This window comes from Rana temporaria, chromosome 1 (assembly GCF_905171775.1).
Source record: "Rana temporaria chromosome 1, aRanTem1.1, whole genome shotgun sequence".
Classification (NCBI taxonomy): Eukaryota; Metazoa; Chordata; class Amphibia; order Anura; family Ranidae; genus Rana; species Rana temporaria.
The window spans coordinates 75,420,402-75,564,580 of record NC_053489.1 but is presented as its reverse complement, the minus strand read 5'-3'; the positions used below and the strand labels follow the sequence as shown (position 1 = coordinate 75,564,580).

The 144,179-nt window shown below is 45.3% G+C and overlaps 1 non-coding gene across 1 annotated transcript; it reads left to right on the top strand.

Moving 5' to 3' along the window:
* Nucleotides 1–8,065: 8,065 nt before the first annotated feature.
* Nucleotides 8,066–8,224, top strand: LOC120925683. The gene has a single exon (XR_005746898.1). It is a non-coding gene; the product is annotated as a U1 spliceosomal RNA (small nuclear RNA).
* Nucleotides 8,225–144,179: the final 135,955 nt, after the last annotated feature.

The window sequence follows — 144,179 nt, the reverse complement described above, 5'->3', positions numbered from 1 at the left end:
GCCAACATAACATTGGTGGAGGAGGAACATCTGAGCTGTCATCTAGCTGTACCCCTGACCCTGGTTTCTGCTGCCCTTGTGAGTACATACTGATGTTTTTGTACGTTTAATTTTTCTTTACTGAAACATCAAGGGTCTTTTCAACCTCTGATGTCTCCCTTGCCCTCCACTGAAGCAAATCGAGTGCATTGCACTCCATTGGCTTCTTCCCATGCCACAATGATCCATACATATTACTTCCAGGTTCTTACTAGGTAACAGTGATCATCAAATGAATGTTCTCTGATCTCCATTCCCTCTTACTGGCAACACAAGGCATGGGCTTCCCAAGCCCCTAGTAGACAGTGTGGAGCAGCAGAAACATGGTCGGAGGAGTGTGCAAAGGAAGGGGGTGGCCAAATTAATTGGGGGTGAGTGAAATGAGTAAATGAGCAGAAGCTCTGCTGACTTCCATCATCCAATCATGTGCAACCAAAAACTTTTATTTTATTTGCATGTGATTGGGTTTTCTTTTCAAAGTGAAGCTTAACCTCCATTTACTAAGCTCTAGAGCAACTGCATTTTGCAAAGTGTGCAGTCTATGGCCCGGATTCACAAAGACTTACAGTGGTGTATCTCCAGATACGCTGTCGTAAGTCCGAATGGCCGCCGTCGTATCTATGCGCCTGATTCATAGAATCAGTTACGCATAGATTTGGCCAAGATACGAGCGGCGGAAGTCTCCTACGCTGTTGTATCTTGGGGTGCAATAATTACGCTGGCCGCTAGGTGGCGCTTCCTTGATTTCCCAGTCGAATATGTAAATGAGCAAGATATGCCGATTCACGAACGTACGTACACCCGTCGCAATTAGTTACGCCGTTTACGTAAGACATACGCCGGCGTAAAGTTAAAGCTGGTCTCTAGGTGGCGCAGCCCATGCAAAGTATGGACGTCGGAACAAGCGTATCTTTTTACGTTGTTTGCGTAAGTTGTACGCGAATAGGGCTGTGCGTAAGTTACGTTCACGTCACAGGCATTGAGCCGGCATATCTTTGGATGTAAATACGACGAGATACTGAGCATGCACGCGCATGCGCCGTTCGTTCAGCCATGCATTTACATGGGGTCAAGCCTCATTTAAATACAACACGCCCCCTACAAGCCTACTGTGAATTACGCGCGCTTACGCCGGCCCATTTACGCTACGCCGCCGTAACTTAGGACGCAAGTGCTTTGTCAATACAGCACTTGCCTCTCTAAGTTGCGGCGGCATAGTGTAAATACGATACGCTATGCCCGCGCAACGTAAAACAGCCCTACGTGAATCCGGGCCTAATTGCCTTTAGTAAATCCCTAAATCTTTTATCCAACTTCTAAATGTATTATTTTGAAAAGCCAGTATAAAGGAAAAGTGGTGAGGAAACAAATCACTTGTAGGTTTTTCCAGGGCTCAAGTCCTGCGGGAACGGGTGGGAATGGAGTTCCTGCACTTTTTTCTCAGAAGGAAGTCAGTTCCCTTTGCAGGACTAGAGCAGCCGAGCGGCCCGAGCCAATCCTTCACTAAGCGGCGATGCCCAGCTCGAGTCACTGTCAGGGGCAGGCGAACCTTAGAAATCCTTTATGTTACTGGCCGGTTTCTGTATATGGATGCCGCAATGTCTCCTGGGAGCTTTTGTCATTGTTCCCAGGAGACATTGTGGAGGTCTGCTGCGAGTTATCACGGGATTTAGAAAGAACTTGCTTCTTTCTAAATCCCGCGATAACTCACGGCAGACCTCCGCAATGTTTCCTGTGAACAAAAATGACAAAAGCTCCCAGGAGACATTGCGGCATCAAGGAAGTGACGGAATACCCGCACACTACCTGATGAATCCATATACAGGAAGCGGCCAATAACATAAAGGATTACTAAGGTACAGTGGATCGGAAAAAAAAAACATGCGGTTTAGTAATTATGAATATGAGCGTATCATTTTTTTTTTTTTGGTGGGGAAGTGGACCTTGGGTGGGAGTTCCCACACTTTTTTCTCCAGGACTTGACCCCTGGGTTTTTCCAATCATTTTGTACTGGAATACTTCCTGATCTGCACAACTGAGAGTGTGCCAGAGGTTTGTCCTTTGCCTCCATTTGTGATAATGGATGTTCTTCTTTCTCCTCTTCGAATGTTTTTTTTTTTTTTTTTTGGGGGGGGGGGGGAATGTTATGAAATAGATATGTATGGATATCATTCATAGGTGTCAAAACAAGAAATACTTGCTGACTCATTCGCATTTTTACAGCTCTAAACAGGAAGCTGAGACGCTAACCACAGACATGTGAGCTCTGTTGCCTCAATAGCTGAAGGAAAGCTGCGTTCAACATGAGAACAGACCCTCGGACTGGGAAAATACATTTTGCTGGTGTACAGTAATGATCCACCATGTAGACACACATTTTGTAATTTGGGATTATTTGTGTAACGTCTACCTGAAAGCAATTTTCAGTAAGCCATTCATACATGGAATAATAAATGCCCCCTCTTATGGTTATTTATCAGTGAATGTATTTATGTTGCCTGCAGGCATGAGCTGAGCCCCCGCAGGGTTAAAGGTCACAATGCTCCATAAACTTACATACTCAGCTTTGTTGAGTCAATAGGGACCATAAATTCCTTGAATGCATAATATTTAAAGTGGATAGAGTAGATAAAGATTTAAAACTCCTTTCAGTTTATTTTTTCACTGTCTGTGTTGCAAGGGCGAATTTCCCTTCAATTTCTACCCTAGCAAATGAGAGGAAATTTCTAGTGAGGGGAATTCCCCCTTAGACAGTTGTCACCTGAAAAGGTGTCCCCTTTGGGCAATTTTCCCTCACTTCCTATTGTAGTGGCAACTCTATAAGTTTAGATTTCTAGGCTGAGAAAAGCCTGCCGTACTTGCGCCTCTGGAGTGGCAATTTAATAGTGGAGCAATTCAGTATATTTGACACCTGGTCACAGCACTCCTTGCATGCTTTTTTCCACACCTGCCTCCTGGGCTGGGCTGGAATTTTCATACTGGCTGCAAGGCCAGCCATTGTCTCGCACTTTGACACCCACAAAGCACTTATTTATTTTGGCAAAGCGCTATGCTCCCTTCTGACAATTTTTTTTGTTCTTTTTATCGAAAGCCCATCTCCCCCCAAGACTTTCAGGGCAGGCCCGAGGACCTACACCCTACCAGTCACACAGTGCAACAAACCGTGTACAAAACATAAAAATACAAAAAGTGACAAACAAAGGATAAATAATAAGAAAGTGGGGGAGGAATAAGTGGAGAGGAGAGTGAAAAGGTGGCCATTGTACAATACAATGGCCAGGCCCTCCGGCCAGGAATAAAAAATTCTTCCAGTCCTGACCAAAAGGTCCAGTCCAGGAGACAACTGCTAAAAAAAAAAAAAAAGCATGTTCTGGTGTAGTGACCATGGTGCCACAAATCAAAGTGACCTTCACTCACAGTGATTTTATGCCACACCAGGAGCACATACACCATAGGCTTTCTAGTCCTATATCTGACCCCCCAACAAGGTCAGTGCAGCCCTCCATCCCTGCCAGATAGAGGGCCCTTCAAGGTCTTTTCAGGGAGAGCCACCCCATCTAACAGCCTCCACCAGTACTAGCCCTTCCAGGCCCCCATCAATCCAGCGGATTTGCATGGCACCACCCAGCTCCTCCACCAGATCGCCGACAGGGACAGCACTTACACTGACCAGCCAGAAGGCCGGACTAAGACTCTCCAAAAAAAACAGACCCAGTGCAGCCACCCAATCTCATCAGCAGCACCCTTCTGGACGGCTCAGACTCGACCATGGGCCGGCCCCCAGTATATGCCGGGCAGCTCGGCGTAGTACCCATCCTTCCAGGTGCAATGACACCATTGGATTTGCATCCACCCTCCCCACTCTTGGGAGTAGCTTCAGCGCCTCCTCTGGCAACTGATAAGAACAGATTTTTTTTTGACAAGCCTATGGTGTGCAACACACACCCAAAAAACTCCACCCGGTGCAGAAAAAATGTGCACACACATAAAGAGTGAAACACAAAAACGTGCAGGGGCGCTATGTCAAGCGGTCCTCCTGTGAGGAAGGACCTGACCCTGATCCCACACGGCGTTAGGCTCCAGACAGGGACTGAGAATGGTCCAAGCAACCAAAGCCGACACGGACCCGATACCTTGGAGGGTCTGCCGAAAAAAGAACCCTCCCAGTACTAGCTGGGGCTCCCCCGAAGGGAGACCCCATGAGAGCAGGCGAACTAAGCCAGAAGGCCATGTCCACCCACTCCCAAGACGTTCAGGGCTGGCCCGAGGACCGGCACCCTACTAATCACACTGTGAACATGACGTGCACAAACAAAAAAAAAAGACATAAAGTGACGCACACGGGGATAAATAAAAAGAAAGTGGGGGAGAAGAAAGATGAAGGAGAGTGAAAAGTGACAATTGTGCAATACGACGGCCGGCCCTCTGGCCAGGAATCAAAAATTCCTCTGATCCTAGCCAAAAGGCCCAGCCGTAAAGGCAGGTGTAAAAAAGGTTGTATGGTGACGTGACCAAGGTGCCAAAAAGCAAAAGTGCAGGTAAAAACACTAGTGCAGTTACCGCACCCCTGGGCTGCCACTCCAGGGGCACATCACCATAGGCTTTCTAATGTACCCTGACCCACAGCCCAGACAGTCACAGCCCCCTTCCCTACCAGGAAGGAATGAGAGCTCCGGAGGCTCAGGGAGAGAGCCTAAGCATACAAGCCTCCGCCATCGCCTTTTTCACTCCCTACCTAATTATATTCGAGAGGTACTAGCCAATTTCTTTGACCCCCCTTAACAGTATGGTGTTGATGTTCCGTCTAAAAAAACTGGCAGGTTAGGAACCGCATCAAATCCAGGCCAGAAGGCCAGGGGCCCGGCCTTTCAGCTTCGACCGCATGTTTCTGCGTCCAAATCAGAAGGCTTCCACCTCCACACCAGGAGGTTCTGCATCTGCCACCACTATCCCTTTCCACCTCGCCGTGTACTAAGGACGGTTAGCATAGCGCCCCCTGCTGGCAACTGATAAGAACAGATTTTTCTATTGAAAAGCCTGTGCCGTGCAAAACACAACCCAAAAACTCCACCCGGTGCAGAAAAAATGTGCACACACATAAAGAGTGAAACACAAAAACTTGCAACGGGTGCTGCGTCAAGTGGTCCTCCTGTGAGGAAGGACCTGACCCTGATCCCCCGGGATGTTAGGCTCCAGACGGGGACTGAGGTACTCAAGTGGTCCGAGCAGCCGAAGCCGACACGGACCTCATTCCTTGGAGGGTCTGCCGAAACAGAACCCTCCCAGTACTAGGTGGGGCTCCCCCGAAGGGAGACCCAATGAGAGCAGGCGAACTAAGCCAGAAGGCCATGTCCACCCACTCCCAAGACGTTCAGGGCTGGCCCGAGGACCGGCACCCTACTGATCATACACAGTGTACATAACGTGCACCAAACAAAAAGAGACATAAAGTGGGGGAGAAGGAAGATGGGAGAGTGAGTGGAAAGTGACCATCGTGCAATTTGATGGCCAGCCCTCCGACCAGGAAACAAAAATTCCTCTGGTCCCAGCCAAAAGGCCCGGCCCTAGAGGCAGGTGTGAAAATAGTGTTTGTGGAGATGTGGTACCATGGCCACATCTCCACAAACACTCTTTTCAGAGTGTTTGTGGCCTCAAAAGTGCCCTCTCAAACACTTGTGAACATACGGCATCCCTGGACTGCCACTCCAGGGGCACTATCTCCACAGGCTTTTCAACGGATCCTGGCCCACAGCCGGACCAGCAGCACCCATCCCAGCCAGGAAGGTAGGAGCTCTGAGAGATTGGGGAGAGCCCACGCCAGCAGGCTGCTCCCACTACTCCCATCACTCCCTCCTAATCACATTTGGGAAATACTAACTGCTCCCCCCAAGGGGAAGGAGGAGCTAGTGTTCTCTTCCGAACAACTGACCGGGGCAGGCACCACAAAATCCAGGCCAGAGGCCCAGCCCTTCAGCTTCGACCGCATGTTTCTCCGTCCAAATCAGAAGGCTTCCACCTCCACGCCAGCAGGTTTAGCATCTGCCAACCGCCATCCCTTTCCACCTCGCTGTGTACTAGGGAGGGTTAGAATAGCACCACCTACTGGCAACTGATAAGAACAGATACTACACTTGATCTTAGCCAAAGCCTTCTGACTAATAAGGCGTATGTCCCTGGGCTTGCCCTGAAAGTCTTGGGAGGAGGGAACATGGCCTTATAGTCAGGTTCTCCCCTCCCATGGGGTCACCCTTTGGGAGAGCCTCACCTATTACTTGGGTAAACCTTGCTTTGGCAAGTCCCCTGAAAAATAGGGTTTGCCTGAATGACCCATGAGCACCACTGTATCTTGTCTAAGGCCGACAAGGCCCAGGCCTAGGGTGGCACTTTGCAGGGGGTGGCAAAAAGCTGCCCCGCACAAAAAAACAGCCTTTTCCTGTCTCCCACGCAAAAAGAGTCCCCGCCGGCTTACGCTAAACTTTTTTAGTGTAGCACCAGTCTTATGGAACGGACGGGGTCGGGGGGGGCAGGGTCCAGGAGGAAAATTGGTCTGGCGCCCCCATAAAGCGGCCGCACTGCTGACCCTATGATAATACCTGCCAGTGACTGGCCTGATGTTCAGACAGACCGGCAACCGGACCTAATACAACTGATGGATGCCAATAATCAAAAACGCGGCACTGGCTGCAGGTCTTAGTGGCCTAATGCTCCACCTACCCTCCTCCGCAGCATCCTTGGGAGGAAGTTACAGAATGTAATTTAACTTCCTCCCAGGGCTCTCTGTGTCAATAGCGCGGAGAAGAGAGGAGGGAAGCCCCCAGGTATGACAACAGAGGGTTTTTTTCTTTGCATTCTTACTGACAACTCTGAAGAGGGCATTTAGGTGGTTTCCTTCCTGCTTGATAACTTTGAAGATATATATATATATATATATATATATATATATATATATATACAGAGCTTTTTTTTCTCAGAAAATAGGTGCAGGAACTCAACCATGACCCCGTTCAGATTTCACAAACAGTAGAAGGGTCTTAAATGGGCATTACATATCAGGATTGCATTACATACAGCGTACAGAGTTCAGGGGGGTTACACACAGAGTGCATAGCTGTCACTTGTAAACACAGAAACCAGACTTCTGTGTTTACAAGTGATTGTGGTGAGCAGGCACCAAAGGGTCTGAGCCAGAGGTGGTGGAACTGAGTTCCCCCTGAAAAAAATCCCTGTATATATATATATATATATTGAAGGATAAAGGGATTATTTCCTTGTGAGTCATACTTTGAGCGCTAATGAATCTTACCTGTTGTGCTGGAATTGATAGGGTTAAATCTTGAGAGCTCCGGCGTTGGTGTTATTAAAATACCAGGTTTTTGTAGTCTTCTGCATGAGAAGTAAAGCTGGAATGTATACTTTTTTTTTGCTCATGGTTTTTGCAAACTGCTGATTTGTCTTGTCTTGGTTTTGCTCTATAGGAGCATCTTTATGCCAGTGAATCCTGTTTTATTTAGAAAAATGTATTGTAATTAAACATACAGTGCAAAGGTTAAAGATCTTTCAGTATGTCTGTTGACAAATTTTGGGGTCATTTTTGGCCTAATTACTGGTAAGTCCTAATTCTTTGACTATGAAACTGGTTTGTGAATGTCACATGACCACCATCAAATGGAACATTAGTTGGGCAGGTCCCCATCCCTGGTATTCCTCCTGGGATAAGTGGCACCGACAGCCAAGAGGGGTACCTGTGTGGTCAGATCAGCATTGTATGTCCAATAATCCACAAATAAAAGACCCCCGATCCCTCCTTTGCACTTCAAAGTATACTGATCGCCAAAAACTGCGATTCTGAATACTGTGAATTTTTTTAAATCTGGCGCTATTGGCATTGAAGAGACTGAATCAAATCCGGTTTGATTCAGTCTCTCTCTAGGTGCCGGAGGTGGCGCGTCGTGGATCGGGTCTCCTGGTGGGACGGGAGGCCCGGTAAGAGCGGCAGAGGGGGGATTTCCCCTCCAGCTTCTCTGGGATACTTACCTGGCAGGGGAGACACCATGATCATGAAGGCGGTTCTCCCAGGGCGAGGCTCGGCTATTGCACACTCTAGGCCGTGCTGATCGTGGTTGTCTTCCCTGCCGCTTCTCGGCTTTTTGGCTGGGACTGGGTGTGGTATCTGTCCTTATCAGTTGTCAGCGGAGCGCTGAAGCACCTCCTACATGGGGAGGGTGGATGCAATCCAATGACGTCATTGCACCTGGAAGGATGGTTTCAGCAGGGACTACGCTGTGCTGCCCGACAGAATACTGGGGGCCGGCCCATGGTTGAGTCTGAGCCATCTGGAAGGGTGCTTCTGGTGAGGATGGGTACTGCGCTTGGTCTTGGTCTTTTTGCCGAGTTCTAGTCTGGCCTTCTGGCTGGCTGGTGTAAGTGCTATCTCTGTCAGCGATCCGGTTGGAGGAGCTGGTAATGCCCTGGGATAAGACAGGGTAGAGCCATGCAAATCCGCTGGGTTGACGGAGGGTCTGGAGGGGCTAGTATTGGTGGAGGCTGTTACCTGAGCGGCAGTTCTCCTCAAGAAAACCTTGAAGGGCTCTCTAGCTGGCAGGGGTGGAGGGCTGCACTGGCCGGTCGGGGGGTCGGATATGGAACGAAAAGCCTATGGTGCATGTGCCCCTGGAGTGGCAGTCCAGGGGTATCTGAAGATCACTGTGTGTGAGGGACACATTGATTTCTGCACCGGGTGAAGTTTTTGGGTGTGTTCACACGCCATAGGCTTTAAAAAAAAAAAAAAAGGACCATTCAGGAACTGTAGTGCTACCATAGGGCCACCCTGGAGAATAAATCACTTTGACAGATTAAGCCACCTTAAGCTGACACCTAATTTGCAGCACACTGAAATCAATGTGATTCTGATGAAATATCAGTCAACAAGCAGTAAAATCTCACAGCAGCCCCAGCCTTAAAGCGGTAGGTAAAATGCCTGTAGGTAAAATGAATATCTCCGAAACGTGCACCGTTTAGAAGTTATATACCCTGCATGCACTCTGAAGGTCCGGCGTACCGTGCCAGAGCTTTGTGCGGGGGGGGGGACGTCATTGTGCCTTCGACCACTTATACAGGCGGAGGCCCCGCGAACTAGGAAGAAAGACCGGGGGAAGATGGAAGCCCTCTCAGCATTGACAGCACCCTGCTGGAGGGCTTTGTTCTAAGATAAGTATTTAATAATAAAAGGGAAAAAGACTGTGCTAAACAAAAATAAATAATAAAATATCTAAATGGATGAACTAGTCCAAAAAAGCAGCAATTAATGTGGGATAGGACACAGTAAATATAGGAAAGAGAAAATTGCGCTGATTACAGTCCAAAATAAAAAAATATAAAATGTGAAAAAAGTCCCAAAGTTATGCACAGATAAAACCAATGCGATGTGACATGAATGTTAAGCTGGCAATTGGGTCAAAACCTGATGAAAGACATGCTTACCAAATCGTAAGACACTAAAGCAGGTGGCTATAACCCAGCCCAGGCCTTTGGTTATTGAGATGACACTAACTCTCCAAATGATAAGATTCTCCAGATGGGTATAAAGTTGACTCCACAAGCGTTGATCAGTGATTAACCGAAAAGAAAAAAAAATATATCATAGCGTGAAGTCTTTAACAGGAACACAGCAGAGAATCTTCAGATATGTTGACCAAGGCGAAGGCAAAGGTAAAATCTAGGATAGATTTTATTTTTTGTTTTTATTTTTTGGAGGTGGAGGGCTATGAGGTCAACCCTGTGGCCTTCTCTGATCACTCTGTTATTTTAAGGTCTGTTAACTTGGAAGTGGGAGTGGAATTTGGAAGGGGGTGTGGAAATTAAATTGTTCCATTCTGGAGGATGAAGTAATCTGTAGGAAATTTGAGTTCTTTTTATGAACTTTTAATTTTTACGAAACACGAGTTTAAAGCGGAGTTTCACCCAAATAACATTTTTTTCAGAACAACTTCTTTAGACTTCTAACATGTAAAGTCCACAATTTATTTTTATTTTTACGCTGTACATCCCTTATAATCTATCTTTTCATTCCGGCTTTCGGGGACTTCTGCCCGCGGGAGTAGGCGTTTCCAATCTGAGGAGGCATGTCACCTGGGAGGTCGCCCAGATGATTGACGTCTTTTCAGCAAAAGCTCCCCGGATAAGGCCACGCCCCCCGTATTGTGTAGGCGCGTCCGAGTCACAGCGTTTCCGAAAGAAGACGAACATGCAGATCTGCTAGTTGGCTCTATACTGCCCCTGCGTAAAAAAAACAAATTTGCGGACTGTACATGTTAGAAGTCTAAATAAGTTGTTCTGAGAAAAATGTTATTTGGGTGAACCTCCGCTTTAAGAATGTTCTGGAGTGGTGGGATTGGGCGAAAAGAGAAACTGGTGACTTCTTTAGGAGAATGGGAAGAGAAAAAGTGAAGAGACTTGAGGGGGATAAATGTTTGGTGGATAGGTTACACTTTCCGTTTAAAAAATGGGAGTGGAGGTGGATGAGGAAATCAAAGCTGTGCGGGAACAGAGGAACGTGATGGTGAAGGAGATAGGAAAGGGGATTGTGTTTCGCGCAAAAGTGGAGAAGATGGAGGAAGGGAGACCTGGTCAAGGTACTTTGAAAAATAAAATAAAATTTGGACTTAAGAAGGCCATGTGTACGTTTCTGGAGGTGGAGGAGGAAGTACGTGGTGATAGAATGAAGGAGGTTATTAACACTTTCTATGAGGAATTGTATATAGGTGGAAGAAATAGAAGAATACTGTCAGGTGGTGAAGGGAAACCTGGGAAAGGAAGAAGCAGAGGTTGTCTTGGATGCGGTGACTGAAGTAGAGGTGAAAAGTGTATTAAAAAGCATGAAGAGGAACAAGACACCTAGGGGTGATGGGATCCCGGCAGAATTCTATCTGCACTTTTGGCCTGTGGTGAAGAACCAAGTATTTGAAGTCATGCAGAATAAGGAGTTATCAAATCTTTTTTCAAAATCTTTTTTATCACTCTGCTCTATAAAAAAGGTGACCCGCATGAGGTGAAGAATTGGAGACCGATAACTTTGTTAAATTCAGATTATATGATCTTAGCCAACCTATTAGCAAATAGGATGAGAGATGTGATTAATAAGGTTATCTGGGAGTGGCAAGCAGGGTTGCCAAATTTCAGTAAATTTACAAACAGTTTGTAAAATCCATAATTGTTGCATCTGTCAATGAATGTCAGTTACGGACATGCAGCCTACATGTCCGTAATAGACATTCAAGGACAGATGCAAAAAGTACAGATTTTACAAACTGTTAGTAAATTTACTGAAAGTTGGCAACCCTGGTGGCAAGTCTGTGTAGTCCAGGGCAGGAGGATATCGGACAACTTAATCCTCTTGAGGGATCTTATTTTCTATGTGCAATGTAATAACTTACCTTACGCTGGATGTGATCTAGAGAAGGCATATGATCGGGTATCACAAACGTACCTGCTGATGGTCTTGGGTTTTCCTGAAGACTTTGTGGGAATGGTGGAGTACCTGTATAGGAACCTAACTAGTAGAGTTCTGGTTAATGGGAGCCTAACAGAGGCAGTAAGAGTCAGATCTGGGGTAAGGCAAATGTGTCCCTTGTCTCTGATAATTTTCATCTGCATAACGGAACCCTTGGTGGGCCATGTAATGTCAGATAATGCCTTTGGGCCAGATTCTCAAAGAAGTTATGCCGGTGTATCTCAAGATGCGCGGCGTAAGTGTATTTATACGCCGGCGTATCTATGCACCATACCCACAGAACCAGATACGCCTGAAAATAAGCTTCTTCCGTCCGGCGTAACTTTTCTACGCCGGCGTAGCATGGGCGCATATTTACGCTGGGCGCATCTTGCGCTCCCATTGATGTCCTATTCAAATATGCAAATGAGGGAGATACGCCGATTCCCGAACGTACGTCCGCCCGACGCAGGCTACGTGCGGTGCGCGTAAACTGTACGCCCGGCCTAAACTTACCCCTCATAAAGCAGGGGTAACTTTGCACCAGACGTGTGCAGGTCATCTGGAGAGCAGCTTCAGCAGCACCGTTACGGACGAGCTGAGCAACCACACTTGCAGGACAACACATCTGTATGCCAACATGCCAGGGGCAGGCATGGTCATAGCACTACTAGTGTGTGCCCAGGCGCGTAGAAGGAGGAGGGCACGGGAGAGGATATACCGAACGCGCATGAACGTCTTTGGCATGGGGGATTCAGAGGTGTATCGCATCTTCAGATTCAACACTGATGTCAGGACCATTAAGGTAAGTACTCACCGAGGCCGAGATGCTGAGGGCGGCTCACCTTTGCGACCCTGTGCAGACCACTCCCTGGAGTTAGAACAGAGGAGGGACGGCGCAAGGAGGCACCGGTGCCGGGAACTGGTAGGCAGACTTGGTGCAGCTGACGAAAACAGGGCAGGTGCAGAGGACTGGAGACAGTCGTTGATCAGGCAGGAACAGGCAGGTAAGTCCAGAAGGGACCAACAGGAAACAAAGGCAAATCCGGGTCACAGGCCGTGGGTCAGGAGTTGGAGAGATCAGAGGAAGTCCGTGAGAGCAAGCCAAGGTCAAGGGGCAGGAGACAACAGCAAATCCGATAAGCAGGCAGGGGTCAAGTGTAGGAGACGGCAGAGAATCGTCAAGGTCCAATCCGGGTCAAGCAGGTCAGGGTATTCAGGTTTCAAGGTTCTCTCACAGGGTAGACAACGAACCAGCAATTAGCAAAGGGGAAGGGGCTGGCTTAAATAGGCCGCACTGGCCACTGATTGGTCCACAGAAGTACAGGTTCAGCACCAGGCTCCAATGGACAGCAAGCAAAGTAATACTTGAGCAGTGGCTCAGAGGCAAAGAGCTGGACTTGTAAATGGAGAGGTCCCAGGTTCGATTCTACCCAGAACCAACTGGGGAATGTGACCGTGAAAGGTCTGTGCCCTGACAACTGATGCCATCCAGGAAATAGCCACAACCCTGCAGGATGACATCACCAGCCAGACACACCGCTCACATGCAGTGCAGCCACTAGTCAAGGTACTGGCAACACTGCATTTCCTCGCCAGTGGATCTTTTCAGCGTACAAGTGGAGTTGTGGCTGGAATGTCACAAACCAGCATGAGCAGATGTGTGCACCAGGTTGTCCCCGCAATCCTCAGACGCATGTCCCACCACATCATCAGACCCACCCAGGAGCACCTGCGGAATAAGGCAATGGCGGTTTTTGTCAGAATTGCAGGATTCCCACGCACCGTGGGGGCCATTGATTGCGCACAAGTGGCACTACGGCCCCCCCCGTGCCACAGAGCACATATACCGCAATCGGAAGCACTGGCATTCCATCAACGTACAGGTGATAGTCGATGCCCAAGTCCTCATATGGCACGTCCGTGCCAAACACCCAGGGTCCAGCCACGACAGCTACATATATCGTCAAAGCACCATCCCAACAGAATTGAACAGAACGTGTATGGGGACAGCTGGCTGGTTGGTGAGTGACATGGGAGTAAGGGACGACTGTCCGACCCCATGATGCAGACATCACGAGGGGCACATGCACGGCTAACATCCTCCTGTCTTTTCCCTTCCAGGTGACTCTGCATATGCACTTGGACCCCATCTCCTGACTCCATTCCGGGATCCCCAAACCACAGAAGAGCAAAACTACAATGCTGCACACATACGTACCCGTGCAGTGGTGGAACGCACATTTGGCATCCTGAAGTCCCGTTTCCGATGCCTGGATAAGTCCAGGGGGACCCTGTTGTATTCGTGATACGTGCATACGTGATGACCTGACCCCCGAACCAAACATTCCCCCCCCTGCCCGAGACTACCCCGTCTGCTGAGGGAACAGAAGTCAGGAGTTGTCTCGTGGAACGTATCTTTGCACGTTAAACACACACATTCATCATGGCACAAGGAGAATGCACACATGCACACCACTGTGGTCCCTAGCACACACCCCACATCCACATCACATTGTATTAGCCCAAGTCCAACATGCAGGACTTGGGAGCAGCAACGCCACGCCAAGGCTCTAATTATGTTGCTGACCATTCATACCACATTCACACGGGTCATGGGGATAACTTCTCCCCAACGACCGAGGGTGACACCCCTTTGCTGGCAGGAGTGTCACCCCCCCCATTCACACACCAGTCACACTATAATCTGCACGCCTCACCGTGTGCAGTAATTGAAACAAAATAAATAAAAACGCTCTTCACTAGAGCACAAAAAAGGCAAACCCCAAAAAATTAGTTGCCCTGGCTGCTGCCACGGCCACGGCTACGGCTCCGTAACTGCCTGGTTGAAGGCTCAGTTGGGGGGGGGGCATCAGGTGGAGGAGCATCCACCGGTCTCTCCTTGGCTGGAGTCCTGCCCTCTAATGCCACGGCAATGCGGGTGAGGATGCTGTTAGTCTCTGCCTGCACCTGCCGCGACAGTCTCCCCTCCGCCTCAATGGCAGCTGTGTGGCCCTGGACGGCCTCAGTCAGGGACCTCACCTCTGCCACGAGGGTAGCCGTTGTGGCCTGCAGCTCACCCAGGCAGGTGATCACAGCTGCAGTGTTGCCAGCCACATCTTGCAGGCCGTCATTGATGTGGCCCGTGGAGGCCAGGCTGTCTGCCACTCGCCTCATCTCCTCGGCCATCTCACCCATATGGCGGGTCTGAGAGTCCTGGGCACTGGTAAGATTCTCAGGCAGGAAGTCAGGAACCCCCCTGGTCTTCCTGGTTGCCTTCCTGGGGCCAGGATAGGCTTGAGGCCTGGCATAGGGGGAGGGACTTGAGGGAGTGGGTGGGTTGGGGATGGATCCAGAGGGGCTGGATGATATGAGGCTTGACGTCCAGGATGGACCAGCCGAGAGGGAGGTCTCTTCAAGATACAGGGACACCTCCTCACCCAGATGTTCCGCATCCTCCTCAATCACCTCTTCAGTGGAGGTCTGGGCACCACTACCCTCCACCAATGCCTCTTGGCTTCCCAGGGGGTCAGGGGCATGATGATCAGGGGATGAAGGTGTGGGACGGGCAGAGGCACCAGATGGCCCAGCTCCCTCCTGGACATCTGCGGATGACACAAAACATTCACATGTTGGTGGACCCACACACTTATCACATGTTCCCTTCCACCCCCTCACATGCTACACACCAGATAGGAGAAAAAACACACTTACCTGTCCTCAAGGGCGGCTCAACTGAGTCATAGCCCTCAACTCCCTCCACTTGCTCCTTCTCAATGCAGCGGGCAACCACCTGCTCCTCAGAAGTCAGCCGAATACTAGAGGCTGGTCCACCACCAGTGCCCCTGGCATGCCTTCTCATTTTGGCCAGCTTCTCCTTGACCCTCCTGCGCATGTCATTCATTTTTTTTATATGTCCTGGGGCCTCCTCATTGCCTAGGGCATTCACCTGGGTGGTGATCCTCATCAGGATTTCATCCCTCTTTCCCGCTTGCCCTTGCAGGTTGAGTGTTAACTGGGAGAAGAGCAACGCGTGCATCCTGTGTGGTACGTGTGATGTCTCCTGGGGGAGGTTGAAAGAAGTGGAAAAGATCACAGGAGTGGAAAAAAAATCACGAAGAAGCTTGAACTATGGAAGTCGGGGATGATGTCGCTGTCTGGAAAGACTTTGGATGTGAAAGCTATAATTATACCCTTACTGCTATATTTTTGAGTCATCTTTCCCCTGAGTAAGAGGTGGACCCAAAAGGTGACGAGGATGCTGTTCATCTTCTTTTGGGGGTGGAAGATGGAAAGGATTGCGAGATATGTAGTGATGAAAACAGTGCATATAGGTGGATACAACTTTCCAAATGTAGAAAGATTCCTTGAAGTACAATGGTGGCTGGTCCATTATAAGGCCTTTTCGGCAGGAGGGAAGGTGGCTTTCTTGATGAGGTACCTAATTGGGTTGCCACTTCTGAGATGGGAGTGGTGTTTGGGAGACTTAAGTAGGTCTATGTCCTTGGTCTCTCCAGTCTAATACCTAAAAATGAAATCCTTTTTTGAACTTAAAGGGCTGCTTGGGTTGGGAGCTGACGTGGAAAAAAAAGTTGTCTATGGAAGTGGTTGAGGAGGGAGGAGGGTAGCATCTAACATTTCAGGGCTGAGTTCTAAGCGAGGAGTGTTGGAAAAATGTGCTAACAAAGGACTTACAAATAAGCAGAGGGAAATTGGGTGGATGACCTTGCATAACTGTCTACTTACCTTTGAGTTCCTGAAATCCAGGGATCTTGTGAGGACCGAAGTTTGCCCTAGAAGAGGATGTGGAGGGAGTGTGCTTTTGTGAAAGAAGTGTGGAGGAGGATTGAGGGTTTTCTAAGTAGGGTGGTGGATGTGGAGGAACTGTCCCTTTTTTTCGGGTGTGGGAGGTGATGGAAAGGTGGTATGACCCAAAATGTGTTCTTTAAGGAAGTGATGTGGGAAGCGAGGTATGCGATGCAAAAAAAATAAGTTGACATTGACGGAGAAAGATTGTGTGGATTGGTGTGTGGCAAAACTGTACTATGTGTTGGTGATGGAAAGGACAGAGTTGGGGTTGGAGGAGGCCAATGAGATGTGGAGGGAGGTGGGTGTGAAGTGTAATGGGAAATGTGTTTTCTGTGAAAATATTGTGTTTTTGATACGTTATGCCCGAATGATGCAAGGAACACTGCTTAGTGAAGGAGTCTTAAGTTCATGCTGAGGTAGTGGTTCAGTCTGAGAGTTAAAAAAAAATCGGTTTAGCCTAGGTTCACACTGCTGCGAATTCAAAATCGATTTTGCCCGCAATTTAATGTAAATCGCGGCCCGAAATCGCAAAAAGTAGTACAGGAACTACTTTTTGAAATCGCAGATGCGGCGTCGCACTGATTAGGACAGTGCCATTGCCGACAATTGCCGCCGATTTGAGATGAGATTTGACATGTCAAATCGCATCTCAAATGGTTCCAAATCGTACCCAGTGTGAACCAGGGCTCAATATCAGATGCATCCCCTATATGGAGACCATGGGCCAGATCCACAGAGCAAGTACGCCGGCGTATCTACTGATGCGCCGGCGTACTTTCAAATTTCCTGCGTTGTATCTTTAGTTTGAATCCTCAAACCAAGATACAGCGACTTCTGGGTTCGAATGACAGGCGTACGGCTTCGTACGCCTTCGGATCGTAGGTGCAATACTTCGGCGCCCGCTGGGTGGAGTTTGCGTAGTTTTCCGCGTCGGGTATGCAAATTAGCGACTAACGATGCTCCATGAACGTACGCGCGGTCGTCGCATTTTCTAACGTCGTCTGTAGTCCGGCGTATAGTTAAAGCTGGTATTTTGCGGCGTATAGATAGACTTGCCATGTTAAGTATGGCCGTCGTTCCCGCATCGAAATTTTAAATTATTATTTTTTTGCGTAAGTCGTCCGTGAATAGGGATGGACGTAATTCACGTCTAAGTTCAAAAAATTAAATGACATCCTTGCAACGTCATTTCGCTCAAAGCATGGCGGGAAATTTCTGGACGACGCATGCGCAGTTCATTCGGCGCAGGGACGCGCTTCATTTAAATAAAACCCGCCCCCTGATCGCCGATTTGAATTCCGCCGCCAGAAATACACTACGCCGCCGTAACTTACGGCGCAAAATCTTTGTGGATCTGGCGCAAGTGTAAATGTATGTGGATCTGGCCCCATATATTAAATGGATTTTTAGAACAGAGAGATGGAAGAAGAGCTTGCTCTGTCCACTCCACACATTGCTCTTGTATTGCAGTACTTCCCAGACCGGAAACAAAAAATAAATTATGGCACGGCCGCACATCTGCAAAGGGCTGCACATTTTGGTGTTTTGTGGGAAAGAGCACAATTTTGCACATGCTTCTGCAGTACACAAATGTGAACATAGCCAATGTGCACTATTGTTTCTTGGCCCTACTATGAATTCAAAGAAAAAATAATACACACATGTGGTATCTGCTCGATTGTCAGGAGTAAAAAAAAAAATTTTGTGTGTTTTTTTTTTGGGTGGTATATCATGCTAATGGCATAAAAATGTACAGCTAAATTTAAAAATATATTTCTAACTATTTTAAGCCAGTTATTCTTTGATAATAAAGGAAAATCAAGAGATATATAAAATGTACCACCAAATGAAATCCCAATAAAAAAACAAATGTACAGTTTTACTAACACATGTCAAGGTTACAAAATTCAGGTGTGCCTGTTAAAATGGTGCTAAAGCCTTAAATGGTCACTAAAGGAAAAACAATTTTTTGCTGAAATGACTGTTTACAGGGTATAAAGACATAATAGTTAACTGATTCCTTTAAAAATTATTACAAATAGATAAAAATCAATCATATAATGTACCTGCAGGTTAGTTTCACTTTTAAACTGGTTTCGTGTTCCTGTGAACTAGAGAGACACACAGAACAAAAACAAACAAATCCAGGGCAGCGTTTTGTTTTTAAAATGAATCTGATTGGTTCTGTTAAGTTTTAGACACACAGTAATGACAGCTTAGACCACAGTGAACAGCTCCCAGTACTGTGGTTATAAGGAAACAGACAACCAGGAAGTGTGGAGATCAGAGGAGAATTACAGCAACTTCAAAGCAAAAACGAACAATGAGGACATGAAACCAGTACTGCAGTAAGGTAAAGGAAGCTATTTAGCTAAAAAAAAAAATACTTTAGTGATCCTTTAAGCCTCATACACACGGTACGATTGTTGGACAAATTGTCGTGCCACAAACACGAACGTAGTGACGTACTAGACAAAATACGTGTTTTTTCAGCTATTTAGCGCCACCCTTTGGGCCCCTTCTGCTAATTTCGTGTTTGGTGAGCATTGATTCCAAGCACGCATGTTTGTACTTTTGACTTTTGTGTAAAGGATTTGTGTACTGACCATCCGAAAATCTGACACTGTTTGACAGAAATTTACTAGCCTGTCATCCAACATTTGTTGTCGGAAAATTGGACAACAATTGTCAAAAGGAGCGTAGTAACGGTAAGAATTTCGGACAACAGTCTGTCAACAGACAATCCCCTTCTGAAAATCTAACGTGTGTACAAGGCTTTAGAGAGGGTTATAACCCCCGTCAGATTTTTTTTTCACTATCTGTGTCCCATTGCAGAGACTTCCTGTCCCATAGCTAAACAGGAAATAAGAAGAAAACCCTGTATATTAAGGAAATTCCTTGGGAACCCCCAGGTCACCAGGACTAGTGTCACCATTGGACAACCCAAAATTTGGGATTTTCTTTTACTTTCACAGTACAGATAGAGTGGGTGAATCTCCTTAACGGGGACACAGACAGACAGCAATGAAAACTGACAAGCCTTCTAATCCTTCTCCACTCTATTCAAAACAAAAAAAAGTTTGCCTTTATTTATACTTTAAGGTAAAAAAAACTTCTGTTGCAGAGGATCCCCCCTTAGTTCCCCTTATACTTACCTTATCTCAATCAAGCACTGTGCTCAAGAGCAGAGGCTCTTCCGGCTCTCTCCCTCCTCACTAGGCAGTTAGATAGCAGCAGGAGCCATTGGCCTGAAGCAAGTTCAGGCTCCCACTTCTGTCAATCAAATCCTATGATGAGGGAGGCTTTGTGTCAATAGATACAATAGACAGCATGTCGAGGGAGCGAGCCCACATGAGTGCCCCCATAGAAATTGGCTTTCTATAGGGGCACTCGGCAGGTGGAGAGAAGCCAGAAGTTCCAACAGGAAACCTGAGAATAGAAGGATTGGGGCTGCTCTGTGCAAAACCATTGCGCAGTGAAGGTAAGTATAGCATGTTTGTTATTTAATTTTTTTTTTTAAAAGGAAGCTTTAATATCACTTTAACTACTTCAGGTCCACCCTATAGCAGTTTGACTGCTCCAGGGAAGCACCTGTGGCCAGATCACATACGTGATCATATACACGTGATTACACACAGCGAGAGCCCAGTGGCGGGTACCGCGGACTCTATGTCCACCCGGCATCCGCTGATGATTGAGCAGAGAGACAGAATGGTGGTCTGCCTATGTAAACAAGGCAGATCGTTGTTCTGACAGAAGGGAAGGAATGAATCCTGTGTCTCTGCAAAGCAGGAACTAGGATCCATGTCTTACCCTAGTAAAGGCACCTCCCACAGTTTAGAAAAACACAGGCTAGGCACATAGTTAACCCTTTGATCGCCCCTGATGTTAACTTCTTTCCAACCAGTGTCATTAGTAAAGTGACTGTGCATATTTTTTTAGCACTGCTCACCGTATTAGTGTCACTGGTCCTCAAAAAAAAGCGTCAGAATATCTGCTGCAATATTGCAGTCACGCTATAAGTCACTAATCGCTGCCATTGCTAGTAAATAAATAAATACAAATATCCAATAGTTTGTAGACGCGATAACTTTTGGGCAAACCAATCAATATACGCTTATTGATTTTTTTACCAAAACCCAGGCCTAAATATATGAAGAAATTTTGATTTTGTCAATTTTTTATGAATATGTTTTATAGCAGAAAGTAAAAAATATTGTTTGTTTTTTTTGTAGCGCAAAAAAAATAAAAACTGCAGAGGTGATCAAATACTCAAAAAATTATCAAAAAATACTACCAAAAGAAAGCTCTATTCGTGGGGGGTAGGAAAGGACATAAATTGTATTTGGACACAGCATTGTATAACCGTGCAAAAGCAACACGGTACCATATTGTAAAAATTGTCCTGTTCATAAAGGGGGGTAAATCTTTTGGAGGTCAAGTGGTTAACATTGTTTTGACCCTCATGAAGGTGTTAAGTGTAAAAGTTCACCTTGTTTTTTCTCCTTTTTGCACCTATGCACAAAAGAGTCGAGTCATATGTACCATGGAGATAGTTTAACAGCAGAAGTTCCTGGAGACCATTGTGTGTTTGGCAGTGGCATCCCTTCCTCGTTCCATGAAGTTGTAGAATAGAAGTGCAGTGTACAATGAGAAGAGAAATGTATGACATCAGCTGCCTAAATAAAGAAAAAAGCTGATTCACTCCATGGACAATGCTTCGCTCAAACTGCCACATCAACAAAGAATGGTTAGGTACACAGTTAAGCCCGAGGAATGAATATTTCGAAATACAGTAAAGACAGACTGATTTTCAGGAAATATTGTACATCGATTTGGTTGGATCATTGGTTTCCAGACTGCACCCAGCCAAGCATACACGGTATGGAAGAGGGGGTTGTCTGGAGGGGTAAGGTAGCTGCCGGTGACTTTTTTCATGGTAGGGAATGGGCATTTTTCTGGATGCAATGGGCCAGATTCAGGTAGAATTGCGTAAATCCGCGGCGGCGTAACATATCACATTTACGTTACACCGCCGCAAGTTTTACGGGCAAGTGCTTGATTCACAAAGCACTTGCCTGTAAACTTGCGGTGGCGTAGTGAAAATCCGTCTGGCGCAAGCCCGCCTAATTCAAATGGGGCGTGTATCATTTAAATTAGGCGCGTTCCCGCGCCGAACGTACTGCGCATGCTCCGTTTTGAAATTTCCCGCCGTGCTTTGCGCGAAATGACGTTGCACCGACGTAATTTTTTGAACGGCGACGTGCGTTACGTCCTTTCCTATTCACGGACGACTTACGCAAAAAAAAAAAAAATTGAAATTCGACGCGGGAACGACGGCCATACTTTAACATGGCTAGTCTAAATATAAGCCATGAAATAGCAGCCGTAACTATACACTGGGAAAAGCCGACTAGCGACTACGTAAGAGAATGCGTCGACCGCGCGTAACTTCGTGGATCGCCGTAAACAGCTAATTAGCATACCCGATGCGGAAAACGACGCAAACTCCACCCAGTGGGCGCCGAAGTATTACACCTATGATCCGAAGGCGTACGAAGCCGTACGCCTGTCGGATCGAAGCCAGAAGCCGTCGTATCTTGGTTTGAGGATTCAAACTAAAGATACGACGCGCAAATTTGAAAATACGCCGGCGTATCAGTAGATACACCGGCGTATTTCAGCTGTGAATCTGGCTCAGTGGGTCTTTGTGCAAGATCATAAATTGTTCCCCCTTCTCAAGATTCTATACAACACCAATCTATTCTGTGGGTGTATACACACTGGACGCTTAGTAGCGGTGGAGACTCTGGATTCAAGCCAACTGTGTCCCGGCTTGATCAGAGGTGCTGATCCCATGGAACTTCTCATGTAAGCAGTTACATGTGATTAGCACTGAACATTGATTTCACCCTATAGTCACCTGTCCCACTCATCCCTCGCTATCTAGTTGGAGGGTGGTAAAATTATGCAATTGAGCTGTGGTTTCACCTCTACTCCTTACGCTGCAAATGAACATGCCATATGCCATGGCAACGATGCTTTGCATCATGTTGGGCCAAAAATGATCCCCACAGCCTTCAGTGGGCAATACCTCCCACTGGCTTGACCAATTCTACTCAATGGGGGCAACTGGAATTGTCCTGCAATGTAAGGGGTTAAAGCAGGCATTGAGGCAATACAACTCCCCCTCACTGCCTGTAAAATGCTTTCTGAAGAGCAATCTTAATGTGGATCGCTCTTCAAAAAGAACTGGTAGTGTAAACGAGACCTTTGGGTCCAATCACCTCAGTGTCTGCGTTACATAAAAAGCAGCTGGTGTGCGTGTTGCAGTACTGGCAGTGCTGATGTGTCGATCCCAGCGCATCTCACTGTTTTTTTTTTTAAACAAACTTTATTGAAATGTCACACAGTGACATTTCATAAATGATATTGGCTGGCGTTCGGGGACTGCAGTGCACTGAAAAAAAGTAAATTTTTTTCAGCGTGCACTACACAGTAGTGTAAACCATAGACAAGGCATTTTGCTTTCGGTGGGGTGTGGTAGGACTGCTAGATTAGCCACCCAACGCACCTGGTGTGAATGGGCTCTTAGACTACATAATAATACTTGGTTTTACTAGATTTTGTCTTTTATTCTTTGTGATAATTTTTGTGGATTCTTAAAGGAAAAGCCTTACACATGCATCCACTGGCAGTAGTCTGATTGTGAGGGTGATATGTAGGCATATATATGTATGTATTATGTGCATAATTGATCAGCATATTGTCATCACTGCATCCACCCTCTTCGGATGGCGGGTGCAGTTCCAGAAAATGTGGATCTCCTTTTAAGCTGCATCTCACAGGAGGTTTCATAGCAAGGAGCACATTTTGTTTTCAAGTGCACAGTGAGGTGCCACCATGTGAACCAAAAAAGTGGACAGTGTCCCTCCCAAATAGAAAGGACACCCCTGACTTCCTGGGGCGCAGGACTCCTGACAGGGGCAAGGAACTCTGGTCCATCTAGCCAAAAGGCCTGATGGACCCCTCTCCTTGTGGCTAGCTAAAACCGACCACAGAGTACTAGGTAAAAAGCTCTCCCGAAGAGAGACCACCAGGCAGAGGAGGAAGGAACCTAAAGGCCAAACATCCACCCACTTGACTTCAGGGAAGACCACACACCCAATAATCCAGTTGCGTGAAAAAGCACACACACGTGGAGTGAAAAATAAGGGAAATAATTAAAATAAGGAGGAGCTCTTCCTGGATAGAATCCCCAAAGTATGCAGTGGCTACACAGTGGGCCATTTGTGTATAAAGCACACATTGGATACATGCCAATAGGAAGGAACAGTAACGATTGGAAGAGGCTTTCTAACCTGTTCAATCAACATTTCCTCTAAATTTGGCCATACATTTTACAATCTCTGTATGATCTTAGCCAGATTTACCTACATTTTGTAAAGTGAGTGAGGGCCTATCCAAGCAATATTCAGCTTGTGTCTAATCAGGCAGGCCGGGTTCACTACATAGCTGTTAGTAGACCTAAAATGAGATTGTACAATCAGATTGTAATGTATATGGTCTCGTCTGCTAAATATGGGTTAGCCAAAAGCTGTTGTGAGCACCTAAAGATAATTTTCTGAAATATCCAGATCTGTTGCCTGCCATGGATACCCTGAGGCTTGAACAAAACTTTTACGAGATAAGAAGAACCTGTGTATATAACGAGCATCTATGACTGTCCTCTTGTACATATAATAGAAACTGTACATGCAAACATGATTTTTTTTATTAAACAATGCTTATGAATATTACTTTAACACACCAATTTATGCTGGAGGATAAACTGTAAGGAATCCCATACATTAGAACAGTTAGCATTGTTGGTGTGTTAGCATTTACAGATTCATGTCATCATCCCCAGGTATCCTCTAGAACACATATGTCAAACACAAGGCACTCCGTATGTAACGCACCCCTGAACACTGCACTCTGTATGCAACACACTCCTGAACTCTGCACTCTTTCTGTAGCATAATCATTAGCACTCTGTACGTAGCACACCCCAGATCTAAAAGGCCCTTTGAAGGCAACCATCCTACGTATATGGCCCACAATGAAATTGGGTTTTACACCCCTGCTCTATAAGATAAATGTTACTTCTGAGTTGACTTATATGATTGATTTGATTGAAGCGTATCCAGATGGAGGACATGTGTTACTTTGTATCTCTTGGCAGATTGATACTGTGATACCATTACTGCTGTTACATAAAGGGAGGTTTTCCTCTGTTCTTTAAAAGGAAAAAATTCTGGGAATAAATTGTAAATTTCAGTGGAATGTGTGTATTCCTGTAACATGTGTTCCATATGTTGTGCTCCTCTGTAGCCTTTGTTTAACATAATAGATATCAGATCCGGAGTCGCTGATAAGTTACATGTTACAGGTTCCGTGTGTAGCGTGCTCGCTGTGCCCTGAGTGACCAGACTGGGACCCGAGTGGAGTGGATGCAAGTATAGCGCCCGCATCAGCTGTCCTCTATTACAGGGACAACGAATGACCGGTTATCAGTTTACAGTTACAGAGGAGGTCCAGTGCTAGAATTGTTGATGATATTCTTCGGATTGTATGCTGAGCTATACCGTGGTTATCTTGACGGCTAAGGTATTGGGAGACCAGACTTCCCACAGGCCCTATTAGACTGATGCAAAACAGTCTTTTCATCTGGTAAGCAGGCAATCTTATCCTTCCTCACGGGTGTATTGGTGACAGCTTACCTCACATCAATCAAGAGTCTTTCACATTGTCTGCACAATCCACTTCTCTTTCACAAGGAAAATTACTGGATAGAGTCATATGAACTTTGTTTCGTGGCTTTTTAAGACTTTTTCTTCATATATCCATCTGCATTTTTATGTTTTTTCCTATTCTGGCTAAATTTTCAGTTTATTCCAGAATGACTTTTTTTGTTTATTATTAATTTATATGAGCACAATATCACTCACTAGCGCTGCACTGTTTTTTTCTTTGATAAGTTACATGTGTCTGAAAGCTTTTAAGGCAGCAGGTAAAACAACCCCCTCATAAAATAACAACTTTTTTCAGCATTAAGGTAGAAGTCTCTATTAGGGCCGGTTCTCCCCAGAACACTGTGTGGGAATTGTGTTCTATACGCGTTTCCCGCACCTCAGGTGAATGAACTGCCTTTGAGATCTGCATGTGGGTGCCAATGTATTGGTAATGGCTACCCAAATGCCTGACGAACGGGCCCTGCGTGACTCCGAAACGTTGCACTGCTTTGTGCTGTGATCATGCAATAAAATCAGTTTGAATGCTACCTTGTTGATCCATGGTGTGCTGGCACGTTTCTAAATTCCTCCATAATATATTGGTAATGGTTACCCAAATGCAGATTAAAAACACGGTGCATTTGCAGACATCAGATCACACTGCTTTTCCCACGGTCCCGCAGTGCGTCTTGCAGCCCATTCAGACAGACTATCGAAATGCACTGCACGGGAATGCTCGGGTTCAAACCTGGTTTGAACCTGCCCTTAAAGTGAAAGATGTAATAACATAATTGGCTTGAATTACTGCAGCTTACAAACTCACAGCCTCTTAGCCCAATGCTTCCATTCTTGGACCATCTTGCTTAAAAAAACACAGTGATCTTGTCCATTCTGGGCAAAGGGCCCCCCGTGACCCTTTATATTCCCCTTACCTCACTTTCTCCTCCACAGCTGTCCACAATACCTGGCACTTATGGATATCAGGGAGCATGTGACTGGTTACAGCGCCCGTGTCTAGCAGCCAATTGCAAGGCCTGAGCTCTTTCATGACCTCTGGGTTGCTGACAACAGCCATTACAATTACATCCATGGATAGGAACATAAGAGCAGGGGATCACTGGAAATATTATTATAAGTGGGTTGGGGGGTAGGCCCATTGAAGAGACTCTTTCAATTTCCTTGTGTGGATAGGGTGACAGTATCTCTTTAAATGAAAACCTTTACTGGGAGAAACATAGGGGCTTCCATTGCTGATGTCTCATTCTGTCATTAGCAGTCATGATGGCCCTCTGGATTTAATACTAACTGTAGACCTACTGTACCCCTGGAGGAGCTGCAGGATATATTGGGTCCCTCTACCTGCCTTCAGTTAGTGCATCGGGGCAGAAGTGATGACCTGCCCCATGCCTGGACTTGAGAACACTGTCGCGCCTGTTATATTTTAAATGGGCTTTATTTGAGACAAATCCCTCAAAAAGGAATGTATAGTTAGACCATTGTTTTCTGTTTCAATAGTTTTTATTCCTTTTACAAAATAGAGTAATACAATGTAGTAAACATTTTTACAATGTTAAGGCTATCAAAAAACAAGATGGGCATTCAGTAGTATCTAAATCAAGGGATACCGGTATAGTCCTATGTCTCAATGAGGTAGTATTCTCAACCGTTACGCTGCAAGACTCAAGGAACTAGCTCAAGGGTATAAATCCAAAGTGAACCTGTCAAAAAATTCAACAATATAAATTCAAAGATATAACAGGTTCCATGCTGAGATAAACCTCCGATAGGACCAGAATTTCAGCATTATGATCAAAAATTATTTTGAAAGAAAGTCTCAAAAGAGCAAAAACAGCAAGAGAAAAGGAGAAGAAGGGGAACAAGGGATGTCAGTCCAGAGATCCAGAAGTCTGCCACCATCCTGTTAAGGAGACCACTTCTTAGTATCTGATTCCTGTGGATAAAAAAGCATGACAAAAAAATTTAAACGACCACCATTTTATACCCTAGGGTGTCTGTTAAAACAATATATATATAATGTTTGGGGGCTCTGAGTAATTTTCTAGCAAAAAAATATGATTTTTACATGTAGGAGAGAAGTGTCAGAATTTGCCTGGGTGGCAAATAATTATTATATATTGTTTTTAAGGTAAATTACTATATTTTCAAAATCTGTACTCAGGCATGCGGCTTAACGGATAAATTAATGAAGTTTGAAATTATAACTTCCAACCAGTAATTTCACAGTAAATAGATAAATAATAAACTATTATCATATCGCATAATAATATACATTTTTCTTTAATACATAAATATATTTTTACTGGATTCTGTTACATTATATATCCGCTCTTGCTTGTCACTTAACATACAGAATCCCGATCAACCCACAAAAGCCTCATTATCATTAAAACAATATATACAATACCAGTCTACTTACATTACCATACATCCTCATACCATTCATCACACATACAACATAAAGGAAAAAAAAAAACCCTCCCTGTTCCCCTATTTTCTCTCTTTCCCCATACTCGATTTTAATCTTTTTCCTTCTCCTTTATGATTCCCCTCCGTATTTTCCTCAGGATTCATTTCATAGATATTCTTCCATTCCTTTTGAGAGCCTGAATTTATCCCATTGTTTCCATATTAATGGCATTTGGCTGTTAATATATCCTTCTTCTCTTATTTGTTTTTCCATATATTGTATTTCGTTAATTTCACATATCCAGGCTTCAATGTTTGGGCTCTTATTTTCTCTCCATTTATGTGCTATTATTGTTCTAGTTTCAGATGTCATATGGTGAAAAATATCTTTCTTAATGCTCTATTGATTCTGGCATTAAAAATAATAGTGAGGTATGCAAATGTAGGCTCCTCTCTATTCCCGAAACCTTCTGATATTTTTCATGAACTATTTTCCAGAACTTTCTCACCATGTGACATTCATACCATATGTGTTCCATAGTCCCCCTTTCGGTTTTACATCTCCAACACCTTTCTGTTTGACCATTATTTATTTTATTTATTGCTACGTGGGCCCCAATACCATCTCATTTCTATTTTATAATTCTGTTCTTAATGTATATTCGCTATAGATGTTTTATGAATTATTTTTAAAAAAAAATCCCATTTAGTCTCTGCTATTGATCTTCCTAGTCCCTTTTCCCATCTTTTCATTCCTGTTAGCTCTCTAAGGGGGCCTGAAGGAAGTAATAATCCATATATCCTGGATACTTTATTTTTTGGTTGATGTTCTTCTGTTAATATTTGTTTGAATTTCGTTTTAGTTCTACTTATTAAAGATATTGTGACGGTATCGGTATGATATCCCCGTCAAAGATTCCCTTCTTCCATAAGAACATCACCCCAATATTCCACTAGGAGGGATATTCCTGAGATCGCCCATTAAGCCACACATTAGTCCAGGCTTACTGCTAGAACAAGACAGAGTTTATTGTTATAACACACAGCTTATATGTCATTTCCAAAACTGTTACAATGACAAATCTCCGCCCCCCTCACACTGGGGCTTCCATACAGATTATAGGCAGACACGACGGAGCCGAGTCTGAAAACACATTTTCTTTAGACAATGACATCAATGACGCTGAGTACTGAATACATTAACTAGACAACTCGACCCCTCATATAGAGAGATAATTACCACAATGAAGCAATCAGAATAATTAACACAAGTCACTTAAACACAGATCTCCTTCACACAACACAATAGATCAATTAACCTTTAGAAATAGTGAGGGGACATTAGCACTTCAATAACCGGATGGTAATCACAATGGCAAGCAGGGAGAATTAAACTGAGACATATAGGCAAATGTATCACAATGGCCCCCCTTTTTCTCCCTGCTCCGGAAAACCCGGTTGGACCTTCCCTGGTCCAGTAGGGTTGACGGGTTTAGAGCTTTTAGTCCGAGGTTAACTCCGTTTGGCATGACTGACCTCCCTTGGCAACTGCTTCAGACTCAGGTATGCCACCGGGTCGTCAGATCACACGCCGGTCAGTCCCCAAGTCTTTGTGTGATCTGCAGAGTCACCAGAAGTCAGTGTGAAGACGGCGAATGGGTCTGTGCGCCGCCGTCTAGGTGTCCCGCTATGGGAGGGGGCAGATTATGGCTCTGAAGTGACAGTCACAGGAGATTCATAAAAAGGAAAAAGTTATATTTGTTGAAATGCTGTAGCACTGGTGCTCAGAGTTGGGGGGGGGGCTATCAGGGCCCCATAGGGTCAGCCACCCTCTGCTCCCTCCGCAGCCGCCAGTTCTCCTCTTTGAGCTTCTCCAGCTCCATCTCCAGTTCATGGAGCCTGGGGGGGTCAGCCTGATGTGACCTCAGGTGGTTGTTCTCCTCCTCCATGCGGCTTATGCACTCCTCCAGCTCCATGTACTCATGGATCAGCTCCTGCTTGCTCATGTCCTGCAGGCTCTCCACGTGGTCCTTCATCATCCGGAACTGGGTGGTGGTGTAAGGGGCCACCGGTGGGCCCGTGGCGAACATCTCGGCCCGCATCTGGGACGCCCGCTGCGACTCCCTCTCCTCCAGTCGCTTCTTATCCTCCCAGGTCAGCTTGTTATACGGCTTCCAGGACCTCTTCTTCTTGGGGGGTAGCCGGCGGTGCCTCTTTCTGCCCAGCTCCCTCCAGGGCCCCTCCGGCTCATGGCTGTCGCCCATGACCAGCTGACAATGGTGTTCCCTGTTGTCCGTAATAACAGATTGTACCATGAGGGCTTCGTAAGGGGTGCCCAATGGTTCTTCCTGACCCAGCTCCTGGAGATCCCAAGCCGAGTCTACACAATGGGCTGCTGCTGGAGGGCGGTACCCAGGTTGAGACCAATTTGACCTGGTGTTGTCACTCATGGGGCAATTCTGCTTGAAGTGACCGAGCTGTTTGCACCGGAAGCAGCGTTGTTCGTTGTCCTCCTGGCGTGGATAGCGAGGGCTAGATGTCATCGGTCTGTTAGGAGGTTGGTATCTAGCGGCTGGTGGGTGTGAGGGCACCGTTGGTCGTGGAGGTTGTACCCGTGATGTGACCTGGTTTGTCTTGCGAGTATCCGCATATTCATCCGCCAACTTTGCGGCCTCTGGTAGAGTCATGGGCCTGCGATCTCTCACCCAATCTTTGACGTCCGTCTGGATGTGATTGTAAAATTGCTCCAGGAGCATTAGTTGCAAAATGTCCTCTGCGGTGGTGGCCTGGCTGCTGTTAACCCAGTTAGAGGCTGACAGGGACAACTGGCATGCCCATTCCGCGTAAGAGTCTTTCGTGGTTTTGCGTGAGTCCCTGAACTTCTGTCGGTGGGACTCTGGGGTTACTGCATAACGAGCCAGGAGCGCTTCTTTAACCCTGGCGTAGCTATGGATATCCTGATCTGGCACGGTCCGGAAAGCATCAGAAGCTTTGCCTGACAGTTTGCCTGACAATATTGCAACCCAGTCTCTTCTAGCTATTCGGTGCAGGTTACATTGTCGCTCAAAGTCTGCCAGGTAGTTATCAATCTCACAGTCCTTTTCATCAAAAGCTTTAAAAGCGCTAAACGGAATCTTCCTTGCGTCTGCTGTGCTGTACTCACTGTTTGGAGAATGTGCGGCTGCTTGTTGGACTGCTGCCAGTTTTAACTGTAGCTCTGCGTCTCTTATTTGTTTATCCTTCTGTAGCTCTGCGTTTACTAACAGGTCCATCACTTTCAGCACCACATACGGCGTTGGGTTCGGGCCGAACCATGCTAGCTTCTCTCTCATTAGCTTGTTGGCTGGCGATTCCTCCTCCTGAATCACTGGTGTCTCCATCTCTTGTACTGCTGACGTTGCTGCAATCCCGTCCTCCTGGTCTATCTCCATTGATTCTGCTATGATGACCCGTTCGGTTTTGTTGCTAGCAATCCTTCCAGTAGTTCTTCCAGTGTCTGCTTGGAATCCGGGTGTGAAGGGGAATAGAAGGGAAAATCCCACTGCTACCAACCAATTGTGATGGTATCGGTATGATATCCCCGTCAAAGATTCCCTTCTTCCATAAGAACATCACCCCAATATTCCACTAGGAGGGATATTCCTGAGATCGCCCATTAAGCCACACATTAGTCCAGGCTTACTGCTAGAACAAGACAGAGTTTAATGTTATAACACACAGCTTATATGTCATTTCCAAAACTGTTACAATGACAAATCTCCGCCCCCCTCACACTGGGGCTTCCATACAGATTATAGGCAGACACGACGGAGCCGAGTCTGAAAACACATTTTCTTTAGACAATGACATCAATGACGCTGAGTACTGAATACATTAACTAGACAACTCGACCCCTCATATAGAGAGATAATTACCACAATGAAGCAATCAGAATAATTAACACAAGTCACTTAAACACAGATCTCCTTCACACAACACAATAGATCAATTAACCTTTAGAAATAGTGAGGGGACATTAGCACTTCAATAACCGGATGGTAATCACAATGGCAAGCAGGGAGAATTAAACTGAGACATATAGGCAAATGTATCACAGATATCTATATATTTGCTGTAATATATGTATTTAATTGGTAATATTGAAACCATTTGTGTTTATGTTCTGGTCCCAGATCTTGAATTTCTGGTACTTTCCCTTCCACTAGAATCTGGGCTACCCTTATGTTCTCCAATATATTCCATTTCTAAGTATTTTTTGTGGTTGCTAAAGCTGGTGGAAACTCTGGATTGGAGAACAGCGGGGTCATTGGTCCCATCATGGTAGATAATTTCCCCTTTTTTAAATTTAGCTTCCCATATTTTTAAAGTAGCTCTTGCAAAAATTGTTAATTTTTTATTTCCAGGTCTTAAGTGAGGTTTTATCCAGGGGAGGGCTTTAAGTTGGGTTCCTATGATGTCTTGCTCTAAATTTACCCATTGCTTGTCCTCCATATTGTGATGCCAATCTACTATCCTAGTCAGGGAAGCGGCTTGTAAATATTTAGAAAAATCTGGTAATGCTAGTTCCCCTTTATCTTTCTCTTTTAATTCTTGGGGTTTTGTGGCCCCATATAAAACTTCCTATTGCTTTCCTTAATTCAATCTTTACTTTTTTGGGGATAATTAGGGGAATGTTACCTTTTAATAGTTTTGTAATAATTTTATTTCTTTTTGGATTGTCGCATTATGATTCAATTCTTGTAGTTTGTTCAGGTCTCTCGGAATATAAATTCCCAAATACTTAATTGCCGCCCACTGCCATTTGAATGGAAAATCATTTTGTAATAGTGATTGTATCTTTTGTGTTAGTGATATGTTTAGCATTTCAGATTTATCGTAATTTACTTTAAAATTACTTAATTCCCCAAATCGTTTAAATTCTTTTATTAAATTTGGTATTGTAATAATGGGGTTAGTAAATCATCTGCATATACTGCTGTTTTCTATTCTTCATCGTTAATACTAATTTCTTTATATCTTTATTTTTTCTTATTGCTTGTGTGAGATGTTCCATCACTAGTATATATAATAAGGGAGATAGTGGACATCCCTGTCGGGTTCCAATTCGAAATTTCAGTATATTCTTTTTTTTTTTTTTTAGTTTAATTATTCTTTATTTATTTTCTTGAATACAAAAGATCTGTTTGACTTACATACATCTTTATACATAAAATACATCATATAAAAAATGTTCACTATACCCATTACCCCGCCCCCCCTTCCCCCCCATCATCTTATAAGTACCTCTCACACAAGCTTTAACTCTACTATTGTTTAAGCTTGTTCCTTATCTTGCTACAGGTGATTTTATCCATTTTACCTATAAGGTGCATCTCTCTTTCTCTATTTACTCTCTCTCCCTTACCAGGCTAATCTCTAATTACTAGTCCCACTTCTACTCCCCTCTCTAAGGTGGGCACCCTGTTCTACTTAACCAGGGCTCCCACAGCGTTTTAAATTTATTAAAATTACCTTGCCTGGTTAGAGCTACTTTTTCCTTCCACACAGTTGTGTTTATCACGTTAACCCATTCCACTGACGTAGGCGCTTTCTGTGATTGCCAGTTTTGTGCTATCAAATTTCTGGCCTGGAACAGGCACCTTATAACTGCTACTGTGATGCCCCTTTGCTCATACCTCTCCTCTGTACAACCCAGTAGGCATACTCTGGTCTCCGGTTCCAGGGCAGTCCCAAAGGTTGTATTTATGATATCTAATACCTCAACCCAGTACCTATATAGTTTTGGGCATTTCCACATCATGTGTATGAGGTCTCCTGTATTTTGGCACCTAGGGCATTTGTCATCTAATTTCCTTCCAAACATGTATAATCTCTTTGGAGTGTAATAAACTCTGTGGACTAAAAATAGATGGGATACGGGGAAAGTGACACCAATGTCCCTTGCTTCAAAATCTGTTCCCATTTTTTCCGTTGCTATAGGGCCTACATCCTCCTCCCATCTATGTTTATTTTTTACCGTCTCTCACCCCCTATAGACCCATCGCTAATTTGCGCATATATAGCCAGATTCAGAGAGACTTACGCCGACGTATCAGTAGATACGCCGTCGTAAGTCCAAATGTGCGCCGTCGTATCTATGCGCTCATTCTTAAAATGAGATACGCCTGAATTTTGCCAAGATACGACCGACGTAAGTCTCCTACGCCGTCGTATCTTGGGTGCATATTTACGCTGGCCGCAAGGGGCGCTTCCGTTGATTTAGGTGTCGAATATGTAAATGAGCTAGATATGCCGATTCACGAATGTACTTGCGCCGTCGCTGTAATCTACGTCGTTTACGTAAGGCGTTTTTCCGGCGTAAAGTTAAACCACCAAAAAGCTGGTCTAAGTCGTTTAGGGTATGGACGTCGGAAGTGCCGTCGGATTTTACGTTGTTTACGTAAGTCGTACGTGAATGGGGCTGGGCGTGAGTTAGGTTCACGTCGTACGCATTGAGCAGTCGTATCGTAGGGAGAATTTGCGACGTGATTCTGAGCATGCGCGCGCATGCACCGTTCGTTCGGCCATGCATTCACATGGGGTCACGATTCATTTGAATACAACACGCCCACTGCCTTGCTACTTTGAATTAGTAGACATGTGCACACTGAAATATTTAATTTTGTAATTTCGTTTTCGTTCGAAAAATAAATTTATTTAGTTATTTCCAAAATTCGTTTTTATTTATTTTGTTTTTCGTAAAAAAAATGCATTCGTTCGAAAATCCAAATTAAGGTCGAATCTGTCATTGAAGGCTTATGGTGTCTGTCGAATGTTCTAAGAAAATAAAAAAAAAGATTCGACATAATCTTTAAAAAAAAAAAAAAATTTACTCTTCATGTCTCTCTATGTCGAATCTTCATGTCTCTCTATGTCGAATCTTTATGTCTCTCTATGTTGAATCTGTCATTGAAGGCTTATGGGGGCAGATTCACAAAGCACTTACGCCGACGTATCTCGAGATGCGCGGCGTAAGTGTAAATATGTGCTGGCGTATCTATGCGCCGTATCCCCAAAACGAGATACGCCTGAAAACCAGATTTTTCCGACCGACGTAAAAAAATTACACCGGCGCATCGTGGGCGCAAAAATACGCTAGACGCACCATTGTTTTGCTATGCAAATATGCAAATGAGGGAGATACGGCGATCCACAAAAGTACGTTTGTGCGGTGCAGGCTACGCACTGTGCGCATCAGCTGTACGTCCGGTCTAAAGTTATCCCTCATAAAAGCAGCTTTAACTTTGCACCAGAAGTGTGCAGGTCAGCTAAAGCAACACCGTTAGGGACGAGCTGAGCACCCACACTTGCAGGACAACAATCTGTATGCCAAGATGCCAGAGGCATCCATGGTCATAGCTATACTACTGGCTTTAGATGCGCGCAGAAGGAGGAGGGAACGGAGGAGGAGGGCACGGGAGAGGATATACCGCACACGCATTGACGTCTTTGGCATGTGTGATTCTGAGGTGTATCGCATCATCAGATTCACCCCTACTGTCATCATGGAATTAACCACAACCCTGCAGGATGACATCACCAGCCCAACACACCGCTCACATGCAGTGCAGCCACTGGTCAAGGTACTGGCAACACTCCATTTCCTTGCCAGTGGCTCGTTTCAGCGTACAAGTGGAGTTGTGGCTGGGATGTCACAATCCTCCATTAGCAGATGTGTGCACCAGGTTATCCCCACAATCCTCAGACGCATGGCCAACCAAATCATCAGACCCACCCAGGAGGACCTGCGGGTGAAGGCAATGCGTGATTTCTACAGAATTGCAGAATTCCCACGCACCGTGGGGGCCATTGATTGCACACATGTGGCACTACAGCCCCCCCGTGAGACAGAGCACATATACCGCAATCGGAAGCACTGGCATTCCATGGCACGTCCGTGCCAAACACCCAAACACCCAGGATCCAGCCATGACAGCTACATATACCGTCAAAGCCCCATCCCAACAGAATTTGAACAGAACATGTATGGGGACAGCTGGCTGGTTGGTGAGTGACATGGGTGTCAGGCATGACTGTCCGCCCCCATGATGTAGACATCACGAGGGGCACATGCATGACTAACATCCTCCTGTCTTTTCCCTTCCAGGTGACTCTGCATATGCACTTGGACCCCATCTCATGACTCCATTCCGGAATCCCCAAACCCCAGGAGAGCAAAGATACAATGATGCACACGCACGCACCCATGGAGTGGTGGAACGCACCTTTGGCCTCCTGAAGTCCCGTTTCCGATGCCTGGATAAGTCTGGGGGTACCCTGTTGTATTCCCCAAACTTTGTGTGCCAGATCATCGGTGCATGTTGCATGCTACACAACTTCGCCGTGAGAAGGGGCCTGGAGATTGACATACGTGATGACCTGACCCCCGAACCACCCAGTCCCCCCCTGACCGAGGGTACCCCGTCTTCTGAGGGAAGAGCAGCCAGGAGACGCCTCGCATTAGGCATCTTTGCACGTTAAACACACACATTAATCATGGCACAATGAGAATGCATGCATGCACACCACTGTGGTCCCTAGCACAGACACATCACATCCTCATCAAATTGGATTAGCACAAGCCCACCATGCAGGACTTGGGAGCAGAAATGCCACGCCAAGGCTCCAATTATGTCACTGTACATTCATACACTATTCACACGGACCTGGGGATCACTTCTCCCTGGTCCTGGGGATCCCTTCTCCACCAAAAACGAGGGTGACACCCCTTTTCCGGCAGGAATGTCACCCCCACAATCATACATCATTCACAAACATAAAACAAATCATAATCACAGTAACAAAAAAAGCCAAAAACTTAACGCCGCTGGCGTGACCCACGCCTGGGATGGCCACGGCCCCAGCCCCGTCTCCGCAGGGGAGACTCATGGGGGGGGGGGGTAATCAGGGGAATGAGGAGCTTCCCCTGGTCTCTGCCCACCTGGCGGCCTGCTCTCCAAGGCCACGGCTATCCTGGTAAGGCCCACATTGAGGGCTGCAGTGCTGGCCTGGACAGCCTGGGTCAGGGCACGCACATCCTGACCAATGCCTGCTGTGGCAGTCTGCAGGTCGTTGAGACATGTTATGAGAGCCAGGGAGTTGCAAGACATGTCCACAACTGACTCCTTGATGGAGGCCAGGCTCTCCTCCATCCGGCCCAAAGTCAGGGTGATCTCACCCAGATGGCGGGTCTGATGGGCCTGGTCCCTTCTTAGGTCTGCAGGCAGAACCTCTGCCACCCCCCTGGTCTTGCGGGTCGCTTTCCTGCCTCCAGATGAGGCTTGTGGCCTGGGAGAAGGGGAGACCCCTGGGGGGAAGACCTGTTGGGGGAGGAGTGGGAGGGGCTACCCCTGATGGTGGCCTGACTGCTGCCAGCCCTAGGGGAAGACTCCTCCAAATGGAGCGTGACATCATTCCCTCCTGACATACACTCCTCCTCAACCTCCTCCTCCTCAACCTCCTCAGAGGACTCCGGGCTTGCCTGGGGGTCTTCCTCAGCCTGATGTCCGGTGGAGGCTGTGGACTGGCCAGATGGCCCAGCACCCTCCTGCACATCTGTGGATGACACAAAACATACACAGGTTGGAGGATCCACACACTTGTCACATATTCCCATATTACCTGTCCTCACGGCCTCCTCAATGGAGTCAAAGCCAGGCAGCCCCTCCACTTGCTGCCCGTGGAAGCACTGGGCCACCGCACGCTCCTCAGCAGTCAGCCTAATAGTGCATGCAGGTCCCCCTCCAGTGCCCCTGGCATGTGCTGAAATCTTAGCCAGCTTCCCACGGACCACACGCCTGAGATCATTTATCTTTTTTCTGATCCCACTGAGGGTCCGGGTCTCAACCCCCAACGCATTGACATCGTCTGTGATGTCCTGCAGTATCTGCCTCCTCCTGGCCGGGGTGGTATTCAAACTCTCAGGGCCATGCAGCAAACGACCAAAGCGGGTAATGGCCCTCACAATAGTCTCCTTCTCCCGCAAGGAGTAGTTTAGCTTCCTCTTCCTATCAGTCATATTTCCACAACACTCTCCAAAAACAACACCAACACGACACAACACAAACCAACAAACAGCAACAGACAATGGAACAAAAGCACCTTGCTTCAGGAGGGGAAACAAATGGATGTACTTTTGCCATGGAAGGGCGTATGTCTGGGCCTATTTATGCACTGGGCGTATCTCACTAAGTACGCCGGGCCTAGTTCCTATCTCACTGATTGCGCCGGGCCGAGTTCTGAGCATGCGCAGAGAGGCTCTGACCCTTCATTTGCATGGGGTCACGGCTCATTTCAATGGGACACGCCCACGTCCTTCCCACTTTCAATTACGCCGGCTTACGCCTCCTAATTTACGTTACACCGGCGCATCGGCGGGCGCAAATACTCTGTGGATCCGGTACTTGCCTCTCTAAGTTGAGCCGGCGTAACGTAAATGATGCGCTACGCCGGTCTATATATGCGCCGATGTACGTGAATCTGCCCCATGGTGTCTGCCGAATGTTCTAAGAAAAAAAAAAAGAAGATTCGACAGAATCTTAAAAAAAAATTTGACTCTTCATGTCTCTCTATGTCGAATCTTCATGTCTCTCTATGTCGAATCTTTTCTCTCTATGTCGACTCTTCTTCATGTCTCTATAATGTCGAATCTTTTCTCTCTATGTTGAATCTTTTCTCTTTATGTAGAATAATATTGGACTAATAGAGTTAAGGTTAGGCACATTCGACCGCAACGAAAACGAAAATAAAGCATTTTTTATGTCGGATCTTTCGGTTTTAGTTTTCTGTGCTTTCGTTATCGTTTGTTAAAACGATAACGAAAATACCTGAAATTCGGAGGAAAATGCATTCGGACGAAAACGAATGCACATGTCTATGAATTAGGTGGGCTTACGCCGGCCCATTTACGTTACGCCGGCGTACATATGGGAGCAAGTGCTTTGTGAATACAGTACGAGCCTCTCAATGTTACGTCGGCGTAGCACATATGAGATGCGCTACGCCGGCACAAAGATACGCCGAACTACCTGAATCCGGCTAATAGTTCTGAAATAAGGCCTTTAAAAATTCCTGACTTAATTAGTTGTTGAAGGTGAGGAATTTTTTGCCATCTCCACGGCACCTTGAATTGGGTTTGAAGAGCATGCCTAATCTGTAAGTATGTATAGAACAAAGAACGCACTGACGTCACCACGTTAACGTGACCCCGGAACCACGGGTGTACATTTGTTTGTTTTTATGAAATTTTTGCCGGCTTTTTTAAACTGTTTAGTGTATTTGATACACTTTTTACAATAAACCCAGTTTTATGGTACTTCACCATCTCGAGCCTCTGTTTGCTTCCCTCTGTTATTCCTTTCGGGATACCAAGCTTTAGAGCGGATCGCTCCGAGGAGTTAGCCACCTGTACGGACCGGGTGAGGACCAACTGGAAGTCGAGGAGCCTACAGCCCTTAGGATCTCCCATCAGTGGATCAGGTGGATATATACCGTATTTATCGGCGTATACCGCACACTTTTTTGCCCTGAAAATCAGGGCAAAATCATGGGTGCGCGATATACGCCGATACCCGCTTCCAGCGCTGTGTTTGAACCACTGCGCCGACATATACCGAGCGCATTACACTAGGGTATAGTCGGGCTGGCTCGGCTCCGCTCGCGGTCACGTCCTGTGCGTCCTGTACGTCCTTTAAGCGAGAGGAGCCGAGCCTGCCTGACTATACCCGAGTGTACTGCGCTCGGTATATATGTCGGCGGAGTGGTTCAAACACAGCGCGGGAAGCGGGGATCGAGCGGGGAGGACACCACGATGGCCGCAGAAGGACGCTGCACCAGACAAGGCCGCCGATGGACGCGATGGATGGCGGGCAAGACACCGACGAGGGGCATCCAAACTGTAAGTATTTTTTTTTTCCATGAATTTTCCTTCTAGGTTGGGGGTGCGCCTATACGCCGGGGCACGTTATAGCAAGATAAATAAGGTAAGCTTTCTTGACCCCATCTAACAGGGGGTCCAACTTGTCTGGTAAGAGCACTCACTTACCTTTCCCTTGGTGTGACCCTGAGGAATTCTCCCTTTCAATCAACTTTTTTCTAAACCGGTGGTGGACTGTATTCTTTCATCCTTTCACTGTTTGGATTTATTTGAAATTGGACAATTTTTTCATTTAATTTTTTATTTAATTTTCACTCATTTATATCTGAAATTACACTTATTGATTGAACACATGGTATCAGTTTGATCTCTCAGAGGGATCACTTTTCCATTTTTTCTTATACCTGGACTTATTTTCACTTATTTATGATTCAGCGTTTATTCAATGTTTATGTATGCACTTTACACATATATTGGTCAGGTTGTGTAGAGTTTCTAGCGCAACCCATTACCCTTTTGTTCTTTATCTTGTCACATGTATATTACATGTTTTTTAGGTGTTGTAGCTTGATTTATTAATTTAATTTATTTTCACTATTGTACTTATCAATTTGCATATTTTCATTTCCTTAGCGCAATATTTTTTCCCCTTAGTCGATTATGGAGGTCATAGGTTGTTGATTTTTTAGAGTTCTTGCTAATAATTTCCCTGTTTTATTACACTGTAGGTACCATTGTGTTTTGTTCTTACCCCTCACCCGAAGGGAAGCCTCATCAAGCAAGTGTTGAAGCTGTTTCTGTTTTTCTTTTAGTGCTATTTTATCCCCGTTTTTAAGGGTCTTTTTATGTTTATTTTACATTTTATAATTTCCATCCCTAATTGGGCTTGCTTCTGATCTTTTTCAGCCTAGATTCATGTTTGATGAAGATTCCCCCGTAGCACACATTTAAGTGTTTCCCATTGTATAGGGGTTGAGGTTTCATCGTTCTCATGGTCATATATGATTTAGCTTGAATATAACAGTACCTTTTCAGCAGTCAGCAGATTCTCCCTCTTAACTGTGTGAGAAAAACATGGGATTGTGGGAAAATCTTATACCCATAAACACATGTTTTTTCCTTGTAGTTAAAAGAGAAGTATGGGTTTTCGTCTTTTTTATATTCATACTTACCTCGGTGGATGGAGCATCAGACCGATGCTCCAGCTGTCCCCCGCCGTCTGTGCACTGAGAACCAAGCCACCGAACATCGCCGTTGGCTCAGTTTTCACAGATCCCCGAGAGGAAAGAGGCTGACTCTCAGTCAGCCTCTTTCCTCTCTGCTTCTCCACGCTCATTGGAGTGCTGAAGAGTGGAGGGGCGGGGAGAGGCTGTCTCAGCAGCTCACTGATACGCTAAGACTGCTATCAATCAGGACAGCTGGCGGATCCCGACTTGGAAGTCATGATGACGCGCTAAAAAATAAATCGCTAAACTTCCTTTGTAAGTAACAAAAGGCTCAAGTAGTAGTAGTTTGTCAAATTCAACTGGACTTGTTCTGTTGTGTTGAAGACATTTACTAGCATATCCAATGGTTGTCAGGAAAATAGGCCAGCATTTATAACAGAATTTCCATGGTGATTGGATTAAAGTGGTATTGGACCCAAAAGCAAACATTTATTATTGTATATTGCAGCTTACCAATTCTTAGAAGTGATGGCTGTATTCATCTTCTTTTTTGGGCTTTCTATTCTTCATTCTCATCTGGTGATGCTGCTAGGAAGTAGGTTGCTTTTCAACAGTACAAGTTTCCCTATGTAGCAGTTAGAGGGTTGAGACAAACCATTGATTTATATAAAAAAATCTTCCTAAAAGGAAAAAAATGGCTATTGTAACTGCTTATAAAGTGTGAGTTGGAGTTCAGCTTCTATTCAGTAGTGTATCTAAAACTGTTCTAACATTTCCCTTCCTCCAGACTGACAGTGCTGCTGTCTCCCTTGTGCTCCTTCATCCAGAGTGGGGGCACTCTAATACAGGAGGTGTGTTACTGCACTCCCTGATGTACTGACTCCTCTGCCTAGTGGTACTCAATTCTTGAGGCCAAATGCCAGGACAGAAGAAATACCCCCCAAATGACCCCCTTTTTTGAAAGTAGACAGTCCAAGGTATTTAGTAAGAGGCATGGCTGTTTTTTTGAAGTTGTAATTTTTTGTCATAATTTTGGGGGGAAATTAATAAATTACTTCACTGGTGACAGTATTTAAAAAAAAAAAGAAGATGATTTTTATTTATTTTTTAAATATTGTCACCAATGGAGTATAGCATCATCATATAATGGGTGTGGTGGTGATCAGGGACACTGACTGATGACTGTGGGCCAGATTCACAAAGCACTTACGCCGACTTATCTCAAGATGCGCGGCGTAATTGAAAAATGCGCCGCGCGTATCTTTGCGCCGTATCCTCAAAACGAGATACGCCTGAAATCCTGTTTTTTCCATCCTACCTAAAAAAATTACACCGGCGCTTCTTCGAGCGCAAAATACGCTAGACACACCACTGTTTTGATAGGCAAAGATGCAAATGAGGGAGATAAGGCGATCCACAAAATTAAGTGTGTGCGGCGTAGGCTACGCCCTGTGCGCATCTGCTAGTTTCATGGTGTAAAATTACACTTTATAAAAGGTGCCCTAACTTTGCACCAGCCGTGTAAATGTCAGGTAAAGTAACACCATAGATTACGCCCAGGGCGTAATCTACGGCGCACACACTTAATTTTGTGGATCGCCCTATCTCCCTCATTTGCATCTTTGCCTATCAAAAACAGCGGTGTGTCTAGCGTAATTAGCGCCCGAAGAAGCGCCGGTGTAATTGTTTTAGGTAGGACGGAAATACCGGAATTTCAAGCATATCTCGTTTTGAGGATCAGGCGCAAAGATATGCGCCGTGTAAATTTAGAAATCTCGAGTTAAGTCGGCGTATCTCTTTTGAGGATCTGGCCCTTTGTTTGTGCTTTTTACAAAAAAAAATGTAATCCACTGTGACCAGAGCAATATTACCATATTAACATTTTACTGCTCTGGGGAAGTGATCAGGATTTTTTTTTTTTTTTTTTTTACACATTATGTTTGCTTGTAGCAAAGTATTACATTGCTATAAGCAAGCATTTTCATAGAAGTCATATGAAGTCCAGTCAGAATGGGAAAGCCACCACCTGGTCATCATTTTGCTCTAGGCCGAGCATGTAGTGGTTAAGGTGTCAATGCTACCGGTGTGAATATAAATACCGGGGTATTTTCCTGACAGTCATAAGAACTGAAGAAGTGACTCGGATAAGCAACAAGCTACTAGTTATACCATGACCTAGCTCAGGGGTCTCCAAACCTTCTAAAGAAAGGGCCAGTTCATTGTACTTAAAAATAGGGGGGGGGGGACAGACTGTGGCCAGCAGGAGTGGACATTTTTCTGGCATCCGTAACAGTAAACATCACCATATTTGGTATAAGGTGACAGAATAGTGCCCTATCCTTGGTATCATTGGAAAGAATAGTGCCCCATTGTTGGTTTCATTGGAAGGAGTAGTACCCCATCGTTGGTATCATTGGAAAGAATAGTGCCCTATTGTTGATGTCAGTTGGCAGAATAGTGATTCATATCAGTGGTAGGAACAGTGTCCCAAGGACCAGATAAAGGCAAGCAAAGGGCCACAGTTTGGAAACCACTGACCTAGATAATTGTGAGCCTTCATACATATAAAACGCTCCAATAGTTTAGTGATTTGTAGAAGATCAAGTACATTTTCTTTATATTTTATTTAATCTTTCAAGCTAAATAAATCAAATTTTTGGAGGCATGTATGAATGTTTGATGCAGAGGAAAAGCAGAACTATCCATAAACAGGATGATGAAAGATCGCTCATCATGTCAGTAAAATAATATTATCTCACTAACATTCCAGAGATTGCCAAGTCCTGACTCCCATGGGCTTCCAGCAATGCCTGGTATTTCTCTATGGTTGCACTGTAGTTTGCTGGGGAAATGAAAGAGCTGCTTGTACACTGACATTCATAAACACTGCCCGGCTTAGAGCTGCTCTGTAAATGTTGTTTGTTGCTTTCATATTGGGAGATTTAACAGTACAAAGAGTCAAATTCGCCCAGAACCGCAGAACAGTGAATTCCCTCACAACACGCCTATTCTCACTGCAGGGTAAAGAGGTCATTAATAACAGCTTGTAAACTTTATGAGGAGGACAACTTCAGACATATACTTACTATGGCATGGTAACATTTCTAGCTGCTTCTGTGGTTATTATTACTATTTTATGGAGTTTATTGCAGTAGATTTATTCACCTCTGGAGCCTCCTAATGGTTAATAATATGTGGTTTAAAAAAGATAATTCTATTCAAGTATGTATTTGTAAGCAGGGGAATTAGTGTGGCTGTATTACAGAGAGAATCACACTGTGTTATGTCGTAAATGAAGTAACTTTATTGCCGGATAAGCAGCAGTGGAAAATTCTATTTACAAAAGTGGAGTAAACAGTTCTCTTGTTAGCATATAAGGCACAGATCCACAGTAATTTCAACAAAGATACAGAATGCAGCTTAGTAAACTGGCACTGTAGTTCTTATTCCTCGCTTCAGTTTCAATCCCCTGGTAGTGCGCCTGGGTAAGCAAGGCTCCAGAACTTGCAACTGTCCATCTCCCTCTGGGGACACAGGACACAGTTCCTCCTCTGCATCAGGATCAACAGGCGACGCTTCATCCACAAGAGGCTCAGTTTCAACAGGAGTGAAAGAAGCTTGATTATCTGTAGCTCTCTCAGCTGAGGATAAATCCTCTACTGGTGGCCAGGGATGGACTGGCCATTGGGACTACAGGGAGTTTCCCGGTGGGCCGATGGCTCAGTGGGCCGGCTTCAGTGACAGTGGACCGCTGCCCCCTTCCGCTCCTCTGTTTCTCCCTCCCTGCAGAGCTCACCTCCTCTCCCTCCCCGCAGCGCTCACCTGGGGGGAACAGAGAATCAGGGGGAGGACCAGAGGAGCAGGGACGACGACAGAAGAGCATGGGGGAGGGGACAGACAGCTGACTCAACAGCTTTGGCCTGGGAGTTTCTCACTTCTGCCTAATCTTGTCCCATAAGGGGGGGCACCGAACTGATCCTTTGCCCCAGGTGAAATAATGTCTAGCTTCCCCACTGGTACTGCCTATAAGAGTACCAGTACCAACCGTTCTATTCTAATAAAGTAGAACGGCTAGTGGCTAGTGAAGGGGGAGAGGGGGCTTGGGTGGCCGGGGGGGGGGCGGGTGCGGGAGTTGTCTGGCCGCCATAGGAGAGACATGTCAAAGTGGGCCAGTCTGGATGAAGTCCAGGGCCAAATTTTTGTCCGAGTCCAGCCCTGCTGGTGGCAGAGGGAGTAGGTACCACTCTGCAGAATCACTACTGAGTATTTCCTGGCTGCTGTCCCATCAGGCAGATGGAGGAAAATCAGGAACAGGTTTAGCCGACAGTGAATCAGCAGTGAACACATATGGGCAAAGTAGGTCTCTTGCGATGCCCATTTGGCGTCTCTGAAACAACGTCATACAGGAAGTCCAGGAAAAGGTAGCTTCTCAACCCAACATGGGCAGGGCTCCTACTTGGATTCCAGCTTGTTGCCTCTAATTTGTCTGGGGTTGCACACCAAGACCCTGTCTCTTGGTTTTAGCGGCAGCAAGTTGACAGTAATTTTGTCAGCCAGATCCTGATGCCTCCCTAGCACCATTTGTTTAGCTTGGGCTAAGCAATGCCAGTGGTCTTTGACCCATTCGTAAAGGTGAGTTTCCAATAATAAGTCTACAGGTAAACAGCCGCAAAGACCAAACATCAAAAAATGGGGAGTATAACCAGTTGCTCTATGCACTGTCTGATTATAAGCCCAGACAACATCACATACTGTGGCCATCTTTCTCATTGCTCTTGCTCCAAGTTGAGTATCAATCCCAACAGGGTGCGATTAAAGCGCTCACAGACACCATTCCCTTGGGGATGATAGGGGTGGTGTAAGATTTTCGATTGCCACTAAAGCGACACAATTCAGAAAACTGGAGACCAAAAATTTGGGCCTTGGTCAGACAAAATCCTCTTGGGGTACCCATATGGTTGCACCACATGTTTCCAAAACAGTTTAGCTGTGGTAATGGCAGTCTGATCCTTGGTTGGCAAGACAATGGCAAAACTTAGAAAAGTGGTCCACAAAAACCAACCAAGGCATAGTGGAGCCTTGATGTTTCAGCCGCTGTCAAAAAGTCGAATGGTAATAGAATGTATATAATCAATAGGATGTAATATAAATATGGAATTATGAACATGTATGATTATGTCTTCTTGAAACAATGATGAGAAACTTATGAAAAAGAAATAAAGAATTTATAACAAAAAAAAAAGTCCATGGTCAGTAATTCAATGGGCTTCCCTGTGATCACCACCAGAGGGGTGGTTTTCTCAAATTTTCCTTTGTGAGTGGCACAACTCTGACCCTCCTGACACATCTTCAGCACCCACTTAGTCCAGGACAAAAAACATACTTACGAACAAAAGCCTCTGTCCGTTCGGCACAGAAGTGTCCTCCAGTACAGTGGAAGACCTCTAAGGCCCTGTACACACGGTCGGTTTGGTCTGCTGAGAATGAACCCGAAGTTCAGTTTCATCGGACCAAATCGACCGTGTGTATAGGCTAGCGGTCTGGTTTCCTTTGGTCCAAAATTTCTAAACATGCTTCAAAACCGAACCGCTGGACCGCTGCCCCATCGGACCAAACCGATGGTTAGTACACAAAAGCATCGGTTGAAAACCCGCGCATGCTCAGAATCAAGTCGACGCATGCTTGGAAGCATTGAACTTTGTTTTATTCAGCACGTCGTGTGTTTTACGTCACCGCGTTCTGACCCGCTCGGATTTTGGACTGATGGTGTGTACACATATCAGGCCGTCAGGCCACTTCAGAAGTGAACCGCTGAAAACGAACCGACGGACCAGTCTCATTGGTTTGGTCCGACCGTGTGTACAAGGCCTAAGGCCTCCAACTGAGGGATGATCAGTTGATGGATAATCCGTGGTTCTCCTGGAATGCATGTCTTTCGGTATAAGAGTTCATTATATCTTTCCAACTTATTCCACTGCTTAAGAAGCTGACACAAGGTTGACAAGAGCTTTCTTTGCTCCCTGTAGTCTGATTTTCTATTCCTGTCCCAATATTTCATGAGCTGACCAATATCGGAGTCTTTCCACCGAAGTTTAATCCATTCTTGAGGAGTATGAATTTCTGGCCCTCTTTGAGGGATTTGGTCACTTTGCAGAGCTGAGGATGCTCGTTGCTCTCGTAGGTTGACCCCAGAGGAGAAAACCTCATACTCTTCAAGATGCGGATCTATATCCTCCTGAGGCTGGTCATGGGGAAACATCGAGAGGGCGTCAGCATTGCCATTGAAGCGCCCTGGCTTGTAGTGAATAGTATAGTTGAACCGGGCAAGATAGGTCACCCAGCGTTGCTCCAAGGCCCCAAGTTTAGCAGTTTTTAGGTAGGCAAGAGGGTTGTTGCAAGTATAGATGTCCACTTGTCCACCGACCAAATACGCAGCAAAAATTTTGGTTATAGCCCAGACTACCGCTAACAGTTCAAGTTTAAAAGAGCTGTAGTTGGCTAGATTACTTTTCTATAGGTTGCAAGCTGAGACTAGCATATACTATCACTCGTTTAGTCCCATCTTGTTCCTGAGCAAGCACAGCCCCCAAGCCTTGGAGACCATCAGTGTATACCCTGAAAGGTTTACGGTAGTCAGCATTAGCCAGTATGGGCGCCAGGGGCGTTGCTAGGTGGCAAGAAGACCAGGGACTTCAGCCCGAGGCCGGCACCGGGGGGGGGGGAGATCCGGGATGTTCTTGGCGCAGTTTTTTTTGGCTGGGCGGTGGGGTTGTGTGGTGGTGGGTAAGCTCACTTGCTGGTTGCTGCCTGGCTTACCATTGCCCATCAATTTTGAACACTAAACTCACCTACCTGACACACTGACCATTACACTGACCTACCTGACATACATACACCTACCTGACATACATACAACGACCTACCTGACATACATACAGTGACCTACCTGACATACATACACCAACCTACCTGACCTACATATCCTGACCTCACCTACCTGACATACATACGCTGACCTCACCTACATACACTGACCTCACCTACCTGACCTACATACACTGACCTCACCTACCTGACCTACATACACTGACCTTGCCTACCTGACCTACATACAATGACCTCACCTACCTGACATACATACACCCACCTCACCTACCTGACATACATACACCCACCTCACCTACATACACTGACCTCACCTACCTGACCTACTTACACTGACCTCACCTACCTGACCTACATTCACTGACCTCACCTACCTGACATACATATACCCACCTCATCTACCTGACCTACATACACTGACCTCACCTAACTGACCTACATACACTGATCTCACCTACCTGACCTACATACACTGACCTCACCTACATACACTGACCTCAGCTACATACACCTACCTGACATATGTGGGGGTGCGGAGTGGTCATGGAGTTTTTTTGGCAGAGTCATGTGTGTCCAGAACTGCAGGTAGGGGGCACAACTGCTGACCCCAGAGGAGATAGAGAGTCTGGCTGCAGGGAGCTACGCATGGTAAAACAAGATAGAGCAGAGCCTGAACCATGGAAAGGACTGAGAACTCCAGGGAGGGGGGAGAAAGCCTCTAATCTAGCTAATGCTGGCAAATGACAATGGAGGGAGTCATATGTGCATTGCGTCTGGCCTTTAGGGGGCCAGCAGAGACAAGCGTGTGTGGTGAAAGGTCTCTTTGCCATTAGCATTTACTTTGCTGCCTGTTGGACCTAGTTGCCTTTTAAATACCTTGCTACCACCCAGAGATGGCCCAGTACCCTTTTTGGAGTATTCTTTACCCAACTTGGGATTATAAACACTCTATATAGAAAGTTCTCCAACAGAAATACCTTTCTAATCACCCGATCGCTCCTCCGCTGGCCTGATCTCTCCCAATCGCTCTGAAAGCCGCCCGCCCGAGCGGGGTTGTGGCGCGGCGGTATTGTAATTCCTGCCTTTTGGTGCTTGCAGCGCCTATGATGGACGTTACACGTCCCGCGGTCCCGGCATTGGACCAGTGGGAAGTCCATCATAAGTGTTGCAGGCTCCAGAAGGCGGGATCTGCTATCACACTCGGCAGGACTCGTCGCGGCGGCACTCTGCCGCTATGGGGATCAGATCGGTCCCGGTGCTCAGGGCTAACAATGGCGAGATAAATGCCTGAGACTCAGGGGTTTACGGGGACCCATTCGGGGCTCCAGCCCCCTAAGCCAGGGCCTCCCGACACCCCTGATGGGCGCAGAAGTCAACCTTGCCTTGAGGGTCTCAAATGCTTTTCTTTGTGCTGCTCCACAACTCTCATTATTACTTGGGGACAATGTTCCCTCTTGATGGGCAGGTTGACCACACAGAAACTGGGTGAGTGGAGCCGCAACACTAGCAAAGCTCAGAATGAATCTGCGGTAATAACCCACAAGCCCCAAGAAGAAGCAAAGCTCTGTCACTGTTTTTGGGGTGGTCCATGCCTGCGCAGCCTGAATTTTTTCTGGATCTGGGGACACCCCCTTTGCCTCAACCACATACCCCAAATAGTGGATTTTGGTGTTCAAAGGATGACATTTTTCTGGTTTAAGCTTAAGTCCTTGTTGAGCTAGACGAGAGAGGACTTGGTGCAAATGATTAGAATGGTCCTCAAACGTTTTGGAAAGGATGATGATGTCATCCAAGTAAATCAGGACAGATTAAAAATTCAAGTCTCCCAAGCAACGTTTCCATTAGCCTTTGGAAAGTGCCGGGGGAATTAGTCAGGCCAACAGGCATATGATTAAACTCATACAGTCCCAGAGGGGTAATAAAGGTTGTTTTTTCACAGTCGTCTTCCTTTACTGGGACTTGACAGTATCCGCTGGCTAGGTCTAGAGTACAAAAATAGTGAGTCTGGCCTAAGGCCATTAGGGATTCTTCGACCCATGGCAGCAGGTAAACATCTCAATGAGTACATGAGTTCAGACTGTGATAATTCAGTGAATCCAGCACATTGCAGATCACAATATAATTAATAAATAGCAGTAACTTTATAGTGCTGAAACACCTTAGTCTATAAGATGAAGGAGGTAACATAAGATAAAGCCAAACAACAACCAGGTCAGACCTTCAAATTATCAGACGGCATTTATAAATATGCTCTGGTTTGCAATCCATCTTGTATATTGTTAGAGCTTTATTTGAATAGAGCAGACTTGCATGAAAAATAATACTCCATCAGGATAATGCACATTCTACACTAAGCATCGTAAATGAAATGTAAAAAAGCTGCACTGGTATTATGTTCTGGAGTATAAAGCCTTGTCTTGCCCGTTCAATGGTATTTATTATAATTTGGCATTAGGAATGTTGAACTGATAAAAGGCCTAGATTTCCTGTTTTGCAGGTTATGTGATACATATTGATCACAATCTTACTCCACCACAGAAAGCTTTCTGTGTTTCTGATAACGCTAAATTTAGTATGGAAACCTTCTCTTTGTACTCTGTTTATATTAAACATGTTGACGTCACACATACATGCGGTGTCACAGAAGTGGGTCTTCTTCCATTGTGTGCATTTATGCCTACCTGGGTTTCTTCTGGAAGCACACTCCATGCCATGCCCCCAGTCACTGACAGCTCCGAGATTCATACGATTGATTGAGAGCTAGGAGGACTGGCTCCCAATCACATGATCACTGTGTTAATCTGTGATTGACTATCACAGAGATTACTAGCTGTAAAACCCTTCCCTGCACTCCTCCTCTGAATGAAGAAAAATATATACTGAGGGGAATTTACGAAAACTAGAGCAGCCAAAAGCTGAAGTAGTTACATAGTTACATAGTCAGGTAGAAAAAAGACACAAGCCCATCAAGTTCAACCATAAGAAAGAAAATAATAACATCGTACAATCACATACTGTATACCCAATTCTATACCCACAGTTGATCCAGAGGAAGGCAAAAAAAAACAGCAAAGCATGATCCAATTTGCTACAGCAGGGGAAAAAAATTCTTCCTGATCCCCCATGAGGCAATCGGATATTCCCTGGATCAACTTTACCTATAAATGTTAGTACCCAGTTATATTATGTACATTTAGGAAAGAATCCAGGCCTTTCTTAAAGCACTTTACTGAGCTGGCCAGAACCACCTCTGGAGGGAGTCTATTCCACATTTTCATAGAAAGCTGTGTAGCTGTGCATAGTAACCAATCATCTTCTATCGTCACCTAGTTCAGTTTGTGGAGAAGTGCAGCATGGTGAATAGAACTTGTAGAGTTCAATAATTTGCAACAAGCTCTTCGGCAAGGCGCCTGACCGGGAACACTCACAGAATGTACCGGTGGTGTGTAGCAGAGCAGGTCTCATGTGTGCCAACAGCATCTCTCTTGAGGGGCAGAATGCGGCCTGGCTGGTGGGTACTGTCATGGACCTTGCAGTGCTGGAATGTTTCTACTTGAAATCCTAATTCATGTATTTCAGAAGATGGGACATTACTGACAGTTCATTGCAGGAGATACTGGACACATTACAAGTGGTTTAGTTGTCCTGGCTAGGTCAATAGACAATGACCCTTCAATGCTTAGCTCAGACTATTGAAATGCTAAGTGGAACCGGCTTGTGAAATACCTTTTATTGTGTTCTGCAGGTTACAAGCGGTTGTCAGAGACGGGACGTCTCTAGGAGATAATTACCTCCACTAAATGACTTTTAGAATGTGTGTTTGAAGAGGTATGTGTTTATGCTAAAAGACTTTGTATTGTTCTAAAGGTCAGAAGTCTCCTGTCAGGAGAATTGAATTTGCATGTTATTATCTAAAGAAATGTAACCTCTCAGAGGTAGTAATTAAGTTCTGCTAAATAGACCGGGGCTATTGTGTACATTGATTACCCCCTGGGGCTTCTGTCTCAATACACATAATAGTCTTTCTATCCAAGCTATTGGACCAATCCCTGTTGACTATTTCAAGTCCTCATTTGCATGATTAAGGAGGACCTGAGTGAGAACTGCATATACTTTACAATTGACCAATAGGAAAGCGGTTGTTGGGAGTGGGATGTTCCAAATTCTGTATAAAAGTGTGCTGTGTACTTCAAAATAAAGAGTCCTGTTTGAACTTACATACAGCCTGCCTGGTGTTTGTTCTTAATGGGTCTGAACGGCACATAGCTGTAGTTCGGATCCCGGAACCTTGGATGACTGGACCATCAGACGTTGCAATCTGCAAGCTGACTCAATAGTAGCAGAGGAGTGTCGGAAGAGCAGAACCGGGCGAGCAAAGGATCTCGTCACAGGTACCTAAGCAGGGAGATGTCCAGGAAGGATGGCATGTCCCTATCCTTTCTTTACTCCTCTATAACTTCCCCCCTGCTGCTAATTAATGTCCCTGTCAGACAGGTGACATGTCTTTTCAGTACCCAAACATGAAATATGCGCCAACCCTGGGAGCCAGGGCCTAAAATAGGTTCCGCCTGACCCAAGATGGCTGTGAGAGTTACATGGAGCGGCATCATCCAATTTAGATAGCTTCCCCAGTCAGTGGACCCAGGAAACCATAGAGAAACCATGTTCCTCTTTACTTCCCCTCCAACTGCAATGCCACTGCGGTCAAGTACCATCTACAGTGGAGAAAATAGACTTATAGGCTTATAAGTTAAAGGTTTTCTAAAGGTTCGTTTTTTATTTTCTAAATAGGTTGCTTTAAGCTAGTGCATTGTTGGTTCACTTACCCTTTCCTTCAATTTCCCTTCTAAATGTGTTTTTTCTTTGTTTTCTTTGTCTGAATTTCTCACGTCCTGTTCCTCCTCAACTCCAGGGCATAACCCATTCTGCTGAAATTCATAATAGTGAAGCACGCAGACAAGAGGGAAATTCAGTCTACTTCTTTCGCTATCCCAACAGCAAGAGAGCGAGCTTTATTGAAAATCACAGCTTTATAGACAGAGTGACATCATTCATATAAGTACATCTGAATGGTAGATCAAGAAATAAAAGAAATAAAACAATATAAGAACGGAAAGCAATATTTGAGTGGTTAAGAGAAAAATAACAAACACAAAGGGCCAGATCCACAAAGATCTGCCTATCTTTAGGCAGGCGTAGCGTATCTCAGATACACTACGCCGCCGTAACTTACAGCGTAGTTTCCATATCCAGAAAGAATTTGCGCCGTAAGTTACGCTGCTAATTACTGTCCCTGTCAGACAGGTGACATGTCTTTTCAGTACCCAAACATGAAATGTGCGCCAACCCTGGGAGCCAGGGCCTAAAATAGGTTCCGCCTGACCCAAGATGGCTGTGGGAGTTACATGGAGCGGCATCATCCAATTTAGATAGCTTCCCCAGTCAGTGGACCCAGGAAACCATAGAGAAACCATGTTCCTCTTTACTTCCCCTCCAACTGCAATGCCGCTGCGGTCAAGTACCATCTACAGTGGAGAAAATAGACTTATAGGCTTATAAGTTAAAGGGGTTGTAAAGGTTCGTTTTTTATTTTCTAAATAGGTTGCTTTAAGCTAGTGCATTGTTGGTTCACTTACCCTTTCCTTCAATTTCCCTTCTAAATGTTTTTTTTCTTTGTTTTCTTTGTCTGAATTTCTCACGTCCTGTTCCTCCTCAGTAAGGTGTTCAGTAAGCTGTTCTAAATGACTTTCCACCGCTCGGATGATGGTGGAAAACAAAGAAAAACAACATTTAAAAGGGAAATCGAAGGAAAAGGTAAGTGAACCAACAATGCACTAGCTTAAAGGAACCAATTTAGAAAATAAAAGACATACCTTTACAACCCCTTTCAGTTTTGAAAATTAAAGCTAGAAGCTGATTGATAGCCATGTAAAACTGCTTCAGTCTTAGTCATACCTCCCAACATTTTGAGATGGGAATGAGAGACACCTACTGGCAAACGTATGTAGGCAAGGGGCACGCCCCCTGCCACACCCCCTTAAAGGGGAAATTGGCAAAAACAAGGTTAATAGATCCACAAGTGCCTTTTCTTTACCACTACTTATTCTTTATATTGGCTTTTCAGATTGAAAAATGCAGCAATTTAGAATTTGGATGAAAGGTTTAGCACTGAGAACATTTTTTCGAAAGATAAAAAGTGCATTTTATATACAACTATATGGATCAGACCAAAATGAGGGACTAATGAGAATGAAGGAGGGACAGAGGGACATTGTTCCAAATCATTTTTTTTAAATAACAAACATGTTATACTTACCTCCACTGTGCAGCTCGTTTTGCAAAGAGTGTCCCCGAACCTGATCTTCTGAGGTCCCTCGGCGGCTGTCTCGGCTCCCCCCCCCCCGCGAGAGCTTTCCACCTTCATGCGAGCGAGCTCACATGGTGGAAAGCTCTTGCGGGCGTGCTCTCGTGATACAGCGGCGGCCATAGCCGGTGACTGTATCACTCGGCCCCGGCACGCTGCGTCATTGGATGTGATTGAGAGCAGCGCCAGCCAATGGCTGCGCTGCTTTCAATCCGTCCAGTGTAGCCAATCAACGGCCAGGCTGAGAACCAAGGAGGATGACAGGGCGAGCACAGGACTTTCGAGGGGTCAGGTGTGTAAAACGGGGGCTCGGGGGGGGCCGGTACTGTCAGATGTTTTTTCACCTTAATGCATAGGATGCATTAAGGTGAAAAAACATTTACCTTTACAACCCCTAAGCTCTTAAAATAAAAGTTAGAAGCTGATTGGTTGTCATGCACAGCTCCTCCAGATGCTGTCTAATCCAATAATGATAAATTCCCCTTGATTCACATCTTTTTCTCCTTGCTAAGCATGTAAAAAAATAATAATAATTAATAATATGAAGTAGCTTGATCAGTACTTCATGTAGGTTAGTGTCTGTGTTTTAGGTAGGCAATAAAAGAAGAATGCACACCAGTGGGGCAGATTCAGATAGATCAGCGGATCTTTAGATCCGCGTAATCTATCTTATTTACGATCCGCCAGCGCAATTTTTTGAGGCAAGTGCTGTATTCACAAAGCACTTGCCTCAAAAGTTGCGCCGGCAGATCGTAAATCCCCCGGCGGAATTCAAATTCCGCGGCTAGGGGGAGTGTATTATTTAAATCAGGCGCGTCCCCACGCCAATCGTACTGCGCATGCGCCGGCCGCGATTTTTCCCAGTGCGCATGCTCCAAATGACGTCGCTAGGACGTCATTGGTTTTCACTTTAACGTAAATTAGGTCCGGCCGTATTCGCGAACGACTTACGCAATCGACGTAAAAAATTGAAAAATCGGCGCGGGAACGACGGCCATACTTAACATGGGATACGCCGCACTTACCGCTGCTATAGCAGGGGTAACTTTCCGCCAGAAAAAGCCGAACGCAAACGACGTAAAAAAAAAAACGACGGGTGGGCGTTCGTTTCTGAATCGGCGGATCTCCTCATTTGCATATTCGTTGCATATACAAATGGAAGCGCCACCTAGCGGCCGGCGGGAGAATGCAGCCTAAGATCCGACGGTGTAAGTCACTTACACCTGTCGGATCTTAGGGAGATCTATGCGGAACCTGATTCTATGAATCAGCCGCATAGATCCGACCGTCAGATCTCAGAGATACGATGGCGTATCAGGAGATACGCCGCCGTATCTCTATCTGAATCTGCCCCATTGTGTCTGAGCCTTACTACCAGTACAAACAACAAATAACGCACATGTATGTGATACCACCATGAACATCGTGAGTATTAGAATTTTTTTTCATTTTTTTTATAATTCAATACATTTGAAGTCACATACAATAAGTATGCGGGTTAAAGTCAAAAATCCTTATGTTCATATTGATAAGGATACCCCCTGGCACAACTCCAGGGCATAACCCATTCTGCCGAAATTCATAATAGTGAAGCACGCAGACAAGAGGGAAATTCAGTCTACTTCTTTCGCCATCCCAACAGCAAGAGAGCGAGTGACATCATTCATATGAGTACATCTGAATGGTAGATCAAGAAATAAAAGAAATAAAACAATATAAGAACGGAAAGCAATATTTGAGTGGTTAAGAGAAAAATAACATAAACACAAAGGGCCAGATCCACAAAGATCTGCCTATCTTTAGGCAGGCGTAGCGTATCTCAGATACACTACGCCGCCGTAACTTACAGCGTAGTTTCCGTATCCAGAAAGAATTTGCGCCGTAAGTTACGGCGGCGTAGTGTAAATGTGTTGGCGTAAGGGCGTGGAATTCAAATGACTAAGATGTGGGCGTGTTTTATGTTAATGCATCTTGACCCCACGTAAATGATGTTTTTTTTTAATGGTGCATGCGCCGTCCGTGGGGGTATCCCAGTGCGCATGCTCGAAATCACGTCGCAAATAGTCAATGCTTTCGACGTGAACGTAATTTACGCAAAGCCCTATTCGTGAACGTTTTACACAAACGACGTAAACGACGGAAAATTTAAATAAGATAAGCTTCAAAACAAATGGTGCAAAACCCACATTTTTAAGATACCAATCATCATCCACATACACTTGTACAATGTAAATGTATGAGAGAGAGAGCTCTATATTAATCAAAAATACTAAACTAATAAGGGCTTTCTTTAGATCTTTAAATGATTGTATACAAGTTATCTTTTATTATTAAAGAAAGATTTGCCCTATAGTAAGCCTTTATAGTTCATTAACATTTATTTAGACAGATACTTCGTCTTCAAAATTTCAATGAACTCTCAAGAAAAGTTATTTAGTTATTTTCCTGGGTAACCATAAGTAAATTAGAACAATCTACTACCTGTATTTAATAATCAAATCCAAGTTTGGAATCTTTTGTAAAAATTGCTCAATCCTTAACTTATTAATTCCTGCAACCAAATCTGTAGGATTTTCTGTTAAATATTAAATACCATGTTGTTTTCCATTATCTGGATTTTGTATAGTTCTTTACACAATCTTAATCAATAATTTGCTCCTAAAACTTTGTTCTGATCCTTGCTTGCGCTTTAAATGACCACATGTAATAACACATTTTCAGTTTAGGGCTAAAATATTCATAAACATTTACATGCAGCATTAAACTTAGTTTCCTCATTAAAGAACTTCTTTACATTCTGACATTAATTAACTAATTACCCTATGGAATATATCACAGTGATTATGGGACTCAGGGACTCAAAACCTACAGCTACTTGGTCTCTTGCTTTAAACTTATCCGGGACCCCCCTTGGGACCCCTATGGCATCTATATATACATATGGGGGTCAAAACTACCAGCTGGGGCACTTCTACGCTTCCCGTTGGATTCAGATGCTAAGTAATGACTCTCCATATTTATCTTTCTTGTTCAGAGAACTCTATGGCCTATATCCCCAGTCATCAACTGTATTCCAACCCACAGATTCCCAGTGGTCACAATCATCACATATGTCACACACATATATATGGTTCCTGAACATATTACCCTGCAAGTCTAATAGAGGGAAGGAGATTATAGTACAGTAATCAAATATAAGAAAAAAGATATATAGTTTCATTCTGATGCGGGTGGCACGGTTCATCATATCTCATCTCCAGAGAATGTTTTAGAAGGAACTTCTTAACCATCACCCAGTCACCAGGGAGTATGCGGTGAATACCTGTATCTAAATCAGGATCTGGAATGCAAGAAAATACTCGTACATGGATATTAGTTAATTATTTTTCAAGAGCGGTCACATAATTTCTCAAAGTATCAGACTGTAATTGCAACTGTTGTGGATAATATCCTAATCTGTTTCAAACAAGATTTCAAAAGGGGATAAAGAATGCTCCCGTATGGGGCCACTTTCCCACTACTCTGAGGGTAGTAAGGTGTGTGAAACGTTAATGTGGTACCTAGGACTTTGATCACTCTCTATCACCTCAGTTACCCCATATCTGAATCTGGAGCAATCTACATACAAAGTGAGTTTAAGGCATTGGGGTTCGGGCACACAGGACAGAGGGTAGATGAGCAGATTCCACCTTCATGAGTTCAAAGCAATCATGTTCATCTAGGGTAGGAGCAGGTAGGTCTGCGCCATTCTCTTCTTCCTGCTTTGTCCAGAGACATGGCATGATACCCCCCTTGGGCAAAACGAAGGAGAGTAGCAGGGTTGGCGGGTTACAGAACACAGAATCTGGTATGGGCAATGGCCGGTGGGAAGGCTAGGATGCCATCTGCACTCACAGGGGGATTAGGGGGTAGTTCAATACTGGGCAGGGGTTGGGCAGGATGGGTCAGGCTGTAGCAAGGCCTGTTTGCAAGGGGAGGGACCTCCAGCATAGAACAGTATTCGTGCAGAGCCCATGCTTCCACAATAGCAGTGGTGTTGCTCAGCATACACACAGCAGTTTAAACCTTGGCCAGATCACCACCCGGTACAACAGTCGGTGTTCAATAGGTTATACCAACAGTGAAAGCAGTAGGCTTGGCTTGATGGTGGCAATCGCCGCATTTACAGCCTTTGGGCACCACATTATCACAGTATAACAGGCAGCAAGCCATATATTTATCATGTCTTAGGTCACATTTCACCATCAGGGTAGGTAGCTCAAAACAAGCATTAGTCAGCCACAGTGAACTGCTCATGTGAGGATGTCTCAGCTGAGATGGCTGGGTATAAGGGGCAGTGGCATGTGGAAAGTGGCATACAAAAGAAGGGTGTTCTGAAACTCTACAGGCAGGGATCCATAGATCACACAATCTGACTGATAAAACAACAAAAATCAATGTAGGCTGGTCATCATTCAATATTTAAATTAAGCTCAGCTTAAAAAATAAGCTTCAAAGATAAGCATTGCGAGTTACTAAAACTCCTTCTTATGCATCACCATTATCAGTTGCTGTGGTGTGAAACAGATAAACTCATATATATACAACAGTTGCAATTCGTCTGTTTTACTTTTTAAAAACCATTTCCCTTTTTCTTTTTTTTTCCTCAAGCTGCCAGCAAACACAGGGTTAATCGGGCATTTTAGAATTTACAGACAGCAAGAGAAAGGGGGGGGGAGAAGGGTGTATTTCTTTCAAAGCAGAAAGGACGGAGGAAGAGGGCTCTGGCTGCTCTTATTCGTTTCCCTAAATGAACTTTTATGATGCACAATAGCTTATGACATAAACAAACAGCAGACTACACACAGTTAGAATATGACACACTATTTCAGCGATAATTTTTCCCCTTTGTCTGTATGGAGGTAATTATTATATACACAAACATGCGTTTACCATAATATTTTGAACACCTTCTTTAAATCTGTTTTCTTTCCCTTTTTTTTCTCTTTTCCCTTTCCCCTTCAAACACAGAGATGGTAAGGCATCTGTGACTCTTAAAAAAAAAAAAAAAAAAAAGGAAAAGCAGACAAGGCAACTGTGTCTCTATATTACATATCTGTATTTATAATTTTTTGTACACCATCTTTAAATCTGCCTTTCCTTTTTTTTAAAACACAGAAATGTTAAGGCATCTGCGACTCATACTGGTCACCCTCTTAAAGCCTCTCTGTGTAAAAAAAAAAGGAAAAGGAGACAAGGCAACTGTGTCTCCCTTCTCATACAGACATCCGCTGAAATAGCCACATTCAAGTCAACATAGGACACAACATAACATAAAATATCAGCCGGCAGAATAGGGCGACAGGTTCTCTTTAAAGCGACTTTGGCCAAGAAATAACCCGTCTTTGCATGGCCTAGAAGCAGCAGACAAACCATGAGCGAAGGGAGAGTATGTATGTGGAAGAATATGGGCAAAGAGTAAAAATAAACTTCTCTTACCGCATTCTTAAAGGTGATCAAGCTTTGTTTTCCGCATAGAAGCACTCCATCCACATCTCGGTCTGCAGCGACTGGTCAAAAAAACAATGTTCACGTTGGGCGTCAATTGATAAGGATACCCCCTGGCACAACTCCAGGGTATAACCCATTCTGCCTCTGAGCCAAAATTCATAATAGTGAAGCACGCAGACAAGAGGGAAATTCAGTCTACATCCTTCGCCATCCCAACAGCAAGAGAGCGAGCTTTATTGAAAATCACACATTTATAGACAGAGTGACATCATTCATATGAGTACATATGAGTACATCTGATCCATATATTAGTATTGTAATACACCCCCACACACACACACACACATATATATATATATATATACACATATACGTATACATATATATATATATATATATATATATATATATCTCTCAAGAAATAAAATAAATAAAACAATATAAGAAAGGAAAGCAATATTTGAGTGGTTAAGAGAAAAATAACATAAACACAAAATAATAATTTTATCGACTTCATCACAATATTTGTTCCAGGTCAGTATGCTGAGTTATTTTGCTGTTCCCTCGAAATAATTTAACATAAAGACATTAATGTCTAAAGCACTGTCAACAAAAGTGAGAACACCCCTAAGTAAAAATGTCCAAATTGGGCCCAAAGTGTCCATATTTTGTGTGGCCACCATTATTTTCCAGCACTGCTTTAACCCAGAGAACAAAAAGATTGTCCGGATGGCTGTACTCCAAAATAAATGCCTTTATTAAACGATGGTCCACACAAACATTAAATAAAAAGCTAACATGTTTCACACCATTAACGCCTTAACCCTCTTGGGCATGGAGCTCACCAGAGCTTCACAGGTTGCCACTGGAGTCCTCTTCCACTCCTCCATGACAACATCACAGAGCTGGTGGACGTTGGAGACCTTGCGCTCCTTCACCTTCTGTTTGAGGATGCTCCACAGATGCTCAATAGGACTTAGGTCAGGAGACATGCTTGGCCAGTCCATCACCTTTACCCTCAGCTTATTTAGCAAGGCAAGGGTCGACTTGGAGGTGTGTTTGGGGTTGTTATCATGTTGGAATACTGCCCTGTGGCCCAGTCTCAGAAGGGAGGGGATCATGCTCTGATTCAGTATGTCACAGTACATGTTGGCATTCATGGTTCCCTCAATGAACTGTAGCTCCCCAGTGCCGGCAGCACTCATGCAGCCCCAGACCATGACACTCCCACCACCATGCTTGACTGTAGGCAAGACACACTTGTCTTTGTACTCCTCACCTGGTTGCTGCCACACACGCTTGACACCATCTGAACCAAATAACTTTATCTTGGTCTCAGCAGACCACAGGACATGGTTCCAACAATAACACCAAATTTAACACACCTGCTCCCCAGTCACACCTGAGACTTTGTAACACTAATGAGTCACATGAGACTGGGGAGATAAAATGGCTAATTGGGCCCAATTTGGACATTTTCACTTAGGGGTGTACTCACTTTTGTTGCCAGCAGTTTAGACATTAATGGCTGTATGTTAAATTATTTTGAGAGGACAGCAAATTTACACTGTTATACGAGCTGTACACTCACTACTTTACATTGTAGCAAAGTGTCATTTGTGTTGTCACATGAAAAGATATAATAAAATATTTTCAAAAATGTGAGGGGTGTACTCACTTTTGTGAGATACTGTATGAACTAGTAAACTGCAATATATACAATTTTTGCTCTGGCATTTAGTTCTTCTTTAAATTTCTCAGTAGCAGAGAAATGCAATTGCATAGGAAGCCCCGGGCTATCTCTTTTCTACCTCCTGAGAGTGTTTTGATCTTACAGTGCATTTGAACTCTTTCTCTCTGTTGCTGTGCTATGAGTCAATTGTGTGAAAGCCACAAAGGCAATCTCATTCAGCAGAAATATACAGGTATGAGAGTTAAAATCAGTAATTTCTTAGCTAGCTTTGCTCTAAATACTGTACATCCAAAAGTACATACAATTCTGGAAGAGAACAGTATATGCTGTTATGAAATTGCACTTAAAGTGATTATTCCCCAGAGGTTAGAGCTTCTCACGTCTCTTAAAAATACCCTAAATAGGCCTTGAAGCTAGTTTCTGAGAACTAGAGCATAAAGGGACATGTTTGAAATAAATATAGTGAGGAATGCTGCAATACAATGCCCTAGATACATATCATTCCAATACCAGAATAAAGGAAAATAGTGAGATATCTTGTAGTCAGATTGCTCAAGACCTTAAGTAAAATCAGTTTCTAAAAGTATTTTGAATAGAAAATGTTCATCTGCCTACATATATGTTTAGAGAGATAACAGTGGGGTTGATTTCCTAAAACTGGAGCCCTCAGAATCTAATGCAGCTGTGCATGGTAGCCAATCAGCTTCTAACTTCAGCTTGTTCAATAAGGCCCCTTTCAGACTGGGGCGGGAGCTGCGGTGGCGGTATAACGCCGCTAAAAATAGCGGCGCTATACCGCCGGAATTGCCGCGGGTATCAGCCGCTAGCGGTGCGGTATTAACCCCCGCTAGCGGCCGATAAAGAGTTAATACCGCCCGCAATGCGCCTCTATAGAGGCGCATTGCGGGCGGTATTGCCGCGGTTTCCCATTGTTTTCAATGGGAAGGAGCGGTGAAGGAGCGGTATACATGCCGCTCCTCTCACCGCTCCAAAGATGCTGCTGACAGGAGATTTTTTTTGTCTCCCGCCAGCGCATCGCCTCAGTGTGAAAGCCCTCTGGCTTTCACATTGAGTCTGCAGTGAAGGAGTTTTTCAGGCGCGATAGCAGCGCTATTTTTAGCGCTGTACCGCCTGAAAAACTCCTCAATGTGAAAGGGGCCTTAAACCTGGAGGCTGGTTGGTTTCTATGCAGAGATGCACTAGATTTTGCAATCTCCAGTTTAAGTAAATCACTCCCCAGTGTCCTTTTATAAGTTGGAACTGATGACTCTGAAAGGCCTTCAGTATTTGGCAGGAATTTTTCCCAGCATATGATTGGTGATGAGAAGCATAACTCAAATTAAACACAAAGGCATTAGAGGCAAGAGCCTAGGGTCGGAAGTAGTGCTTCATCATTTGCTCCTTCACCCCTCAACTTTAGATGCCATGACCCACCACTATAACACAGCACAGCTTATCTAGTCTGGCAGCAGATTTCAGGATCTTTCTCCAAGGCCTGCTTTAAACTGACCTGTGACAATGCTGTACACTGCCTCTATGTTAGTATGACTTAGACGCCTTTCACACTGGGGTGTTTTTCAGGCGCTTTGGGGTGTAAAAGAAGTCTCATCTGCAAGCCCAATGTGAAAGCCTGAGTGCTTTCAGAGCACTTTCACACTGCCAGCGCCCGAAAAACGCTGGTAAAGCTCCGCTAAGAGCCCTTTCACACTGTGGCGTTTTTCAGGCGCTTTGGCATTAAAAAAAGCGACCTCAATGGGAAGGGGGCTTTAGGAGTGGTGTATTCAACACTCCTAAAGCACTGCAAAGAAGCTGCTTGCAGGACTGTTTTTTTTAAGCCCTGCCAGTGCAGCGCCTCAGTGTAAGGGCACTTGGGCTTTCACATTGGGATTGCAGATGAGGCTTCTTTCAGGCGCTTTACAGGGGCTTTTTTTTAACGCTAAGACCTCTTTCACACTGGGGCATTTTTTAGGCGCTTTAGTGTGAAAGCACTTAGGCTTTCACCTTGGGATTGTAGATGCAGCTTCTTTCAGGTGCTTTACAGGTGGGGGTTTTTTACCGATAAAGCACCCAGTGTGATAGGGGTCTAAAGATCACACAGGGTTCTCAAGGATGCAGGTTGCGGGGCTTTAGAATATTTTTTATGAATGGAGAAAATCGTTTTTAAAGTTGTCTCTGGGATTGGGTTCTGGAATCTGGAGGCTTTGCAGAGGCCTGTGTCCAGGTTTTAGGCTAGGTTCAAACTTGTACTGCTCTGCGAGCCACGTTTTACATGGGCACGGCAGCCTATTTATTTGAATGGGCTGTTATGGCTCCCAAAAATGCAGAGAAAAGATCCCTGCTTAATTTTTGAAAATGCTGCCTGCACGGAAACCACAGGTGCAGTGCGATTCCCAGTGTGGGAAGCTGCTCTGTGGCTTCCAGTACATGAGATTGTCATTCAATTGTAAGCTCCTTGAGGGCAGATACTGATATGGACAATATATATGTAAAGCACTGCATAATTTGACAGCTCTGTAAAAGTACCTGTAATAAATTGACTAAATACAGTAAATTAGGATTAATGGCAACCCCACACATCTCCTGAGTGGAAGAGTGTTTTTCTGTGTGGGTGGTTGTGGCTGTGGGAACAGGTCCAGTTCTGCAGTGGTAATCACCCACACAGGTGTGAGCTTAGCCTTACTGGGGACCAGAAGGCCTAGTGTGCAGGTGTGCATAGCCTTTATAATCAAGGGCCTGACAGTGATTCAGGGCTCCACCCAGGAGACCGGAGGTCCACTGCCCAGTACCCGACACTGCCAGTGATGCTTTTGAAATGCAGTGTGAGACTGTTGCCACCATAGAAGAAAATAAGTCCTATGCCCACAACACTTATTTAAGTTTTAGAGGTAAAATAAAAAAGATCATGGTTTTATTGTTAACAGAAGTATAGACAAACATTTATGTTAAGGTTTTGGTTTAGATGCACCCACTGTTAAAAATAAAATTTCACATTTTCCCTTTCACCAACTGTGCTTTGAGAAGTAGAATGTTCTAACAGTGCAATCATCTTTGGATTTTCTAATAAGGTCACCTGCAAACACAGAGTTCTCTGCATATAGGCACACACTCCCTATGCTAACTTATCACTGTCCTGCAAAAATGAGAAGGAATGGATGCGAAGTCTATTTTATACTGTATAATTCTGGAAAAAAAATTGACTCACTTTAATGCCATGCAACTGTTTTTTTTACTCTCTAATTACTGAAAATAAACATTAATATGGCAAATAACAATCTTTGTAGCTTATTGATTTAAGCCTCATCTCCTGACCCTACTTTTAGAGCAATTATTTTGTACATGCTTTCAGACAGTATACAGAGGGCATGTGCTGCATAGCATTGGTGATTAGGACTGATGCCAAGGAACTAACAATGCGCAAGGAGCTACATAACCTCCATTTTTTATTCCATCATAAAGAAGAACACGTTAATTTACATATGCAATTCTCCATGTTGCAGCTTTCTCCCCAAAAATGTTGAAAACAGGTACACCTAAACAATGGGTGACCACATCAATATGCGCCCTTCATGTGGTTATCGTGGATTTTCATTAATTCGGATATTTCCGAATTAACGAATTTGTCGAAAATTCGTTAAAAGTCGTAAAGAAAAGCGAATTGCTCATGTCTACTCTCGGTTTGTCGTCATCTCTTGTGATCATTGGCATGGGGACAGGGAGAAGAAGACCATAATTTTATATATATAATCAGAATATAGTCAATGGAACAGAAATAGAGGGTATTGGTGACCCCTGTTAAAGTAGCATCTAAAGCTAGCTATACACTAGTAGATTTCTAAATGAACATTCGTACAAATTTTCATGTGAACATTAATATGAAAATTCTAAGTACATTCCATTACTTGATGAATGTCATTAAGTAAGTACTTCAAAATTAAATTTTCTTTTAACATTTGATTTTGGAACAAAATTATGTTCCCAAATGAAAACCACATTAAGGCTGGATTCACACTTGCGAATTTCAGCTCTCTTATCTCTGCAGAGAGATAAGAGAACTGTTCAGCAGATCATCTCCATTTTAGCTGCAAATTTGGAGACCTGGGAGAGGGGAGGGGAAGGGGAAGTGTTTTGAGGTGAATGAGACAAATTCTGAAGAGAAATGAACACATCTGCGAATCAGATGCGTACCCATAGAAGATAATGGGCCTGAATTCTCACCTGAGCCGCACCGCAATGCCTAAAAAACGCACACGTTTTTCCGGCAATGCGCAGTGCAAATGCATTGCACATATGTGAACCAGCCTCATTGAAAACAATGTATTTAGAAATGTTCTGTGAATTGGATGCGGTTTAAGCCGCACTCAATCCGCATAGGTGTGAACCCGGCCTTACTGTTAGAAATTTGTTTGAGATAAATATTGCAAAAAAAAATGTACATCCTGTTTGCAATTTATGGTCGAAAATAAATGTCGATTTGACCCCCACAAACAATTAGAAAGTCAACCAAACATTTAAAAAAACATTGAATTCAATTCTAACTAATGTATAGCCAGCTTAGAGTTTAAAACCTCACATTTTAAAACAACCAATTCAGTTTATAATAGAAATGAAAGGCAAAACCCTGTCTAAATATCTTTTTTTTTGCTTTTTTATAAGTCATCGCATAATCTCTGTTCTCAGATGCATAAGAGGCTTAGAGAGCTAGGGATGGAGAAACAGAATTACAGTGATCTTCCCAGTGAATGTCTATGTAGGGGAGGGGTATAAAAATGACCAAGCTGGGAAAGATGTGTTCGTTTGCCTAGAATGGCCAGTTTGAAATTGAAAATCAAGGAGACCTGCAGGAACGCCGGGGATTTCACACAAAGGAAGTAATACAAAGAGAACAGGATACTTTCTCATACAAGTACATGAAATGGCAGACACATATCAAGAATATGAAATGTTAGGAAACATTTTTTAATCACTTTGCAAATTTATTCTTGTTACATATCCAGCATAGAAATGAAGGGAAACCAAGCTCAATAAAATCTGTGTTTTAACACTTTCCTATGCTATCCAAAATTAAAATAAAATGCTTTGGCTATAGATATGCTTTAGTTGCCTATAACGAATGTTGGTACGATGTGCTCAAAATTTTAAAACTGTCAGTTGACTGTCAGCTCTGGACTGCATCATGTGAATGATCTGGACAGTCTAAAAGCCCAATTAATAATTAATACCCACCCTGATTGATAAGAAAGGTTTATTCCTGTATGAAGCAAACACTAATGTGCGGAAGTTATTTCTGAGAAGACAGTCTCCATATCACCATTAGTTATGCTTTTCATGTAATGCTGTCAATACCTTTAATACCTCGATCATCTCCAACCTATCTGTAAATGTGTTGTAACTGAAGAGTAAGCACTTATGTAAGGAGGGAAAATAATGCTAATGACGATGTGCTGTAACAAGCCTTCACTCATGTGGGTCTATGCTATAGTAAACCCATCACTTCTATTTTGTCTTCTTATTTGTATCTCTAAACATAAATAAATAAATGTACTTTAACCACTTCAGCTCCGGAAGGATTTGCTCCTTTAATGACCAAAGCATTTTTTGCAATATGGCACTGTGCCACTTTAACTGACAATTACACGGTCGTGCGACACTGTACCCAAACAAAAAAATGTACTTCCTTTTATTAGAGCTTTTATGGTGGTATTTGATCACCTCTGCGTGTTTTTTTTTTTTTACGCTATAAACAAAACAAAAAAACAGACAATTTTGAAAAAACATTTATTTTTTAACTTTCTGCTATAATCTATATCCAAAACAAATATATAAAAATGGAATTGATTCATCAGTTTAGGCTGATCTATATTCTTCTACATATTTTTGGTAAAAAAATTGTAATAGGCGTATATTGATTGGTTTGCGCAAAAGTTATCGCCGACGACAAACTATGGGATAGATTTAGGGACTTTTATTTATTTTTTATTGTTTTTACTGATAATGGTGCAATCTGCAAATTTTAATGGGATTGCGACACTGCGGTGGACAAATCTGACCCCAAATGACACTTTTTGGGGACCAGTGACATTATTACATTGATCAGTGCTATAGAAATTACACTGGCAGGGAAGGGGTTAACACTAAGGGTGATCAAGGGGTTAAGTGTGTTCCCACAGCCTGTTCTAACTGCTCCTGATCACTTGTTTACATAGGCAGTTCCTTGTTCTGCCTCTACTCGCCGCTATCGCAGGCCGCTGGTGGACACTATCCTGCTATTACGGACTGATGTACAGGTACGTGAGTTCGCACAGGAGAGCCGACCTGCCGCAGTACATCTGCTTGAGCAGGTCGGCAGGTTGCTTGAAGTGGATGGGGCCAGTCGGGTCCTTTCCACGTGTCTTTCCTAGGGTGACCACATTTCCCAACTACCATTCAGGGACACCCTCCCTTCCCAAAAATCAGCTTGTGCTGTAACAAATCACAGCACAGTGATTGGACACAAGAGGCGGGATTTATGATTTCTTCAATCACAAGCAGGGGGCGGGATTGTGCTCCTCCAGGCATTCCTGGCCAGGACAATTACTATCAGTGTGTAAAGCGGTGATGTGGCGGCCTTTTTTGGGGGCATCAGATTGGCCCGGGGGGGGAGGCTGTATCAGTTTCATTCCGGGACACTGTATTGTCCTGGAATGAATGTGCCCGGGACAGACCTGCAAAATGCGGGACTGTTCCGGGCAATCCGGGACACGTAGTCACTCTACTCTGTCCTCTGAAGTTATTGGCACAGTGATGATGTCACATCTACTTTTACAAATTAATAGCTGTTTTTTTTTTTTTTTTTTTACGTTTTTTTTTTATTCTTTCACATGTCTACATCCATCAATATTATTCATTATTAAATCTTTTCCAATTTCATAAATACAACCACATCAACAGAAAAAGTGTCATTATACATTACATTCCACCTTGAAAAAGAAAAAACAACAGATAACAAAAAGGAAACAAAACAATAAAAATAAACTACCCCGTTACCCTGGTTGCAGCGCCCCCCCCCCCCCTTTACTGACTTCCAATAATCTGAATATCCTTCTATTAGTGCCCCTCTTCTACTTATTCACCACTAAGAGTTTACCCCGAGTTCAACCACTCATTCCAAATTCTATAATATTTCTGGGGTGTTCCTCTATGCTCGTACAATAGTTTCTCATATGGAAGGATTTGATTTACCACCCCAAGCCTTTGTCCCTTCGAAGGAGGCGTAGGTTGCATGCATTCAAGTACAATTTGTTTGCGGGCCATAAATAAAGTTTCTTGTAAACAAGTCTTAGCATATACATTCCACCTCTAACTCTCGATTAACCCCAATAGACATACTTCTGGAGTAAATGGGATGCATCCTCCCACCACTTCTGATAGTATATCCAAAACCTGTCTCCAATATCTACTGATGCCCGGACAAGACCACATCATGCTCAAAGTCAGCCCTTGGTAGGTGACATCTTGCACGCTCCGCGTTTACTACTCTCCCCATCAGGCTTAGTTTATACGGTGTAAGATAAACCTGGTGTATTATGTAAAACTGTATCGATCTATTCTTGCTTGCAGGTTTTACTGTCAAATGTGATTTGCAGGCTTCCCCCCAAATCTCATCCATCATAGATGGACATATCGTTTGGCACTTCCTCTTAATCTGAAGCGGAGAGTCCCGTATTTTGGCCTGCATAAAATATGTGTACAACTTGGATACTAATCCCTTTGGTCCTTGAGTTCTCCTAATTCCAAAGTTATTTGGTGCACACAAAGTGCATTTACACTACATTGTCAAAATTATTTGGTGGAGGGGGCATTATGGTGTGGGTTTGTCTTACAGGGGTTGGGTTTGCCCCCTTAGTTCCAGTGAAGGGAACTCTTAAGATGTGAGTAAAATTACCGGGGTCTAATAATTATATATATATATAACCTGTCACTTTAAGAGGTAATATCTGCACTTGTTTTTTCTTTACACAGGAAACAAAACTTCTGAGTCTGTGACAACATGCATTGCTGATAAATCTCCAAGAATAGACTTTCTTATCAAACCAGTTTGAGCCATTAACTGTAATGGCGACTCACGTCTAAGGTTTCACTTTCTGTCAGTCACATGATGTTAACACCCATTTAACTGTTTGCTATTAAGAAGAAATGTACTCTGATTGGACCAGCTTAGAACATGCCTAGATCTTATGCATATTCATGACTATAAATTGTATAGCCTGTAGTTGTAACGTAGTTGTAACGGCAGAAAGACACTTTCACTTTCACTCAGTTCATATGAGTAGGGTTGCCACCTTTTCTTCAAGCCAAACCCAAACACTTTACTGGCGCACAGCATTTTTTTTTCTTAGTATACACTATATACGATAGGATTGTTAAAGACCTTGGAGTGGGAGTGGACAGGGGGGGTAGTGAGATGGACAATTCTTCTAAAAAAAAAAAAAATCAATGAATACTTTGCAAAACAGCCTTTTTAAATGTTAGGTTAAATCAGCCCAGGAGTGGAGTATTGCTTACCTTATGGGGTTGGTGGGCCTGGGTATAATACAGGGGTGTTGCTAGAACTATACAAGACCTGGGGCACCTTTGGGCACCCAAACTTGAGCAGTAATGTGGCATGCACAGCATGTCACGGTGAACACTGGGTGCTGGCCCTATTACAGAGAACAGTGAATGGGCTTAAAGGAGTATGGTTTAATAAATCATAAAATAGGCTTTGATTGCTGTGCCACAAGAAATAGTCTCACAAATATGCATACCCACCATTGCAGCCTCACTGTGCCCACCATTGCAGCCTCACCGTCCCCACCATTGCAGCCTCACCATCCCCACCATTGCAGCCTCACCGTGCAACCATTGCTGACCCACCATGCCCCCATTGCGGACTCACCGTGCCCCCATTGCGGACTCACCGTGCCCCCATTGTGGACTCCCCCATTATACCAGGTCAGTGAGGACCCTCTGAGTGGATTCCCCCGATGAATGGGACCCTTGTGTGTGTTTATGGTGGGTAATGATGAGGCCAAGCCTAAGGAGATTAGACAAATCCTTCCCAGACTGAACAAAGTGCAGCTTTCCTGTAGAATTCACCCTCCACATCCCATGTATGGGGGCAGACTCCGGGGGGCGCTCCTCTCTGAGTCCTGAGTGTCAGAGACACAACCTGCTCTGCATCTGACAGTCTGACCATTCATGCCGGCTGATCCTTTTTAGAGGAGGAGATTAGAGGGAGAGGAGGGTGACACTGGGAGAGGAGGGTGACACTGGAGAGGAGGGTGACACTGGGAGAGGACGGTGACACTGGGAGAGGAGGGTAACACTGCAAGAGGACGGTGACCCTGGGAGAGGACGGTGACACTGGGAGAGGAGGGTGACACTGGGAGAGGACGGTGACACTGGGAGAGGAGGGTGACACTGGGAGAGGAGGGTGACACTGGGAGAAGATGGTGACACTGGGAGAGGAGGGTGACACTGGGAGAGGATGGTGACACTGGGAGAGGAGGGTGACTCCTTTGAGAGGAGGGTGACACTGGGAGAGGACGGTGACACTGGGAGAGGAGGGTGACACTGGGAGAGGAGGGTGACATTGGGAGAGGACGGTGACACTGGGAGAGGAGGATGACACCGCTCTGCAGGGAGGAGACATACAGCTATACACACGGGGGACTACAAGTACCAGGGGGGCTGCTGATTGGTGGCTGCACTTCTATTGTATTTCTCTGATATTCTGATTGCCCCGATGGCATAAAGAAAGAGGAGAGCTGTAGGATCGCAGAGCGGTAAAGCCCGCTCTTACAACTTGCATTGAAATTTCCTCTGCCGACAGCCCTGCCTCCTCCTGACCCCGCACCTGTGATAAACACATCTCAGCATTGGACTCGCATTCTGTCTATCACATGAGCGGGGTCAGGAGGAGGCATCTAAAATAGGTCTCTGTACCATGGCACCTTCTCTTTTTTCCTCAGAAGGAGAGATAGAGACCTATCGGAAGCACTGAGATCAGAGCAACCCACCCAACACCCTCCCCCTATAATAAATAATAATTTAAAAAAAGAAAAAAAAAAACACCCCCCCCCCTGCCCCTCCACATCTCATCTAAAAAAAAAGTGAAAAGAGGGGATAAGAAAGAGGAGAGCATATCCGGAAACGTATTTTTACGTATATCCACACATGATCCCCCCCTTACACCCATTCCATTACCATATATTTATACCTATGTATCTCTTGTCTTCAAACCAAGAGAGAGATTCCCCCTCCTCCCACCTCTGTGTATTGTTTACCCCTCTTAGTGTGTATCCCATTTCTTTCTATCTCAGTGCCCCTATGTGTATCCTTACTTTTAAGGAAGGGAAATGGGGGCTCCTTCATCTTCCCCCATATCTCTTTATATTATGTGAGAGAAAAAAAAAGAGAAAAAAAAAAAACCCACCCACCCCCTGCCCCCCGCATCTCATCTCCCCCAAAAAAGTGAAAAGAGGGGATAAGAAAGAGGAGAGCATATCCGGAAACGTATTTTTACGTATATCCACACATGATAGCCCCCCTTACACCCATTCCATTACCATATATTTATACCTATGTATCTCTTGTCTTCAAATCAAGAGAGAGATTCCCCCTCCTCCTGCCTCTGTGTATTGTTTACCCCTCTTAGTGTGTATCCCATTTATTTCTACCTCAGTGCCCCTATGTGTATCCTTACTTTTAAGGAAGGGAAATGGGGGCTTCTTCATCTTCCCCCATATCTCTTTATATTATGTGAGAGAGAAAAAAAAAAGGTGAAAAGAGAGAGGAAAGCCTATCTGGAAACGTACTTTTACGTATATCCACACATGATCACCCCCCTTACACCCATCCTGTTGCCCCCCCCCAAAAAAAGGGGGGGAGGGCTGAAGCCCAAGGGGTAGGAGAGCCACCACCTAGGCGCCAGCCTTTATGTACTCTCCCCGCTTCCCATAATCTCCAAATAGGTCGGGGACTGCTTCATCCATTTCCCCCATGTACCCTGAAATCTTGTCTCCGCATCTTCTTGAGAGCTTATTAATTCCTCCATTACTCTCGTTTTTTCTACCTCCCTAAACCATTCCTTTATCCTTGGTCGTTCCTTCATTCTCCAATATTTCGGGATCAATGCTTTCGCTGCATTCAGCAAAAATGGGGTAAGGGCCACTTTATATTTCTTCCTCGGTCCTTCAATTGCATGGAATAAGCATTTCCAAGGGTCTAGTTCTGTCTCCTTCCCTTCTATCTGTTTCATCAAACCTAGTACTTCCACCCAATATGTTTGAATCAGACTACATTGCCACCATATATTATTATTATTATTATTATTATTATACAGGATTTATATAGCGCCAACAGTTTACGCAGCAGTTTACAATATAAAGGGAGACAAAACAGTTACAATACAATAAAATACAAGAGGATTAAGAGGGCCCTGCTCAGAAGAGCTTACAATCTAATAGGGTGGGGCAGGTGGTACAAAAGGTTGTAACTGTGGGGAATGAGCTGATGGAAGTGGTAAAAGATTAGTTGGAGACGTGATAGGCTTCCCTGAAGAGGTGAGTTTTCAGGGATCGCCTGAAGGTAGCAAGAGTAGGGGATAGCCGGACAGGTTGAGGTAGTGAGTTCCAGAGGAAGGGAGAGGCTTTGGAGAAATCCTGGAGACGAGCATGGGAGGAAGAGACAAGAGAGCTTGACAGTAGGAGGTCTTGAGAAGAGCGGAGAGGACGGTTTGGGATATGTTTAGAGACAAGATTGGTGATGCAGCTTGGGGCAGAGTTGTGGATGGCTTTGTAGGTTGTGGTTAGTATATTGAATTTAATTCGCTGGGTGATAGGAAGCCAGTGTAGGAATTGGAGGAGAGGTTTGGCAGATACTGAGCGGTTTGTAAGGTGGATAAGTCTGGCAGCAGCATTAATAATAGACTGAAGAGGGGATAGCCTATAGAGAGGCAGGCCAATAAGAAGGGAGTTGCAATAGTCAAGGCGAGAGATAAAAATGGAGTGAATGAGGAGTTTGGTGGTTTCATTTGTTAGAAAGGGGCGAATTTTAGAGATGTTACGAAGGTGAATTCTACAAACTTTTGACAACGATTGGACTTGAGGCTGAAATGACAAGTCAGAGTCTAGGATTACACCGAGTACCCTGGCCTGAGGGGAGGGACTGATTGTTGCATTGTGGATTTTGATGGAAAAGTCATGGAGGGGGGCACGTGCAGGGGGGAATATTAGTAACTCAGTTTTAGAGAGATTTAGTTTAAGGAAGTGGTGCGACATCCATGCTGAGATGTCAGTTAGTAAGTTAGTAATGCGAGAGGAGACTGAAGGAGTGAGGTGAGGAGTAGACAGATAGATTTGGGTGTCATCGGCGTATAGGTGGTATTGAAAGCCTTGGGCGGTTATCAAGTGACCAAGGGAGGAGGTGTAGATAGAGAAGAGAAGTGGTCCAAGAACAGAGCCTTGAGGGACCCCCACAGAAAGGGGCAATGGAGAGGAGGAGACAGAGTTGTAGGTAACACTGAAGGAGCGCTGTGATAGATAGGCAGAGAACCAGGATAGAGCAGAATCTTGGAGGCCAAGGGAATGGAGTTTATTGAGAAGGAGTGGGTGGTCAACGGTATCAAAGGCTGCAGAGAGGTCGAGTAGAAGGAGTATGGAGTACTTGCTGTTGCATTTAGCAGTTAGTAAATCGTTAGTGATTTTTAGTAAGGCAGTTTCCGAGGAGTGCTGCGAGCGAAAGCCAGACTGTAAGGGGTCAAGAAGGTTATTTTCACTGTGGTAGGAGCCAAGACAGTTGTAGACTAGGCGTTCTAGAAGTTTAGAGGTAAATGTGAGCAATGAGATGGGTCTTAAGTTGTTCAGGTTGGTGGGGTCCAGTGAGGGCTTTTTAAGTATATGGGCGTGGTTTCCTTCTTCCCCGAATTCCCTCCAGCACAAGGGTGATGTATCATGATCTATTTTATGCATTTTAGTGGGGACAAAGTACCATTTGGTCAATAATTTATAATTCATTTCTTTCATCCTTTTATCCTTTGAGGTAGAGTGTACATAGTCCATAACCCTCTTCTTCAACGTCTCTGGGACTGCTTGATTTAATTCTATCTCCCATTTTTCCAAAGGATACGTTAACCCCTCATCCATGGGGGTCATCAACAACCTATATATTTTAGAGATCATCCCTTTTCTACTTATCCCCCCCTGATCTATTAATCTCTCCCATGGATTTAACCTCTCAACGCTGTGAAGAGATTCAATAAAATGTTGGAGCTGCATGTATCTCCAGCCATCCCACGGTGATGTTCCATATTTCTCCCGTAATTCTTCTAGTGAGCATAACCTATTCCCCTTCAAGACATCTCTTAATCTCAGTCTGTCCAGGTTGGTCCACTTTAAATACAACTTATTATTTTTTCCCGGTGGGAATTAATTATTTCCCTTAAGGGACATCAATGGGCTGTTGTATTGCCCTTTCGTATCTTTAATTGCTTTATCCCATATTCTTAGTATTTCTGTTGTAATTGGGGCCAGTACCTTAGGAAGATCTCTATATTTTTTGGGGATCCAAATAATCTGGCCTAAAGCCGTTTTGCTCATATTATCTTCTAGCGATACCCATTTCTTGTAAGATGCATTATGGACCCAGTCTATAACTCTCTTTATTGCTACTGCTTCATAATATTTCTGAAAATCTGGAAGGAGCACCCCCCCCCCCCGTTATCTCTAGATCTACTCATTACTTTATAGGAGATATGGCTTCCTTTCCCCTTCCAAACAAATTTTTGTATTAAGGTTCTCATAGTTCTAAAATATGCCCCTGGGATACAGATTGGCAGGCTCTGGAATATATACAGAGCTTTTCGGAAGTGTCATCATTTTAATTACGTTTATCCTTCCTAGCCATGCCAATCTGTATGCCTGATATCCCCTCAGATCTTGTTTAATTTTATTCAGAAGAGGAATATAGTTGTCTTGGTATAAATCCGTTGTTATTGCTGATAGAGAGACTCCTAGATATTTCAGTCCCTTTCTCTCCATATAATGGGAAAAAGGGCTCTTAGTTCTCTTTCCTCCTTTGGTGGGGGTACCTATATTTAATATTTCTGTTTTTTCCATATTTATTTTAAAATTAGAGACCCTTCCATATTCGCCTATTTCTTCCATAATCTTAGGAAGTGATTGCCTAGGGTTTGCTATAAATAACATAATATCATCTGCATACGCAGAGATCTTATGTTCTTGCCCTGAGACCTCAATGCCCCTTATTTCTCGATTCATTCTTATAGAGGCTAAAAGGGGTTCCAAGGATAGCACAAACAATAAAGGGGAGAGTGGACATCCCTGGCGTGTCCCATTGTATAGCCTAAATGCCTCCGACAGAGTTCCATTAACCTGGATTTGAGCCGTGGGATCAGAGTATAAGGCCTCTATCCATCTCATCATTCGTGATCCCAGGCCAAATTTGTGTAGTGTCTGCCGCATACTTTCCCAGTTAACTCTGTCAAAGGCCTTTTTGGCATCTACTGATAAAAAAAGGGCAGGTTTCTTTCCCTTTTTTGCTTCATGTATTAGTAAGATTGTCTTTAATATGTTGTCCTTTGTTTCCCTTCCGGGGACAAAGCCTGCCTGATGCCTCTCTATACAGTCTGGCATGTATAGCTTCAGTCTTTCGGCTAAGATCCTTGCATACATTTTTATACCCTCATTAATCAAGGAGATTGTCCTAAAGCTGGAGCATAGCGTTGGGTCCTTGCCTTCCTTCGGTAAGATTGTTATATGAGCCCCTAAGGCTTTTTTACGTATCTTCATTCATTCCCCAATGGAGTTCATATAACAATACATTTTTTATAATACAAAGATGTATACCCATCTGGTCCTGGGCTTTTCCCACTCTTACTATTTTTAATTGTCTGTTGGATCTCTTCCTTAGATATCTCGCATTCTAACTTATTTGAGTCTTCTTTTGATATAGCTGATATTTTTATTTTCCTGAGATATTGTTCAATTTTATTTTTCCTATTCTGTATATCCTCATTATCCTGACTGTCGCTTACTTTATATAGTTATTGATAGTACTTTAAAAATGTTTTACTAATATCTCTAGTTGTATGTTTCAGCATTCCCTTTTTGTCTTTTATTTTTGCAATATAATTCCGGTTCCGTCTAGGTTTAATTGCCTCCGCCAGCAGTCTCCCAGGTTTATTACCGAATTCATTCTGTTTTTTAGCCGTTTTCAAAAATACCCTTTTTGTCTCCTGTTCCAACAGATCCCTCAATGGTTCACGTTTTTTCGTTAGTTCCTCCATTATTTTACCATCAATTGACTCTTTGTGTATCTGCTCCAGCTTCTGGATTTCTTGTAAACTCAGTTGTTTTTCTGCTACCCATATTTTACTTCTTTTTGCCCCTTCTGCTATTAACTCCCTCTCATAAATACTTTATGGGTTTCCCACAATATAGATGGTGCAATATTTTTTACATTATTTTCTTAAAAAAATAGATTTAAATCCCTTTCTAGGGCATCGCTGACCTTATGATCATACAGAAGAGATTCATCTATCCTCCAGGATCTCTGCCTATCCGGTATATCCTCTAAATCCAAAATCGTCATAACCGGGGCATGATCCGAGAGGGTTACAGATTTCACCTTTACTTTCATTACACCTTCCATGAGCTGGTGGTCTAGAAAAATATAGTCAATTCTCGAGTAAGTGGAGTGTACCTGAGAATAGTATGTAAAATCCCTTCCCTTAGGGTGAAAAACTCTCCAAACCTCCACTAATTGTTGCTGATGTAGTTTTCTTTTAATTACCTTAAGATCCCTTCCTCCTGTACGTAAGGAAAGGGGTTGGGTATCCAGAGCTGAATCAAACACAAAATTAAGATCGCCTGCCATGATCACCCCCCTTCTCTAAACTTTTCCAATTTGTTCAATACTTTTCCAAAAAAAGAGCAGGGGTGGGTGTTAGGGCAGTAGATGTTGACTAATGTGTACATTTTATTAAACAGGAAACCTTTAATAAATAAATACCTCCCTTCAGAATCTGATTCCATGGCTTTTAGAACAAAGGGAGTATTCTTATCAAATCCTATTGCTATACCTTTAGATCTCTTGTTAGGCGAGTATCCATGAAACCATAGTGGGAAATGTCTAGAGTTTAATCCAACCCTAGAAGGCCACTTAAAGTGAGTCTCCTTTAAAAAACAATATTCGATGCAGAGTTTTTCAGTTCCTGCAGTATTTGGTATCTCTTGCAAGGACTGTTTAACTCTAACATTATATGTGATAATTTTTAGAGGTTTTAATTTTTCAGAGAGCTCACGTGTATACATCGCAAAGCTTATACCCACAATCTATAGAGTGTTTTATAAAGTATTTTCTTGGGGATGGACCATTCATTATACCCAGACAATAACAGACATAACTAAACAAAGCATAATGTACCTCTCCCCTCCCCCACCCTTCATTGAAAATCAATGCTATGATCCGCCGAGTTGGGGCCTATTGCTGGCCTCCAAACCTGGCCAGACCTTTCTAGGGGGCCTGTAGATGCCCGCCTGGGCCCACAAGCTCCTACCCCTATTCGGGAGTAGGCCCGCGAGCACAGGCAGGCACCGCCAAGTCCTCCTCGTCCCCCCTCCCACCCCCAAGCAGATTTATTTCTCAATAACCCAGACTCTACCTATCTACTAATCTATTGCTTATTTTCAGCCCTACTCCATTACACCCTATTCCATGGCTGATTTTTTAGCTTTCCCTATTCTGGAAGTTTTTTTCCCAATTTTCTATATTAATATTTGGCAATTCCATCTTGCTACAGAATTCCTTCAGGTCTTCTGGAAATCGCAAAACAGCTGAGATTCCTTGGTTTTTGGCTATCAGGCATGCTGGAAATCCCCATCTATAGTAGATCTTTTTCTCTTGTAACTGATTGATCAGGGGTTTCAGAGCTCTTCTTCGTGAAAGTGTTTCTTGTGATAGATCCGTAAAAAGAAGTAGCTCAGTTCCTTCATATTCGATACCTTCATCGTTTCTCGAACCATATTGAACTTGTTGTTTTTCTTTATATTGGGAGAATCTCACTATTACATCTCTCGCCATCTCGGATGGAGCTTTTCGTAGATTTTTGTACTCTATGTATTCTATCGAAGGCTATCGGCGTTTGCGCTTCTTTTTTTCTGATTCTATTAAATACTTCACGAAGCACATCTTCTAAATCTTTACTTTCAACCGATTCTGGTAAACCTCGGACCCTTAGGTTATTTCGTCTGCTTCTGTTTTCTTGGTCCTCAAGCTTATATCGGAGGTTCCTCATTTCTATCCAGTCTTTATCTGCTCTCTCCCGTAGTTCCAGGATAGCTTCTTTATGTTCATCTAATTGTGCTTCCGATTCTTTAACTCACGTTAAAACACCTTTAATATCTGCTCTAGTCGCATTCAATTCGCCTTTAATCGTGCATTCCAAATATGTCATCAGCTCTGCCATGTCTTGTTTGGTAGAGGGCATTTGGGAGTTATCTATTTCTTTTCTTCTCTCCTTATCAAATGTTTGTTGTTGTTCTTCTTTATTTTTCTGTGGGAACATTCTTTCCTCCCTATTGAGATTTCCAGCTATTGGACTCTCCAGAAGGGGAACTGATTCTTCCGTTTCCTCGATCTCCTTCTCTACCCTTTGATCTACTTTGTCCTGTACCATATACGTCTTTATGGAATTCCCTTTCCCACTTTCTGTAACTTTTGGACCTTTCTTCCCCATTGTTTTGTTTCGTAGCTTAATGTTTAGTTGTTAGTTTTTCTCTTCTCGTGCTTTTCTTAGCTATTTCTGTTTTTATTAACTAATATTCTTAATTCTTAATCCTGCGTATTTTATTGTACTATATTTAGATGTTCCTTTCCCTGTTCTTCACTAAACGTTGCTTCTATTATTTCTGTCTTATGCTAACCCCACTTATACTCAAGTTAGTTGGTAAATTTAATTAATCAATCTTAAGGTGTAAATATCTATCTGTAAATATCTATTTTATTGTGTGATTACCTATGTAAACACTATCGTGTTATACAATATTATCCTCTACAGTGGCAAACAAAAAAAAAAAAAACCCCGTATAGACAATTATATAAAATGTTATCAATAATATCAATAATATTATCAGTAATTATGCAATTAAACACAATTAAAACACCCAATTGTGACAAAAAAAAAAACGAAAAAAAAAAAAAAAAAACCAACCACCCCTGTTGCACGTGAGCATGTAAAAAAAAATGTTTGGAGGGGGGGGGGGGAGGGGGTTAGTTTAGACTCAAATGTCCAGTCCGTATTTAGTTAGCTTTTCTTAAGAGTTTTCAAACACAGGGTTCTTTATGCGCAGAGAACAAAAAAAAAAGGGGGGGGGAAACCAAAAAAGGAGGGAGAAAGCACCTTCCACCCCTTTACCCTGCTACAGTTTTTGATGCTGTCCAAAAAAAAACGGGTACAAAAGGAAAACAATCAAATATAAACTTCTTGCTGTCTGTTAGCAGTATTTGGAGTATGCAAGGTATTCAAATATTTATCAAGCCACTTTGATCTTTTGCTGTATTTATATCTGTCTCTGCATCTCTATGCCTGCTTGATTCACTGAGGTATTATATTATACATTGGTGTTTAAACTCTGTCTTGAGTATCCCCCAGGTTTTGGTTTACTTAAATTACCCCTTGATTACTGCCTCTCCCTCCCTGATTTACGGCAGCGTAGCGCATATGAGATGCGCTACGCCTGCCTAAATATACGCCCATTTTTGGGGATGTGGCCCATGAAGTCAAAAACACCTCTTTATTACACACACAAATATAATGCTTTCAGGTTTACTTGCGGATGTAGTAAAGAGGTGGTTTTGACTTTATGGCTGCAAGTTACCAAATTTTTGATAAAAAAAAAACGATTTGGTGTTTATGTTGGATTCTCTGTGGTAGTTTATTTAGTGGTAGTTTGACATTTTTCGTTTTGGTCTAAGTTCTTTTCTCTATAGTGCATCCACCTGACAGCCCATTTCTGGGCATACAACCCCTATCTGGGCTTTAAGAGCACAATTTTGGTCTTTGGACTAACCCTATCTGTGGTAAAAAATAAGTAAACTGACCACCTTATATATGCATGTAGGAGCCGAATGAAGGTGCCTTCTCAATTGTTTTGGTAAACAACGTACGTACTTGCGCCCGGCGTATTAAAATATGCTGTCTCCGTAAGGCGTTCGACCGGCGTAACTTGTTAAGGTATGAACGTCGGAAACGTCGGAACAGCGTCGTATTTTACATCGTTTGCGTAAGTTGTACGTGAATGGGGATGGGCGTAGGTTACGTTCACGTCGACTAAGCATTGAGCCGCCGTAACTTAGGGAGAAAATTCTACGTGATACTGAGCATGCGCCGTTCGTTAGGCGCGTCATTTACGCGGGTCATGATTCATTTCCATACAACACGCCCCCTACCAGCCTACTTTGAATTACGCGGGCTTACGCCGGCCCATTTACGCTACGCCGCCATAACTTAGGGCGCAAGTTCTTTGTGAATACGGTACTCACCTCTCTAAGTTACGACGGTGTAGCGTATATGAGATACGATACGCCCGCTTAAACTTAAGCCAATCTTTCTGAATCTGGCCCAAAATGCGTATTTTAATATAAATGGCCAGCTTTAAACCCCATACACTCCGTACACTCTTCTTTGGAGCACATAAACCATTTAGGGAAAAACTTGAACAATAGTAGATAATGGTATTCACATAAATGTGTTAATAACTTTTCAGCAACATTTGCTGGATTACCAGTTCACAATAGCTGTGGCACATTGGCATCGTCATTTAAAGGTACTGTAGCGGCCTGCTCTTGTTGAACAGGCGCTGCTTTAAATTTAGTGGGGTCTGAGCTGTTATCCGGGCTCAGACTAATGTGATTAATGCCAAATTTAGCCTCTGTTTCAGCCATAGCTGTGCTGGGAGTTCCCACCATTGTTCGCCTGGGGGTGTCATATAACTCCAGGCCAAGAGTGGCAGCAGCAAGGTCAAGGTGTATTAGGTGTCCCCCCCCCAGCAGCGAATCAGTGGGAGTGGTCGACCCTGCTGTGCATGCTGGTGAGGGGTACTTAAGGGACAGACGCCATTGGGGTGGGGTCGTTCGCTCCTTGTGGCCCGCCTGGCCTGAGGTGCGTGTCCTGAATCCTGGCTACGGGACCATGTTGGTCCGGGGTTGTGGCTTTGCATGGTAGGCCCAGTAGTCAGACTGGGGCCTGCTTTCTGAAGAGGTGATCCTGTGCCGTTCGTCCCACTTGATGAAGGAAGCCAGGGGAGGACCTATCCTGGAGAGGACCATGCAAGAGGCTGGTATCTTGGGAGTAGGCCTGGAAACCTCATCGAAGGATGCACGATACACTGAGAGGTTTGACAGTGGTCGCCTGTCGAGTCTAAGTTCTACAGAAGTTAAGCTGGAGAGATCCGGGTGCTGAATCCTGTGGCAGGGGGTTCCGGACCAAAAGTGTCTCCTCATAAAAGAAGGTCTGTGGCAGAGACTGTACTTTATTCCGTGTGTCATTCCGGCTGCTAGGCCAGTGAGAGGGACCTATCCGGGTGAGCAATGCCCACTCTGGCTAGAGTGCAGGGCCGTTTTACTGAGCGGGCACACCTGGGTAGTGCCCAGGGGCCACAAGTTCTGATGGGGCCCCATCAAGACTGGCTCCGATCTAGGGGGATGCAGTATGTACTGCGCACGTGCCGTTTGCCGGCCGCAGCCGACAGAGACCGAGAGTCTCTGATGATCTGACTGAGTGCAATTATTTGTACCCTCCCCCTTTCACTCAGCACGCCTTATTCAAGTTCCTCACAGGAGATGCTGAGAGGGGGAGGAGTGGAGCCATGCAGCCTGCAGTGGAGGACGGAGTTCAGCCTAGCCTAAGGTAAGCTAGCCGAACAACATGCAGACAGCCCTGTCAGTGGCTTATCCTAATGGGCAGGAAGAGGGGGAGAGAGAGGGGAGAGGAGGATGGGCTCTGTGTAGCAGGCTCCTGTCTCATGCTGTTACACAAGATCGTTTTTGTGTGTGGTTGTGAACTGTTCTTCTTCTAAAGGGAGCATGTTTTCTGAGATCTCCCTTACACCTTCCTGTCCCTACCCATTATCTGCTCACCAGGCACAGCACCAGGCATGACCACCTCATGTGTTAGGCTATGTGGCACTACAAATCCCAGCATGCCAGGAGAGGGGAGGCAGCAGCAATATCACAGATCAGGCTGGTTTTGTAGATGAAAAGTGCTGGTGTTGTATAGTGTGTTTTATAAAATGTATAATAATTCTATATTTGAACATACATACAAATTAGAATTACATGAATTCAAGTTTTAAGGAACCCAGGGCCAGATTCACATAGATCCGCGGCGGCGTAACGTATCGCATTTACGTTACACCGCCGCAAGTTTTACGGGCAAGTGCTTGATTCACAAAGCACTTGCCTGTAAAGTTGCGGCAGTGTAGCGTAAATCCCTCTGGCGCAAGCCCGCCTAATTCAAATGGGGCGTGGATCATTTAAATTAGGCGCGTTCCCGCGCCGAACGTACTGCGCATGCTCCGTTTTGAAATTTCCTGCCATGCTTTGCGCAAAATTACGTCGCACCGATGTGATTTTTTGAACGTCGACGTGAGTTACGTCCTTTCCTATTCACGGACGACTTACGCAAAAAAAATTTTTCTTAAATTCGACGCGGGAACGACGGCCATATTTTAACATGGCAAGTCTATCTATACGCCACAGAATAGCAGCTTTAACCGAAAAAACCGACTAGTGACGACGTAACAGAATGCGACGACCGTGGGGACCTTCGTGGATCGCCGTAAACAACTAATTAGCATACCCAACGCGGAAAACTACGCAAACTCCACCCAGCGGGCGCAAAAGTATTACACCTACGATCCGAAGTCGTACAAAGCCGTACGCCTGTCGGATCGAATCCAAAAGCCGTCGTATCTTGGTTTGAGGATTCAAACTAAAGATACGACGCGGCAAATTTGAAATTACGCCGGAGTATCAGTAGATACGCCGGCGTACTTGTACTGTGAATCTGGCCCCCAGTTTTTGGAAATAGTGCAGCTAAGGATATTTGGTAATTGGAAGCCTGCTGCAGAGTAAGCAAAAAAGTTCAGCTTTTTATTGTTTCGTATTTGTCCTTAAAATAACCTCTGCTATTACACAATACCAGACAGCTCAGCTGTTGTCTCACAAGTTTCCTCAACATTTGGATCTTATGATGTTTTATGTAGTGTATGTTTTATGGATGCTTGCTCAAGTTAAAGTCACTTCCTTATTTTACCACAAGTTATGAAAAATGAACAGTATATACAGTAAATTGACGGATCTATTAAAAGATAATTGCACTTAAAAAAATAAAAAATATATATATATATATATATATACACACACACACAACATTTAAATAATATATTTTTGTCAGGTAAAAAAAAATTTGCATTTTTTTTCTTAGGAGCCTGTAAAGCATTGTTCCCATGATCACCAGATCGCAGGTGCAATGTCAGGCTCCTACACATTCACAGTACAGCCATCTGCCTCCTATACAGGCAGACAGTTACTGGAGAGCAGGAAGTATTAACCACTTAAGACCCGGGCCAAAATGCAGGTAAAGGACCAGGCCCCTTTTTGCGATTCGGCACTGCGTCACTTTAACTGACAATTGCGCGGTTTTGCGATGTGGCTCCCAAACAAATTTGGCGTCCTTTTTTTCCCACAAATAGAGCTTTCTTTTGGTGGTATTTGATCACCTCTGCGGTTTAAATTTTTTGCGCTATAAACAAAAATAGAGTGACAATTTTGAAAAAAATTCAATATTCTTTACTTTTTGCTATAATAAATATCCCCCAAAAATATATATAAAAAAAAAAAAAATTCCTCAGTTTAGGCCGATACGTATTCTTCTACCTATTTTTGGTAAAATAAATCGCAATAAGCGTTTATCGATTGGTTTGCGCAAAATTTATAGCGTTTACAAAATAGGGTATAGTTTTATTGCATTTTTCTTAATTTTTTTTTTTTACTACTAATGTCGGTGATCATTGATTTTTTCATGACTGCGACATTATGGCGGACACATTGGACAATTTTGACACATTTTTGGGACCATTGTCATTTTCACAGCAAAAAATGCTATAAAAATGCATTGTTTACTGTGAAAATGACAATTGCAGTTTGGGAGTTAACCACTGGGGGTCGCTGAAGGGGTTAAGTGTGACCTCATATGTGTTTCTAACTGTAGGGAGGTGGGGCTGGACGTGTGACGTCATTGAACGTGTTTCCCTATATCAGGGAACACACGATCAATGACAGCGCCACTGTGAGGAACGGGGAAGGTGTGTTTACACACACCACTCTCCGTTCTTCAGCTCCGGGGACCGATCGCGGGACTCCAGTGGTGATCGGGTCCGAGGGTCCCGCGGCCACGGAGCTTCGGACCGGGTCGCGGGTGCGCGCACCGTGGGCGCATGCCCGCGACCCACGGCTGGGCATTTAACAATCACATACAGGTACGTGATTGTGCTCAGCCGTGGCATTCTGCCAACGTATATCGGCGTTAGACGGTCCTTAAGTGGTTAATGAACTTAGTGCTCACCAGTGCCCTCACAGTTCATTGAGAACTACAAGCCATCTGCCACGATGGAGGTCCATACTTGTATTTCATTCATTCACAGATTGCTGTGAATGAATGACGCAACTGTGTGGGTGAAGCCCCACACAGCTGCACTGTTTTTAAATTGTGACAGAGGGTGCAGGGAGAGGATCCCCCGCCAATTGTCACAATAATGGATCGGGAGGGTGCGGGGCTGCTGCTTTAGTAACATGTTACATATTACACCTAGAATATGGTTGTAACATGTTACAAATAACGTAAACTTAGCCTTTAAAAAATATCTAAACCCAAGAACACAAATATTAATACATTGCAGGTTACCAGTCATTAGATATGGCAACTACAAAAGAGAACTCCTCATGGTGTAGCTTGTAACTATTAGTTTATTAAAAAAAAAAGTATGCACTTACAGTTAGGTTCACTTTCAAAAGCCCATGAAACCAAGCAGGCACACCGATCACGTTCCACCTGCGTTCCAGAAGAATAGCAGAAGTGACGTGTCACGCACTAGACGATCCAATGCGTTTCATCAGCGACGTCTGATGTCTTGAGGGGTCAGGGCCTGATAACGCGTTGGATAATCTAGTGGGTGACATGTCACTTCCGCTATTCTTCTGGAACGCAGGTGGAATGCAATCGATGTGCCTGCTTGGTTCCATGGGCTTTTGAAAGTGAACCTAACTGTAAGTGCATACTTTTTTAATAAACAAATAGTTACAAGCTACACCATGAGAAGTTCTCTCTTCGCTCTTTGATACACGATAAACCTTTGTTGGCTGAACTCTCATTTGGGGGCTGTTTGGAAGATACATCTCTTTGTCATCCCTGCTGTAACGGCTACCCACTGGTAGTGAGGGGTATCGGCCGTTGGAGACGTCCTTTTCCCTGGCAAGCTGCGATATGCAGGTACCGCCGGTATATCCCATCGAACGCCCTTCCAAGAAACGAGACGTGCTACGTTTGAAGGGTCAAGCAGACTGACTTTATTTGGCATATTTCACCTGCTTATATCTGCTTACAACTGTACAGAAACAAATGACACTCCCCCCCCCCCCCCAGGGGGGACTTCAATACACACACTTTGAAAGAATGACCTTCCCTTGAGCCAATCAGCTGCTAGCCATTTTGGCTCCTTAACTTGATCAGACAATAGAATGCAATTAACCTTTAAAACAATTATCACTCACACATAATCCCCATCAGCATACACCTCACAGGGGGGGCTGTTTACCTCCACAAAAGAGTTCATTATCTATGTGAAGGGAACATTAGCATTACTGCAATGAAAAGATAATTGTCCAGTTAACCCTTTGTGCTCAGAATACAATGTGGTAAATCCAACTGTAACAAGTCCTGCAGTTATTATCAATGTCCAGGCAGAATAGTCCATAATCCGTTACACTGCCCCCCTTTTGTGGAACACTCCGGCAGACCCGGATTGATCCTTTTCGGATCAACTTGGGGATGTCCGGTCTGCTGTTAGGGTAAAAGTTCCGTTTGCCTGGACAGTCCGTCGGCCTTCCCATTGGCTTACCAGGTCGGTAGCTGATGGTGAAGGTGAATAATAGAATTCAGTTCTGGAACAGTCACTTGCTTTGCTCTCTCAATGGCTCCCAAAACCTGTTGCTGATGCTCTTGGGACAGATACGGCACCACCTGGATGCAAATCCCATTTAATCTTTTGACAATTTCCGCCTGTTTGTGCATTTCAATGTTCAAGCCACGGGACATCTCATAATACATGACATAGTGTCGTTGCATCTCTGATTTCTCACTGGCCAACTTGTCACATTCCCATTTTAGACTGTGATATTGTGCTGGATCTACAGTACATGTCGGGGAAGGTAGTCTTACCCGGTTCTCAGCAGCAAGCGGGTTGATTCCAGCAACGCGGGTGGTCCCGGGACAAGCAGCAGCAGGTGTAGGTAAATAAGCCGAAGTCAGAGGGCCAATGTCGTTGCCCAGCACCACCTCGGCAGGTAGGTTGTCCATGATACCAACTGTGGTCTTTCCTGACCCGGCTCCCCAGTCTAAGTGCACCCGGGTGGTGGGTACGCGAAATACAGCACCCCCTGCGACCCGGACGGCAACTGTGCGAGTGGACACGTTCTCTGGCTTTACCAGATGTTTTTGAATCAGAGTGATAGTAGTCCCGGAATCTCTTAGGCCTTGTGCTACTTGTCCATTCACTCGTACCTCCTGACGGTGATGCTGGCGGTTATCCGGAGAGGCCGCTTGTATTGGGTCTGCCTCATACCAAATTCCCAGACATTCCTCAGGGCCCCCCTCGGTCTCCAGGCAGTGGGCCGCAGAGGGACGTGATGGAGTGACCTCTGTGTTGGGTGTTGTGCGTCTCCAGTTGTTATTTGTAGCTCTCAAAGGGCAATAACGAGCAATATGTCCCGTGTCGCTGCAGTGATGGCACGTCACCCTAGGCGAATCCCGGGGGTAGTTGCTAGGCCCCTGAGGACGTGGTGGGACTGGAGCCCGAAACTCCGGGCGTGGGGTGACGGTTGGAGTACGCGGTTCTACCTTTTGAGCCAGCCGCATAGTACCCTGGCTTACTTTCCTTGTCTCCGCATACTCATCTGCTAGCCGAGCCGCCTCGTTTAAGTTAGCGGGCCGGCGATCTCGTACCCAGTCTTGTATGTCTGCGGCCAGGTCTTGGAAGAAATGTTCCATTAGGAACAGCTGCAATACTTCCTCCCCGGTGTTGGCCTTGCACCCTTGGACCCAAAGGGATGCCACCCTTTGTAACTGGTTGGCCCATTCCATGTGGGAGTCCACAGCCATCTTCTTGGACTCCCGGAAGCGCCGGCGGTAGGCTTCTGGCGTTACGGCATATCGGGTTAGCAGCGCCTTTTTAACTTGCTGATATTGTAAAATATCCTCTGGAGCGAGAGCCCGAAAGGCTTCGTTGGCTTTGCCCGACAATTTCCCCGACAAAATAGTGACCCATTGGTCTGGTGGTACCTGGTGTAGTGAGCACTGTCTCTCAAAGTCCGCCAAATATCCATCGATTTCCTCCTCACTTTCTACAAAAGCTTTAAATGCAGTGAACGGTATTTTCTTTCCTGTAGCAGCAGGTGGGGGGGTAGGAACTGCAGGTGTAATGGGCTGTCTCGCTCTTAACAGTTCCAGTTCTTGTCCCCTCTTCGTTTGTATCTCCTCCCTTGCTTCCCGGAACAGCTGGTTGATTAGTTCTACGGACGTTTCTGGATACAAGGATAATCTCCGCTGTACAATCCCAGTAATTACATCTTCTTTGCTGACCGGTGCAAGGGGCTCCGTTCCTTCCATGGATCCATCCATTTCGTCCAGCTCCAGCAGTTCAGCTATCAGCTCCCTCCGTGGTCTGTTGCTGGCGCTCCTACCACGAATCTCCAATAGATCTTTCAGTGTGGATCTTTTCAGCCTGGCGTACTGCGACTCCATTCAGAACTTGCTCTTTGGATAAAAGGACCATCCCACTACTGCCAACCAATGTAACGGCTACCCACTGGTAGTGAGGGGTATCGGCCGTTGGAGACGTCCTTTTCCCTGGCAAGCTGCGATATGCAGGTACCGCCGGTATATCCCATCGAACGCCCTTCCAAGAAACGAGACGTGCTACGTTTGAAGGGTCAAGCAGACTGACTTTATTTGGCATATTTCACCTGCTTATATCTGCTTACAACTGTACAGAAACAAATGACACTCCCCCCCCCCCCCAGGGGGGACTTCAATACACACACTTTGAAAGAATGACCTTCCCTTGAGCCAATCAGCTGCTAGCCATTTTGGCTCCTTAACTTGATCAGACAATAGAATGCAATTAACCTTTAAAACAATTATCACTCACACATAATCCCCATCAGCATACACCTCACAGGGGGGGCTGTTTACCTCCACAAAAGAGTTCATTATCTATGTGAAGGGAACATTAGCATTACTGCAATGAAAAGATAATTGTCCAGTTAACCCTTTGTGCTCAGAATACAATGTGGTAAATCCAACTGTAACAAGTCCTGCAGTTATTATCAATGTCCAGGCAGAATAGTCCATAATCCGTTACACTGCCCCCCTTTTGTGGAACACTCCGGCAGACCCGGATTGATCCTTTTCGGATCAACTTGGGGATGTCCGGTCTGCTGTTAGGGTAAAAGTTCCGTTTGCCTGGACAGTCCGTCGGCCTTCCCATTGGCTTACCAGGTCGGTAGCTGATGGTGAAGGTGAATAATAGAATTCAGTTCTGGAACAGTCACTTGCTTTGCTCTCTCAATGGCTCCCAAAACCTGTTGCTGATGCTCTTGGGACAGATACGGCACCACCTGGATGCAAATCCCATTTAATCTTTTGACAATTTCCGCCTGTTTGTGCATTTCAATGTTCAAGCCACGGGACATCTCATAATACATGACATAGTGTCGTTGCATCTCTGATTTCTCACTGGCCAACTTGTCACATTCCCATTTTAGACTGTGATATTGTGCTGGATCTACAGTACATGTCGGGGAAGGTAGTCTTACCCGGTTCTCAGCAGCAAGCGGGTTGATTCCAGCAACGCGGGTGGTCCCGGGACAAGCAGCAGCAGGTGTAGGTAAATAAGCCGAAGTCAGAGGGCCAATGTCGTTGCCCAGCACCACCTCGGCAGGTAGGTTGTCCATGATACCAACTGTGGTCTTTCCTGACCCGGCTCCCCAGTCTAAGTGCACCCGGGTGGTGGGTACGCGAAATACAGCACCCCCTGCGACCCGGACGGCAACTGTGCGAGTGGACACGTTCTCTGGCTTTACCAGATGTTTTTGAATCAGAGTGATAGTAGTCCCGGAATCTCTTAGGCCTTGTGCTACTTGTCCATTCACTCGTACCTCCTGACGGTGATGCTGACGGTTATCCGGAGAGGCCGCTTGTATTGGGTCTGCCTCATACCAAATTCCCAGACATTCCTCAGGGCCCCCCTCGGTCTCCAGGCAGTGGGCCGCAGAGGGACGTGATGGAGTGACCTCTGTGTTGGGTGTTGTGCGTCTCCAGTTGTTATTTGTAGCTCTCAAAGGGCAATAACGAGCAATATGTCCCGTGTCGCTGCAGTGATGGCACGTCACCCTAGGCGAATCCCGGGGGTAGTTGCTAGGCCCCTGAGGACGTGGTGGGACTGGAGCCCGAAACTCCGGGCGTGGGGTGACGGTTGGAGTACGCGGTTCTACCTTTTGAGCCAGCCGCATAGTACCCTGGCTTACTTTCCTTGTCTCCGCATACTCATCTGCTAGCCGAGCCGCCTCGTTTAAGTTAGCGGGCCGGCGATCTCGTACCCAGTCTTGTATGTCTGCGGCCAGGTCTTGGAAGAAATGTTCCATTAGGAACAGCTGCAATACTTCCTCCCCGGTGTTGGCCTTGCACCCTTGGACCCAAAGGGATGCCACCCTTTGTAACTGGTTGGCCCATTCCATGTGGGAGTCCACAGCCATCTTCTTGGACTCCCGGAAGCGCCGGCGGTAGGCTTCTGGCGTTACGGCATATCGGGTTAGCAGCGCCTTTTTAACTTGCTGATATTGTAAAATATCCTCTGGAGCGAGAGCCCGAAAGGCATCGTTGGCTTTGCCCGACAATTTCCCCGACAAAATAGTGACCCATTGGTCTGGTGGTACCTGGTGTAGTGAGCACTGTCTCTCAAAGTCCGCCAAATATCCATCGATTTCCTCCTCACTTTCTACAAAAGCTTTAAATGCAGTGAACGGTATTTTCTTTCCTGTAGCAGCAGGTGGGGGGGTAGGAACTGCAGGTGTAATGGGCTGTCTCGCTCTTAACAGTTCCAGTTCTTGTCCCCTCTTCGTTTGTATCTCCTCCCTTGCTTCCCGGAACAGCTGGTTGATTAGTTCTACGGACGTTTCTGGATACAAGGATAATCTCCGCTGTACAATCCCAGTAATTACATCTTCTTTGCTGACCGGTGCAAGGGGCTCCGTTCCTTCCATGGATCCATCCATTTCGTCCAGCTCCAGCAGTTCAGCTATCAGCTCCCTCCGTGGTCTGTTGCTGGCGCTCCTACCACGAATCTCCAATAGATCTTTCAGTGTGGATCTTTTCAGCCTGGCGTACTGCGACTCCATTCAGAACTTGCTCTTTGGATAAAAGGACCATCCCACTACTGCCAACCAATGTAACGGCTACCCACTGGTAGTGAGGGGTATCGGCCGTTGGAGACGTCCTTTTCCCTGGCAAGCTGCGATATGCAGGTACCGCCGGTATATCCCATCGAACGCCCTTCCAAGAAACGAGACGTGCTACGTTTGAAGGGTCAAGCAGACTGACTTTATTTGGCATATTTCACCTGCTTATATCTGCTTACAACTGTACAGAAACAAATGACACTCCCCCCCCCCCCCAGGGGGGACTTCAATACACACACTTTGAAAGAATGACCTTCCCTTGAGCCAATCAGCTGCTAGCCATTTTGGCTCCTTAACTTGATCAGACAATAGAATGCAATTAACCTTTAAAACAATTATCACTCACACATAATCCCCATCAGCATACACCTCACAGGGGGGGCTGTTTACCTCCACAAAAGAGTTCATTATCTATGCGAAGGGAACATTAGCATTCCAGCAATGAAAAGATACTTGTCCAGTTAACCCTTTGTGCTCAGAATACAATGTGGTAAATCCAACTGTAACAAGTCCTGCAGTTATTATCAATGTCCAGGCAGAATAGTCCATAATCCGTTACACCTGCTTATCTTGACTACCTGTAATGGGTGTCATGTCGGTTTGGTTTAGAACAATTAGCCAGATTCAGTAAGACTGGCTTAAGTTTGTGCGGGCGTAGCGTATCTCAGATACACTACGCCGCCGTAACTTAGAGAGGCAGGTACCGTATTCACAAAAAACTTGCGTCCTAAGTTACGGCGGCGTAGTGTAAATGAGCCGGCGTAAGCCTGCGTAATTCAAAGTAGGCTGGTAGTGGGCGTGTTTTATGTTAATGAATCGTAACCCCACGTAAATAACGTGCCTAACGAACGGCGCATGCGCTGTCCGTGGATGTATCCCAGTGCGCATGCTCAAAATCATGTCGCAAATAGTCAATGCTTTTGACGTGAACCTAACCTACGCCCAGCCCCATTCACGTACGACTTACGCAAACGACGTGAAATTAGACGGCTGTTCCGACGTCCATACTTAACATTGGCTGCGCCATCTTTTTGGTGGTTTATCTTTACGCCTGAAAAACGCCTTACGTAAACGGCGTATCGGGTGCAAGTACGTTCGTGAATAGGCGTATCTTGCTCATTTGCATATTCTAGGCGTAAATCCACGTACACGCCCCTAGCTGCCAGCGTAAATATGCAGCTAAGATACAACGGTGTAGGAGACTTACCCCGGTCGTATCTTAGCAACATTTAATCGTATCTCAGTTTGAGAATACACTTAAAGATACGACGGCGCAGATTCAGACTTACGACGGCGTATCTACTGATACGCCGTCGTAAGTCTTACTGAATCTGGCTAAATGTTTGCCCATTAATCAGTGGAAGACAGCACTTTATTCTTCACCGAAACAAGAATCCTTCACTCTCACCTGATTTAAGAATTTGGTGGTGGTTTATGGACTTCACATTTATTTATTGATTTACACATGTTTATTTGAGCGCGGTATGGAAATATATATTTTTTTTATTTCTTTTTCAAAACTGTTGATATATAAATGCTGTAATTACCCACTGTCACGTGGCTCCTTGGCGTGAGCGGGAGTTGAGTGTCTTTTGCTGGCAAAATAAATAGTTTGTTTTCCTGCAAGTCTGTTGTCCAAGGTTACCACTGATTTCACAAAGCGGTTTTCCCACTACACAATCACAATACAGGAGGAATCAGAAGGCCCTGCTCGTTAAATCTTAACCTTCATGAAGCATAGTTAAAGTAGTTGTAAAGGAAAAAAAATGTTTGCTGAAATTACTGTTTACAGGGTATAGAGACATAATAGTTAACTTATTCCTTTTAAAAAATATTAAAAATAGATAAAAATCAATCATATAATGTACCTACAGTTTCAGTTTTGTTTTTGCATGTTTCCTGCTTCTCTGCTGCACAGAGCCAATACAGGGCAGTGATGGTTTGGAAAACGAAACTGATTGGTGTTGAGGGGTTTTAGACACACAGTAATCACACCTCCCTGATTAGTGACCACAGAGAGAAAGCTCCCATGACTTTTTTCATCAAGAAACAGACAACCAGGAAGTGTTCAGAACAGAGAAGGATTAGAGCAAAAACGAACAATGAGGACATGAAACCAGGACTGCAGTTAGGTAAAGGAAGCTATTTAGCTAAAAAAAGAAAATTCCTTTAGTGACCCTTTATGCCTTCTTAAAGAGGAAGTAAATGTCCCTCTAATGTTTGTACCTATAGGTACTGTAAATATCTCCTAAACTTGCACCATTTAGGAGATATTTACTGTAAACTGCACCGATGACACATGTCCGGGAGTGACATCACGCGGCTTTGGCTAGTCACACAGCCGGAGTCCGCGGACCCAGAAGGAAGACAGGTGAAGACAGATGCAGGCATCCAGCAGGGACAACGAGGGCTTGATTTGCAGGTGTCACATAGTGTGCTAGTATGCAATGCATACTAGCACATTATGCCTTTACTTTTCAGGTGAAAAAAAGGAGTTTACTTTCTCTTTAAAGCTTATATGTATAATTTCGATCACAAATCAAAAAGAATAAAGGACTTTTTAATTTTAGAATAGAATGAGATGCAATTAAAGTTTCTGGCCCTATTCCTTAGAATACATGGTTTCCATACATTGCATTGATAGTGGACAATAAGGCTGAAAAAACTGTATGTTATATCATGGAAAAACACATAAATGAGAGTCAGAGTCAGAGGAATTAAAATATGAGCTCTGGTTAATACATTTACAGCGGGGTAACCAAAATTGATGGTAACAATATACATCATAGGGACACTGGGCTAGATTCACATAGATCAGCGGATCTTTAGATCCGCGTGATCTATGTGATTTAAGATCCGCTGCCGCAAGTTTGAGAGGCAAGTGGGTAATTCACAAACCACTTACCTCCAAACTTGCGGCGGCGGATCGTAAATCCCCCGGCGGAATTCAAATTCCGCGGCTAGGGGGAGTGTACTATTTAAATCAGGCGCGTCCCCGCGCCGATTTAAATGCGCATGCGCCGTCCGCGATTTTTCCCGGCGTGCATTGCTCCCACTGACTTCGCTAGGACGTCAGTGGTTTCGGCGTGAGCGTTACTTGTGACGAGCGGGTTCGAGAATCGGCGTACGCAAAAGATGTAAAAAAAATCAAATTCGCCGCGGGAACGACGGCTATACTTAACATTGGCTGGGCCTCATAGAAGCACGGGTAAGTATACGCCGGGAAAACCGCTACGTAAACGTCGTAACAACACTGCGTCGGGCCCGCGTACGTTCGTGAATTGGCGTATCTCGCTGATTTACATATTTCTCAACGTAAATCAGCGAAAACGCCCCCCGCGGCCATTTTTAAATTGCAGTTAAGATCCGACGGTGTAACACAGTTACACCTGTCGGATCTTAGGCATATATATGCGTAACTGATTCTATCAATCAGTCGCATAGATACGACGGGCCTAAGTCAGAGATACGACGGCGTATCAGGAGATACACCGTCGTATCTCTTTGTGAATCTGGCCCAGTGTGTTACAAGTTACGTTACACCATAGGATGCATAGGCATGGGGTATTCTTATGCATCCTATGGTGTAATGTAACTTGTAACACATTTAGCTGGATTCGCGTAAATGAGCCTAACGTTAGGCAGGCGTAGCGTATCTCATATACGCTACGCCGCCGTAAGTTAGAGAGGCAAGTGCTGTATTCACAAAGCACTTGCGTCCTTAATTACGGCGGCGTAGCGTAAATGTGCCGGCCTAAGCGCGTCTAATTCAAATTGTGAAGAGGTGGGCGTGTTTTATGCTAATGAATCGTGACCCGACGTGATTGACGTTTTGAACGAACGGCGCATGCGCCGTCCGAGGACATATCCTAGTGCGCATGCTCCAAATTACGCCGCAAAGACTTATTGGTTTCGACGTAAACGTAAATTACGCCCAGCCCCATACACGGACGACTTACGCAAACGACGTAAAAATTAAAAAATTCAACGCGGTTCCGACGTCCATACTTAACATTGGCTGCGCCATCTTTTTGGTGGACTAACGTTAGGCCTGAAAACGCCTTACGTAAACGGCGTATCTTTACTGCGACGGGCAAGCGTACGTTCGTGAATAGGCGTATCTCGCTGATTTACGCATTCTAGGCGTAAATCAGCGTACACGCCCCTAGCGGCCGGCCTAAATAGACAGCTAAGATACGACGGTGCCCGCGGTCGTATCTTAGCTAGATTTAAGTGTATCTCAATTTGAGAATACACTTAAATTTACGTAACTCTCTCTGAATCTGGCTAATTGACCCTATAATGATACCATACATTTTGGTTACCCCGCTGTACATGTATTAACCAGAGCTCATATTTTAATTCCTCTCTACAATCAAACTTGTTCTATTAAATAAAAAATTATTTTTTACAATAGATATTTGTCTATTCTTGCTGCTAAAAAACACAGTGGGGAACTTTTTTTAAACAACTGTATGTTTGGATTAAATAATTTGTTACCCCAACATTTCATATTCCTGATATGTGCCTTTTGTACAATGTACTTGTATGAGAAAGTATCCTGGGGGCGTGACCGGAAGCCAGCCTGGAAGGAAGCATCCCCTGAGAGCTCCTCTCCAGCCCGCAGCAATTAGGCAACAAAACGGGGGTAATTCCTGCCATCCATGGGCGGATCGCGGACCACCAGGTCCACTAAGGCTCGGGGAACATCCCAACCCCCGCCAGGCTCATCCTTGACCCTGAAGCACTACTTTCGGCCATCCGACATGCCGCCGGGCGGAGGAGACAAGATGGCGCCGGACGCAGCTGCCTTCAGCACAGGGACGTCTCCCCCTCACTCACCTCACCATCCGGAGCCATCCCCGACCCGATCGAGGACATCCGATTCGCCGTCGAGCCCGGATGGCTCCCAGCAGCCGGTGAGTGGATCCCCGCATCCGCATCTCCCTGCCGCAGACCACGCGGCACAGGCCGCGGCTTTCTATGGCCCCCAGGACACTCAATGTACGGGGGCCTTCCCCCGCCTGCTCCGCACTGCCCCAGACCCTGAGCCGCAAAGCGGGGACCAGCTCTCCTCACCCACGTTTAATCGGGAGGATTTCCCGGCCCTGCAAGCCACCATCACCTCCCAGGCCTCCATAGGCTCTCCACAGCAAGGCAGCTCCCCGGCCAGTGCTAGGCCGCAATCCACCTCTCCCGCAGCACAGGGGCTTATTCACCCGGCCATCCATCCCGGGGCCGGGGATAGGAGAGGGATCTCTCCCCCCTCATATGCCTCAATGGCAAGCACTAGTGCCCCATGGCACGGAGGGGCCCCCACTTCTATGGAGGTACAGGCTCGGGCCTGGTCCGCATCATGGGACGCATCTCAGCAACCCCCCCCCGAGGCCAGAAAGCATGGAGACTCAGGTCCCAGCCACCAGCCATCCCCCATCAACCCACTCCATCCCACGCATGACACCGGGGGACCCTCTCATTATCCCCCTCCGCCATGGCAGTCCTATATGCAGGCCTTTCCCACGAAAGACGACTTTAAACAGTTAATTGAAGACGTCAAGGCGACCTGCCGCGCTGAAATTCAAGTTCTCCATACGGGTCTCAAACACTTAGCTGACAGAGTGGAGATGGCAGAGGAGGAGATCCAAGAGACTAAAATGGCAGTGCACCGCACACAAATCCAGGCATCAGATCATCATCTTATGCTCAGAGACATGCAGCGGCACATCGAAGACCTGGACAACAGGGGGCGCCGCAACAATGTCCGCATACGCGGTCTCCCCGAACTAGGCAACAGAACCAGACGTAGCGCACCTGACTCCAGCTAAGTATGACTCACGACCACACCACCCACAACATGGCTAAGTTGCTATCCCTGAACGTCCACGGGCTCAACTCTAATAAGAAACGACATTTAGCACTAAGGGAATTCAGGCAGTCGGGGGCGGAGATCATAATGGTACAGGAGTCGCACTTCTCCAAGGGCGACTCCTTTACGTTCGCGGCTAGATATTTCCCCTTAATATACCAGGCCTTTAGTTCGCAGCAATTAGGCAACAAAACGGGGGTAATTCCTGCCATCCATGGGCGGATCGCGGACCACCAGGTCCACTAAGGCTCGGGGAACATCCCAACCCCCGCCAGGCTCATCCTTGACCCTGAAGCACTACTTTCGGCCATCCGACATGCCGCCGGGCGGAGGAGACAAGATGGCGCCGGACGCAGCTGCCTTCAGCACAGGGACGTCTCCCCCTCACTCACCTCACCATCCGGAGCCATCCCCGACCCGATCGAGGACATCCGATTCGCCGTCGAGCCCGGATGGCTCCCAGCAGCCGGTGAGTGGATCCCCGCATCCGCATCTCCCTGCCGCAGACCACGCGGCACAGGCCGCGGCTTTCTATGGCCCCCAGGACACTCAATGTACGGGGGCCTTCCCCCGCCTGCTCCGCACTGCCCCAGACCCTGAGCCGCAAAGCGGGGACCAGCTCTCCTCACCCACGTTTAATCGGGAGGATTTCCCGGCCCTGCAAGCCACCATCACCTCCCAGGCCTCCATAGGCTCTCCACAGCAAGGCAGCTCCCCGGCCAGTGCTAGGCCGCAATCCACCTCTCCCGCAGCACAGGGGCTTATTCACCCGGCCATCCATCCCGGGGCCGGGGATAGGAAAGGGATCTCTCCCCCCTCATATGCCTCAATGGCAAGCACTAGTGCCCCATGGCACGGAGGGGCCCCCACTTCTATGGAGGTACAGGCTCGGGCCTGGTCCGCATCATGGGACGCATCTCAGCAACCCCCCCCCCGAGGCCAGAAAGCATGGAGACTCAGGTCCCAGCCACCAGCCATCCCCCATCAACCCACTCCATCCCACGCATGACACCGGGGGACCCTCTCATTATCCCCCTCCGCCATGGCAGTCCTATATGCAGGCCTTTCCCACGAAAGACGACTTTAAACAGTTAATTGAAGACGTCAAGGCGACCTGCCGCGCTGAAATTCAAGTTCTCCATACGGGTCTCAAACACTTAGCTGACAGAGTGGAGATGGCAGAGGAGGAGATCCAAGAGACTAAAATGGCAGTGCACCGCACACAAATCCAGGCATCAGATCATCATCTTATGCTCAGAGACATGCAGCGGCACATCGAAGACCTGGACAACAGGGGGCGCCGCAACAATGTCCGCATACGCGGTCTCCCCGAAGCGGAGGGGGCCGAGGACCTGCAGCTCACCCTCCAGAAACTATTCAATGGCATTCTGGGCGAACCAGCAGACAAGACCATCGAGATGGATAGGGCCCATCGAGCCCTCAAGCCAAAGGGCCCTGCCTCCAAACCACGGGACGTCATATGCCGTGTAAACTCCTACCCGCTGAAGGAAGCCATAATGCGCAAAGCCCGCCCCATTCGTAACCTAGTCTTCAACAATAATCCACTACAGCTCTACCCGGACCTTTCCTGGATTACCCTCCAGAAACGGCGTCTTCTTCAACCCCTGCTCCGCACCTTACAGGACAAAGACATTGTGTACCGATGGGGTTTCCCCTTTAGCCTCTCCGCCAGCCACCAGGGAACTTCTGCCACTTTACGCTACCCAGAGGACCTGGACACCTTCTGCAACACACTGGACATCCCTGTCCCCCAGCTGCCAGATTGGGACCTTGTGGCTACACCACCCCCACCACCGGTGGTCTGGCAGAAAGTCCCGCCGCTTAGGCGCCCCAGAGGCCGCGACCCTGGCCGCAACTCCCCCAGGCACAGGCCTACATGAGATGGTCATCCTGGCCACAAGAGCCGCCCTGAGCACTACATGAAGCTTTCAAGTTTTGTTTTTGCCCTTTGTTTACATTTTTGGTTTTACCCCCGGTTGCCCTAGCCTTACCCCTGAGCTACACATCGGGCCAGTCTCGGACGAGACCCCGTAGAGGCTACCCTTCTGATTACGGACCCCCCATGGCTAATAGCCTGAAAGTTCCTTCTTCCCCAACCCCCACGGTGGAATTTATCCACACCACCCCCCTGCCCCCCCGACCCACATTTTTGGACTCTTTGGTCGGGAGGTCCTCAAGGAACTGTTGGGTCCCGGGGGCCCTCGGGCCACCTGGACCCCTATTGTTGAATAATGTTGTGTTCTTCCTTTGTTTATTTGCTTACACCTCTCCTTTTCTTTCCAGATCTCTCTCTCTCCTCTTTCGAGCAGGCAAGACCCGAAGGCACGCCTCGGTGGCTGCCGGCCCGGCGGCCCCTCCACCCACCCTCCCAGAACCAGACGTAGCGCACCTGACTCCAGCTAAGTATGACTCACGACCACACCACCCACAACATGGCTAAGTTGCTATCCCTGAACGTCCACGGGCTCAACTCTAATAAGAAACGACATTTAGCACTAAGGGAATTCAGGCAGTCGGGGGCGGAGATCATAATGGTACAGGAGTCGCACTTCTCCAAGGGCGACTCCTTTACGTTCGCGGCTAGATATTTCCCCTTAATATACCAGGCCTTTAGTTCGCGCAAACGGGCAGGAGTTGCAATCCTGGTCAAACGGGGCACCCCCTTTACCTGCACCGACACCTACATTGATCCCCTGGGCCACTTTATCATCCTGAGGGGTACGTGGCATTCGAGAGACATAACCCTGTGTACCTTATACGCCCCCAACGCCCATCAGCACAGATTTCTGGGCCGGGTTCTCGCCCGCCTAGCCCGCTCCCCCCACGGTTTATTGGTGGTGGGAGGGGACTTCAACCTACCCCACTCAGCAACCTGGGATCGCCTGGTAGTGAACCCCCGGGCCTCTCAGACTAGGGCCCTGCGGGACTCCAAGCTCTTCCGCCAGCTTACGAGGAAACATGCTCTATTTGACGCATGGCGGGCGCTTCACCCAGGGGACCGCCAGTTCACCTTTTACTCATCCCCTCATCACACACACTCACGCATAGATTACTTTCTAGTTAATAATACCACGCTACGCGCTACTAGTTCCGCACAGATACTACCCATCTCCTGGTCTGACCACGCTCCCATTACGTTGTCCCTCGACCTGACCGCTCCCAACCGCAGGCCTTGTAACTGGCGACTGAATGATTTCCTCCTGAAGCACATCCCCTCCAAAATGGAGATAGAAACTGCCCTACAATTGTACTTTAGCGAAAACGATACGCAGGACATATCCACCACCACACTGTGGGCCGCTCATAAAGCGGTAATCAGGGGACGCTGTATGGCCATCTCATCGGCCCTTAAGAGGAACGCTGAGTCAGCTAGAAAACAGGCGGAAGCGCAGCTTCAAGCCCTAGAATCCCGTCTCCAGACCTCACCCTCCCTGACGCTTCTTAAACGCATTACCCTAGTGCGGTCGACACTCCGGGACCTCGCGCTGGGTCGAGTCGAGAAGGCCCTTGTCCGCCTCCGTCAGGTATACTATGACAAGGGCAATAAGGCGCAAGCTCTATTAGCAAGGAAGCTAACCGATCGCTCCCTCGCTTCCGCCCCGCACCAGGTCCAGGACAGATCGGGCAACACCATATCCCACCCGCAAAGTATTGCGGACGCATTCGCTGCATTTTACGCGGATCTGTACAACAGGCCTGAAATTCCCCATAACCCACCCACCCCCGACCTACTTGATAGGATGACACAATACCTGACACAGGCGGGCATCCCTCGGCTACAACCGGAGGACCTGATCCCCCTTAATGCCCCCATCACGGATGAGGAGCTAACCCGGGCCATTAAGGCCCTGCCCGCCCACAAGTCCCCAGGTCCAGACGGGTTTCCATACGAATATTATAAGACCTTTCTCCCCCACATGACTAAACTCTTCAACGCCTTTCTACAACAGACCCCCATCCCGCAGGATATGCAGCGATCATTTATCACCCTCATTCCTAAACCTGACAAGGACCCTTCATTATGCGCAAGCTACAGGCCAATAGCCCTATTAAACTCAGACCTCAAAATCTTTACGAAGGTCCTCTCCCTCCGTTTAAATGTAGTCTTGCCCTCCCTGGTCCATAAAGACCAGGTGGGCTTTGTCCCCCTCCGCCAAGCGGGGGACAACACGAGAAAGGTGATTGACCTAATTGACGTGGCGGGCAGGGAGGGCTCGGAATCTTTGCTCCTAAGCCTAGACGCAGAAAAGGCGTTCGACCGCCTTGGCTGGCCCTTCATGCTCGCCACGTTGAAACACATGGGGTTTAGGGGACCTTTTCTTCAGGCGGTCCGACACCTCTATACCAACCCGATATCACAGGTAAAAACTCCCTTTGCCACTTCGTCCACCTTCCCTGTCACCAATGGAACCCGCCAAGGGTGCCCGCTCTCCCCCCTGCTCTTCGCTCTGTGCGTCGAGCCCCTAGCAGCGACGATCCGCGGTAACCCGGACATTCGGGGTATTCCAGTAAGGGGGAGGGAATTTAAGATCTCCCTCTTTGCTGACGATATTATTCTAACATTGACGCGCCCCCGCATCTCCCTGCCCAATCTTCACGTTGAACTTGAACGATACGGGGCCCTCTCGGGATACAAAACCAACACCTCCAAGTCGATGGCCATGCCGATAAACATGCCCGAACCAGAGACCCTACACATGCAGTCAGTCTTCCCATATCACTGGGAGCGAACCTCCCTGAAATACCTGGGGGTCCATCTGACCCCGGACTTTGCATCCCTGTACCAGGCCAATTTCCCCCCCCTTTATAGCTCGATCAGGGCGCTGATCCATAAATGGAAGCCCCATCAGATATCCCTTCTGGGCCGGATAGCGGCCATAAAAATGGTGATCCTTCCAAAACTGCTGTATCTGTTCCAGACCCTTCCCATCCCAGTCCCATGCGCCCATTTGCGAGCCCTACAAGCAGACCTCCTCCGATATGTGTGGAACTACAAGCGCCACAGGATCCCACGTTCGGTCATGACGGCGGCGCGAACCGAGGGAGGCCTGGCCTTCCCAGACCTGGTGAAATACTACCAGGCCTCACAGCTACGAGCGGTGGCATCATGGTTTCCCCAGAAGTCCTACAATAGGTGGACGGAGGTGGAAAAGATTTGGCTGGCACCAATTCACCCCAATAACCTCCTCTGGAACGCGAACGCGTCAGTGGAGCCAGGACGTTTGCTAGGCTCCATGCGGCAGCTTCAACGCATATGGAGGAGGCTAGCCCAAGGCTGCCGACTGAAATCTGATAGCTCCCTGCTGACTTCCTTTCTCTATAACCCTAAAGTACCGACAAGCCTCACCCACCCGATGTCATGGCCCTGGGCCTCGCGAAATCTATTTCATTTTGGCCATTTAGTAGATCCCAGGTCCCGCACCCTACACTCCTTCGCTGATCTTCAAGCCAAACATGACATTCCACGACAAGCTTTCTTCAGCTACCTACAGATTCGCCACTACGCCCACACAGTAGCCCCTCGGCTCCTCTTCTCGAAGCCAACCCCATTTGAGCGCATTATACTAGAGGGCACAGCTCGAAGGGGCCTTATATCAGACATATACCAAATCTTAAATGAACACTCCTTCCAACAAAACGGTAAACACGCCTATATGCTTCGATGGGAGAGGGAGCTTGGGGAGGTGCTCTCGGAGGAGGAGTGGGGAGCGGTTTGGAGACAGGCGGCCAAAAGCTCTATCTGTACCCTTTATAAGGAGAATGCATACAAAGTGCTGTTTTTTTGGTACCTGACCCCGGACGTTCTCCATAAGATCTACCCTTCCACCTCTGACCGGTGCTGGCGATGCAACCAAGCTAGGGGCACATTGTTTCACATATATTGGGCCTGCCCCTTGATTGTCCCGTTCTGGACTCAGACACGAGAGCTCCTGACCCGCCTCCTGGAGGTGCCCATACCCCTCTCCCCGAAGCTATTCCTTTTGGGCCTGTCCCAACCTCGCATAGCCAAACCTTATAAAAAGCTGTTAAGACACATTATCACGGCGGCAAAGTGCTTGATAGCACTAAACTGGAAGAAACCGATGCCCCCATCCCAAGAGGCCCTCTACGTTAGGGTCAAGGATGTAGAACTCATGGAAAAAATGACGGCTAGGATCCGGGACAAACTGGAGGATCATGACCTTGTCTGGGAGAGGTGGCATGTGAGGGAGGATCCGCCGTGAGCCGACGACAGACCACCGAGGTATGCTACAACACCCACCCCTCTTGCCTGCTTCCCCCCCTCCTCTCTCCCTTTTTCTATCCTCTCCTTTTTCTTTTTCTCTTTTCCTTTTCTCTCCCTCTCCACTTGCCTCTCCCACTCACCCATCCCCCCCTTCCCGCCCCACCTCCTCTTTCCTTTCTCTCTTTTGTTTGAATCCTGTTATTTTATAAGCTACTGATAGTACAAATAACTATGAAACCACTGTGTAAGCACATTAAGCTGGAATTGTGTACCTCTTCTCTTCTCTTACACCAGATATATTGCCATATTTTGTACTGCCCTTTTTTCAAAAATAAAAAACTGTTATTTGAAAAAAAAAAAAAGAAAGTATCCTGTTCTCTTTGTGTTGCTTCCTTTATATGAAATCTCTGGTATTCCTGACAGACCCTCCGCTTTCCTATTAAACACTGACCAAACTAAGCAGGAGAACACACCATGGTCAGTACTCTAGCTATGCTGGGAACTCTGTGTACTCTTCTCCAATGATCAGGCTTGTCCTGATATGCCTCCCCCTCCCACCCTCTCCCCTGCATTCACTGGGAAGCTCAGTGTGCTGCTGCTTTTTCTCCCCCCAGCTCTTATGCAGCTGAGAATGTGATCACTTATAAAAAAAGGGGGGGAAATATTTATAATTTTTTTTATATCTATACACAAATGTTTCATTAGTATTTTAAACTGAATGAATTGTTTTACAAGGTAATCATTTAAAATCACTTTAAGTGGATCCTAATATTTGGCTGCAGACCCGGATTGGCCATAGGGCAAACCGGGCATATGCCCGGTGGGCCGCGGCCGCCGGGCCACTGTTCTTGCTTGCGGTGCCAAGGCAGGCTGCTCTTTAAGCCCGCGCCGGTCCTCCGACCTTTCCACGGCCGCCCAGCTTCCAGTTTAGCCTCAGGCTCAGCCTTCAGCATCGGCATCAGCCGCAGGAGGACGTAAACAAGAAGGGGGAGGGACTAACGGAGACACCGCTCCATGGCCGCCAATGAAGTGCAGCCGTTGATGCCAGGGGGCCTGACCAGGAAGGGAGAGGAGCCTGCTACAGCATGTTCTGCCGATGGGATCTCTCAGAGAAAATGTAAGTGCGGCCCCTGTAACCTGAATAGGAGGAGCAGTGGGGTGGCTACATTTGGAAGAATCATTCTCTCCATCGTCCTCCCGCGGTCTCTGAATGCCTGCTTCTGCTCTTCTCCCTCTCGCAGGCATTCAGGTACTGCGGAAGAAGATGGAGAGAATGATTCATCCAAATGCATCCACCCCACCGCTCCACCTATCCTGCTTATCTCTGCTGCCCCCACAGTGCTCTCTAGCCCCCCCACAGTGCTCTCTTACTCCCCCATGCTCTCTGCTGCCCCCCGCCTCTCTTCCTATGCTCTGCACCTCCCCCCTGTGATATCCACCTCCCCATGCTCTCCGCTGCCCCCTGTGCCCTCCACCTCTCCCCCAGTGCTATACAGCCCACCCCCCTGTGCTCTCCTCCTCCCTTCTGTGCTCTCCACCTCCCCCCATGCTCTAGGCTGCCCCCCTGTGCCCTCCACCTCTCCCCTTGTGCTTTTTACCTCCCCCTGTGCTCTCCACCTCCCAACATGCTCTACAGTCCCCCCCCTGTGCTCTTCACCCCCCCCCAATGCTCTCCAGCCCCCTGAGTGCTCTCTAGCCCCCCCCCCAGTGCTCTCCACCTCCCCAATGCTCTCCACTTCCCTCCTGTGATCTCCACCTCCCCCATGCTCTACGCTGCCCCCCTGTGCCCTCTTCCTCTCCTCCTCCCCCTGTGCTCTTCACCTCCCCCCAATGCTCTCCAACCCCCCCCAGTGTTCTCTAGCCCCCCCCCCAGTGCTCTCCAGCCCCCTTTTCTCTCCACCTCCCTCCTGTGTTCTCCACCTCCCCCCATGCTCTACGCTGCCCCCCTGTGTCCTCCATCTCTCCCCTTGTGCTCTCCACCTCCCCCATGCTCTACGCTGCCCCCCTGTGCCCTCCGTCTCTCCGCCTGTGCTTTCCACCTCCCCATGCTCTACGCTGCCCCCTGTGCCCTCCGCCTCTCCCCCTGTGCTCTCCACCTCCCCCTGTGCTCTTTTCAATTCCCTCTAATTCTCTCCACCCCCCCCCCCCAGTGCTCTCTATCACCCCCAGTGCTCTCTATCATCTCCAGTGCTCTCCAGCCCCCCGCCTCTCCCCTGTGCTCTCCACCTCCCCCTGTGCTCTCCAGCCCCCCAGTGCTCTTTTACACCCCAACACAGTGCTCTCCACCTCCCCCCATGCTCTACGCTGCCCCCCCTGTGCTCTCCACCTCTCCCCCTGTGCTTTTCACCTCCCCCTGTGCTCTCCACCTCCCCCCATGCTCTACGCTGCCCCCTGTGCCCTCTGCCCCTCCCCCTGTGCTTTCTACCTCCCCCTGTGCTCTTTTCAATTCCCCCTAATTCTCTACAGCCCCCCCAGTGCTCTCTATCCCCCCCAGTTCTCTTCAGCCCCCCTCTTCTCTCCACCTCCCTCCTGTGCTCTCCACCTCCCCCCATGCTCTACACTGCCCCCTATGCCCTCCGTCTCTCCCCCTGCTCTCCACCTCCCCTATGCTCTATGCTGCCCCCTGTGCCCTCTGCCTCTCCCCCAGTGCTTCCTAGCCCCCCCAGTGTTCTCTAGCCCCCCCTGTGCTCTCCACCTCCCCCATGCTCTACGCTGCCCTCTGTACCCTCTGCCTCTCCCCCAGTGCTCTCTAGCCCCCAGTGCTCTCCAGCCCCCCCCTGTGCTCTCCACCTCCTCCCATGCTCAACATTGCCCTCCTGTGCCCTACGCCTCCCCCCCATTGATCTTCACCTACCCCCTGTGCTCTCCACCTCCTCCTATGCTCTCTGCTGCCCCCCCCTGTGCCCTTCGCCTCCCCCCCAGTGATCTCCGCCTCCCCCATGTGCTCTTCGCCCCCGTGCTCTCCTGCCCTCCCTATGCTCTCTGCCCCACCCTGTGTTTTTGCTTCCCCTTGTGCTCTCCAACCCCCCACTCCATGTGCTCTCCAGACCCCCATGCTCTCCGGCCCCCTTGTGCTCTCCTTTTCCTCCCTGTGTTCTCTGCCTCTCCCCTGTGCTCTCTGCCCCCCCCCATGCTCTCCACCTCCCCCGTGCTCTCACCCGATCCCATGTTCTCAAGGTTCTTCCCTGTGCTCTCTGCCCCCCCACAGTGCTCTCTTACTCCCCCATGCTCTCTGCTGCCCCCCGCCTCTCTTCCTATGCTCTGCACCTCCCCCCTGTGATATCCACCTCCCCATGCTCTCCGCTGCCCCCTGTGCCCTCCACCTCTCCCCCAGTGCTATACAGCCCACCCCCCTGTGCTCTCCTCCTCCCTTCTGTGCTCTCCACCTCCCCCCATGCTCTAGGCTGCCCCCCTGTGCCCTCCACCTCTCCCCTTGTGCTTTTTACCTCCCCCTGTGCTCTCCACCTCCCAACATGCTCTACAGTCCCCCCCTGTGCTCTTCACCCCCCCCCAATGCTCTCCAGCCCCCTGAGTGCTCTCTAGCCCCCCCCCAGTGCTCTCCACCTCCCCAATGCTCTCCACTTCCCTCCTGTGCTCTCCACCTCCCCCATGCTCTACGCTGCCCCCCTGTGCCCTCTTCCTCTCCTCCTCCCCCTGTGCTCTTCACCTCCCCCCAATGCTCTCCAACCCCCCCCAGTGTTCTCTAGCCCCCCCCCAGTGCTCTCCAGCCGCCTTTTCTCTCCACCTCCCTCCTGTGTTCTCCACCTCCCCCCATGCTCTACGCTGCCCCCCTGTGTCCTCCATCTCTCCCCTTGTGCTCTCCACCTCCCCCATGCTCTACGCTGCCCCCCTGTGCCCTCCGTCTCTCCGCCTGTGCTTTCCACCTCCCCATGCTCTACGCTGCCCCCTGTGCCCTCCGCCTCTCCCCCTGTGCTCTCCACCTCCCCCTGTGCTCTTTTCAATTCCCTCTAATTCTCTCCAGCCCCCCCCCCCCCAGTGCTCTCTATCACCCCCAGTGCTCTCTATCATCTCCAGTGCTCTCCAGCCCCCCGCCTCTCCCCTGTGCTCTCCACCTCCCCCTGTGCTCTCCAGCCCCCCAGTGCTCTTTTACACCCCAACACAGTGCTCTCCACCTCCCCCCATGCTCTACGCTGCCCCCCCTGTGCTCTCCACCTCTCCCCCTGTGCTTTTCACCTCCCCCTGTGCTCTCCACCTCCCCCCATGCTCTACGCTGCCCCCTGTGCCCTCTGCCCCTCCCCCTGTGCTTTCTACCTCCCCCTGTGCTCTTTTCAATTCCCCCTAATTCTCTACAGCCCCCCCAGTGCTCTCTATCCCCCCCAGTTCTCTTCAGCCCCCCTCTTCTCTCCACCTCCCTCCTGTGCTCTCCACCTCCCCCCATGCTCTACACTGCCCCCTATGCCCTCCGTCTCTCCCCCTGCTCTCCACCTCCCCTATGCTCTATGCTGCCCCCTGTGCCCTCTGCCTCTCCCCCAGTGCTTCCTAGCCCCCCCAGTGTTCTCTAGCCCCCCCTGTGCTCTCCACCTCCCCCATGCTCTACGCTGCCCTCTGTACCCTCTGCCTCTCCCCCAGTGCTCTCTAGCCCCCAGTGCTCTCCAGCCCCCCCCTGTGCTCTCCACCTCCTCCCATGCTCAACATTGCCCTCCTGTGCCCTACGCCTCCCCCCATTGATCTTCACCTACCCCCTGTGCTCTCCACCTCCTCCTATGCTCTCTGCTGCCCCCCCTGTGCCCTTCGCCTCCCCCCCAGTGATCTCCGCCTCCCCCATGTGCTCTTCGCCCCTGTGCTCTCCTGCCCTCCCTATGCTCTCTGCCCCACCCTGTGTTTTTGCTTCCCCTTGTGCTCTCCAACCCCCCACTCCATGTGCTCTCCAGACCCCCATGCTCTCCGGCCCCCTTGTGCTCTCCTTTTCCTCCCTGTGTTCTCTGCCTCTCCCCTGTGCTCTCTGCCCCCCCCCCATGCTCTCCACCTCCCCCGTGCTCTCACCCGATCCCATGTTCTCAAGGTTCTTCCCTGTGCTCTCTGCCCCCCCTGCTCTTTCCCTGTCCCCTCGCCCCCTGCACATTTGCAGGGTTTCCCCCTCCCCTCTCCCGGGGGATCGTCAGGATGGAGAGTGGGGATGGGCCGGTTAACACGTCATGGGCTGCTCATTCCAAAATGCCCGGGCCTATTTTTTGTCCCAGTTCGGGCCTGTTTGGCTGTATACTGTATGTACTATAAAATAGACATTCAGCATTAGCATTATGATTGCCCTCAAAAGGGCCGGTTGTATCTGTAAGATTAGATATCCAGCCCATCCCCTCCCCTTACATTAGCTGTGAAGAGACACCCCACCGTCAGAAGTTGAAGAAGCTGGATGCATTGCTTGAAAGCAGAAAGTAATGGTCTGGAGTAGGACCAGAGGAGGGCTAGAGCTCTCCTGCAGTCGCAGGAGAGGTGCAAGGGCCACATGAAATGGCCTGGAGGGCCGGGTTCGGCCTGCGGGCCTTGTGTTTGACACCTGTGATCTAGAGGGAACAAGAAGTTAATGCATTGCTTTGTCCACTATCCTAAAATGTGAAATAAAATCTTTATTTGTTGGGGATTTGGGACAGAGATGAAATATGCAATTTTTTTTTCAGTTTTTGTTTTAGGGAGGCTCTACACAGCAATATGAGTGCACATACACACCTGATCAGATTAGACTTTGTTCCACTGACCACTAGATATACAGGGGTAGATTCAGAAAGATCAGCGGATCTTTCTGCTGGCGTAACGTATGTCATTTACGTTACGCCGCCGCAAGTTTTTCAGGCAAGTGCTTTATTCACAAAGCACTTGCCTGTAAAGTTGAGGCGGCGTAGAGTAAATCACCCCGGCGGAATTCAAATTCGGCGGGTAGGGGGCGTGTATCATTTAAATCAAGCGTGTCCCCACGCCGAACGAACTGCGCCGGCGCCGGCCGCGACTGAATCCCAGTGCGCATGCTCCAAATGACGTCGGCAAATCGTCATGCTTTCGACGTGAACGTAAATGACGTCCAGACCCATTCACGGACGACTTACGCAAACGACGTAACTTTTTAAAATTCGACGCGGGAACAACGGCCATACTTAACATAGGATACGCCTCATATAGCAGGGGAAACTATACGCCGGGAAAAGCCTAACGTAAACGTCGTAAATGTACTGCGTCGGCCGGGCGTACGTTCGTGAATTCGCGTATCTAGCTGATTTACATATTCTAGATGTAAATCAGCGTACACGCCCCTAGAGGCCAGCATAAATATGCAGTTAAGATCCGACGGCGTAAGAGACTTACGTCGGTCGGATCTTAGTCAAATCTAGGCGTATCTGATTCTATGAATCAGGCACATAGATATGACTGGCCGGACTCAAAGATACGACGGCGTATCAGGAGATATGCCGTCGTATCTTCTCTCTGAATCTACCCCACAGTGTAGGTGGGACTCCCACCTTGGGGACCAGAGGCACATTTTGTGCCCTTGCCAGAGGGGACTACCTTCAGAAATATCTGCCACCTAACTCAATGGCAGAGATGGTAATAATATGATGACTATATCTTTTATGTATATGGTCATCTCTTAATTATCTCCTGGGCATCCATAATCTTAGTTCTGCTGCTGATTGTCTGGATCATAAGATGTGGCCAGATTATTTGAAGATCCATAGACTAGTGTGAGTACTTATTTATGGGAGATCCATAATATCTGCTGTCCTACCCTAGATGGTTCTCCGTATTGTAACATGGAAGTGCCCAGAGGTGCTCTGTTACATAGATAGTCAAATGCCTAACAGAGGGAGCACAGATACTACTGCTCTGTGTAGCTTCATATGGAGTTCCTTAAAGCGGAAGTAACATGCTGGAAATGTAACACTCCCATTGGTTGTACTCTCAACCAAACTATCAAACCATCCATTGGCTGGTGTCATAACTGATCACATGTGCAGCATCATGGTAGTCGTAGATTAAACAGAGGCAGAGATGGCCGCTTTCTTGGCTGAAAACAATAGGAGGCTTTACATACACTTTAAATGGTATGTAAAGCCAAAACCATTTTTGGATTGGATGGAAAAAGTATAGAACCCCTGAAGGATCTCTACTGTTATCTGGGTCTCTGTTAAAAAGGTTAACCCTAACTCCTGTTCTGCTTACAATGGTTTCTTCAGACAAAAAATAGAAGATCTGCAACAGGGACACAGGCTGAAATAAAAATCTGACACGGGTTCTAGCCTTTCCACTTCTCTACCAAGAAAAGCATTTTTTATTTCTGTCTAATTGCCTCTGATAGCTGTAAAAGCCTGAGAGTGATTCTGTGCCTTCCCTACTCTATCCCAAATTAAAGTGATATCAATGGCTTGTTTGTTTAAAAGAAAAATAACAAACATGTTATACTCACATGCTCTGTGCAATGGTTCTCTTTTTGGGTCTTTCATCGTCACTCCTGACCCTGCAAGCAGTTTGCTCTGGGAGCACCCAAGCGTGCTTGCCCCTGAGCCATGGCCCTGCATGTCCATTAACACACACAGTCATGGCTCGCTCCTCCCCCTCTCTTTTCTGAATGGCTCACTGGCTGTTATTGACAGCAGCAGGAGCCAATTAGGAGTGAGAATCCCCGGAGAGCCGCGGCTCTTGTGCACATTTCTGGATCAATGTGGGGCTCAGGTAAGTATTAGGGGAAGCTGGGGGCTGCTGCACACAGAAGGTTTTTACCTTCATGCATAGAATGCATGAAGGTAAAAAAAACTTTGAGCCTTTAGAACTACTTTAAGCAGAAAGATTTTGGCTGGACTTACACTTTAAGAGATCCTGTCTCAAAGGGAGAAGCTACTGCTGTGTTCTCTCTTTATAAAACCAAGAATGCTCTGTAAAACCAGTGCACTTTTTGTGCACTCTGTAGTCAATGTTTATTTGGAAAATAATGATTTTCTACAGATATTAAGAATCGGTTCACACAGGGGTGGCACGACTTGCCGAGCGACTCGGCAAGGTGATCTGCCCACGACTTCAGAGGCGACTTGAAAAATGACTTCTGTATTGAAATCAATGCGAGTCGCTCTGAAGTCGTCCCAATTTAGTACAGGAACTTGAGTCGCTCCTATTAGAACGGTTCCATTGTACAGAACGGATCGCGACTTGTCAGGCGGCTAAGTCGCCTGACGAGTCGCGCCTGTGTAAATCGGCTCTAAGGTACATAAAATGTGTACAATTAACATTGCCTAGAACTTTTCTAGTTTTCCTTTAAGTCATAGTCAGGGCGTACATAATAAACTGAATCATCCTCAATTTTTCAATGTAAGAATGTACAGTAATGTGCAATGCATAAAGCACAATGAAATGACAGCATTGATAATTCTCTTAGCCATGTCCATTAAATAATCGTTTCCAGATCTGAAAGCTCAAAAAACTGCACAGTTAATTAGCTGTTTATTTGGCTCGTTTAACCATGTTCACAGCATGATTCTTCTTCCTTCCTGAATCTATTTAGAAACAGTGCCTCGTTCATGACAATATCGCCTACAGTATCAGCACTTTTGCTGCATTCCAGCTTTTGTACAAGTTTCATTGTGTTGTAAATCTTGGCTCCTCTTCCACTATTCACAGAGAAGGGGAAAAAAGAAACTCGTTACTTCTCTAAAACTGGAAAAAGGTGCAATGAATAGCTTGTTTATGACAGACTACAATACCCTGAAGATTGTCCCTGGAATTCATAAAGACTGGTAGAGATAGATTTTACGTAAGTGTCTCCCATGCATTCTAAAAGTGGCGCACCGTGCGCCAAATTCACGTACCTGTCTAGAACATGTAGTTGAATTTGGCCTATGCTGCACCACTTTTAGAACACACGTGAGACACTGGGCTAGATTCAGGTACCTGTTACGGCGGCGTATCTTCAGATACGCCGCCGTAATTTCAAATCTGCATTGGCATATCGTTACGCCGATTCTCCAAGGCAGATACGTCTAAAAAATAGGCTTCCTCCGCCGACGTAACTTGAATGCAGATATATAAAGAAAGAAAAGGGTTCATATAGTCCTGAGATTGGGGAGTGGCCACATCCCTGGTAGTTTGAACAAAAAGAAAAAGATTACCCCCAGACGGGACTTTTAAGGCCAGACTCCAATAAGTATGTAAAATTTATTTTATTAGGTGTTATCACCAAAATTGGATAGACATTGATTTACAGAATAATTCTGGATGTTGAATTACAGAAATCTTCTGGAACAGTCAGCAAATATATAATAAGAATAAAAAACACATATAAGGAATAGTGATAGAGTGACACCTGGGGCACACGTCCCATGTGTGGACCCAGGAAAAATAAGAAACAAAAAAATAGAAAAATAGTCATAAAATAAAACCTCGTGACAATACAATACAAATAGAATTAAAAAACACTCTGTAGAGAGCAGTGGAGAAAAGCCCGACGCGTTTCTGGTCTATTGGTAGAACAACAGACCTTCATCAGGGGCCACAGGAGTGTATGGTTACAAACTTTTTTTCTCTCTAAAGGCAAAACACACATCATTATATTATGTCATATCATCAGGTATATATAGATCCATTATTTTACAACTATTGTTAGAGATGCCTCTAATATGATGTGTATGATCAACATACCGTTTGTGGTGAGCACAGGTTTTGGAAGTTGACCCTCAAGGTTTCAGTCTAAGGTATCTCCAGAACCGACTTATGGGGTCCCATGAATAAGAAAAGAAAGGGGAGGGATGGCTCCGACTTACCCCAAACCCACGGTGTCCTATTAGAGTTTAAGGATGCAAGAAACAGACAGAAGAGAGAAAGAAAAAGAAGAAGAATAAGAGGAAAAGAAGAAGAAAAAAGAAAAAAGAAAAAAGAGAAAGAAGAAGAAAAAGAAAGGGGAAAAGAAGGAAAAGAAAAAAGAAAGAAAAGAAAGCAAGAGGGGGAAAAAAGGAAAGGAAAAACGAAAAAGAAAAAGGAAAAAGAGAAAGAAAAAGAAAAGCATGATAACTGATTTAGTGCATAGGTGCCTGGTCATGCTGCTCATATTCATAATAGAAAAATAATAATTACCCAAGTATGGGGTTTATTAAGGCAAAAGTGCAGCAGGTCAGGGGGTTCACTGAGTCCAATGCGGACAGTCCTCTTATCGTTGCTCGGGGGAATCCCGAACTGGGTGTATGAAGAGGAACCTGGTGCCAAGTGCCTGGAGAGCAGACATATATAGGTTGAAGATGAGGTATGCATAGTGGATGAAAAAAACATGCTAAAGTAAAGTCAGGCTAGTTGCAAAAAATATCCTATAGATGTGAGGTGAAAATGACACTCACCGTACTTGAGGTATTGAAATGTCAGCGTTACTCCCTTCAGCTCACAGGGTGCTGAGGGAACTGGTAATAGAGTAGCTCTATTTGTAGGGTGGACATGGACCTGGGAGGGTCGTGTAACTCGGCACCTCCCAGGGGCTTGGATCAGATAGGATGGCCATCAGCTGTGTGCATTCATTATGCTAGGGGGGCGGGACAAAGCTAGTGGGCGCGGCAATACGCCCCTGGATGGGGAGCAGTGCCTTCGTATCGGCATTCTCTTGTTGTTATGGTGATGACGCTGGCGTCACGGGCCACGTGACCCTGCGCCTCGCGTCACACCACAAACAACGGGGAAACCCTTTGGCGAGCCCGGACGCGTCACCATGGCGATGGCGCTGAAAACAAAGCCCCGTGACCCGGCGTAGCCGCGTCACATCGCAAGAAGCAGGGAAGCCCTCTGACGAGTGTGGCCACATCCCCCTGTTGGAGGCGTCACGCCCAGCGTATTGCATAGGTACTCGCGTGGACAGAGTGTCCACCCTAATCATGGTGCACAAAGATGCCAAGTGGTAGAAAGAGCTCATGGCACCCCTTTTACAACGGGGGTGGGGAGTTAGATGTAAGCAGACAGGGGTAAGATGAAAATTCAAATGTAATAGGTGAAAAATAAAAATAGTAAAATAAAAATAAATATAAATATAAAATAGAAAAAAATATAATAAAAAAGAAGAAGAAGAAGAAAAGGAAAAAGGAAAGAAGAAGTATGTAGAGGTGATAATAGAAATAAAAAGTAAAAAATAGATAGGAAATGTATGGAAAAAGAGAGAAATAAGCAAGAAAGAAAAGAAAAGAAAGAAGAGTGGTGGATAGACAGAAAAAGAAGCAGAGGAAATCGGGGTGCAGGGTAAACAGGAGGAGCCACAGCACCCAAATCATAGCCACAATTAAAAAGTAGCAAAAAAAGGGTCTGTTGATCATAGAGTATGTTTTAAAAAAAAGAAAATTATGCAAGTAAGAAAGATTGCATTTTTCGGGTTTATCGAGGTAGATCAACTAAGTAGTAGTTGTAATAATGGATCAGTGCAGGAAGTATCCTGATGGATCAGTATATATGAAAATATCCTTATCCACATTTATATCTATGTAATCAAAGAGCACAACATTGGTTAGATTCAGCAAAAGTCAGACATTTAGTACATCATGATAAATGGTTCGTACTAGAGTGAAATAAGATAGGGTAGTGGGAGCAGGGGAGGGAGACGGGGCAATTGACGTTTTTTTCTCCCCCCCTCCTCTCCTACACCCCGTGAGTTCGGGTGCAGGTAAAGATGTTAGTATGTTGGTTAGCCCTCCCCCTCCCATACACCCGATTTGTATCCCTCAAGGAAGGGTCTGTAGCTGATGTTGTTATTCAAACCCGGGGGAAAGGTGGCATTCAAGGCCACTATCCAGCGGGTTTCTCGCTGCAGTAATAGTTTGTCCCAATCCCCACCTCTTGGGTTCGGGTGAATTCTATCAAGTGCCAGAAAGGTGATTTTAGGGAAGATCCCCTGGTGCACATCTCTTGTATGTCTTCCGAGAGGGAGGTCAGGATTGGCAATTTTCATACTATGCACATGCCTGCTTATTCTTTTTTTCCATTCTAGTTTCGTTTTTCCCACATAGAAGCACCCGCATGAACAGGTCATAAGGTATACAATTCCAGCGGTACTACAATTTGCAAAATGTTTTGCTTTGTATGGTTGGCCGTTTGGGAGATGTATAGTCTTGCTGATATTTAAGTATTGGCATTGCGGGCATCCGCCGCAGGTGAAAGTACCCCAACGCTTGCAAGGATCCCCCCTAAAGGCCCCTGTATATTCACTGGTGACCAGTATGTCTTTTACAGACCTAGTTCTCCTATACGTGATGAGTGGACGATCAGAGACGAATTGGCCCATAATAGGGTCAATTTGAAGGACATGCCAATTTTTTTCAATTATTTTCTTAATTGATTTATGCTGTTTGTTATATGTTGTAATTATCCTTATTGGTGTCCTTAAGTTCTTTTGATCATTTGAGTTCTCTTTTTTGCGAAAGAGAATGTTCGCTCTGGATTGGTTTTTGGCTCTTTTAAATGCCTTCTTGAGGCATGTTAGAGAATAACCTCGTTGCAGAAGCCTCTCTTTTAGTTTTTTCGCCTCCCCTAGGAAAGCTGTTTCTTCCGAGCAATTTCTCCTTAGGCGGAGGTATTGTGAATATGGTATCGATCGAATTAATGGTATTGGGTGGAAGCTGTCTGCTTGTAGTATGGTGTTTCCCGCAGTTTCTTTTCGGAAAAGGTTGCTCAATAGGCGTCCATCCTCTGTTTTTGAGATGGTGACATCTAAAAAGGTGATTGTGGTTTCACTACACACTTTTGTGAATTTTAGATTAAAATCATTCGCGCCCATGTCTTTCATACAGTGCTCGAGATCGTCCTGTGTTCCATCCCAGACCATAAAGATATCGTCAATATACCTATGCCAAATTAAAATATTTGCTACATGCGGTCTAGCTTCATCAGGGGTTAAGAAGAGGTTCTCCCACTCCCCCAGATACAGGTTGGCGTACGATGGGGCACAACAAGTCCCCATCGCTACCCCCTGTATCTGGAGGAAGTGGGAGCCATCGAAGGTGAAGGCATTGTGATGAAGGATAAAGTCCAGAGCTTGAACAATGAATTTATGTAGTGGTTTGTCGTCACGATGGGATTGGCTAATAAAATGTTCTATCACCTGTAGCCCCTTCTGATGGGGTATAGAGCTATAAAGAGCTTCTACGTCTACGGTTACCAGGAGCACTTTGTCAGGGACCACCAGATTCTCAAGATTCTGTAACAGATGTGTGGTATCCCTGATGTAGGAGGGTAGATTCATCACCAAAGGCCGGAGCTGTTCGTCCAGGAATTGGCTTAAGCGTTCTGTAATGCATCCACGTCCCGATATGATGGGTCTTCCAGGGGGATTTGACTGGTCTTTGTGTACTTTTGGCAGGCTATAGAAAGTTGGAATTTTGGCATGGTCCGTTCTTATGAATTCCCACGTCTGTTGTGTGATCACATTTTCCACATATGCTTCGTCCACTAGTTTGAAAAATTCCGAGTCATATCTTTCGATAATGGATCTGGGTATGAGTCTATACCACTTCGCATTGGATAGTATATTTCGACACATTGTCTGGTAAAACTCATTACTCATTATCACGATATTCCCCCCTTTATCCGAGGGTTTTATCGTCAGTTGTTTTTGATTGGCTAAGAGTGTTAGAGCCTTTTGTTCCTGTTGTGATATATTATTGGGGCTATGGCCTTTCTTCAAGTTCATTAGATCCCTTGTTGTCATTGCTATGAAAGCATTGAGATTTGAGTTCAAAGTTAAAGGTGGAAATTTGTTGGATTTCTTCTTCAACGAGGATTTCTTAGAGAGGCCTCCTTCAGTTGGTGTCACCTGTTCTTCCAGAAATGTTTTTAGATCTATTCTATCTATAAGATCTCTATTTGTCTGTTCATCCAACAGGGCGATCAAATCGTTCATGGCCTGTTCCTCTCTAGCAGTTGGTCCATTGGTCGGAACTGGTTTTTCATAGAGGCTTTTGAGGATAAGTTTTCTCGCAAATAAATGCAGATCCTTTATTAGATCAAAAGTGTCCACATCTTTTGAAGGGCAAAAGCTTAGGCCCTTCTGTAGAATGTTAGTTTCATCTTGGGATAGTGAGTATTGGGACAGGTTTATGATGCTGAAGGAATCATTATTCCTTTCGCATATTTCCTTAAGTCATTTTGTATCATTAGTATTGCCCCCTTGGTGGGTATCTTCAATAGTTGTGGAATGTTTTCCTCTCCCCAAAGGAGGTCCTTTAGTTTCCGTTGGTGTGGGTTGTGCTGTTGGGCCATTGTCACTGATGTATCTCTTGTTGTCATTTCCCCTCTCAGGGGATGTCCATTTTTGTTTTCTACTACCCTGAGTTGTCGATTGTGAACGGGCAGATGATAAGGAATTTAGTGAGGAATTTGACCCTAGGTCGTTTTTCCAACCCTTTGTTTTCTTCAGGTTGGTTCTCCTTTGAGGGCGATTTTGATTTTTCCGTGTTAGCCACCGATAGGCCTTGCCCTCTTTGAACGCCATTTTATCTCTCCAGAAATTTTGTTCTTTTTTGGTAATGAGATCCTTGACAGTGGTGTCTATGTGTCCCTTTATCTTTTGTTCCTGATCTTTATAGGTATCCATTTCTTTGAACGGTTCTAATTGACTGTATAGCTCGTCAATCTCTTTTTCCGAGGATAGTATTCTTTTTTGGTATTCCTCAATGAGGAGCTTCATCATTATTTTTGTGCACTGTTGTAAATTATTCTCCCACCGTTTTTTAAACATATTGTCCATATCCTCAAAAGTGGGGAATATTTGCACCCTCAGTCCTAATGGGTTGATTTCTTCTCTGATGTAATGCTCAAAGTTTTCAACCTGCCAGAACATGGCTACCTTCTTCTCCACTAGTATTTTTAGTTGGGAGAAGAGTGCAGTCATTTCTGATCCTTTGGCCTCTTTAGCACCATGATCTCTGTATTGGCTCATTAAGGTATCAAATTCTTTTCCTCTGAACATAGTTGCCCTCCTAGTTTCGTTTGTTAAATAATATCAATCAAATGTGGTGCTTAATGGTGTGTGCAGTGTTATAGACAGAAGAGAAGTAAGAAGAAAAAATTCTAAAACACAAGGTTATTGGAGTGTATCAGAATCGTGCTTATTCCAAATGTTTTATATAGATTATTCATCAAATGTTTAATCCAATATTGGGTTGCCCAATAGTCAAACAAAAAGAAGTTTATGTGCAGTCACCTGCAGAGTATATTCAGTTTATCTGCACAGACAGGTCTTCTTGAGGGGCAAAGAAACAGGTGCTATGAACCCTAGAAATGAGGCAGGGGTTGGGTATTTGCTACCCGATATATATACAAATATATAAAGAAAGAAAAGGGTTCATATAGTCCTGAGATTGGGGAGTGGCCACATCCCTGGTAGTTTGAATAAAAAGAAAAAGATTACCCCCAGACGGGACTTTTAAGGCCAGACTCCAATAAGTATGTAAAATTTATTTTATTAGGTGTTATCACCAAAATTGGATAGACATTGATTTACAGAATAATTCTGGATGTTGAATTACAGAAATCTTCTGGAACAGTCAGCAAATATATAATAAGAATAAAAAACACATATAAGGAATAGTGATAGAGTGACACCTGGGGCACACGTCCCATGTGTGGACCCAGGAAAAATAAGAAACAAAAAAATAGAAAAATAGTCTATTTCACTCTAGTACGAACCATTTATCATGATGTACTAAATGTCTGACTTTTGCTGAATCTAACCAATGTTGTGCTCTTTGATTACATAGATATAAATGTGGATAAGGATATTTTCATATATACTGATCCATCAGGATACTTCCTGCACTGATCCATTATTACAACTACTACTTAGTTGATCTACCTCGATAAACCCGAAAAATGCAATCTTTCTTACTTGCATAATTTTCTTTTTTTTAAAACATACTCTATGATCAACAGACCCTTTTTTTGCTACTTTTTAATTGTGGCTATGATTTGGGTGCTGTGGCTCCTCCTGTTTACCCTGCACCCCGATTTCCTCTGCTTCTTTTTCTGTCTATCCACCACTCTTCTTTCTTTTCTTTTCTTTCTTGCTTATTTCTCTCTTTTTCCATACATTTCCTATCTATTTTTTACTTTTTATTTCTATTATCACCTCTACATACTTCTTCTTTCCTTTTTCCTTTTCTTCTTCTTCTTCTTTTTTATTATATTTTTTTCTATTTTATATTTATATTTATTTTTATTTTACTATTTTTATTTTTCACCTATTACATTTGAATTTTCATCTTACCCCTGTCTGCTTACATCTAACTCCCCACCCCCGTTGTAAAAGGGGTGCCATGAGCTCTTTCTACCACTTGGCATCTTTGTGCACCATGATTAGGGTGGACACTCTGTCCACGCGAGTACCTATGCAATACGCTGGGCGTGACGCCTCCAACAGGGGGATGTGGCCACACTCGTCAGAGGGCTTCCCTGCTTCTTGCGATGTGACGCGGCTACGCCGGGTCACGGGGCTTTGTTTTCAGCGCCATCGCCATGGTGACGCGTCCGGGCTCGCCAAAGGGTTTCCCCGTTGTTTGTGGTGTGACGCGAGGCGCAGGGTCACGTGGCCCGTGACGCCAGCGTCATCACCATAACAACAAGAGAATGCCGATACGAAGGCACTGCTCCCCATCCAGGGGCGTATTGCCGCGCCCACTAGCTTTGTCCCGCCCCCCTAGCATAATGAATGCACACAGCTGATGGCCATCCTATCTGATCCAAGCCCCTGGGAGGTGCCGAGTTACACGACCCTCCCAGGTCCATGTCCACCCTACAAATAGAGCTACTCTATTACCAGTTCCCTCAGCACCCTGTGAGCTGAAGGGAGTAACGCTGACATTTCAATACCTCAAGTACGGTGAGTGTCATTTTCACCTCACATCTATAGGATATTTTTTGCAACTAGCCTGACTTTACTTTAGCATGTTTTTTTCATCCACTATGCATACCTCATCTTCAACCTATATATGTCTGCTCTCCAGGCACTTGGCACCAGGTTCCTCTTCATACACCCAGTTCAGGATTCCCCCGAGCAACGATAAGAGGACTGTCCGCATTGGACTCAGTGAACCCCCTGACCTGCTGCACTTTTGCCTTAATAAACCCCATACTTGGGTAATTATTATTTTTCTATTATGAATATGAGCAGCATGACCAGGCACCTATGCACTAAATCAGTTATCATGCTTTTCTTTTTCTTTCTCTTTTTCCTTTTTCTTTTTCGTTTTTCCTTTCCTTTTTTCCCCCTCTTGCTTTCTTTTCTTTCTTTTTTCTTTTCCTTCTTTTCCCCTTTCTTTTTCTTCTTCTTTCTCTTTTTTCTTTTTTCTTTTTTCTTCTTCTTTTCCTCTTATTCTTCTTCTTTTTCTTTCTCTCTTCTGTCTGTTTCTTGCATCCTTAAACTCTAATAGGACACCGTGGGTTTGGGGTAAGTCGGAGCCATCCCTCCCCTTTCTTTTCTTATTCATGGGACCCCATAAGTCGGTTCTGGAGATACCTTAGACTGAAACCTTGAGGGTCAACTTCCAAAACCTGTGCTCACCACAAACGGTATGTTGATCATACACATCATATTAGAGGCATCTCTAACAATAGTTGTAAAATAATGGATCTATATATACCTGATGATATGACATAATATAATGATGTGTGTTTTGCCTTTAGAGAGAAAAAAAGTTTGTAACCATACACTCCTGTGGCCCCTGATGAAGGTCTGTTGTTCTACCAATAGACCAGAAACGCGTCGGGCTTTTCTCCACTGCTCTCTACAGAGTGTTTTTTAATTCTATTTGTATTGTATTGTCACAAGGTTTTATTTTATGACTATTTTTCTATTTTTTTGTTTCTTATTTTTCCTGGGTCCACACATGGGACGTGTGCCCCAGGTGTCACTCTATCACTATTCCTTATATGTGTTTTTTATTCTTATTATATATTTGCTGACTGTTCCAGAAGATTTCTGTAATTCAACATCCAGAATTATTCTGTAAATCAATGTCTATCCAATTTTGGTGATAACACCTAATAAAATAAATTTTACATACTTATTGGAGTCTGGCCTTAAAAGTCCCGTCTGGGGGTAATCTTTTTCTTTTTGTTCTAACTTGAATGCAGCGGCGTATAATTGTGTGTAATATTACGTTGGCCGCTAGGGGCGCTTCCGTTGTTTTCGACGTAGAATATGCAAATTACATAGTTACGTCGATTAACGAACGTACGTGCGCCCGGCGGTAGTTTTTTACGTTGTTTGCGTAAGGCTTTTTCGGCGTAACATTGCTCCTGCTATTAGGTGGGGCAGCCAATGTTAAGTATGGACGTCGTTTCCGCTTCGAAATTTGAATTTATTACGTCGTTTGCGTAAGTAGTTCGCGAATAGGGCTGGACGTAATTTACATTCACGTCGAAAGCAATGACGATTTGCGTCGGAATTTCGAGCATGCGCACTGGGATTTTTTCACGAAGGGCGCATGCGCCGTTCGTAAAAAAAGTAAAATACGCGGGGGCAACCTAATTTAAGTAAAACACGCCCCCCTCTACATCATTTGGATGACGCGCGATTACGCCGGCCCCATTTACGCTACGCCGCTGTAAGTTAGGAGGCAAGTGCTTTGTGAATACAGCACTTGCCTCTCAAACTTACGGCGGCGCAGCGTAAATATGATACGCTGCGCCGCCGTAAGAAGGGGCGCAGCTACCTGAATCTAGCCCACTGTCTGCACCAGGGTCTCTCTCTGAATGCCAAAAGAAACTTTGATCTTAAAGTGGATGTAAATTAGTGTATTGCCTTTTGTACCACCACCCCCTCCCTTTAGAATGTAAGCTCTACGAGCAGAGCCTTCCTGTACCTTCTGTATTGAACTGTACTGTAATTGAGCTGTTCCCCTTATGCGCTGTGAAAACGGTTGGCGCTATATAAATAGTGTATAATAATAATAATGTAAACCCTCCATACACGCAGTAAAGTGAACAGCCTCAGATGATACACTGAGATGAACCAATTCTCCCTAAATAGGTTTTCCAGGAAAAAATGTTGGTTTTGGGATATACTCGCTGTATAAGACTACCCCCTTCCTACTAGTCTTTCTGGAATCTGAGGAGTAGCCAGAACAACCGCTGACAGAAACAGGCTTTACATCTTACATTACATTACATGCCCCCACTGTGCCATCACTTGCCCCCACTGTGCCATCACTTGCCCCCACTGTGCCATCACTTGCCCCCACTGTGCCATCACTTGCCCCCCACTGTGCCATCACTTTCCCCCCACTGTGCCATCACTCACTTTTTGCCTTTTGAGTCTGGTTTCCAGGCCGATGACAGTCTCCGTCATGCTGCGAGCGTCCATGATTTAAAAGCCGCGCCTTCTCCCCAGATTGTTCCGTGATAGGCAGAACACAAATTTTCCCAGCAGGGCCTCTGTTCAGTGTTCCGCCTATCACGGACGTCCTCTCGTCCGAGGATGACAAGGCATCCGTGATAGGAGGAACACAGAACAGAGGCGCTGCTGGGAAAATTTGTGTTCCGCCTATCACGGAACAATCTGAGGGGGAGGCGCGGCTTTTAAATCATGGACGCTCGCAGCAGCTGGAGACTGTCCTCGGCGTATAAGACGACCCCTGACTTTGGATGCATTTTTTTGCATCCAAAAAGTCGTCTTATACGCCAGAAAATACGGTATATCTTTCCACTGGAAAGATATATGTGTTATATAAGAGAAACTTCAGTGTCACTTTGTATTGGAAATTACTCAGACCAGGCATACCATGCCCATATAAATATAGCCTAGAGAATGTACATATTTTCATATTGCATGAGTGACATTAAAATGATGCCCCCCCTAAAAAAAGTTGTGCCGACGCCCGTGGGTGGGAGTAAACAATTCCTTAGGTGGTCAGTGGGAGTAAAAAAAAATTACATCATTGGTGTTAGATGGAGGAATAGTGCCCCATCTTTGGTGTCAGTGGAAGGACTAGTGCCTCGGATCAATGAAAGAAATAGTGCCCCAAGGACAGGATAAAGGCAAGCAAAAGGCCACAGTTTGGAGACCCCTGTTCTAAAGCAAACACACCTTTGAACACTGATACTGACTAGTGTTCCAATGTTTCTTTTCTCTTTTAGTTTCTCTGTCTCACTCAGCTAATGTGACCCCAGTGCTGACGGAGAGGAGCAGGAGAGGAGCAAACAAGGATGATGTCATTGGTTGTTAGGATGCTGGCGGCTTGAAGGTTGAAGTGGTGCACAATGAATACATGTGGTTTTGTGTAACTAAAAGGCAGGCTTCATCCACCCGCTGACTTGTATATTGTTTTTGGGCAATTTTTAGGCATTTTACCAAGGCACCCCTAAATAAATCTGAAGGCATCCTATTTGACAAATGCTGCTTTAGATGTATCAGGTAGTTTTAGGACCCACCTAAACAGCCCTTTAGTTTTATATGCAATCTAATAAGCCCTTGCACCATATATGTTTTGGTATCTCTAATGCTAGCCATGTACACATCAACTTTTCATGCTGTCTGTACATACACATCAGTCCCTACCCTCAAGTAGCAGTAGTAGTAGTAGTAGTAGTAGTAGTACAGTCTAAGGTCCCTAACTTACATTCATTCACATACTGGGGCCAATTTAGACAGGAGCCAAATAACCTACCAGCATGTCTTTGGACTGTGGGAGGAAACTGGAAAAACCAAAGGAAACCAACGAAAACACATGGAGAACATGCAATCTCCATGCAGGTAGTGCCCTGATAAATAATAATAATAATAACAAAACAAAAATGGTTAATTTGCCTACATCAATTCATTCAGCCTCAGTATAAATCATTTAAAAAGAAAGCAAACATTTATTTTGGAATCAATCAGTTGCTCTGTATGTCATGTGCTCGGTGGGAAAACAATTTCCCAGCCCATCCAATCGATTTGATCTTGCATTCCATTCTGCAGAATCAGTTTACATCATAGAACTGGTAGTGAAAATAACAATTGCTAGATTCAATCAGAATGTCAAATTCATTGTTCTATACAAAAATCTGATTAATACACATTATAATATCAAAAGTATTGGAACGCCTGCCTTTACACGCACATAAACCTTAAAGGCATCCCAGTCTTAGTCTGTAGGGTTGAATATTGAGTTGGCCCACCCTTTGCAGCTATAACAGCTTTCTTCTGGGAAGGCTGTCCACAAAGTTTAGGAGTGTGTCTATGGGAATGTTTGACTATTCTTCCAGAAGCGCAATTGTGAGGTCAGGCTCACAGTCTCTGCTCTAATTCATCTCAAAAGTGTTACTCGGTTCTCATGGCTCCCTGAGCAGAGAGATGGTGATTGTGAGCCACTGCTGTCTGCCCCCACCCACTTACTGGAACACTGTGGAGGAGGCGGGAGCGGCCGGCCGGCCGGCTCAGGCTCTCAGTGGCTTATGTGGGCAGATCCCGACCATATGGTCGCAATCTTGCCCAAGCCTGGACCGGCTGTGCGATGTCAGCCTCCAGCGAGCTTCAGCCCACTGTCTGCTCAAAGCAGGTCACAGGAGAGCAGTAACGGAATGTCCAGACTGTTGATTGATGTTTTCAATGCTTTATTTCTGGCCCAACACGACCAACAGTCAACTTTAGGTAGATAGGACAGATTGGTGAAAGAAAGAATAAACCTTGCAGATACAGGCAATGGATGAACAGAAGCAGTCCAGCCTCTGGTAGTAACTCTTTCCTCATCGCCACTTCAGCCGAAGTGGGTAAAGTGCCCCTGGACAGGTCCCTCTCACAGGCCTGGCAGCCAGAGCGTCACTTAGCTCTCCTGGGAAGGAACAAGTCTCTGCCGCAGACTTGGCTCTAATAGAATTAAGATTTCTGGATGAGACCTCTGCCACAGGCCTAGTGCTTCAAAAGTTAGATAGTGGAACGAATCCTCCCAGTGTGTAATTTGGGGCCACCGACTGACAGTTTGCTGCATACAACCTGTCAGTGTCCGGTACCCAGATCCCCGATGGTTCGTTCAAGCCCTGTTAGATCACCTGCCTCTGGGCTTCCCTCAGACCGATCCCCCACCGAACAGCACAACTCGCTTGGGGTCTTCTCAATAGAGATGGGGAACCCAGTAAGTCACTGGGGCCCCTTAGCAGCATCAGTTGCTCCAGGCCATGAGGGCCCAGAGTCAGGAACTGGTAGGCCATATCGCTGGGGCCCGTGATGTGCGCACACCCTAAAGGTGGGTGCCGCACCTGGAACCAGGAACTCGCAAAGAATGCCTAGCAATGGCCCCCGCCACATAAATACCCCTCCCCAGCATGCTCAGCGAGGGAAAACTCCTCTAATTGGCTGCTGGGGAAAAGCGGCTCCGCCCGGACCCCTCTGGCGCCACCTGCCATCCAGAGATGGAAATGCATCTCTGGAGAACAGAATGACCCAGAGGATAGTTCGGGGCTGGCGACAGCCAAATTTAAATAAATCAAACACAGATGAGAGCAAGTAAGTCTCTCATCCTACTAGATTTAACAATACATACACAATCCTATAACCTATACCTATTTTTATTCTAATATCAAATCAAAGACATTGGTGATCGAATCCGAATTCTACACGAACAGTTTGAAAAAATTCACTACTGGAAAATCCCAGTAATTTTCCAAACTTGAGGAGTTGCATAGAAGTGAACGGCTGTACATGCTTGTACTCAGATACATGCTGATGCTTTTGTGCATCAGCGTAAGCATGCGAATGAACATATGATGAATTTCCTCCAAATCTGTTCTTGTGCATGAGGCCTAAGTGAAGTCCAGTAAGCCATTTATAATTAAAACTTCCTACTTAACTATTGTGTTTGTGATTATAAAATAATCTGTATAAAAATAAGAGAATGGAATAAATGACAGCAAGCCACAAATCTTTCTCTGGAATACAGTATTCTGTAGTGTAATGATGATATTAAAAATCCTGCCTTAGATAGACATGTGATTCAGCACAGAGTAAGCCAAATGACAACAGGGACCACTCTTCTTACTCCAAGTTATAGTGAATCACATTCAGGCATATGTCCAATGCGTTTCCGTTCACACCCTGCTTTTATCTGCAACTTAAGTGATTCTGATGGAAACTAATGAGATTTTATGTCAGTGTTATTTGAGGTGAAGAATATTTGAAGATGTCAGAGGTTCCTTGTTTTATGTTCTCACCTAATCATAACCTTATGATTTACATCAATAAATTAAATGTCTGCCTATAAATTACTTCATTAAGGAAAAAAAAAACAGGAAAACTGACATCAGCATTCATCTTTTACAGGTTTCAGTTAAATTACTATGCAGCCAAAAGTTTACATTTTAGTTTTTAATGTGGAAGGGTTTTAAAACCCTGTCGTGGAGTTTAGGGTATCATTAGAGGGCATTCACAAGATTGTTTTTTTTTTTTCAATAAAATAGGTCTGTGTTTCTGTGTCAGATTTTCTCTTAATATATTTCCGGTAAAACGTTTTTTGGCGGGAACATAACGTGAGGGGTAATCTCTGTAGTGGAGCATCAGATAGCAACAAAATCCAACAGGGGGTCCAACACCCAAGACTAAAAAATAGCTTACAGTTCCTAAAAAATAGAGTACTTTCTATGGTTTACTTTTAAATTTAAAAAGCAAGATCATTTGAGATTAGAATCAGGTTATGAAGTAGTATTTTATTGATGTTCTGTCACAGTAACTACATCTTACTATGTATTTCCTACCTCCAAGAATCATGAATCAATGAATTTTATATCTTGCTAACCAACAGCATGTTCATCATGTTTTTCAGACATTGGTCTATATATATTTTTATTGTATATCATTACAACAAGTTGGACACAGCAATGCATATGATGTTACACCATAGGTTTATTTAAGCTTCATGCTATGTAATTTATGATTTACCAATCATGCCTATTATTATTTGTACAGTACCCATTGTTATACATGCTTATTGCTTGGTATGCTTTGCTGTATCCATTAAATGTCTTTGTAAATTCATTAATTGATTCATTTTCCGGTGGTGTGTTTCATTTTAAAGTCCCACAATTCCCGCTTCCCGCCTTCCCGGTTATCCCCGCCCTTTCCTCTTTTTCCCTTCCCCATATATGCTATCCTTTTTACATTAAATAGGGTTAGAGGTCATGGCATAGCTTACCAGCTGCCGTCTCACTCATAGTCCCAAGATTATTTTGTTATCCAGGTTTATATACATCCTCCCCTTTCCCTCCTAGTGTCCCTTCTCCCTTCCTTGTTACATCAAACTACCAGGGATGGAGTCATTGGCTTATTTATAGCCACTGCCTCACTGAAAGTCCCAAAACATACCAAACCTCCAATACAGGTTATGAAGTAGTTACAAGAACTGCAGATACAGTGCATCCGGAAATTATTCACAACGCTTCACCATTTCCATTATGTTTGTTTTTTATGTTACAGCCTTATTCCAAAATTGAATAAATTCATTATTTTCCTCAAAATTCTACAAACAATACCCCATAATGACAATGTGAAAGAAATTTGTTTGAAATCTTTGCAAATTTATTAAAAAACTAAAAAAAATTACAGAATTATTCACAGCCTTTGCCATGACACTCAAAATTGAGCTTAGGTGCATCCTGTTTCCACTGATAATCTCTGAGATGTTTATTGGAGTCCACTTGTGGTAAATTTAGTTGATTGGACATGATTTGGAAAGGCACAAACCTGTCTATAAGGTGCCACAATTAACATTGCATGTCAGAGCACAAACCAAGCCATGAAGTTCAAGGAATGTTTTTAGACCTCAGAGACAGTATTGTATCGAGGCACAGATCTGAAGAGGGGTACTGAAACATTTCGGCAGCATTGAAAGTCCCAATAAGCACAGTGGCCTCCATCATCCATAAATGGAAGAGGTTTGGAACCACCAGGACTCTTCCTAGAGTGGACCGCCCGGGAAAACTGAGCGATCGGGGGAGAAGAGCCTTAGTCAGGGAGGTGACCAAGAACCCAATGATCACTGTGACAGAGCTCCAGCGTTTCTCTGTGGAGAGAGGAGAACCTTCCAGAAGAACAACCATCTCTGCAGCACTCCACCAATCAGGTCTTTATGGTAGAGTGGCCAGACGGAAGCCACTCCTCAGTAAAAGGCATGAGCCTGCCTGGAGTTTGCCAAAAGGCACCTGAAGGACTCTCAGACCATGAGAAACAAAATTCTCTGGTCTGATTGAACTCTTTGGCCTGAATGGCAAGCGTCATGTCTGGAGGAAACCGGGCACCACTCATTACCTGGCCAATACCATCCCTACAGTGAAGCAGGTGGTGGCAGCATCATGCTGTTGGGATATTTTTCAGCGGCAGGAACTGGGAGACTAGTCAGAATCAAGGTAAAGATAAATACAGCAATGTACAGGGACATCTTCGATGAAAACCTGCTCTGGAGTGGCTATGGGACAACTCTGTGAATGTCCTTGAGTGGCCCAGCCAGAGCCTAGACTTGAACACGATTGAACATCTCTAGAGAGATCTGAAAATGGCTGTGCACAGATGTTCCCCATCCAACCTGATGGGGCTTAAGAGGTACTGCAAACAAGAAACTGCCCAAAAATAGGTGTGCCATACTCAAATAGATTTAAGGCTGTAATTGGTGCCAAAGGGGCTTCAACAAAGTATTTCGGAAAGGCTGTGAATACTTATGAACATGAGATTTTCGTTTTTTTTTTTTTTTTTAAATTGCAAAGATTTCAAACAATCTTTTTTCATGTTGTCATTATGGGGTATTGTTTGTAGAATTTTGAGGAAAATAATGAATTTAATCCATTTTGGAATAAGGCTGTAACATAACAAAATGTGAAAAAGTGAAGCGATGTGAATACTTTCCGGATGCACTGTAGCTTTGGTCCATTGCAGACAAAGAAAATGTTTTTGTCCAATGGGCCGTAGCTCTCAATATTACAGGACTATCATGAATCATATTGCATCTATGTATAAAATATAGGGCTGTTACTGATCAAAATTTTTGTGCTCGATTAATCGATTTTTTTTAATCGATTAATCGACTAATTTCGATTAATTATAATGCACATACAGATCCAACTACTTTTAGCTGATATCCTTGCAGGCTGATTGCTAGTGCAGCTACCAACCACTTAGAAAAATGGATAGCAGGATACAAAAAACACACAAAGGCAGCGCTCAATGGGAATAACATTAAAACTTTTATAGTCTTCAAGTAGGTAACAAAATAAACATTGCACTGGAGATAAAATCGATGTAGCTACATAAACTGAAAAAATGGTGCGAGTAATTCCAAACGGTAGCAAAAGCAGTCATAAAAACATGTAGCTAAGTATGAATACTGGTATAAAAATGTGTACAACGATGCCACTGCTGAATCCAGATGAGGAGAGGTTAACATCAGTCTGTCTGCATCTATCACAACTCCCAGTGGATAGTTGAAGAATCCGAGGTTGATAGTAAGATGCCGCCGGCATGCAGATATGAAGGCACAGCAAAGGAGCCCTTCAGATGGACACGGCAAGACCCGCCGTTGTCCGTGACGTCACTGGATCTCCGACGAAACTCCCTGAGGGCCCGGAAGCCGGCGGAGAGGTGAGTACCAATCAAAATAATTTTGATCGATCAAAAAAAAATTGATTGATCAAAAAAATTAAAGATTAATCGATGACCAATAAAATCAAAAACAATGGAATGTCTGTTGCAATAGAGCTAGTAATAATATGCCAATATGACTTATGTGACATTTAATATAACACATTTGACACAATTTACAATGACCCAAAGATGGAAGCCACCTTACATCACAAGAAATGTATCTGGAAATGTTTAACCACTTGACCACTGGGCACTTAAACCCCCTTCCTAACCAGACCAATTTTCAGCTTTCGGTGCTCTCACAATTTGAATGACAATTACTCAGTCATACTGTACAACATTGTACCCATTTGAAATTTTTGTCCCTTTTTTCACACAAATAGAGCTTTCTTTTGGTGGTATTTGATCACTTCTGGGTTTTTTATTTTTTGCGCTATAAAAGAAAAACGACAGAAAATTCTGTAAAAAAAAAAAAAAAACTTGTTTCTGTCATATTAGCAGGTTATTTCTCACACACAGCATATGCATACCACAAATTACACCCCAAAACACATTCTGCTATTCCTCCCGAGTATGGCGATACCACATGTGTGAGACTTTTACACAGCGTGGCCACATAGAGAGGCCCAACATGCAGGGAGCACCTTCAGGCATTCTGGAGCACCCAGGCCAATTCTGACATTTCTCTCCTACATGGAAAACTCATCATTTATTTGCTAGAAAATTACATAGAAACCCAAAACATTATATATGCTTCTTTAGCAAAGACCATAGAGAATACAATGGCGGCCGTTACAACTTTTTATCTCGCATGGTGTTTTCGCAGAAATTTTTTGAACGCGTGTTTTTAAAAAAAAACAGTTTTGTGCTTAAAAAAAAACAAAACAGTAAAGTTAGCCCAATTTTTTTTCATAATGTGAAAGATGAAGTTACGCCGAGTAAATAGATACCCAACATGTCACCCTTCAAAATTGCGCACACTCGTGGAATGGCGCCAAACTTCGCTACTTAAAAATCCCCATAGGCGACGCTTTAATTACTTTTACTGGTTACATGTTTTGAGTTACGGAGGAGGTCTAGGGCCAAAATGATTGCTCTCGCGCTAACGTTCGCAGAGACACCTCACATGTGTAGCTTGAACACCGTTTTCATATGTGGGTGGGAATTACGTATGCGTTCGCTTCTGCATGCGAGCTCACGGGGACAGGGGCGCTTTAAAAAAATAAATAAAAATTATTGTTCATTTTACTTTATTTACTTGATTTTGACACATTTTTCCCCAAAAATATTTTTTTTTATCACTTTTATTCCTATTATAAGGAATGTAAACATCCCTTGTAATAGGAATATAGCATGACAGGTCCTCTTTACAGTGAGATATGAGGTCAATAAGACCCCACATCTCACCTCTAGGCTGGGAAGACTGAAAAAAAATATATCCTGGCTTCGATCGTAGCGGTGAGTCTGTAAAAGCACCGGAGGGTGGCAGGAGGGGTACGTATTGCAGAGTATTGGGGTATTGCGGAGTATTTGGGTATTGCAGAGTATTGGGGTATTGCAGAGTATTGGGGGCATTGCAGAGTATTGGGGGTATTGCAGAGTATTGGGGGTATTGCAGAGTATTGGTGGTATTGCAGAGTATTGGGGTATTGCAGAGTATTGGGGTATTGCAGAGTATTTGGGTATTGCAGAGTATCGCGCAGGGTATTGCAGGGTATTGGGGTATTGCAGAGTATCACGCAGGGTATTGGGGTATTGCAGAGTATTGGGGTATTGCAGAGTATTGCGCAGGGTATTGCAGAGTATTGGGGTATTGCAGAGTATTGCGCAGGGTATTGCAGAGTATTGGGGTATTGCAGGGTATTGCAGAGTATTGGGGTATTGCAGAGTATTGCGCAGGGTATTGCAGAGTATTGAGGTATTGCAGAGTATTGGGGTATTGCAGAGTATCGCGCAGGGTATTGGGGTATTGCAGAGTATCGTGCAGTGTATTGGGGTATTGCAGAGTATTGGGGTATTGCAGAGTATTGCGCAGGGTATTGCAGAGTATTGGAGTATTGCAGAGTATTGCGCAGGGTATTGCAGGGTATTGGGGTATTGCAGAGTATCGAGGTATTGCAGAGTATTGGGGTATTGCAGAGTATTGCTGGGATGGATGGCTGGATCTGTGACTGCAGTTGTCACAGATCCAGCCACAGTGCTGCTGCTGACACCCGCTCCCCCCCCCTCCTCTCCTCTCACGCTGTACCGAACGGTACAGAGAGGAGAGGGAGGAACCGCCGTCATCAAATGATGCCGGTTTGTTTACAAGTGATCGCTCCGTCATTTGACGGAGCGATCACGTGGTAAACGGCCGCTATCAGCGGCAATTTACCGTGATCCGTGATGCGCCGGGTCTTCTAGACCCGGCGAGCACGGACACTTCAGTGAGCGCGCCCCAGGGGACGCGCAAACGCGGAAGTGCACGAGGACGTCCCAGGGACGTCGTGTCACAGTAACTCGACCGCGCTGTAGCAGTATTTTTGCTATAGCGCGGTCGGCAAGTGGTTAACCTCCATGTTCACAGGTAAGCTAGGTAGAACTGATTTTATGCTCTGTAAACAAAGATTAAACTACATGACTCCAAACATCCCTCATAATAACTCAGTCACAAGATGTTGGTGCTCAAGAAAATGTCATGATTTCCAGGTGATATTAGCTAATTCCGGGAAGGGCTATCATATAGCAGTTCTGATAATAAGAACTAATTGCATCTGAAATAGTCATAGTACACAGTTTCTCCCAAAACGTTAGGAAATAATTATGTTGTAGTGTAGAACAGTGCTGCACTATTTACAATAAATTATCTTTTTTTAATAGCATGAGCTTTGGAAATCCCTAAATATAACTACTGTAATAAGGAGGCCAGGCTGTTGTTGAACTATGGCAAGCTCAGCCATGTTTTATTACTTCCATATCAGTATGTAGTATAAATGTACATGTGTTGCCTGCAGAGACAGTGCCACCCACGCTGTCAATGGCATTATGCCATTGGCGGCATGGGTGGCACTGTCTGCAGCACAATATGGCATTAGTGGCATGGGTGGCACTGTCTCTGCAGTACATTACGGCACTGGCGGCATGTGTGGCACTGTCTGCAGCACAATATGGCACTGGCGGCATGGGTGGCACTGTCTGCAGCACAATATGGCACTGGCGGCATGGGTGGCACTGCCTGCAGCACAATATGGCATTAGTGGCATGGGTGGCACTGTCTCTGCAGCGCATTACGGCACTGGCGGCATGGGTGGCACTGTCTGCAGCACAATATGGCACTGGCAGCATGGGTGGCACTGTCTGCAGCACAATATGGCACTGGCAGCATGGGTGGCACTGTCTGCAGCACATTATGGCACTGGCGGCATGTGTGGCACTGTCTACAGCACGATATGGCATTGGCGGCATGGGTGGCACTGTCTGCAGCACAATATGGCATTGGCGGCATGGGTGGCACTGTCTGCAGCACAATATGGCATTAGTGGCATGGGTGGCACTTTCTGCAGCACAATATGGCACTGGCAGCATGGGTGGCACTGTCTGCAGCACAAAATGGCATTGGTGGCATGGATGGCACTGTGTGCAGCACAATATGACATTGGCGGCATGGGTGGCACTGTCTGCAGGTAGCACATGCGTTATGGCCCATAACGCATGTGCTACCTGCAGACAGTGCCACTCATGCCACCAATGCCATAATGTATAGATGCTAGCTGCTGCAGTAGTAGTAGTAGTAGTAGTAGGTCGGTGGATGGAGTGTCTGGATAATGATGTTCAGTCAGGGCTGTGGAGGTTTTTTTTTTTCCCTACATTAATTATTTCTCTGTGAAGGTTGCCCGGGCCCCCTGCTGGCTGGGCCCGGTACAACAGGGCCAGTTGTACTGGCCTATCAGCGGCCCTGGGTGGACCAGTGTACCTTGCTCCAATAAGGACCATTGCACCCCTGTGGAGAGTTTAGGGATTGAGGTCCTTAAGAAGAGGACCGGAATACCCCTGTGCATAATTGTGTGTTTAGTCTTGCACTAAGCACTTTTTTGTTTATGTGAGTTTGATCTTTAACCACTCTGGTGGTATTCCCGAGTCTGGCTCAGGGTGGAAATCCAGTACCATAAGTGGTATCCCCGAGCTATACTCGGGATTGCATTGCAGTATACATGCGAAGATTACTTACCTTGTCCCCTGGATCCTGCGATGTCTCCTTGTTGTGTGATCGAGCTGTGTCCTTGCTCGATTCACACAGTGCCCGTGTGCTGCCAAGCTCCGCTCCCTGCGACGTTACAACGCACGGGGGCGGAGATCGGCGCTAAATTCAAAAAAATAAAAACACAGTACACATACAGTATACTGTAATCTTACAGATTACAGTACTGTATAAAATAAATACACATCCCCTTTGTCCCTAGTGGTCTGCCCAGTGACCTGCATGCACTTTTATATAATAAAAACTGTTCTTTTTGCCTGAAAACTGTAGATTGTCCATAGCAACCAAAAAGTGTCCCTGTATGTCCAAAGTGGTTTTAGACCAGCTAGAAAACAGCGATAATAAATTAGAAACACTTTCAGAATTGAGCGATAGTGATTTGTGGGGAAATTTGTCATCAAACACTGAAAAACATTTTTTTTATTGTTATTATATTATTATTTGTTATAATTATTTATAGTTATTAATTATATTATAATTTATGATTTTGTGTTTCAAACTTTATCATACCCGGGATGTCTACTAGACTCTTGTTTGGACAGATTTAAGTGAGTTATTCCTAGGAATTGCAGGCCTACAATATAAAACGCCAAATTTCCATGAAAAATAATGGTACCGCTTTCAGCACCGAAAATATGAAAGAATCATACTGCCAGGGAGGTTAAAGCATGCACTGAGAAAAGAATGTTTACTTGCCACAATGAATAAGGTAAAGCTGTTTCATATAAATTGTTCAATCATGTACGATTAAATAAATACCCATTATTTTGGATGCACATACTGTAAGTGGATAATTACAATAAACATAGCATCACCTTATTCAGTAAGCTAAATGAACATTTAATTTGAATAAGTGACACAATCTAGAGCAGAGCTGTGGCAGGGACCTATCAGACCACACCCACTATAGACTGTCTGCAGAAAACTACTGGAGGGTGCAGATAAAAGACCAGTCACCCTGCACAAGGAGAAAGAACAGAAGTGACTGGTCTTTATTACAGGAAGCTTGGGCACAGAGGCAAAGATTCACACTGGATTACCGCACAGATCTAGAAACAATACACAAAGCACACCAAGTAAATATATACATGGCTCTTGTATTTTTCCCTGAGTTCAGCTTTAAAAGTGCAAGCTTAGGAGCTTGCAATTCTTTACTGTCTAGTAGTGAATCACTTTCCTGGAACAAGTATGCAGTCACTAAAGTCTGAAAAGTGTTAACTCCCATCCTGCATACTTGTTCCAGATCAGTGACTCACTGGATTATGATGCCAGGATCAGGTTGGCAGTCCCAACAGTGTGACAGTGTGACTCTCGTATTTCTGACCTCACAGGTTCAACCAAGCCTTAGTTTGCTATGTGGCCACATGACCTACTTAGCTATGTGGGCAATAGAAAAAATCATGATAATTAGAGGCATAAAATATAAGTGTGCTACTGTTCTTGAAACGTTTGCAGTTTTTCTAAAGCGTATAACAGAGTTGTACACTGTGGCTGTTTTAAGGCATTCTTTTAGCATGTCTAGTATAAAATCCCTTGGCCTTACAGAGCAATAGAGAGATTATACATATAAAAAAGGCTTGGATTTCTTGAAAGCTTTGCGATTAACAAGACTAACACAGTTAAGTTCAGACCTTTGCTCTAATTATGGATCTTGAAAGTCCACTTCATGAGTTTTCACTTTCGAAAGCTACGTGACTTGGAAGATCTTCTACAGGCTGTGATAAGAGCCAATTACATCAGCAATCATCTGTTCCTAAGTGCACTTTACACAGAAGATCATGACAGATAATAACATTAAAAAGACTCTTTATCTGGATTAATCAGTGCTTTACTCCGCCTTTTCCTAATTATTCAATTATCAAGTGGAAATGGCTACAACAAATGGGCATGTAGCGGAGCCAACAAATATCATGTGTGAAGAACCTTTTTTGATATCAAATTACAAGATGTAATTATGTTTCAGAGTCGTAGTCACAGTTCCAGAAATAAAATAACAGAAAGGTTTGTACAATTAAATAGAAGAGCAAACAGGCTCCCTGCACTTGGTCTCTGGGCCAGCGGCCAAACAGCAAACGTCAGTCATTTCATCGCAGTCACCGTAATGGTGGTTAATGACGATTAAGTAGCTTCATGAAAAATGTAAACAAATAAATGTCATAATAACATTTATAGGCCATGAAAATGATGAATGGAAAAATAAATGGTGCAGATCAAATGCCCCTGTTGTAAAACATAGCAAGGAGTCAGTGTGGTAGTTACATGAATAATTAATACTGTGATATTTGCTTATTATCCTTGTATGTTTTTACTTACAAGAATAGCCACAACTCTTTAAAAGAAGGATGTAGTCAGAGCAATATAAAGGTTGCAATGGCTGACCTCCTTCTTAAAGTGTATGTAAACTCCAACAATGAACTGCTCTTTTTCTCTCCTGTACTGCAAACATTTTGTTTTATATATTTTTTTATAGGTGCAAAAAATATCTGTTGATCTTATCAGAAATCTGAAGCGGTCTGGTGTTCTCTGCCTGTGTTAAATCAAAGAGATGATTTAGTCCTCATTATGCTTATCTAAGTACTACAAGTCAATAAATCCCTATGCTGTGGATAAGAAGACAGTGGGAGTGGTTGATTTAATAAAAGACAACTAGCTGACGCCACTTAGTCCACAAAGTTGCTGTATGTTGTCAACCCATAATAGAAAATTAAGAGCTGGATGCATTTTTGGCAGATCAACATGTATTTATCTATACTTTTAAAACATAGGCAATATGTGTTTTTCTTATTTTACCTTGACAGGTTAACTTTGATGGAGGCGACCAAGGGTTAGTTCCCCAGCTTTCCTTAACTTTCCATGCAAAGAAAAATTCCCAGTAGGTCAAGGTATGGATGAGCTTGTGACTTCCTCCCCTTCCAGCCACATAACATTGCTTATCTTGAGTATAGCAGGCAAATTTCTCTGCCCCAGCTGCTGCAATGAAGAAAAAAATACATGCCATGCACATGCCCAGTATCTAAATTCCAGCTTGTGCAAATTGCTGGCTTTACAAATCCTGCCTTTCCGTCCGGTGGATTCTGCCCCCTTCCGTGAATTTGCAGCATGTGCTGTACCACATTGGCAGGTTCTCAGTCACTATTTCTTTGCACGTAAGGCCATTTCAACTCTATACCATCACATGGAAGGCAATGTTAAGGCACCACTGGGCAAGGCAGTCAGTGGTAAGGTCCACGTTACCGCTGACACGTGGTCCAGCAAGCATGGTCAGGATGCTATATTTCATTCACACGCACACTGGCTAACTCTGTTTGCATCTAGGAAAGATGCAGGATGGGGCTCAGTGCTGGAGCTTGTTTTGCCACCATGTCACCATACAGCTGTTGATGATGATGCATGATTTGTCAGCTCAACCCCCTCCTCCTCCTTCATGCCCTACACTGCTGAATTGTCCTATGAACCACCAGTACCCCCTAAGCGTTCAAAGGGCTATTCAATGAGCCAGGCTAAAAGATACCATGCAGTGCTTCAGTTGAGCTGTCTAGGGGACAGGAACTACACCGGAGAAGAGTTTCTTGCAGCTCTGTAGGCCCAGGGGTGGTTCACGCCACGCCAGCTTGAGCCAGGAATGATGGTGTATGATAATGGCTTAGGCCGGTTCTGCTTTTTTCCCCAACGCCAATGGCTGCTGATATAGGATGCATGCACTGTACTGTCAACGTTTGTAAAGGTGACAAGGATGGTAAGCCCTGACAATGCATGCATCAGTGACACAATCTGTTGTGTTCCTGCTGGAGCAGACTCTGCGTGGTATTATGGATACGGCACTTAAGGCAGAGCAGCAGGAGGAAGAGGACGACTTCCTTTCCTCGCAAGGCCCGCTTTATGCAGACACCATTCTTGCATCGCCACCGAACACACAAGAGTAGAGGGAGAAGGAGGAGGAAGATTCTGGCAGTTTTGGAGGCATTGAAGCAGAAGAAGATATATGTCAAACCTTAAGAGATGGTTTTCCATCCCCAGAACCCTTGGGAGTAGTACGTGGCTGGGAGAAGGCAGTTTCAGCTACTGTAATCCTCAGTGACTCCTAGGACTCTGCTTCTCATTCCTCCACAAACTTGCGGTGCATGGCCTCCCTTATGCTTCAAAGCCTGAGAAAGGACCCAAGAATTTGGGGCATCATCAAGGAGAAGGGTCATTATTGGTTGGCAACCCTCCTTTACAACCGATACAAGGGGAAAGTCTCAGAACTCACCCCATCCCCATAGAGGGAGCAGAGGATGAAATATCTTTAGGACACCTTACAGAAGAGTTTATATAACGCCTTTCCAGACTCTGCTAGGTTACATGGAAAAGCTAATTTTGAGGCTTCTGTTGGTTAAAGGAGGATTGGTGGAGAAGGGGGTTACTTCAGTGATGCCTTTCAAAATCTTTTTAGTCCTCGAGTGCAAGACTGTCTAGGCTGCCTAGCTTTGTGGGTATTGATTGTGGGTATTGATTTATCGGGAAGAATTTTGTTAATATAGGTTTAATGGGCACAATTAACGTCCAAGGACCAATTTTTCCATGCCTGTTTGACAGGTGCATATCATTATTTATTTTTTTACAGCAAAGCCAATTCTTGCGTTCATAAAGAGTACCTATATAGGGCTACAGTGTGAAGGCACCACCAACACCCAAAACCTAATTTTTCTGCCACTAATCGGGGCATATAATTTAAATTTTTTACAGCAAGGTCAATTCATGCTTAGATCAACAGTACCTCAGTACAAGGTTACTGTGTGAAGGCACCACCAACACACAAAGCCCAATTTTTTCGCACCTGTTACTTCTATCCAAAGTCTGCGAAACAGACACCAGAATTTATCCAAAAAATCTCTAATCTTCTTTTGAGTGCACTCAATTGTGGCCTCATCATACAGACTGGCTCCCCAAGCCATTGTTTACAAAATAAAGAAAGCTTGCAGGTAAAATGTGTTTTATTCTTTATAAATGTAATTTTTGATTTAGCAGGTTCTATACATGGTACAGATATGCCACTTTTCAGGCAGACTAAGGGGACCCCCTGGCACTATATTTAAAGCAATGTTTCATGTTTATTGTTTCACTTTAAGCATCATTAAATCATTGCTCCTTTAAAAATGATCTTTTTAAAAAAAAAAATTGCATTAATACATGTCCACCGGGACAGTACGTAGACCCCAATAACCTTTCTATGCCCAATAACCTGCATATAAGCCTTCAAAATGGGCACTTATTCAAGTTCGAGTCCAAAGACTTTAATGGGGTTTGTTGTTCGACTCCAAACTTGTTTTTGAAAGTTCTGGAGCAAACTGAACAGGGGGCTGTTCGGCCCATCTCTAATCACATCCCTTTGCTAAATTTAGCTGTGGGACAGAGAAAGACTTGGCTGCGGCTGATTTAGTGGTGATTTGGTGGGAGTGACAGTTTGCTTCCAGGTTCGGTCTAAGCCTAAGTTTGGAACAAATTCATGCTCATCCCTAGCTTCCAGCTATGTATACACGCATGATGGTCCTGCGGCAATCTGTCTCCTTAGGAAGCAGCCCTGACTGGTAGGAGAATACTTTTTAAGTGGGCGATACACACCTGTCTCCAATTATTCTCACACATGTTTAGGGGCCCTTTCGTTGCTCAAATATGCTCTCCCCTGCCAACATCTACACAGTAACAGATCTTTAGTTATAAAGTTATTTTTATAATTTTTTATTACTTGATATTTATTGAATTTTCAAAAAGAGTGCAGAATACAGATATAAATGCATATCATAAGTTAAACATAATGATACAAAAGGTGAACCTTTTGTACCGGTACAGTATACAAAGTTAACATTGGGCTATATGGTAATAATTTAATTAATTGAGAAATTGCATCATTAACATGGAAGGACAGAGTTGAAGTTAGCTTAAGAGTAAGGTAAGTTAATATATCATATGGGGGTGTTCAGAGGGTATGGATACAGTTATTTTTATTCATATCTGTTTAGACTGACATGGCTGTACTATTTGCTAAAGTGCAGATAGGCTGCACTTCTGCCTCCTTTACGTAAAATGCAGATTTAATAGCCCTGCATTACACAGAATGATGCTTACGGAACACCAACAGCCTCGAGTGTCGGAGAAAGAGGAGGACAATGCTGGAGTCAGCTAAACTGGGAGTAAAGTAACGCAGCTTTACCATGCACCCCTTGATATAACAAACATTTATCTTTGCACTGTGGGTAAAGTGTGTGAGGTCAAAAGTGAGAGTAAGGCAGGCCATGCATGGGTCGAATTTCGAAAGGATTTTCTTTAGAAAATTCTATCTAAGAATTTTAGTTCGAATTTTGCATCACTAGTGGGCTGCAGCCATGGGCGGATCCAGAGGGGGGGCAATGGGCCAATTGCCCCCCCCCCCCGAAAATCTCTCTCTCACATCGGTATAATCAGCAGCCGATCAGCGGCGGTGAGAGAGAAACTCTGGTCATTACCCCGCACTGGAGGGAGGAGGTGGGTGGAGCTGCGCCACTGGCTAGTGTTCCCCTGCCCTGGATGCTAACGCCTGTGCCGCTTGGCATGTAGCAACCAGTGACGTCAGTCACGTCGGAGCCACTGCTGATGAGGAGGAGAGCCCCAGCAGTTAGAGCAGAACACAGGAAGAAGCAGTGACTGTGTGTCACAGTCATCTGATGCTGCTGGCTGCACTGCAGACAGTGCAATACAATTAATGGATCCTGATCATCTCCATTGCTCCTGCATGAGAGCCCCTCCCCCCCCCCACCAGAGCACCCAAAAAAAGTGAGTAAAAGGATTAATGAATGTGTAAAATTGCAAAATATTGTGTGCCATACTGCTGCCTTTTTAGTTTTGTTCAATCTAAACCCCTTCAGCTCCGGAAAGTTTTACCCCCCGTGAACAGGCCATTTTTTGGGATACTGCGATGCGTTACTGTAACTAACTGACAATTGCGTGCTCGTGCAACGCTGTATCCAAGTAAAATGTATGTCCTTTTTTTCCCACCAATAGCACTTTAGGTGATATTTTATTTTTTTGCGATATAAACAAACTGACAATTTTGAAAAAAAAAAGCAACATTTGTTTAACTTTTTGCTATAAAAAAACGTCTTCCTCAATTTAGGCCAATATGTATTTTGCTACATATTTTTGGTAAAAAAAATCTCAATAAATGTATATTGATTGGTTTGCACAAAAGTTATCGTATCTACAAAATAGGGGATAGATTTATGGTATTTTTATTTATATTTTACTAGTAATGGCGGCCATCAGTAATTTTTTAGCGGGACTACAACATCGTGGCGGACAGATCGGACACCTAACTGACACTTTTTGGGGACCAGTGACACTAATACAGTGATCAGTGCTAAAAAATATGCACTGTCACTGTACTGACACTGGGAAGGGTTAACATCAGGGGTGATCAAAGAGTTAACTGTGTCCCTAGGGTGTGCTTGCTAACTGTGTGGGGATGGACTCACTAGATGAACAGAGTGATCCGTGTTCCTGGTTAGCAGGAACACAAGATCACTCTGTTCATCTCTGACAGAACAGCGATCTGCTTATTTACATCAGCAGACCGCTGTTCTATCTCTGTGCGGAGAGATTGCAGGTGGCCGGCGGACATCACGTCCGCTGGACCCGCTGATTGGCTCCCCCTCTGACCAATCAGCATGTGTGCCTTTGCTGGCTATTGCACAATATGGCGTACAGGTACATCTTATTTTCTGGCAGTGCCCTTCCCGAGACTAGACCTGGATCCGCCCCTGGCTGCAGCAACAGCCAATTTTCATGTGGCCATGGAATTTAAGTAATCAGGCATGTTGTAATTTTTTTGAAAAACTATTTTCAAATCAATGATGGGAGAATCATGCGAGAAATGTAATCAAAAAATAAATGCCCATCGTGCAAGAAAAGAAAATTCCTGGAAAGAAAAGAACATTCCCAGCCATGAAAATTATTTTCTGTAGCAACAGGAGGTGAAATTGAAAGCTTGGTTGGTCGGATTTTGAAATCGATGGTGGCACCATCGGATCTCGAAATTTCTGATTTTCAAAAGAAAATTATTTTGAAATTCGACCATACATGGCCAGCCTTAATAGGAAAAACCACTTGAAGTGTCACGTGACAGGTAACAACTGAGTAAAATCAACTAGACTGTGATTCCATTTTTTTATTGCACAAAAACTGTAGCAAATATGTCACTAGGTATAGCTAGCTTGTGTATCTGTGATTTCCTGCTTCTATATAAATAAATATGATCAAATTCCAATGATTTCTTATAATTTTCTTTTAGCTGTTCTGTTTGTAGCTATCTTGGCTAAAGTAAAACCAAGTTATAAAGTCAAACTGGTAACTACCTAATAAGACTAGTGACAATTTCAAAAGTCATGGGATATGGGGACATACAGGGTAGTCCACTGGGGTCTGTAAACTTAAAAATATTAAAGTAGAACTATAGGCAAAACTTTTTTTGGGAGTGTTATAACTCGTCAGATTTTTTTCGACATCCGTGTCCCCTCACTTCCTGTCCCATAGACAAACAGGAAGTGAGGGGAAATCCTTGCAAATTAAGGGAATATCTTGGGTACCCCAGGTCACCAGAACTAGTGTCCCCATTGGAAGATTTTCCCTCTATTACTTTTCTGCAGGCAACCCAGAATTTGGGATTTTATTTTACTTTTACTTCCAATGATAATGGTAAACAGGACAAATAGAGAGTGTGAAATCTCCTTAATGGGGGCACACACATCAGCAATAAAAACTGACAGATGTTGAAAAACCCTCTGCACGCTATCCAAAACTAGAAAAAAAAAGTTTTGCCTATAGTTATGCTTTAAAGCGGAGGTTCCGCGGTATATCGTTTTTTTTCTTAATAGTGCATTGATTGTTTTAATGTTCAACAATTTTGTACTCACGTGTTTGAGGTTTCTAATGATCCCCAGTCTAAATTGGCCGAAAACGTAAAGTTATAAAAATCGCTGCTGGAATTTGCCATTTTGCTTGTGGGCATTGTGAAGCCCACAAGAAAATACATCCGAAAGTGGTGAATGCTCGTCACGTGACCTGCTTGACGAGTCACGTGACGAGTGAAATCCCACGAGATTACGACGGTCGGCATTGTGAATTGTCTCCTGGGATGCATGACACTGTGCTCCCAGGAGACATTGGGGCGCTGGGGAAGCGAAAAGACACGCCCACTCCCACGGGAGGGATACCATGAAGTGTATCCAAATACTCCAGATTCACAGTAATTAAACAGAATAAAAAAAAATTAATTGCCACATGTTTATGTATATACTGCACTGATCCCGCGGCATTTGACACCATTGACCATTCTATCCTTCTCTCTAGAATGCAATCCTTATTTGGCTGTGAGGACGCAGTGTTAAATTGGATTAGATCCTTCCTGTCCGAAAGAACGCACTCCATAAAAATGGAGTCGTACCGCTCAAACACCCAGTCATTGACCTGCGGGGTACCTCAGGGCTCTGCCCTTTCTCCCTTATTCTTTAACTGCTATATGTGCCCACTTGCCGACCTCATTACCAGCTATGTTCTAGGCTGCCAGATCTATGCGGATGACACGCAGATCTTGGCAGACCTTGAAAGTGGACCTAATATGCCTGAGCAGCTGAATAAGGGACTATCTAACATCCAACAATGGATGGACAAAAAACAGGCTAGGCCTTAACGCCGACAAAACTGAGCTTTTGCTGATCGGCCCACAGGCTAACTCTACCTTTTTACCTGCCTGGCCATCCTCGTTTGGCCCTGCCCCAACTCCAGCTAAGCAGGTTAAAAATATGGGTATCATTTTTGATGCTGAACTAGGCTTCGTACCTCACGTAAAATATTGCATAAAATCAGTCAACTACCATCTGCAATTATTACGGAAAATTCATGGACTTATCCACACTAGGTTAGATTGCTCTAACGTTTTCTTTCTAGGGCTCCCACAGAAGTGGATAAAACGATTGCAGATCACACAGAATCATGCTGCAAGACTAGTCACAAACTGCCCAAGGCGGAATCACATCTCCCCGGTGCTTAAGGATCTACACTGGCTCCCGATAGCAAAACAGGTCGAGTTCAAGGCTCTCTGTCTGGTGTTTCGGGCCTATTGGCAACTAGGCCCGATGTACTTATCGAATATGACACAACACTACTGTCCACCCAGAGATTCGTTCGGCTGACGCCCTGTTAGCGATTATTCAACCTAGTCGATCAGCTTCAAAGGGTGGCTGCCGGCTCCAAACACTGGGGAATTCTCTTTGGAACCAGCTCCCTCATCAGGGCATCCTCCTCCTTGATGGCCTTCCGTAAGGGTTTGAAAACACTGCTTTATTCACAAGCCTACGGATAGACAGTTGGCCTTCCAA